The 132,992-nt window shown below is 46.9% G+C and overlaps 10 protein-coding genes across 32 annotated transcripts in view; 3 read left to right on the top strand and 7 right to left on the bottom strand.

Moving 5' to 3' along the window:
- Window positions 1–3,482: 3,482 nt before the first annotated feature.
- On the bottom strand, window positions 3,483–15,133 carry LOC118081267 (uncharacterized). Of its 3 annotated transcripts, none has more exons than XM_088664057.1 (4): window positions 14,995–15,133; window positions 10,676–11,589; window positions 8,481–8,559; window positions 3,483–6,683 (listed from the first exon to the last, which is right to left on the bottom strand). In XM_088664057.1, the coding sequence occupies exons 2-4, from the start codon at window positions 11,396–11,398 to the stop codon at window positions 5,950–5,952; spliced, it is 1,536 nt and encodes a 511-aa protein (XP_088520183.1). In that variant the 5' UTR covers window positions 11,399–11,589; window positions 14,995–15,133; the 3' UTR covers window positions 3,483–5,949. The 3 variants fall into 3 exon arrangements, with proteins under 3 accessions (XP_088520183.1, XP_088520182.1, XP_088520184.1); XM_088664056.1 differs by lacking the exon at window positions 14,995–15,133 and adding an exon at window positions 12,988–14,923; XM_088664058.1 differs by lacking the exon at window positions 14,995–15,133 and adding an exon at window positions 12,988–13,173 and having other exon boundaries at window positions 3,483–6,680.
- A 9,492-nt stretch (window positions 15,134–24,625) lies between these two features.
- On the top strand, window positions 24,626–31,043 carry LOC118080223 (zinc finger protein with KRAB and SCAN domains 3-like). Its single transcript, XM_035105160.2, has 3 exons — window positions 24,626–25,375; window positions 26,399–26,525; window positions 28,271–31,043. Exons 1-3 carry the CDS (start codon window positions 24,626–24,628, stop codon window positions 28,843–28,845), a joined length of 1,452 nt encoding a protein of 483 aa, XP_034961051.2. The 3' UTR covers window positions 28,846–31,043.
- A 1,791-nt stretch (window positions 31,044–32,834) lies between these two features.
- LOC148687113 (uncharacterized) lies at window positions 32,835–39,951 on the bottom strand. 2 transcript variants are annotated; one of them, XM_088663862.1, is made up of 4 exons: window positions 39,594–39,951; window positions 37,560–38,603; window positions 35,652–35,766; window positions 32,835–34,745 (listed from the first exon to the last, which is right to left on the bottom strand). In XM_088663862.1, exons 2-4 carry the CDS (start codon window positions 38,379–38,381, stop codon window positions 33,655–33,657), a joined length of 2,028 nt encoding a protein of 675 aa, XP_088519988.1. In that variant the 5' UTR covers window positions 38,382–38,603; window positions 39,594–39,951; the 3' UTR covers window positions 32,835–33,654. The 2 variants fall into 2 exon arrangements, with proteins under 2 accessions (XP_088519988.1, XP_088519989.1); XM_088663863.1 differs by having other exon boundaries at window positions 39,803–39,938.
- A 3,810-nt stretch (window positions 39,952–43,761) lies between these two features.
- LOC118081238 (uncharacterized) lies at window positions 43,762–62,931 on the bottom strand. Of its 3 annotated transcripts, none has more exons than XM_088663960.1 (11): window positions 62,799–62,931; window positions 56,496–56,840; window positions 54,435–54,566; window positions 53,871–53,997; window positions 53,467–53,547; window positions 52,906–52,988; window positions 50,730–50,856; window positions 49,962–50,042; window positions 48,333–48,413; window positions 47,140–47,217; window positions 43,762–46,683 (listed from the first exon to the last, which is right to left on the bottom strand). In XM_088663960.1, the coding sequence occupies exons 3-11, from the start codon at window positions 54,468–54,470 to the stop codon at window positions 45,656–45,658; spliced, it is 1,722 nt and encodes a 573-aa protein (XP_088520086.1). In that variant the 5' UTR covers window positions 54,471–54,566; window positions 56,496–56,840; window positions 62,799–62,931; the 3' UTR covers window positions 43,762–45,655. The 3 variants fall into 3 exon arrangements, with proteins under 3 accessions (XP_088520086.1, XP_088520087.1, XP_088520088.1); XM_088663961.1 differs by having other exon boundaries at window positions 54,435–54,563; XM_088663962.1 differs by lacking the exon at window positions 62,799–62,931 and having other exon boundaries at window positions 47,140–47,214; window positions 56,496–56,652.
- On the bottom strand, window positions 59,873–65,822 carry LOC148687112 (uncharacterized). Of its 2 annotated transcripts, none has more exons than XM_088664190.1 (3): window positions 65,727–65,822; window positions 64,621–64,735; window positions 59,873–63,068 (listed from the first exon to the last, which is right to left on the bottom strand). In XM_088664190.1, the coding sequence occupies exons 2-3, from the start codon at window positions 64,652–64,654 to the stop codon at window positions 62,029–62,031; spliced, it is 1,074 nt and encodes a 357-aa protein (XP_088520316.1). In that variant the 5' UTR covers window positions 64,655–64,735; window positions 65,727–65,822; the 3' UTR covers window positions 59,873–62,028. The 2 variants fall into 2 exon arrangements, with proteins under 2 accessions (XP_088520316.1, XP_088520315.1); XM_088664189.1 differs by having other exon boundaries at window positions 65,731–65,802.
- A 419-nt stretch (window positions 65,823–66,241) lies between these two features.
- On the top strand, window positions 66,242–84,401 carry LOC132591116 (uncharacterized). The gene is made up of 3 exons (XM_088664265.1): window positions 66,242–66,395; window positions 69,716–71,899; window positions 79,507–84,401. The coding sequence occupies exons 2-3, from the start codon at window positions 70,153–70,155 to the stop codon at window positions 81,435–81,437; spliced, it is 3,678 nt and encodes a 1,225-aa protein (XP_088520391.1). The 5' UTR covers window positions 66,242–66,395; window positions 69,716–70,152; the 3' UTR covers window positions 81,438–84,401.
- A 5,973-nt stretch (window positions 84,402–90,374) lies between these two features.
- LOC132591588 (uncharacterized) lies at window positions 90,375–98,753 on the bottom strand. Of its 3 annotated transcripts, none has more exons than XM_060270830.2 (3): window positions 98,597–98,753; window positions 94,436–94,561; window positions 90,375–92,814 (listed from the first exon to the last, which is right to left on the bottom strand). In XM_060270830.2, the coding sequence occupies exons 2-3, from the start codon at window positions 94,467–94,469 to the stop codon at window positions 91,241–91,243; spliced, it is 1,608 nt and encodes a 535-aa protein (XP_060126813.2). In that variant the 5' UTR covers window positions 94,470–94,561; window positions 98,597–98,753; the 3' UTR covers window positions 90,375–91,240. The 3 variants fall into 3 exon arrangements, with proteins under 3 accessions (XP_060126813.2, XP_088520153.1, XP_088520152.1); XM_088664027.1 differs by lacking the exon at window positions 98,597–98,753 and adding an exon at window positions 97,517–98,466; XM_088664026.1 differs by lacking the exon at window positions 98,597–98,753 and adding an exon at window positions 97,209–97,388.
- Window positions 98,754–102,763: 4,010 nt separating this feature from the next.
- LOC118081417 (uncharacterized) lies at window positions 102,764–114,282 on the bottom strand. 8 transcript variants are annotated; one of them, XM_035107920.3, is made up of 5 exons: window positions 114,125–114,282; window positions 113,318–113,570; window positions 111,033–111,308; window positions 107,890–108,016; window positions 102,764–105,637 (listed from the first exon to the last, which is right to left on the bottom strand). In XM_035107920.3, exons 3-5 carry the CDS (start codon window positions 111,306–111,308, stop codon window positions 104,655–104,657), a joined length of 1,386 nt encoding a protein of 461 aa, XP_034963811.2. In that variant the 5' UTR covers window positions 113,318–113,570; window positions 114,125–114,282; the 3' UTR covers window positions 102,764–104,654. The 8 variants fall into 8 exon arrangements, with proteins under 8 accessions (XP_034963811.2, XP_060126742.1, XP_088520130.1 ...); XM_060270759.2 differs by having other exon boundaries at window positions 113,333–113,570; XM_088664004.1 differs by having other exon boundaries at window positions 102,764–105,697; window positions 113,235–113,642; window positions 114,125–114,274.
- A 2,636-nt stretch (window positions 114,283–116,918) lies between these two features.
- On the top strand, window positions 116,919–125,440 carry LOC118081207 (uncharacterized). 7 transcript variants are annotated; one of them, XM_088663865.1, is made up of 5 exons: window positions 116,929–117,030; window positions 119,924–120,744; window positions 121,023–121,131; window positions 122,796–122,885; window positions 123,525–125,440. In XM_088663865.1, the coding sequence occupies exons 2-5, from the start codon at window positions 119,941–119,943 to the stop codon at window positions 124,538–124,540; spliced, it is 2,019 nt and encodes a 672-aa protein (XP_088519991.1). In that variant the 5' UTR covers window positions 116,929–117,030; window positions 119,924–119,940; the 3' UTR covers window positions 124,541–125,440. The 7 variants fall into 7 exon arrangements, with proteins under 7 accessions (XP_034963415.1, XP_088519991.1, XP_088519994.1 ...); XM_088663866.1 differs by lacking the exon at window positions 116,929–117,030 and adding an exon at window positions 117,182–117,470; XM_035107524.3 differs by lacking the exon at window positions 122,796–122,885 and having other exon boundaries at window positions 116,919–117,030.
- Window positions 125,441–129,186: 3,746 nt separating this feature from the next.
- Window positions 129,187–132,992, bottom strand: part of LOC118081315 (uncharacterized) — a 7,909-nt gene continuing 4,103 nt past the window's right edge. The window contains exon 3 of one of the 2 annotated variants that reach the window (XM_035107783.3): window positions 129,187–132,004. In XM_035107783.3, the coding sequence (XP_034963674.1) occupies window positions 130,827–132,004 (1,178 nt within the window). In that variant the 3' untranslated portion in view covers window positions 129,187–130,826. Of the gene's footprint in view, window positions 132,008–132,992 lie in introns of both variants that reach the window. The other variant, XM_035107782.3, reaches the window with a different exon arrangement.

The raw sequence follows: 132,992 nt of genomic DNA, 5'->3' as shown, positions 1-132,992 counted from the left end.
AAATAAAAATAAAATAAAAGGGGACTCCTATTTCAGTGTATCTGAAGAAGTGTGCATGCACACGAAAGCTCATACCAAAATAAAAACTAGGTTGGTCTTTAAGGTGCTACTGGAGGAATTTTTATATTTTACTCTGCTTGCTGTGATCAAAAGCTTTGTTAACTGAACCCCTGCATTTTGTAGGGCCGCCTCAAACTTGAGTAGCCGATACATCCAACAAGGGTTCATAGTTAACACCCAGAAATCCCAACAGGACCTCAAATTTCGGGGTTCGCAGTTAATGAAGCTGTGAAATAAGTGGCCTGGCTCCTTTCTCTCTTTTACATGTCTAGAACCCAGCGCCACCCCTGCAGGTGACGCAACTTATGTGATATACGAGGTGGACAATTATCCCAAATAAACTTCCGAAATAATGCAGTAATATGGCTTCTCCCCGCCTTCATTTCTCGCCAACTCTTATTCAAAGGCACATACTGCCCCTGACTGGAGAGTTTTATCCTCTCATTAATTTGTCTAAGCCTCTTAAACCAGTGGCCAGAGTCCCAAAGTTTAACACTGCTGTGTGAAGATGGTATCTGAAGAAGTGTGCATGCACACAAAAGCTCATACCCAATGACAAACTTAGTTGGTCTCTAAGGTGCTGCTGGAAGGAATTTTTTTAGAATCAGAGTTGGAAGAGACCACAAGGGCCATCCAGTCCAACCCCCTGCCAAGCAGGAAACAAAGCATTCTTGACATATGCCTGTCAAGCCTCTGCTTAAAGACCTCCAAAGAAGGAGACTCCACCACACTTCTTGGCAGCAAATTCCACTGCTGAACAGCTCTTACTGTCAGGAAGTTCTACCTAATGTTTAGGTGGAATCTTCTTTCTTGAAGTTTGAATCCATTGCTCCGTGTCCGCTTCTCTGGAGCAGCAGAAAACAACCTTTCACCCTCCTCTATATGGCATCCTTTAATATATTTGAACATGGCTATCATATCACCCCTTAACCTTCTCTTCTCCAGGCTAAACATACCCAGCTCCCTAAGCCCTTCCTCATAAGGCATTGTTTCCAGGCCTTTGACCATTTTGGTTGCCCTCCTCTGGACACGTTCCACTTGTCAGTATCCTTCTTTATTTTGTTTCGACTACGTCAGACCTACACAGCTACCTACCTGTACCTGTCACTACTGCTGTGTGAAGTACAGTCATACCTTGGTTTAAGTACGCTTCTGTTTGAGTACTTTCAGTTTAAGTACTCCGCGGACCTGTCTGGAACGGATTAATCCACTTTCCATTACTTTCAATGGGAAAGTTCGCTTCAGGTTAAGTACGCTTCAGGATAAGTACAGACTTCCGGAACCAATTGTGTACTTAAACCGAGGTACCACTGTACTTCCTTTTGTCCAAAATCCCAAATCTAACCTTTCCACACATGGGAATTGTTGCATCCCACTCGATCACTTTGGTTGTCGTTTTCTGAGCCTTTTACAGCTCCACGATACCGTATATTTTTTTAAGGCAAGAAGACCAGAACTCTACACAATGTTCCGAGTCCGGTTACCTTCCTGGATCTCATCTAGACTAGCAACCAATCCATCCAATTCCTCTAGCAAACACAGCAAGTTGATGTTTGCCCCTTAAAGGTATAGTACCTCTGAACAGGGAGGTTCTCTCTGAGCTGCCATGTGTCCAGACCAGGGGTCAGCAACCTTTTTCAGCCATGGGCCAGTCCACCATCCCGCAGACCATGTGGTGGGCTGGAATATATTTTGGAGGGGGGGGGGGAAGAGAACAAATTCCTATGCCCCACAAATAACCCAGAAATGCATTTTAAATAAAAGCACACATTCTACTCATGTAAAAACACGCCGATTCCCAGACCGTCCGCGGGCCGGATTGAGAAGGCGATTGGGCCGAATCCGGCCCCTGGGCCTTAGGTTGCCTACCCCTGGTCCAGACATTCTGCAGTGCATCCCAAGTAACAGCCAGCCCTACGTTTAAGTGGAGCTAGCTGCCTTTGTGTAAGGAGAAATCCACTCCCGGTCCCTAATGAGAATTCTAAATAGAAATGCCAGTTTTGTGGAATGACGGGCTCGCTGCAAGAAAACATTGCTGTGTGCTGTGCTGCTTCATATGCCAGCCATGCCGTCCAAGATACTCCATTCCACTTCTCCCTCTCAGGGATACTCCATTCCATTCCTACTGCCCGTTATGCATGCAGCCACCCTCAATCTCTGGGGTAGGCCTTAACTTCAACCTGGCCTCACTAGATTTTTGGTCTTTGGTCCACCTTCTTTGCCATGGCATGGGCCAGTCTGTCAAAGCAAAGGAGAGTCCTTGAACATAGGCAGAGTGTCCCTCAGCCTAATGGATGTCCATTATTTCTAGTGTGACGAGAGAGAAAAAATCCATCTGCTTCCTCCATGCATAGATTTTAAAAACTTCTATCATGTCTCCTTAACTCACCTTTTCTCTAATTGAAAATAGCACCTTGGTTGCCACTGCCTCCTGCAGAAGTGAGTTCCATAGTTTAACTATGTGCTGTGGGTGGGTGGGGAGTCCTTTCTTTTACCTCTTAGGGAATCTTCCACACTGAAAATGTGCTCTAAATTAACGGTGTATGTGCAGATACCATGAAGCATTGCCTCGAAGGGGCTCAAGCACAGATTTGAGCCTGTCTCCATAAAGGTAAAGGGACCCCTGACCATTAGGTCCAGTCGTGACCAACTCTGGGGTTGCGCGCTCATCTCGCATTATTGGCCGAGGGAGCCAGCGTATAGCTTCCAGGTCATGTGGCCAGCATGACTAAGCCGCTTCTGGCGAACCAGAGCAGCGCACGGGAATGCCGTTTACCTTCCCGCCGGAGCGGTACCTATTTATCTACTTGCACTTTGACGTGCTTTCGAACTGCTAGGTTGGCAGGAGCTGGGACCAAGCAACGGGAGCTCACCCCGTCACAGGGATTTGAACCCACAGCGCCACCTGGGGCCCTCCAGCTGCAGTTGGACTCTGACTCAGCCCTTGCCAGCATGTCCAATGGTCAGGCATGATGGGAGTTTATTGTTTATTTGCATTTATAGCCCACTTTCCTCTCTCTCCAAGCAACTCAAGGTGGTATACCTGGTTCCTCTTTTTATTCCAGCCGCCACTGTGAGAGGCAGTGACAGGCCCCAGGTCACCCTAGTTAGCTTCTTGGTGGGGAGATTTGAACCCTCGTCTCCCGGATCCTAGAACAACACTAACCACTACAACCCACCATAATCTGGAGGGCCAGGGGTTTCCCCCACACACCTCTATCAACACGTCATGGATCTCCTGAAGAGGGTTTATAAATAAAACCACACCCCAGTTCCCTTGTTGTTAACACCCCAGGAGCAGAAGCAGACTAAAAAAAAAAGAATGTTTAATTTCGACTTGTTATTAGTTGTCTTTTAAAAAAAAAATCAAACAAAGAAAGGTAGGAGAGACACTCACCCATCATTTCTCAAGTATATAGATATATAGATATATATATGTTGCCATGAAGAGGAAAGAATTTATTACAAGACAAACCTAAGGGAAGTTAACATTGCCTGGGAATCAAAGGTTGAAAACCTGAGGGAAATTCTCAGGTAAGGAGAAAGGGGGAGGGGGCAGAAGAAGAAAGAGCAAGTGTTTGAAAATACAAGGCATAAATATCGACTACATTGGTTTTGGATATAAGTAGGACTATCTCGGGATGCAACGGAAGAGGCCTAGCCCACGCCTCAGAGGTACGAGGTCCTTTCAAGGTCCAGAGAGATTCTCTCACGTGCTCAGTTCTGGGGATGAGATGCAATTCCGACGCACTCGTGCTGCTTCGCTTTTTAGACCCATTTCACAGGTGGAGGGGGGGAAGGGGACGCTGTGGTGTCCATGTTTTCCATCACTTTTCCTGACCCCCCCCCCCCACCTCAGAAGGTCATTTTCACTTATCAAAATTTTAGGCTGGATCAGGCCAAAGGCCTTAAGTCCAGCATCCGTTTCCCAGAGTAGCCAGTCAAGACGTCTCCAAGAACCCCAGAGGTGGGGCAAAAAAGGCAACAGCCCAACTCACCTTGTCTTTCCTCCATTCCCACCCCCCCCCAAATATCTGGTGTTCAGCTTCTGTTCCTAACCACCATGATCATTAGCTACAACCAGTTGCCAAAAACCTGCCTGAGTTTTGCAAACCGTGGTGTGCATTTGATTGCACTGTAGTAATAAATCTGGGGGCTGAAATTGGATTTTTAATTGGCACATTGTTTGGGGCAGAATAGCTTCCTCCTGCGTAAGCCCCGTTGTTTCAGCCAAATCAGGGCAGCGTTGTGTTTTTTAAAAGCAAGAAGTTAACGTTAAGCCTCAGTAGCCAAAAAGTGGAAGTTCCTTTGCATATATTTGCGTACATGGCAGAAATTTATCCCACTTCTTAGCCACATGACAGAAAGCCGTTAGAAACCCTATGGATTCCCTTTCTGGCTAGTGAGGCTTCCCCAGACTTTGCTCACAAACTTTTAAGCCCCAGCCATGAGGACTAGAACCTTAACACACTTTGCTTTTTGTTACTCGGTTTAATTTTCTCTTAAAAGGAAAGCTGAATTTGATGCCTCCCCCCAAACAGCGGGCGGGCGAGCGAGCGAGGGATATCTGCCAAGGTCTAGCAAAGGAATTTTAGCTGGACTCCTTTGCACACAGAAGGTCCAGCATTCAACCTGGCGCCCTCAAAGTCTCACTGGACTACGGCTCCCACCATCCCTGGCCACTGGGCAGTACTACCTGGGGCTGATGGGAGTTGTAGTTCTGCCGCACCTGGAGAGCCAAAGGTTCCCGGCTCCAGGAGTCAATGATTCAGAAGATGTTCTGTCTGGAGAGCTGCTGCTGGTCAGAGCTGGCATTGATGAGTGATGCCATCCCGATGCCAATTGTAGAGTTGGAAGGGACCTCAAGGGTCATCTAGTACAACCGCCCCGCAATGCAGGCATCGAAACTAAAGCATCCATGCACATGCATGCCTAACTCTGTCTCTCTGAAACATCTGGGGCTGGGAAGGAAAGGCTGGGAAGGCCCAAGACTGGGGCCTGGATGCAGTGGGTGGGGGGTTAATAAAGTGAGAGGTTCTCTGGTCTAGGAAGCTGGGTAAGTTGCCTGCCCTGAAGTATCAAGTGTGTGGTTTGGAGTTTTTTAATTCATGTTCTTGTCTGTGTCTTTTTAAACCACCTCTCTGCTGCTGTCGTTGAATTTTGTACATTGCATGCGTGGAAGGCAATACAATTTGGAACGGCAATAATGCAGTGGTACCTCAGTTTTCGAACGTGATCCATTCCGGAAGACCGTTCGGCTTCCGAAACCTTCAAAAACAGAGGATCAATGGGCTGGTTGCAAATGGGAAGAAATGAAAAACACGCCTTGGAAGTGCGTACAACCTCCGAGGCACGTTCGAAAACGGAAGCAATTACTTCTGGGTTTTCGGCGTTCGGGTTCCAAATTGTTCGACTTCTGAGATGCTCAAAAACTGAGGTTCTGCTGTAATAATATCTCTGGTCACCCCGCTGCCTGGGGCTGATCTGGGAGTCCTGCCTCATCTGTTTCCCTGCTCTGCAGTGGAAAATACAGAACTAGAACAACTTATAGCATGACCTGGTATGAGGCAGCTGCCTATAGCAGGAGAAAGTTGCCAACCATCCAAAACCAGGCCCGGCCATTTGCAGTTTGATGATGCAGCCACCTGGTTTTCTCTTCACATGAAGAAAATGCAGGAAGAGCCCACTGGATCTGGCCAAGAAGGTCTAAAGTCTGGCATCCGGGTTCCCAGCCAATCGGATGCTTCCAGGAAGCTCCCGAGCAGGGTGTTGAAGAAAAAGCCCTCCGCTGCCTTGCTAGATGGGTGCAGCTCGAAGCCGGCCCCCTACCCCATCCAAAATGCGGGTCATGCCGAGACACCCCACCCACCCCCGGAGAACCAACGCCCCTCACTCGCCCATGTGTGTTTTCTTGTGTGCAATGAGGTAGAGGCCCCGTGTGAAGCTCTTCCCGCAGTCCAAGCACTTGTAGGGCTTCTCCCCCCGGTGGGTCCTCTCGTGAGCGGTGAGGTTGGAGCTGCGCCGGAAAGCCTTGCCGCAGTCGGCGCAGCTGTAGGGCTTCTCCCCCGTGTGCGTCCTCTCGTGGACGATGAAGTCCGAGCTCCAGCGGAAGCTCTTGCCGCAGTCGGCGCACTTGTACGGCTTCTCTCCCGTGTGGGTCCTCATGTGGGTGGTGAGGTTGGAGTTGCGGTTGAAGCTCTTGCCGCAGTCGGCGCACTGGAAGGGCTTCTCGCCCGTGTGGATCTTCTTGTGGCGGATGAAGTGCGAGCGGTGGTCGAAGCTCTTCCGGCAGTCCTGGCACTTGTACAGCCGCTCCTCGGTGTGGATCCTCCGGCGCAGCACCACGCACCGCTTCTGCCGCTGGTTCTCCTGCATCCTCTCCGGGAAGAAGATCTCGCCGAGGTCCTCATAGCCCACCTGGCACGGGATGGCCTCCGGCAGGCACTTGGCCGAGTGCCTCTCCAGCCGCAGCTGGCTCTCAGAGGCCTTCCCTGGCTCGTGGGGCTGAGAGAGGCTCCCGCGTGGCTTTGGCACCGACGTCCTGCAGGGGTTCTCCCGTTCGAGGTACTCCCGCTGTTGCAGAAGGACCTGCCTCTCCTGTTCGCTGAGCAGCCTGCTCCCTGCTGGAACCAAATAAAAGAGTGGAGGGAAACCGCAAAATTATAAATCGGCAAGCCAGCAATTAGAATCATAGAATCATAGAGTTGGAAGAGACCACAAGGGCCATCCAGTCCAACCCCCTGCCAAGCAGGAAACACCATCAAAGCATTCTTGACATATGCCTGTCAAGCCTCTGCTTAAAGACCTCCAAAGAAGGAGACTCCACCACACTCCTTGGTAGCAAATTCCACTGCTGAACAGCTCTTACTGTCAGGAAGTTCTTCCTAATGTTTAGGTGGAATCTTCTTTCTTGTAGTTTGACTCCATTGCTCCGTGTCCACTTCTCTGGAGCAATTAAGAGTGCCAGACTAAGATCTGGGAGAGCAGGGTTCAAATCCCCGCTCAGGCACGAAGCTCATAGTCCCTGTCTCTCGGCCTAACCCGACCTTGCATGGTTGTGGTGGGGATTAAAGGAATGCAAATGAATTAAAAAATTAAATCACAAGAGTTTGAAGAGGGTCCTCAGATGCCATCTAGTAGTTCAACCCCCTGGCTCGACTTCAGGATCTGCTGCACAGGATGATGTGGTTTAGGGGTGGAGAATTTGGGGAGAATATGGAGACTACAGCTGACACAAATTGAGCATATACAGAAGGTAACATATTGGCTCTCTTTGGAGTTATATTTTGTTGCTTAAATTTTTTTGCCAATTTAATTTATTTTATTAAAAAATAATTTTATTATTTTGGCAAAGTAATAATAATAAATAAGAACTGAAATAAAAATGTGCACCCCAACCACTGAGACCATTCCATCGTAACTATCCAATCTCCCAAAATGTCAACTCCTCTTGCGGATGGTTTGACCCGTTTCCGTTTTAACAGTACAGATTCTACTAACACCTTCCCTATCTCCTCAGAATTATTTCTCCTGCGTATTCCCCATCTTACCTTAATAGCAGATATTATCATCAATAGCTATATCCCACACCTCTGTATACCTTTCTTCCATTTGATATTCACCTTGCCCCTTCCACTTCCTAGCTATAATAACTTGTGCAGAACCTTACCAATTTAATTAAGAAAGGAAGGGGAATGATCAAACAGACCGGCTCTCCTTGTCTTTCCACTGGCAACAGAAGACTGTTGTAGCCCAACAGGCTTTTGCAGACTGACCAAATTTTTCAAGTGGATGGGCTTTTTAAATAGCACTGTGCTGTTTTTATCTATAAATAAAAAACAAATCTGCTTTTATATTGCTTTAATTCTATTGTAGTTTAATTGCTGTTCAGCAATTCTCTTTTATACGTTTTTAGCCTTCTGCATTTTAATAGTATACCTGAATTATACCTGAAGGAGCGTCTCCACCCCCATCATTCTGCCTGGACACTGAGGTCCAGCACCGAGGGCCTTCTGGCGGTTCCCTCGTTGTGAGAAGCCAAGTTGCAGGGAACCAGGCAGAGGGCCTTCTCAGTGGTGGCGCCCGCCCTGTGGAACGCCCTCCCATCTGATGTCAAAGAGAACAACAACTACCAGACTTTTAGAAGACATCTGAAGGCAGCCATGTTTAGGGAAACTTTTAATGTTTGATAGATTTCTGTATTTTATTTTTCTGTTGGAAGCCACCCACAGTGGCTGGGGAAACCCAGCCAGATGGGCAGGGTATAAATAATAAATTATTATTATTATTATTATTATTATTATTATTATTATTATTATTTAATGCCCTTGCTGCCCGGTCCATCCCCCTTTGCCCTTTTTGCCGCTGACACGGCTACCCCACGTGGAACGAAGAAACAAGCCGGGCGTCCCCGTTCTTACCTTGTTTCCGAGAAGCACCCAGGCAAACTTGCTGCACCCTTGGGAAATTCACCGTCACTTCTTCAAAGGAATCTAGAACCTGCCAACAAGGGTCGCTGGTTAAAACTGAAGCACAAAGAGATTTGGACAAACCCAGCCACCTCCGCCCGAGCAATAGACTTGCTGTAGGGGACCTCAGGCCCTCCAGGTGCTGAACTATAACTCCCAGCAACCCCAGCCATTGGCCATCCTGGCTGAGACTGATGGGAGCTGCAGTTCAGAGACTTCAGAATGAGCGTAGGTTTCCGATACCAGCTGTGTACTATCCCTAGGGTCAGAGAGGACATGCTTCTGAATGCTCCTTGCTTGCACCTTGTCGGCTGTGGTGAGAACAGACAGGGTGGCACTGGGACGGCTTTTCTTATGTTCTCTATCTCGATGTCCCTTTCTGCTACTGCAGGCGTGGAGGCAGTGTTAGAAACTAGGATATATAAGCTGGACGCCAATCGGCTCCTTAAACCAAGGTTACAGTCGCTATTTGGGGGCAAGACGGCTCTAAAGTCTTATTTTTCAAAGGATGGGCTGACTGCGATTTTCTGGCTAGTTTAGCTTTGAGCTAGGTTAAGGACTTTGAGAATTAAAAGAAGAAAATTCACTTGAGCCAGGGACAGCACATATATATTGGCCTCTTCTGACCTCTTTTTTTTTTTTAAAAAAATTATTTACACTTTTCAGGTTTATACGTTTCATTGATTTTAGAATCATTTTGACATTTCAAAAACTGACTTCCTTCCCCCTCTTTCTGCGTGCAGTTCCTTAAATTTATTTCCAATATCTTCTAGATACCCTAATTGACTTAATCCTCTTTTCCTTAATGGCGACTGCTGCTGCTCAGGCTGCACAGAAAAAGCATTTCGGTTCCTGAAACTCATTCTGATTGTGCAGATAACATATAACAGATAGAATTTTATAGGATGTGTTGCTAGTGGGTGAAAACATCCCAGATTCAATTATCCCCAGGCATGCACTTGGTTGCAAATGGTTGCTGGCAGGTGCAAAATGTGCTTGGTGCCTGGCTAATTTCAAACACTGCATTGGGGGGGGGGGCTTTAGAGCACCAGGTGCTCTTGCACTAGAACTCCCATCATCCCTGGGTGTTGCACGGGCTTGCTGGGATTGATCGGAGACATGTGGCCATCCAACCTCTGCTTAATAACCTCCAAGGAAGGAGATTCCACAACCTCCTGAGGTGAGACCGTTCCACTATCAAACAGCTTACTGTCAGAAAGGTCTTCCCGACAGCTTCCTCCCAATATACCTGGGAGCTGTAGTTTGTTAAAGGTGCTGAGAATTGTCAGGACACCCCACTTCACCTCACAGAACTACATTTCCCTGTGAAGAAGGATTGATGATTTAGCAACTCAGGGAATTATAGAGGAACTAGGGCCCTCTAACAGCTCTCGGCACCCTCTCAGCTACATCTCCCAGGATTCTTTGGGAGGGAAGCCATGATTGTTTAAAGTGGTATCACAGGGCTTTAAAGATATGGTTAGATTACTGAAATGTGTTTTACGTAGGGTTGCCTCTGATGACGGTTCGGAAACTTCAGCTAGTGGAGAATTCAGAGGCCAGGTTGCTCACCAGAGCAAGACAGTTTGAGCATATTACACCAAACCTGGTCTGACCACACTGGCTACCAATTACGGTAGTTTCCTGGCCCAATTCAAAGTGCCGGTTTTGACCTATAAAGCCTAAAACAGCTCAGGACCACAATACCTCAAGGACCGACTCTTTCCATATGAACCTACCCAGACCCTGAGGTCATTTACTGAGGACCTTTTTCGTGTGCCCCCGCGAGAGGTCCGGAGGGTGGCAAGGCAAGAACAGGGCCTTTTCTGCAGTGGCTCCCCATCTGTGGAATGCTCTCCCCAGGGAGGTTTGCCTGGCGCCTTCATTACACACCTTTAGGCGCCAGGCAAAAACGTTCCTTTTCAACCAGGCCTTTGGTTGACCTGATTGACATCCTATTTAAAATGCGGTCCTTTTTGGGTGTGTGTGTGTGCTATTGGGTCAAATGTTTTTATTTTGATTTTATATATTGTGATCTTTTCTGTGAACCTCCAGGTATATTCAATAAATAAATAAATATGGCCTGAATGTGACCCGATAAGGGATTTTTTTATTCATTCCCCCCCCCCCACACCCCTTCCTCTCACCAGCTGTTGGGGTCTCTCCGCCTCCTGCTGCCTCAGCAGGAAACCCTCGGCCAGGGCCACCGCCTGGGCGCAGGTCTCCGGCCCACGCTCCCTGACGCAGCCTTGGATCTCCGGCGGCAGGATGGCCAGGAACTGCTCCAGGACCAGCGCCTCCAGGATCTGCTCTTTGGTGTGCCTCTCCGGCTTCAGCCACTGGTGGCACAGCTCCCGGAGCCGGCCGCAGACGTCCCTCGGCCCCTCGGCCTCCCGGTAGCTGAAATGCCGGAATCGGTGGCGCTGGGCTTCTGCGCTCGCCGCATCCTCTTCTAAGACCTCTTCCTTGACCTTCCAGCTGCCGCCCCGCCCGAAGCCCTGTGGGGCCGCCCCGCCCGAGGCCGGGAAGCCCTTGGGATCCTTGAAAGCCACGAGCTCCGGCAGCGGAGGGCTCCCCCACCCGGCGTGAGGGGACTGGACCACCTTCAGGAACTCCTGCCACTGGGCTTCCCAGCGCTGGGCCAAGCCCTCGTCCGGCTCCTGTTTGATCTGCTGTGGCGTCACCCGCTTCAGAAACTCCCGGGCACCGGCGGCTGGAGCTAAACGAGAGCCTTTCCTCACCCCCTCAGCTGGCTTGGCACCACAGGCCAGGCTCTTCTCCTCCATTTTCACCCGGGGCTCTCGAGCGGCCTGAAGGCGCAGGGCTGGCGGCGCACCCCCTTCTTTCAAAACGGCTTTCTTGGAGGCCATTGGGAGGGGCCTTATCCCATCTCAGGCCTTCCTGAGCTCCAGTGGCGGCTGTCTGCCTAGGAGAGAGAAAGGGGAAGGTTCCCCGCCTCCGTTGTCCGTTCCGTGATCCTGTGGCGTGTGGGGCGACGGAGACACGGCCGTTTGGCTAAGCGGTCATTTGCAAGTGGTCCTGATGGGTAGAGGTCACTGCCCTGTGGATAGAAAGCACAAAATTGCAAGTGGGGGGGGGAGAGAAAGGAAAGGATGGAGGAGATAATGAGTTGGGGAAAAATGTTTAAGATAACCTTTGTAAAAACAAACAAACCAGAATTTTGTAGGTACCAATATCCGAAAGGAACAGAAAAAACTTTTAATGTATGCGACAACAGCCGCACGGATGCTACTAGCCCAGAGATGGAAAGAAGACAAAGTACCGACCAGAGAAGAATGGCAAACCAGGCTGATAGGTTATGCCGAAATGGCATTAACATTTGACCGGAATGCTCAGGAACCAAGAATACAAGAACTTTAAAAAAGAATGGGGGGAAAATTATAATTTATTTAGGAGACCACCATAAGCAGATTAAAACATTAGCTGGATTCTAATAATGCTTTAAATGTAGCAAATGTCATGGACAATATGGAGAGATATAAAATGTGAATTATGAAATGATACCGGTATGCAGTTGAGAATAATAGGACCTATGGAAGGGAAGATGGGAAGTCCAGAGATTCGGAGAAATCTCTAAATATGGATATGCAATTTGTATTGTTATACAGTCTCCAGTTACGAATGGGATCTGTTCCAGAGGCCCGGCTGTATCCCGAAGATTTTGTAACTAGAGGCGCCTGTTCTGCATATGTGCGAGCGGCAAGCACACTTCGCAACCCGAAGTTTATGTTACCCGAAGGTAATGTAACCCAAGGGTCCACTGTAATTCTATATTTGTAAAATCAAATAAAAAATATTTCAAAAAGAGAGAGGAAAGAATGGAGGAGGAACATTCTAGATTTGCCTTCAGCTTAACGTTTTAAACAGAATACCCACCCAAATATTTGCCTCCCTCCCATCTCGCAGCTCTCTCTGAGAATGTGCCACAGGGGGTTGGCCTGGATGACCCTCAGAGTTCCCTTCCAGCTCTACAATTCTATGATTTTCTAGGGGTTGTCGTCGGCTGTTTCAGGCCTGTGGGCACATTTTGAAACCGCCAAAGTGGCCATGGGCATCCCCAAACCACAATCGATGCAAGCCAGTGTGGTTAAGTGTTACAACACTGGGAGACCAGAGTTCAAATCCCCACTCATCCATTAAGCGAACTGAGTGACCCTGGGCCAGCGCAACTTGCCTCTCACAGGGTTGTTGTGAGGATAAAGTGGGGAGAGGGAGGCCCATATAAAAAAAGGTTAAGGTAATGACCCCTGGATGGTTAAGTCCAGTGAAAGGCGACTTATGGGGTTGAGGCGCTCATTTCACTTTCAGTCCGAGGGACTAGGGAGCCAGTGTTTGTCCGCAGACAGCTTTTCCGGGTCATGTGGCCAGCATGACTAAACCACTTCTGGCGCAACGGGACACTGTGACGGAAACCAGAGCGCACGGAAACGCTGTTTACCTTCCTGCTGCAGCGGTACCTATTTATCTACTTGCACTTGTGTGCTTTCGAACTGCTAGGTGGGCAGGCGCTGGGACAGAGCAACGGGAGCTCACTCCGCCGCAGGGATTCGAACCGCCGACCTTCTGATTGGCAAGCCCAAGAGGCTCTGTGGTTTAGACCACAGCGCCACCCACATTCCTAGGAGGCCCACTAGATGGCTGCTGTGGGGACCTTGAGGTCTTTGGAGAAAAAGGTGGGATATAAATGAAACAAATAAATACACAACCACACTGCAAACTGCACTTAATAACTTCTCACTTATTCTCCACCTCCCCAGCAATTAGCTACAAAAAAGCATTTTAACATTTCCCAAGACTTTTGGAGTCGGGGAGCCGATTTTCCCGGGCGGTGCAGCAACATGTATTTAAAGTGCTGTGGTACCGCTTTAAATGTTTGTGGCTTCCCCCAAAAAATTCTGGGAGCTGTAGTTTGCCAAGGGTGCTGTGAGGGGAGACCCTCAATTTCCCTCAGAGAACTACAATTCCCAGAGTCCCTTGTGAGAAGGGACTGTTAAACCACCCTGGCAATGTGGGGAAATAGGGGGATCTCCTACCAACTCCCTTAACAAACTACAGTTCCCAGAATTCTCTGGGGGAAGAAGCCATACCTGTCTAAAGTGGCACAGTAGCTCAGTTGGTAGAGAATGAGACTAGTAATTTCAGGGTCATGGGTTCGAGTCCCATATTGAGCAAAAGATCCCTCCATCGCAGGGGGTTGGACTAGATGGCTGCTGTGGGGCCTTCCAAATCTATGAATCTATGAATGGTTAAACTCACTGATAGGGCTTTTAATGGGTGGTGTGAATGTGTCACACTACTTCCATGACTCTTCCCTGTTTTCAAGGCCAGGCCAGGGACATCTGCAATTTTAAATATATAAAAATAAAACACCCATCTTTCTATCTGCTACAATGCACAGCCTTGCTCATACCTATCTGACTGGTAGGAGAGAAAGAAGAGTCTTCTCAGGAGCGCCGTGCAAGGCTTGGCCTGTGTGTCTGTGGGCACCAGGTTGGCGACCCCTCACTGAGATTAGGAAGCTACCTTATACTAAGTCAAACTGTAGGTCCATCTGCCGTGGAGCTGATCAGAATTGGCTCAGTCGGCAGAGCATGAGACTCTTAATCTCAGGGTCGTCGGGTTCGAGGCCCACGTAGGGCAAAAGATTCCAGCATTGCAGAGGGTTGGACTAGATGACCCTTGGGTATGCCTTCCAACTTTATGATTCTACATCTACACTGACTGGCAGCAGCTCTTGCAGCGTTCAGGCAGGAAGTCTCTCCCATCCCTGGAGATGCCATTAGGGACTGAACCCAAGACCTTCTGCATGAACTATGGCAATAAAAAGCCAAAGTACCCGTCCATCTAGCTCAGCACTGTCTGCACTGACTGGCAGCAGCTCTCCAGGTTTTCAGGAAGGGGTAGCCTCCCAATCCCTGCCAGGAGATGTCAGGGATTGAACCCAAGTCCTTCTGCGTGCCAAGCAGGTGCTCTATCTTTTTCCTTAAAGGCAGAGTTAAGATTCCAGTCCTCATGGTACTAATTGAAGAGCTGTTTAAATGGGAAGCTGCCGTAAACAGAGTCATAGAAACAAGGCATTGCAGAATCAGAAGGGATTCAGAATGCAATAATCTTCTGCCCAACAGTGAGGCTCAAACTCATGGCCCTGAGATGGAGAGTCTCGTGCTCTACCGACTGACCCGCCAGGCAGGTGGGCTGCCCAATTCCACATAGTCTACGCTGGCCGGCAGCAGCTCTCGGGCAAGGAGTATTCCCAGCCCTAAATGGGGATGCCTGGGGCCTTCTGCAATCAGAGCAGCTGCCCTGCCCCTGAGCTACAGCAATTGCTCCCCTCCCGACCTCCCTCAGCCCCTTGCTTGGCTCCTTCCCTCTCTCCCTTGCATTGCACAAAGATGGACAAAACAAATAATAATAATAATATATTATTTGCATTTTTTTTACTCACTTCAGCAGCCCCAGCCTCTGAGGTTCTCTGGCGCCTTCAATGCAACCACCCCAGAACTGCCGCTTGGAGGAATTAAAGAGGGAGATGAAGCTACTTTGTGCAAAAGGTTGGGAAGGAATGGAGGGTGAAGGCGGAACAGGAAAGGGACTCCCTGGTCTTTTTTTTGCATTTCTCCCTCCTCCCAGATGTCTGGGGCCTCTCTAGCAGCTGTCACCAGATCTATTGGGTTAACCCTTCTTGGGTAAATTCAAACCTGCAGCTCCAAAAGAAGGGGGTGGGGCTCTTGAAATGCCTGCAACTGCCGCCCTCAGTAGACCAGGTTGCTCTCCGGCAGGTGTTGTGCGAGGCAGGCAGAAATTCAACAGGTGCAGCTTTTTAAAAAAAATTCCCTTTGTGCTTCCCCTAAAAACATCAACAAACAAGAGAGAACATCAACAATTAAAAGCAATTCCATGCTGTGGAATTGCATTCCTTTTTCAGAGTGCTGTGTTTTCCAGAAGAAGAAGAAAAAACGAAGACATTTTTTGTTCCTTTCCCTTTCTGAATTATTTTCATTTTCTTCGCTACAGGCAACAAAAGTAACAAAAAGAAAGAAAACGAAGCACGAAATATTGAAGCCGCAAAGCATCGCGGCCTGGAAGGGGAAAAGTGCAGAGATGCAGCTCGGCTTTAACGGGTTAAGAATAACCTCTAAAGGGAGAGGTTCCCTTTACAAATAATAAATATTTATATAATATTAATAATAATAATTTTAAAAAATTATTTATACCCTGCCCTCCCCAGTCAAAACCGGGCTCAGGGCGGCTAACACCAATAAAATTACAATAAGACATAAAGGAAAAGAAAACAATTAATTAAAATACAGATTAAAATACAATATTAAAATTTAAAATGCAGCCTCATTTTAAGTACTGTAGTCCATAAATAAAATAAATAAATAAAAGTATTCTCCAGTTGTGAGTTCCCTCACAGGTTCCATATAGTTTTAAATGAGCCAGGTATTTGAATGTTGGTAAAAATTTAACCATACACCTCAATATTTGTACAGTATTTTATTGTAGTATGAAAACGATTTAATAAAATGGGGGGGGGCAGGGGCGGAGAGAAATAAAATCATGCCATATATCAAAAAAACAAAAATCCCACCAGGTCATTCAAGCTCTACCCTTTAGACACATTTTTTTGTTTTTTTGTTTCCACAAGCTTCTTCAGCTGGATAAAAGTCTCTTGCCTTCAATGTTCATTATTTGAGTGGTTTTGAAACCTATTTTCAGGTTTGTTTTAAAAAAAACCACCTGCTTTTAAAAGTATTTCTATATGTCTAAATGGCTTTGAGGCATTATGTCAAAGGCATAAATGAAGAAATGTAGAAACAATTCCTGGTGTAAATACAATTCCATATATACAACAATTACTGGAACACTCTTTTTTAAAAAAAAAATCAATTAAGGCTGCAGTCTTTACCTGGGAGTAAGTCCCATTAAATTCACTGGGGCTTACTTCTGGGTTGACACGTACAGAAGTGATGAATCAATGAAATAATTCAATTCTAAATTTAATTTAATTCTTAAAAATTATGTTTTCTGCTGCCGGGCACATTTTTCCAATAAACACATGTACAAAAGGCACATAGGACTTTACAGAATAAGGCTTTGGTGCCAAATAACTTAAGCCGCAATCCTTGGCTGCCTGCATGCACTATATCAGGCTTCCTCAACCTCGGCCCTCCAGATTTTTGGCCTACAACTCCCATCATCCCTAGCTAGCAGGACCAGTGGTCAGGGATGATGGGAATTGTAGTCTCAAAACATCTGGAGGGCCGAGTTTGAGGAAGCCCACACTATATGCTTTATTTCCCTCAAAGAACTCTGGTCTCTGTGGTTTACAGTTTACAGTTCCAGCACCCTTAACAAACTACAGTTCCCAGGATTGTTTGTGGACTTAAAATGCGCTTTAAAGCTGTGTTACGCACTATAGATCTAAAACACATTTGGAGCACATTCTTTCCCTCAAAGAATTCTGGGGCTTGTAGTTTATCTGTCGCGGAGTGACAGTTCCGAGAACCCCTTCGCAAACTACAGCACCCAGAATTCTTTGAGGGAAGGGATGTGCTTTGAATGTGCTTTCAAAGAGAACTCCTTCATCTTCCATAAATTTGTCCAATCCTCTTTTAAGGCCAACCATTGGCAGCCATCACTGCCCCCTGCGGGAATGAGTTCCGCAGTTTAACAGTCCTTCACCGTTCAGCCTCACTGGGTTAATACCAAATTTATGGTATTAGGAAATAGGGAGGAAAATTTCTCTCTGTCTACTCTGGAGCAAATGCTAGTCCTAACTCAGAGTAGACCCATTGAAGTTAAGGGACCTGAAAATCGATGAACAACTCTTATAGATAGATAGATAGAAGAGGATTTACTCTACTCGGCTATTTGGAGGACAAGTTATAACAGGGGCCCCAAACTAAGGCCCAGGGGCCGGATGTGGCCCAATCGCCTTCTAAATCTGGCCCGCGGACGGTCCAAGAATCAGCATGTTTTTACATGAGTAGAATGTGTCCTTTTATTTAAAATGCATCTCTGGCTTATTTGTAGGGCCTGCCTGGTGTTTTTACATGAGTAGAATGTGTGCTTTTATTTAAAATGCATCTCTGGGTTATTTGTGGGGCATAGGAATTAGTTCATATTTTTTTCCAAAATATAGTCCGGCCCCCCACAAGGTCTGAGGGACAGTGGACTGGCCCCCTGCAGAAAAAGTTTGCTGACCCCTGTTATAATGATGTATAAAACCCATAGCAGACATTGGTAACTGAGCAGGTGATGTGTAAGGAGAAGGGATGAATGTATTTTGAAATGATAGTTGGAAAACGTTATTTTATTGGGAGCAGCAAAGGAGGGAGGAAGATAGAGAGGACATCGGGGGGGTCAACTTTAAAATTTGTATTGAAATTGTATGGATTTGGTGACAATTTGTTAAAAATTCTGGAATAACAATAACAATAATTGGCAAAAAGAAAATAAAAGAACTTAAGGGACCTGACTCAGTTTATCTGAACAGAAATGCTCAGGATTGCACTTTGAGTGTGTGAAATTTCATTTATTACTCTCTTCCCATGAGGCCCCCCAAAGCAATCCAAAATATAATAAAAGTGTCTGTGGAATAGAGCCCCTCAGAAGGCGGAGGATTTTAAGCAGAGGATGGCCACCTGTCATGGATGCTTGTGTTGAGATGCCTGCACTGCAGGGTGTTCCTAGAACCACACAATCATAGAATTGTAGAGTTAGAGGGTACCCCGGGGTCATCTAGTCCAACCCCCTGCAATAGGGATCTTTTGCCCAACTCAAACTTTTCCAACTCTAGAATTTCATGATTCTATATGTTAGGAATATAAAAATAGTAAGTAATAGTAAAACAACTGCACACACATACATAAAAGCAATTTAAAAAACAAACAAACTATAAATTGCAACATTAAAAACTGTTCTAAAAACAATTAACCCACCCAACATGCATACACACCACGTGTAAAGGTAAAGGTAAAGGGACCCCTGACCATTAGGTCCAGTTGTGACCGACTCTGGGGTTTCAGCGCTCATCTCGCGTTATTAGCCGAGGGAGCCAGCATATTGCTTCCAGGTCATGTGGCCAGCATGACAAAGCCGCTTCTGGCGAACCAGAGCAGCGCATGGAAACGGTGTTTACCTTTCCGCCGGAGTGGTACCTATTTATCTACTTGCACTTTGACGTGCTTTCGAACTGCTAGGTTGGCAGGAGCAGGGACCAAGCAACGGGAACTCAACCTGTCGCGGGGATTCGAACCGCCGACCTTCTGATTGGCAAGCCCTAGGCTCAGTGGTTTAACTTTAACCCACAGTGCCACCTACACCACGTGTAGAAGCATATTAATATAATATAATATTGCCCCGCATCAGGTGCCTTTTACAGCAGTCTAACATGCAGAAATTCAACAGGGCCAGCTTTCACCGAGAGCCAGGTTCAGATCTTTCCTCTGCCAGGAAACTACTCACTCTAATCCAGGCATCCCCAAACTTCGGCCCTCCAGATGTTTTAGACTACAGTTCCCATCTTCCCCAACAACTGGTCCTGTTAGCTAGGGATCATGGGAGTTGTAGGCCAAAACATCTGGAGGGCCGCAGTTTGGGGATGCCTGCGAATCCTAACCTACCTTGCAGGGCCATTGTGAGGATTAAGGCAGCAGGGTGGGGGCAGAAGAACAATGCGTGATGTCTTGAACTCCTTGGGAGAAAAGCAGGATATAAATCTAGTGATTATTTTTTTAATGTGTTAAAATAAAAAATGATTGGCAGGGGAGTGGGGTGGGTGTGTGGGAAGAGTATTCAACCTGTATGCTGTCCTGTTAAAACCACAGGAGCCCCGCCAGAGGGGGGAAAGTCTGCAGAATATTTCCTAAATCTTTTACAGTAATTGTCTCCTATTATCATGCGAGCGAGCTCCCATTTCCTTTCAGCAGCTTTGCCAGGGGTCACACACCTGGGTCTCTGCTTCCTTAAAAACTCCAGCCAAATCTTTGAATCCTGGAAGGAGAGCAATTTTATCAAAGCTGCTGCTTTTCAAGTTTGATATATAGGAATATTTCACATTGGCTGTATGTAAACCTCAGAGTCTTCCTTTGTTTTATGAACAAGCGGTATACAAATCTTGTTGAATAGATAAGATTCCCTATTTCCTTAAGCCACCCCCCCTTTTATGGGAGGTCCTACAAAGGGTTAAATCTGGGAGATGCCCTTCCTCAAAATTTCCCCAGGTTTAAAAAAAAATTGTGAAAAGAGGACGGGGCTGGTGGGAGGGAGGGACCGACCTGATGGAGGAGCCCCTCCCTGTCTGGTCTCAGGCTATTCTGTTCATTCTAGCAAACTGGGTGTTGGAGAGCGGCTGGAAGCGGTGGTGAGTTTGAACCCATTATGCTGGGCCCTTGGAACGCCCTGCCACTATATCTATCTATCTATCTATCTATCTATCTATCTATCTATCTATCTATCTATCTATCTATCTATCTATCTATCGGCTCCATCCTTGAGATCAACCTTCCCCAACCTGGTTCCTTCCAAATGGGGATTTTTGCTGTTGTTTCTGCAACTACAAGCTTAACTGTACTGGCTGAGCCTAACGCATATTAAAAGTTCGCCAGGCTTGGGGGGGGGGTTGTTCTCCATATGGGGGGTGAGGGTCTTTTGGGGGGGGCTTCAATTCCCATCAGCCCCAGCCGGTGTGGCCCATGGTCACACAAGCCATGGGGGTTGGATGGAGTCCATAAGATGCTGAGTCGGAGCATTTGAGCTCCGTTTTGCCTACACGGGCTGGCAGCGACGCTCCAGCGCTGACCTGTGACTGCCTTTTTAAGTTTCTAGTTCTCAGGGTTCCAAATGAAAAAACAGTTTAAACTGGAACAAAGGAATAATATTATAATAATAACAATAATAATTTATTATTATTTATACCCTGCCCATCTGGCTAGGTTTCCCCAGCCCCTCTTGGAACCCAAGGAAAGATTGTGGGTTCGCTGGAGTCCTGCATTGCAGGGGGTTGGACTAGATGACCCTCGTGATATATGGGGGTGGTGGTTAAGGGGAGGTCTCCCTCCAAGCTATTTATGCTTGCCACAATCCTGTTTGGTAGGTTAGGCCGAGCTGGGGGTATAAACTATTTTGTTTTATTTATTATTATTATACTTGAGTCCCACCTTTTGTCCAATGAACTCAAGGTGGTGTGCAAAACAAAACAAATACTGTATTAAATCAGGGCAAAATGAGTCACAAAAATGTTTTGTTTGTGTATTGATTGATTGAATTTATATACCGCCCTATACCCGGGGGTCTCCGGGCGGTTCACAGAATAAAATCAAGATATAAAATCAGAAAATACCTAATAAAAATAAAAACAGCAACCCAATACCCCCCAACAAAAAAACAAACAAACACATTTTAAAAGGGCATAAGATGTTGTTGTTGTTTTGTTATGTGTTTTGAAAAGCGGCATGCTTATATGATAAATGTGTGTTAAGCAACATGGATCTGATACAATTTTTTTTAGTAAAAAAAATGGCACATTGCTTCATTGTTAAAAAAACCACCCTCAAAACAGTGTGTGTGTATGTATATATATATATGTGTGTGTGTGTGTGTGTGTGTGTGTGTGTGTATATGTGTGTGTGTGTGTATCATTCTTTCTCCAAATTAATTTTTAAAAATCATTTAAATTGTAAGCTGTAAAGGCAGCAAGGATTTTTTTCTTTTTTAAAAACTCCTCACCTGTGCTAGGACAGCCATTTCCATGTCAACACCTGGCCTGAAGAGACCTCTTGTAAAAGCATTCAGACTGGCTTTGTGTCAGTCCTGGCTGGGACAATGGCAGTGTACTTGAGACAAAAGATAGCCCTCCCAAAATCTAAAGCAAGGTGATAAAATGGGATTTGCCAATCTCTGCCCCTGAGGCACCTTCCATTCCTGAAAGGGCTCAGAACAGCTTTTCTCAATCTCTGGCTAGCCAACATCTGTCTTAAAAACAACACAGGAAGTCGGACCATTGGTGGGGGGGAGCACTAGCCTTAATGGTTTTTTAAAAATTGGGGGGGGGGCGTGGAAATGGGATGGGAAGTAAATAAAACAAAAGAAAAAAAATGTCTTGAAATCTTATGTGAATTTGTGGAAATTTAGTTATATATATATATATAATTTATTTAGTTGTGTATATATATATATATATATATATATATATATATATATATATATATATATATAAAAGGGACCCAGGTGGCGCTGTGGGCTAAACCACTGAGCCTAGGGCTTGCTGATCAGAAGGTCGGCGGTTCGAATCCCTGTGACGGGGTGAGCTCCCGTTGCTTGGTCCCAGCTCCTGCCAACCTAGCAGTTCGAAAGCACATCAAAATGCAAGTAGATAAATAGGAACCGCTATAGCGGGAAGGTAAACGGCATTTCCATGTGCTGCTCTGGTTTGCCAGAAGCGGCTTTGTCATGCTGGCCACATGACCTGGAAGCTATACGCCGGCTCCCTCGGCCAATAATGCGAGATGAGCGCGCAACCCCAGAGTCTGTCACGACTGGACCTAATGGTCAGGGGTCCCTTTACATATATATATATATATATATATATATATATATATATATATATATATATATAAAACTGGGTAGGACCCAGGTGGCGCTGTGGGTTAAACCACAGAGTCTAGGGCTTGCTGATCAGAAGGTCAGCAGTTCGAATTCCTGCCCACCTAGCAGTTTGAAAGCACATCAAAGTGCAAGTAGATAAATAGGGACAACTCCGGCGGGAAGGTAAACGGCGTTTCCGTGCGCTGCTCTGGTTCACCAGAAGCAGCTTTGTCATGCTGGCCACATGACCCAGAAGCTGTCTGCGGACAAACGCCGGCTCCCTCGGCCTATAGAGCGAGATGAGCACAGCAACCCCAGAGTCAGACACGACTGGACCTGATGGTCAGGGGCCCCTTTACCTATATATATATATATATTACATCAAATCCCTGGATTAGGTCCTCTGCCCTACACATTTAAAGCAGTACCATACCACTTTAAACACTCATTGTTCCCTCTCCCCCCGTTAGGGCAAAATTCTGGGTGCGATCATAAAATTCCCAAAAAAAAATCATGGGGAACTGTAGTTTGATAAGAGTGCTGAGAGCTGCTAGGAGACACTTGCATACATTCCTCTCGGAGAGCTACAATTCCCACAGTGGTTTAACAATGAATTCCTCTTCCCAGAGAACCCTGGGAATTGAGGGGAACGGGGGTCTCCTGACATCTCTCAGCACCCTTCACATACTACAACTCCCAGAGTTATGTCGGGGAAACCTGGACTGTTTAAAGTGGAATGATGCTGCTTCGAATGTGCAGTGCCTAGGAGCCAACTCCTAGGGGCTTTGGGGGCTCCGGCCTCCCCCCAATATAATATTTGAGGGGGCCAGCCTCCCCCCAAAAGTTGATGGGCATTGCGTGCACCACGTCATGTGATCAATTATGTGAGGCGAGCCTTAACTGGCCTCCCAATATTTCATTCAAATTCCACACACACACCCCCAGTGTAGTGCAAATGGGGCCTAAATGTTTGAGGCTTGATGGTGGATTTGTTTAAATGTGGAAGTTTTAAAACCAGGTTTAGCAGAAGGAATCCTGGGACGGGGATTTGGAAGCAAGGTCTCTAGGGGCAAGGAGTGGAAACCCCTCTGGCCCTCCGCACGTTGTTAGCTGAACTGCAACCTTCGGGGGGGCCACATAGATGGGGCCAGGGGCCACACAGCTGACAAAGTCACTGGTGTGTCAGTTTTCCCTCAGTATAGCAGGCTAATTTCCGCAAAGATGCTTAAAAAGGGTGCCAAGCAGGGGTGTCCCTGTTTTCATCAGAGAAATGTTGGAGGGTATGCAGGCTTGGGGAGAGTTTCCCGAGGGCCGTGTAGAGGGACTTGGAGGGCCACATTTGGTCCCTGGGCTGTGCAATATAGGAAGTTGCCTCATACTGAGGCAGAACCTTTTGTGCACCACATTATTGTCTACACCAGGGTTTCCCAAACTTGGTTCTCCTGCCGTGTGTTTTTATTTGGGCTACAACTCCTATCATCTTTAGCTAGCAAGACCAGTAGTCATGGATGATGGGAACTGTAGTCCAAAAACAGCGGGAGACCCAAGTTTGGGAAACACTGGCCTACACTGACGGGCAGTGGCCCCTCGGGGTGTCAAGCAGGGGAAATTCCCAGACCTGGGTGCCAGGATTGAACCAGGGATCTTCGGCCTGCGGAGCAGATGCTCTATTGCTGAGCTCCGTCTCCAGAAGCTGCCTTATCCCGAATCAGCTTTAGTCAGTCTAGTTCAGTTCTGTCTACCCTGGTTGGCAGTGCAGTCCTTTAGGCAGGGGGCTTTTCCTAGCTCATCCTGGAGTTGAACCTGGGAACTGTAGGACGCAAAGCAGGTGCTCTATACCTTTGAGGTTACAGCCCTTTCCATTACCTAGTCCTAGGTCATAAAACTGTAAAGTTGGAAGGGACCCAAGGGTCATCTAGTCCAACCCCCTGCAATGCAGGAATCTCAGCTAAGGCATCCAGGACAGATGGTCATCCAACCTCAGCTTAAAAGCCCCCAAGGAAGGGCAAAGGAGTAAGACAGCTTCTTGTATTCCCTGCAGAAGTTTTTACTGTACTTTGTAGCAATTTAGCATGAATGCTGTGCATCTCCTGGCCCAGCCCAGTAGCAAAGGACTTTGCAAAGAGAGTAAGAGGAGCTTCTCTCTCTCTTTCTCTTTCTCTCTCTCTCTCCCTCTCCCTCTCCCTCTCTCTCTCTCTCTCTCTCTCTCGCAAGTAGCTGTTGGCATGTAGGTTTCTGTTCCTTCTGACATCCCTGATTGCATTCTCTTTTTAGAAAAGGAGCCTTTGAAAACAAAAAGTTGCTTGCAAGCTCTCCCGGTTCTTCGGCGACAAACTTTCAGGCCGTGAAACCCTTGCACGGCTTTTCAAGTCTTGCCCAGGGAGTCCCGTTGTGTTGGGAGCAGCTGCACAAGGACCGGGCCAGAAGTTGCCATTTTTGCCATTCGTTTGCTGTGAGCTTCAATACTTCCAGCAGGCAGAGCTAAAATGGCCGCCACACGCCGCTGGAGGGCCGAAGCTGAGCGCACCCGGCTCCGGGAGGACCCCAGAGGTCTCGAATTGGGGGCCAGCGAGGCAGGAACCCTCAAAAGCCCTTCGGCAAGCCGTTCCGCAGATGCCGGGGAACCCGTGGTACTCCAAGAAAGCCAGCCGAGAGCGGAGAGCAGCGGTCACTATCAGTGGGAGACCGAGTTCCAAGAGTTTCTGGAAGGTTCCGTCTGGGAGGAGCAGCCCCTGGAGGAGCTGGGCCCGCGGGCCGACACCCGGGCCTTCCTGGCTTCCTTTGAGCAGGTGGCCGTGGCCTGCCACTGGCCCAGGAGGGAGTGGGTGACCCGGCTGCTGCCGGCCCTGGGCGAGGAAGCGGAGAAGGCCTTCATCAGCGTGGACGCCAAGGACCGCGGAGACTTCCAGAAGGTCAAGGCGGCCATCTTGAGGCACGAGGCCCTGGCACGCGAGAAGAAGCACCAGGAATTCCGCCGCTTCTGCTACCAGGAGGCCAACGGGCCCCGGGAAGTCCTTGCACGGCTCCAGGAGCTGTGCCAACAGTGGCTGAACACGGAGAGGAGCAGCAAGGAGCAGATCCTGGAGGCCTTGCTCCTGGAGCAGTTCCTCAACGTCCTGCCGAAGGAAATGCACTACTGGGTCAAGGAGCGCGTGCCGGAGAGCTGCTTGCAGGCCGTGGCTCTGGCGGAAGATTTCCTGAGAAGGTTGCAAGCGGCCGAAAAGGGGGAAGAACCGGTAAGAACCTTGCATTCCCCTCCCCCCCCAGGCTTGCAAGCAGCTCCTAACCAGCAAATGGTCGCAAAAGCCAAACATCCCAGCAATGCAAGCGACCAAAGCCAGTGTTTTTGGCGAAATAGAAGGAAGCACTAGGGCAGGCATCCCCATACTGCGACCTTCCAATGTTTTGGCCTACAACTCCCATGATCCCTAGCTAACAGGATCAGTGGTTGGGGAAGATGGGAATTGTAGTCCAAAAAATCTGGAGGGCCGAAGTTTGGGGGTGCCTGCACTAGGGTGATCTAGCTGAACCTTGTGCAATGCAGGACTTTCGCCCCTAATAATAATAATAACAATAATAATAATAATAATAATAATAATAATAATAATAATAATAATAATTTATTATTTCTACCCAGCCCATCTGCCTGGGTTTCCCCAGCCACTCTGGGCGGCTTCCAACAGAATATTAAAACACAATAATCTATTAAACATTAAAACCTTTCCTAAACAGGGCTGCCTTCAGGTGTCTTCCAAAAGTCTGGTAGTTATTTATCTCTTTGACATCTGGTACGGTAGGAGGGCGTTCCACAGGGCGGGTGCCACTACCGAGAAGGCCCTCTGCCTGGTTCCCTGTAACTTGGCTTGTCGCAGCAAGGGAACCGTCAGAAGGCCCTCGGCACTGCACCTCAACCCCCAATTTCCAGTTAAAGCCGAGCGAGCCTCTGGGGCATGCAGCCTTTCCACCCCACCCCCAGTGGCTTACCTAAAGAGCTGCTTCTAGTTTATTATTATTACATGTTTCTCCTCTTTCCTCTGGCAACAGCCCTGTGAGGTAGCTCAGGCTTGAGAGAATGGTGACTGGGGCCAAGGTCACCCAGTGTTTTTCATGGCTGAGTGGGGATTCAAACCCCGATCTCTCAGGTCATAATCCAGCACTCTAACCCTTGCACCACACTGGTGACTTGAGCACTTTGCCTTCTGTTCCTTTTCCTCCACTCCTCACTGGTCTCCCTCTTTCGGCTCTTTATTTTTTTCCAGGAGCAGGAAGAGGCTGCAGATCTTCGCAAGAAGCAGGAAGTTCCTCTGGAAACGGTGCCGCTGCAAACGTGGGCTACGGGTGAGGTCCGTGGGGAGCCCAGTTCATCTTCACGCAAGACTTACACAGGTAAGCAGGGGTCTTAGTTTTGCCTGGAATTAGTGGTGGGAAGAGGGGGATCCCTAGCTCCAAAGAGATCCAGTGTGGAGCAGTGTTGTTCTTGTTTTAATCAATTTTATTAAAGGTTTTCAATAAAAGCCAATAGAGAGCAAAATAATAAAAAGGAAAAGAAGAAGAAGAGTTTGGATTTGATATCCCACTTTATCACTACCCTAAGGAGTCTCAAAGCAGCTAACATTCTCCTTTCCCTTCCTCCCCCACAACAAACACTCTTGTGAGGTGAGTGGGGCTGAGAGACTTCAGAGAAGTGTGACTAGCCCAAGGTCACCCAGCAGCTGCATGTGGAGGAGCAGAGACGTGAACCCGGTCCCCCAGATTACGAATCTACCGCTCTTAACCACTACACCACACAGGATAGCGGAAACACCCACCCACAAACAAAATTTTATATTCTATCAGCCAGCTGTAAGGCATATGTTGCAGCCAGCTTGTGTTAAGATTTTCTGTTTCAGATAAAGAGGAGTCTATTAATTGGTGTGTGTAGTTAACACATAACATTTTTGACAGGAAATGAGCTTGAGACAACCACTTGATCTTTATAAAAACTACTATTTACTGGTGCTTGTGTTTACGTAGTTTTTTCCTCTTCTCCCCTCATCCCTTTTTTGCTTTTGTGCCCTGTCATTTCAGATTATATGCTTGTGGGCAGGGATGGTCATGTCGCAATTGATTGCATGCAAGGCACTCTGGGAGTAATTTTTGAGTGGGTTAAAAATGCTCTAAGTAAATCTCTTTAGGCTCCGGCCCTAACCACTGCTCATATTTGGCCCTCAAATGATTGCCCAGAAGGCAGTGTGGCCCCTGGGGCTAAAAAGGGCTCCCCATTCCTACCTAAAGGAAGTTCCTAGTTCTCTAGTTCTGAATGAAAAGCTTAATAGGGCTCTCCCAGCTTTTGCCGTTCTTCTCCAACTCTGCACACTTTCAAGAACGGAGATTCCGACTAAACATACAGAAAAACTTTTTGACAGGAAAAGCCGTTTGACAGTAAAATGGTCATCCTCAGGAGATGGTGGCCTCTTTCCTTGGAGGTTTTTAAGTAGAGGTTGGATGGCCATCTGTTATGGATGCTGCAATGCGCTCTACGTGGGGCTGGTGACCCGGAGACTACAATTAATCCAGAATGCGGCAGCTAGATTGGTGACTGGGAGTGGCTGCTGAGACCATATAACACCAGTCCTGAAAGACCTGCATTGGCTCCCAGTATGTTTCCGAGCACAATTCAAAGTGTTGGTGATGACCTTTAAAGCCCTAAACGGCCTCGGCCCAGTATACCTGAAGGAGCGTCTCTACCCCCATCGTTCAGCCCAGACACTGAGGTCCAGCGCCGAGGGCCTTCTGGCGGTTCCCTCCCTGCGAGAAGTGAGGTAACAGGGAACCAGGCAGAGGGCCTTCTCGGTGGTGGCACCCGCCCTGTGGAACGCCCTCCCATCAGATGTCAAGGAAATAAACAACTGACTTTTATAAGACATCTGAAGGCAGCCCTGTTTAGGGAAGTTTTTAATGTTTGATGTTTGATCATGTTTTTAATATTTTGTTGGGAGCCGCCCAGAATGGCTGGGGAAACCCAGCCGGATGGGCAGGGTTTTATTTATTTATTTATTTATTTATTTATTTATTTATTTATTTATTTATTGCTGAGGGTCCTGCATTCCAACTCCACAATTCTATGATTCTACACTTTGCCTTTCTGGTAGGTTGCGGGCAGGCCGGCGTGGCAAGGAAGAAGAAGACCTTCCAGTGGGGCCGCTATGGGGAAGTGAAGCTGCGAGCCCGGTTTCCCGGAAAAGCAAACGCAGTCCTCCCCTCCCGCTGGAAGCAGGCTGGGGGCGCCCAGGAGCATCGCCGCTCGGATAGGCTGAAGAGAGCCCAGTTGCCGAACCTGGCCGAGGCGGCTCCCTCACCACCACCACCTCCTCCTCCATCTCCTCCATCTCCTCCTCCTCGGGATGTCAAGCCGAAGCTCAAGAAGCCCTCCCCCCCTCCAGATGCTGCCAGCAAGAGCCAGATGAAGATGTGCCCCGAATGCGGCCGGAGCTTCAACGGCTTAGCGACCTTCAACCGCCACCACATGCTGCACACCGGGGAGAAGCGCTATGAGTGCTGCTTCTGCAGCAAGGGCTTCTGCTGGCGCTCGGATCTGGTCCGGCATGAGTGCCAGCACACCGGGAAGAAGCCCCACGAGTGCCCCTTCTGCGGGGAGGGCTTCGACCGCAAGTGGCAGCGAGAGAAGCACGAGCAGACCCACACCAAGAGCAAGGGGAAGCTGTGAGCGGCATGCAACTTGGCGGGAGGGAATCAGTGGGGTTTTAGGAATAGGGGTGGGAGTGGATATCGTTCCTGGGTTAAATCTCTCTGGGGGCTGGCTTATTTAAGCCCATGCAGATTTTAAAGGGATCTGCTTGCTCTGGGAAGCAGAACCAGAGAAGGCGGCTTCTCGTTGCCAGCCCTGGCACCCTCCAGATGTTCTGGACCACAATTCCTGGTGGGATTTGTGGTCCAGAACATCCCAGCCTCCAAAGGCTGCCTCAGACAGGACCTGCAGTCTCATTCCAGCTCCTTCCTCTTCTTGCCAACAATGTGTGTCGTTTTTCTGGCCACCTGAGTTCATCTACTGGTTTCGATAGCCTATGTGTAGGATCACGGATGATCTAACCCAGGCATCCCCAAACTTCTGCCCTCTAGATGTTTTGGACTACAATTCCCATCTTCGCCGACCACTGGTCCTGTTAGCTAGGGATCATGGGAGTTGTAGGCCAAAACATCTGGAGGGACGCAGTTTGGGGATGCCTGATCTAACCCGTCGTGTGGGGCCACCCTCCCCCCCCAAAAAAAATCTAGCCAGCATCCAGCCGAAGTGAGTTCTTTTCGAAATTCCTCTTAAAGCATGTGTTTCTTCTACGTACAAACCTCCTGCATCACTTGGCAGGATATCCCGCCCCTCTTGTTATTTCTTCCTCATGGGGAAGCTATCCCAAAATAAAGCGCGCGCGCACACACACCCACACCCAAAAAAGTTGTATGTTGCATTAGCCTGTTCTGAATTAGCGACCAAGCTTAGGCAATATAGCCGGGTCTTTTTACACTGCTTTAAGCCCCTTGAATGTATTAAAGGAGTGGAGTGAGTTGGAAGGGAAGATCGAGTAAGGGAAGCAGTTTTGAATTCGAGGTTGGTAGTGGGGAAAGCATAAGGTGTTATGGGGCATGTTGAGCTTTTTTGCAAGCTAGAGTTAATTATACTGTTCATGTTACATGTGTGTTTTAATTATCTGCATTCTGCTGTTTCTGTGTATCTGCCTTTTTGAAGGAAAAGAAATTTGATGGGTGCTTCTCAATAACATCTGTTGGGGATTCTTTCTTTTAAAAGCCTACTCCACATATTGGGTTGTGGGGAGAGAATTAGAGGGAAGCATCCTGGGGGGGACCCCTGAAAAGTGGACTGTACTATTTTAGGGTGTTGTTAGGGGGTACCATTTTTGAAAGCTCTGCCATGTTAAACAAACCTTAGTGAGTAAAAATTAGAAAAAACACCCCTTGTCATGGGGGAGACATTCGATCTCGGATCAGTTTTTGTACTTGAGCTCTTCCCCCTCTCCAGGCACCATTAAAATTAAATTGGGTTCCCGCCTGGGTTCCAAAATGGTACAACCCATTCCACTACTTCCAGGACTATACCACTTCATTCTACCGCATGGATAAGCCATACCTTAGTCCCCCTAATTTAATAACTATCTTTACATTCTCTTGAACCCCCAGAAGGATGGTTTGGTCCTAGACTTGTTTAACACACTGGCATACCCTCATACAAAAGTGCTGTTTCTTACCTAATGGGCAACACAGAGTTCAGCCACAGTGACGGTAACTTGGGGTCACACACATTTCGAGCTGGGCAAACAATGGTTTGCAGGATCCAGGGGTGGGGAAGCTTCAGCCCTCAAGACTCCTAATTCCCATCTCCCTCAGCCACCATGGCCAGAGGCTGGAGATGGGTTGTCTGACAGCATCGAGAGGGCAGCAAGTTCCCCCTTCTCAGTGTATGCTACCGTCTGCCTGATTTGAACATAACAGTAAACTATGGTTTGGCCGAACCAGGAAGTGCACAGTCACTGTGGTTTGGCTATTGATGTGTGAATCCAAATAATATCTGTCCCAGAAGCTGATCCTAATGTATTGTTCCTGTTCTCTCTCTCATTATTGTGCCCATCTGTTTAAATGTTCAGTAGTAGCCTAGCTTTTCTCCCCAAGCATCCTGCTTATTATGTTGACTAGAAATGAGCCGAACAGCAGATACCCGTTGCAGGTACCAGTTGCAAACCAATGAAAACATTTTATTATTGTTCCCTTGTTGAGTGTCTACAGTTCTGAATGCCCACACTTTTGTACTCCTGTCAAAACATGTTGAGGTTTTATTTATAAAGTTTCTTATCTCAATTTTTTTTGTAATCTTAAATAAAAAAAGTCTTTTGTGACAAGTTTGGAGCTTGTTTTGTTTGGAGCTATTAAAAATTGGGTAATTGCTCAATAGATCCAGTATGTTGTTCTTGACAACAGGGTGCTTGCCAGCCAGCCTTGCCCTATACCAGAATCCTCCATTCCATCTCTTCTCCCCCCACAAGGTTGTATTCTGTCACCACTGAACACAACTGTCCTCTGTGGGCTGTTTCCCTCACCCACTAGTTAAGGGCTCTTCTTGCCAAGAACCTTTCAGGCACTTCTGCAAAACTTGAGAGTTTCTCCAGGCCTGTTCATGTATATTGCCATTTTGGCTAAATAATGACTGGCACTCACCTGTTGAGGTTCAGAACTAGTGGGAATGTCACCATTAAAGTGGAGTGGTTAGAAACCTGAACAGCAGCCAGCATTCCATACTGCCACACTTTGTTGCAGATCCTACTGAACAGGATAGCTTCCTTTTCTAAAAAATGGAATATCCAGGTCCAGAGGCAATATACCTCCCCATCCCCCCCAAAAATAATCTGGTGTTTAGAGTACAGCATAGGAGGGTTGTTTGTGCTTCCCAAATTCCACCAGGGCTTAACTTGCGAGTTGCTGCTGAACATTTCTCTCACGATTTTTTGCCTACTTACTTTTACAAGCCAAATGGTGAGAGAATCATAGGAAGCTGCCTTGTACCTGAACCATCTAGCGCTCCTCAGTGGTGGGGTATGAGGTGGTACTCTGCACATGCTCAGCGGCATGTGGTATGACATGCGCTATAATTTGCAGAACATGGACTGGCAACTTTTAACAGGCAGCGTCAACGGATAGCGCTGCAAACAAATATAGCAAATATGTCTTATGGACATGGGGATTTACTTTTCTTTTTTTAACCAATCAATTTTTAATAGTTTTCCAAATTTTAAACAAATTAACAATTTAATTTGAATTTAACACCAATTTAAAAATTGACTTTCTGCCCCCGCTCCAAGATTCTTCTTTTCCTTTCCCTCCTTTTCTGCTCTGAATTTCTAATACTTTCCCATCCATTCCTATTTCCATAGACTCTACACGTGCAGTTCCTGTTTAGACTATTTCCCCAATTAATCAAATACAATTAATCTTCCTTTTTTGATCCATATAAATCATTAATCATAATTTTAAATCATATTTACTCCAATACGGCAACATTCTAGTTAACAATGCTCAGATTTTACAGACTTTACCACGTATTCTCTTTTCACAAAGCTGTGTTTTGTGACACCTTGGGGATTTACTTCTGAGTAAAATACAGGTAGGACTACATTGCAGCAAATTCGTAATTGCATCACTAAGTGGAGTGCAGAGGGAAATAAGTTCCAAAAGGTGCAGACAGATTGCAAGGAAATGCATAAGTCTCCTGAGACAATTCAGATAAAAGTTGAACCCTATGCAGAATAAGCCCAAGTGTCCCATTCAGAGTTGTCAAATGGTGATAATGCAATCCCCCTGGTCTTTGCTTTCTTGGTTAATTCACCTGCAAGCAACCATTGTCTCTCTTCATTTGCAAATGAATAAAACGAGACTTCCTGATAAGTTTTAGTCCAGCAACTTGAAGCTGGAGCCTCCGTTTGGAATTAATTTGTTACTATTGATTCAGTTTCTATCACAGCTTTCCTCCGAAGAAGCCATCACAAACACAAAACATCTAAAAGTCTCAAACACATCCCCACTGCCCCCTACCCTATAAAGTGTGGTACTTTAAATGGACAGTGCAAAATCACCTTTTAGACCTGTAATTTTGTCTCAAAGGGAATTTGAAAAGACAGGCAAGAAAAGAAAGAATAAAACAGGTAACTTTTTTATTTTCAAAAACAAAATTAAGGATATTTCATTAGTCTAGAACAGGGGTAGGCCGGTGGACTACCACCTCCATCATCCCTTGCCATTGGCAATCTTTGTTAGGGCTGATGGGAGTCCAACAAGGAATTAGCCACCCCATTTGCGGAAACTCCCCGCCCAATTTCATCAGCGTGCGGGGGAATCAATGCTGATTCATCTGGTCATAACTTATTATTAAAATAATGCTAGGAAGTCCAATTCCTTTTCACCCCTTTCCCTTTCACATCCTTTTTTTTTTTTTTGGTCCTCTAAACCTCCAAGCCACTTTAGTCTTTCCACCAAAATCCCTCACCGAAGGCACTTCACAAGCACCCAGTTTTGCTTCCAGTCTTATAACCTTCCTGCAAGGTTTAGTTATTTGCTGCTATTTAACTGTTTACTCTTTGATTTTAATGGATGGTTGAATACTGATTTATTTGATATAAGTTATGTGAAAAGTTATTCTCATTTTTCTTGTATCGGATCAGTTATTGCTAACATTTGACATTTTATTTGATTTTACATGTATTGGAAGCCACTCAGAGTGGGTATAAATAATCAGATGGATGGGGTATAAATAATAAAGTTGTTGTTGTTGTTGTTGTTGTTAAGGTAGATCAATATCATCTGTCCCACATATTGTGGATGAGTGAGGCTGAGTGAGGGAAGTCTTCCTAATGAAATTGTGGAACAGAGGGGAACAGTCAATGTGCAAAGGCCTAAGCTTCATATAAATTTAAAAAAATAAATACAATTTACCCGCCTTATAAAATCTAGGGGGATTTCATGCCGACGTTGCCACTTTTGTGCTGGCGTGGCTCAGTTTGTGTTTCATAAGGTGGGACCTGTCGGTGAAGCTGTCCCCGCAGTCTAAGCATTTGTACGTCTTGAACCCTTTGTGGGTGTTCTGGTGGAAGCTGAGGTGCGAGCTCTGGGTGAACGACTTCCCGCAGGTGAGGCATTTGTAAGGCTTCTCCCCGGTGTGGATCTTCTGGTGCTTGCGAAGGTTGGAGGACTGGCTGAAGGCCTTCCCGCAGGTGGGGCACTTGTGGGCCTTCTCCCCCGTGTGGGTCACCCTGTGCTTCAGGAAGCTCGACCGGTGATCGAAGGCCTTCCCGCAGGTGGGGCACTGGTAGGCTCGCTCCGCCGCGTGGCTCCGCCGGTGCGTGTGGAGGAGCGAGAGCTCGCCAAAGCTCTCCCCGCACCGCGAGCACCGATAGGTCTTCCCGCCGGCGTGCGCCTTGCGGTGCTGGCAAAACTTGGAGCGCTGGCCGAAGCTCTTCCCGCAATCTGGGCACCTGTAGATCGGGGCGCCCACGTGCATTTTCAGGTGCTTATGGAGGTTGGACGACTGGCGGAAGCCCTTGCCGCAGTCCCCGCACTTGTAGGGCTTCTCCCCTGTGTGCAGGCGCCTGTGCTTCGTGAGGTGGGAGTGCGCCCGGAAGGCCTTCTGGCAGTAGGAGCATTCGTAGGGCTTCTCTCCGGTGTGGATGCGGTGGTGCTGGGACAGGGAAGAGCGCCGGCAGAAACTCTTCCCGCACTCGGAGCATTTGTAGGGTCCTGGCCCAGGATGGATGCCCAGTGGCGGCTTCAGTTGGACGCTATTCCCATTTGGGGAGGCGGCCTCGGCCTCGGTCTCCAGGGTCCCTGGCTGGCTCTTGTCCAGCTCCCAGGCAGCTTTTCTCTTTGGACTTGCTTCTGTCCCTCTCGCCAGCCCATTAGAACTTCTGGGCGCCTCTTCCTGCTTGTTGCACGGGGGAACGTCCCGCCCCGTATTTTGCAGCGGCTGCCCCTGGGGTTCTCTCTGCAAGGAACATTCTGAGAGGTGGCAGGTCTTTGCGTCCCCAGAAATGGGATCGCCTAGCATGGGCTCACCTGGAAAGAGGGAGAAAGAACAAAGCACAACTTTTAAAACTGCCAGGTCGACACATTATTTAATTATAAATGCAGGAGTTGATGAGATCCCAAAAGGGCACCAAGTTGCGCTCAGAGCCAATGCAGAAAATAGTTATTGTATTATTTTTATTTATTGCAATTTATTTTACAGTAATTTTTATTTATTGCATTGATTAACCACCAGGTTACAGGGAGGCGGGTGGCGCTGTGGTCTAAACCACAGAGCCTAGGGCTTGGTGATCAGAAGGTCGGCGGTTTGAATCCCTGCGACGGGGTGAGCTCCCGTTGCTCGGTCCCAGCTCCTGCCAACCTAGCAGTTCAAAAGCACGTCAAAGTGCAAGTAGATAAATAGGTACTGCTCCGGCAGGAACGGCTTTTCCGTGTGCTAGAAGCGGCTTAGTCATGCTGGCCACATGACCTGGAAGCTGTACACCAGCTCCCTCGGCCAGTAAAGCGAGATGAGCACCACAACCCCAGAGTCATCCACTACTGGATGACTTTACCTTTACCTTTACCCACCAGGTTAATAATTATCTGAAACTGTATAGTTGGAAGGAGACATCAAAGGCATCTTAGTCCAGCTCCCACCTTTACCTTAACCCTAACCAACCCTAACCCTTTTCCCTCCTTCTCTTCTTCCTCCCATGTGCCCCCTGTGGCTTCCCCAGATCTGATCTGGAGGGTCAGGAGAAGCCCCAGAACAGAATACTGGGAGATGTCCCAGAAGAATGGAAAGGAGCATTATGGGAATTGGAGTCGTGCAAGAACATCTGAATTTCCAATGTGCTGGAGGAGGAAGGCAGAAATGGGCATTATGGGAACTGGAGTCGTCCAATAACACCGGTTTCTCCATCCCTGGTCTAAAGAAGAAGAAGATAGCCTTACATAACAGAAAACCAGCATGGTTAGCATCACTGATCTCCCAGCTGGGCCCCAGCACCTCTCCGGGCTCCAGAACCTCCTCTTCTTTGGGGGGACTCACATCCACCTCTGTAGGCACCTGAATCAGGTACAAAATACAACAAGAAAAATCAAGAGTGTGGTCAGCAAACTTTTCCAGCAGGGGGCTGGTCCACTGTCCCTCAGACCTTGTGGGGGGCCGGACTATATTTTGAAAAAAATATATGAACGAATTCCTATACCCCACAAACCAGAGATGCAGTTTAAATAAAAGGACACATTCTACTCATGTAAAAACATGCTGATTCCCGGACCGTCCGCGGGCCGGATTTAGAAGGTGATTGGGCTGCATCTGGCTCCCGGGCTTTAGTTTGGGGACCCCTGGGACGCTGTAAACTTAAATCAGATTTGGCACCCGCCAATCCCACTGAAAGGTGTCAATATAATATTACTATTTATTGAATTTATATACCGCCCTAAGGGACCCAGGTGGCGCTGTGGTTAAACCACTGAGCCTAGGGCTTGCTGATCAGAAGGTCGGCGGTTCGAATCCCTGTGATGGTGTGAGCTCCCATTGCTTGGTCCCAGCTCCTGCCAACCTAGCCAGTGTGCCAGTGTGAGCCAGTGAGAGCCAGTGTGGTGTAGTGGTTAAGAGCGATAGACTCATAATCTGGGGAACCGGGTTCGTGTCTCCGCTCCTCCACATGCAGCTGCTGGGTGACCTTGGGCTAGTCACACTTCTATGAAGTCTCTCAGCCCCACCTACCTCACAGGGTGTCTGTTGTGGGGGAGGAAGGGAAAGGAGAATGTTTGCCGCTTTGAGACTCCTTCGGGTAGTGATAAAGCGGGATATCAAATCCAAACTACTCCTCCTCCTCCTCTTCTTCTTCTTCTTCTAGCAGTTCGAAAGCACGTCAAAATGCAAGTAGATAAATAGGAACCGCTACAGCGGGAAGGTAAACGGCGTTTCCATGTGCCGCTCTGGTTTGCCAGAAGCGGCTTTGTCATGCTGGCCACATGACCTGGAAGCTATACGCCGGCTCCCTCGGCCAATAATGCAAGATGAGCGCGCAACCCCAGAGTCGGTCACGACTGGACCTAATGGTCAGGGGTCCGTTTACCTTTACCTCTTATATACCGCCCTATACCTGGAGGTGGCAGGGCGATTCACAAAAAGATCAAATATATAAAATCGAAATTAAAACCACAACCAAAAAACACCCCCCCCCCGAAAGAGCCACATTTTAAAAGGGTATACCGTAGGATGTCGGTCAGGTCAACCAAAAGCCTGGTTAAGTTGTATAATGAAGGCACCAGGCGAACTTCCCTGGGGAGAGCATTGCACAGACGGGGAGCCACTGCAGAGAAGGCCTTGTTCTCGTATTGCCACCCTCCGGACCTCTCGAGGAGGAGGCACATGAAGGAGGGCCTCAGAAGGTGATCTTAGGGTTTGACGGGTAGGTTCATATGGAAAGAGGCATTCACCAACCTTTCTGGGTCAGAGGACACGATTGGAATTTTGAGAAAATGGCCGCCTGTCACAAAATGGCTCCTCGGTGGGGGGCGGCATGACACAAAACAGCTACGTTGGGTGTGTGTTGCGTGTCACAAAATGGTTGTCACATCAGCGCCGGAGAGCCTGAGGCCAGAGGAACTGACCAGGAAAGGCAACCGTCCCTAGTGCATTGAGGGGATATTTACGAAGACCTTTTGTGGCCAAGACCAACAATGTCCATTGTTGGGGATTGCAAGTGCAGAGAGGGCAGTTGACTTCAGGAGCCACTGTGGGATTAGGATGCTAGATGAGATGGTCCAGGTTCTTCTGCACGTTCCCCACCCCATTCCTGAGATTTAGCAGAATTATAATGGGGTTCCCCCCCCCCCCCGTCTCACCTGCTGCTCCTGTTCCTCCACCTGCAGCTGCCTCAGCAGGAAATCCTCAGCCAGGGCCACCGCCTGGGAGCAGGTCTCTGGGCCGCACTCCCTGACCCAGCTCTGGACCTCTGCTGGCAGGATGGCCAGGAACTGCTCCAGGACCAGCAGCTCCAGGATCTGCTCCTTGGAGTGCCTCTCCACTTTCAGCCACCGCCGGCAGAGCTCCTGGAGGCAGCTATAGGCCCCTCTGGGCCCCTCAGCCTCCCGGTAGCAGAAGCGCCGGAAGTACTGGCGATCCTTCTCCCTGCTGATGGCGTCCCCGCGCAAGATGGCCGCCTTCACTTTCCCATAATCCTCTCTGTCTCCGGCCTCCAGACTCCAAAAGGCTCGCTCGGCTTCCCCGCTGAGGGCCGGCAGCAGCCTGGCCGCCCACTCTTCCCAGGGCCACCGGCAGGCTTTGGCCACTTGTTCGAAGGAGGCCAGGAAGGCCTTGGCGTCTTCCCAGGGGGTGGGCTCCTCCGGCAGCTGAGCGGCCTCCCACCTCAAGTTGGGGGGCTCCAAGGTCCCCAGGAACTCTTGCCACTGTCTCTCCCATTGCTGACAGAGCCCTTCGCCTGGAACCTGCACCAACTGTCTCCCCGATGCCTTGAAAAGCAATTCCCGAATGCTCCCCGCCTGGAAGACGTAAGGGGCTCTTTCGGACCCTTTCACCCCCATCTCGGGTTCAAATTCTGATAAGCCTGTCTCCTCTATTTTGATCTTGGGCCGTCCTTCCTGCCCAGAAGGGACTTCTTCCTGGGGATCCGGCGATGCCATGACAAACCCCTCTGCCATTTCCATCGCCCACCACCCAAGGAGAAGGGTGGGGAATCTTCCTCCTGAATCTCAGAAGATGACTGACCAGTGACCTGATTCCGTAGAAGGGCAGTTATAGCTGTTGGGGCAGTTATAGGCGCCCAGTTCTCCTGGGGTGGCGTCTATCGTTTTCTTTTTTGCATGAGTAGACAGTCAAGAGAGTCGCCAAAAATGCGGTGAAAACTCCAGAATAAACACCAAATCTGCCTGCAGGAGAAAAGAACACAGGCCAAAATATTTTACTTATTTATTGAGAAGAATAGATATAAAACCCTCAGCTCTTTTTATTTACTTTTATTGTGGCAGTGTCCAGTAAAATCATGGAAATATCACAGTACATCCTATACCCTTTCTTTCTTATTATTTTTTAATTTGTTATTTATTTGCATTTTCAGAAGCATCCTATACCCTTTTAAATGTGTTTCTGGGATGGGGTGGGGGTGGGGAAGGTGGGATTTGTTGGGTTTTGTTGTTGTTGCTCTCTTTATTACATATTTTGTGGTTTTATCTTGTATTTTCATCTTGTGAACTGCACTGAGGTCTATGGATGAAGGGCAGTACGGAAGTTTAATAAAGAATAATAATAATAATAATAATAATAATAATAATAAACATTTTAAAACCTTAACACTATCAAATCATACAATGCAGGATGTATGACTGACATGGAATCAAATAAATTCTCTACAAAGTCTTGGCGGAACTGCAGGCAACAAAATACGAGGATGGAGGGTCTCTTTCCGATTTCCACAGGAACGGTTATTTAAAGCAGTTATCATACCACTTTAAACAGTCATGGCTCCCCACAAATAATCTTGGGAAGTATAGTTTGCTAAGGGTGGTGAGAGATTTATTTATCATTTTCAATTTTACATTTACATAAATTACAGAGTTTAAACCATACAAGTACCGTATATTCAACTTCCCTTCTCTCCCTTCTATGGTTCATTTTATTTTCCCTTTACTGCCGCATATTCTAATTAATCCTTACTTTTCCTTTCCTGGTTTTCTCTTCCATTATAAATGTGACTGCTCAATTTATTCTAGTCCTGCCAACGTTTAAAGTTGTTTACAGTAGTTTTTCCAACATTCTGCAATTCCCCATTATTTTTGTAAAGTTCTTTCTTCCATCTGACAGATCTCAGCATCTCCATGACAACACACAGCTTCCCGAATTCTTTGGGTGAATGTTCCTACCTCAGCAGAGGGCTGCTGTCTCCCAGAGCATCTGCTTTTCACACACATTGTCCCCTCAGCATGTCCAGGTAAGGAACACACCTGATACCCTGGGGAGCTGCTGCCGGCCAGTGTCGACAGCACTGGGGTAGATGCACCAAAGATCAGAATGTGGGGACAGGGCAGCTTTTCTAGGGGGCACCACCCCAACTTTCCTCTTGTCCACTCACCAGCCAGTTTCACCTTGGATCTTTGGCTAGGAGAAAGTCTCAAGACAGCCGGCTTCTGTTTCCAGTAGGTAAAAGAGGAAATAATTAATGAAGGGGGTGGAGGAACCGGAAAAGCAGATGTTCTCTCTCTTTTTAAATGTCATCCCCATGTGATTTCTCACATGCACACCTCTCTAGGAATGGCACATCTGCTACTTTAACCCTTCCCATGTGTGAGGGACACTTGGTGCATGAAAAAATTACCCCCATGGCATAGACCCTCCAGACTAAGGGTTGATGTGCTGCATAGGAGCCAACTTCTAGGCGACAAAGTCCCTTCAGAGGGGGGCAATAAAATATATGAGGGGCCTGTGCCCCCCAAACGTTAATGGGCATTGTCATTCAAATGGTATGTGTGTGCTTTGTCATGTGATCGATTAGGCAGGGCAGGGCTTAACCCCAAATATTTTACAAATATTTTACAAATATTTTTACAAATATTTTACTAATATTTTACAAATATTTTTACAAATATTTTACTAATATTTTACAAATATTTTACCCCCCAATGTTATACAAGTGATATGTTGCCATTGGATGGCCCCCCACTGGGTCTCCTAGGATGAGGAAGACCTCTCTCATCATCTACAACCCAGCAGGGTTATCCAGGATGAATTACAGGTGAGCACAAGTCCTTCCACACGGTGGAAGGTTTGACTGCGAAACTTCCTCCCACAGGAGGCAGTGACGGCCAACAATTCCAGAAGGCTTTAAGAGAGGACTGGGCAAATTCATGAGCAAGGCTACCCGTGGTCACCAGAACAATGTTCTTGCACCTCTGAATTCCCTGCTGCAGGGATGAAGAAACTCGAGCTGGAAGGGACCCTGAGGGTCATCTAGTCCAACCCCCAGCAATGTGGGGGAGGAGGGGGTTTATTGGTTTGTGTGCATTATTATTATCTGCTCTTGTTCTTTTTAGGTATTTTGTTATTTTTATGTTGTGAACCGCTCTGAGAGCAGATGAAGTGTGGTATATTATTATTATTATTATTATTATTATTATTATTATTATTATTATTATTATCTGGAGGTTTTCAGGGTGGTTCACAAAAAAGATCACAATATATTAAATCAAAATAAAAACAATAACTCCAGAAGAGCAACATTTTAAAAGGGCATAGGATGTCAGTCAGGTCAACCAAATATACAAATTTAATTAATTAATTAATTAATTAAAGCATCCATGACAGATGGCCAGATGGATTAAGGAAAAGAAAGAAAGAAAGAAAGAAAGAAAGAAAGAAAGAAAGAAAGAAAGAAAGAAGGCTTTAATTAACAGAGTCGTTTGTTCGTTTCGGTTGTATGCCACAGAAAACAGTGAATTCCGTATAGGGAAAAATTAGCAAAGTATATTATACTGCCGTACAATGAACAATATATTTAAACGTAAGGTTCACAGTCCTGCTGCTGCCGTTATCCTGCTTTTTAAAGAGATGTGATCTGATCATCTGGGTTGGTTGGCGCGTGGTCGCAGGAACAGCTGCCTCGTCCTGCAATGCAGGGGGTTGGACTAGATGACCACCACCACCCGGACCCTTCCAACTCTACAATTCTGTGATTTCTATGACTCCTGAAATACTGTTCCTGGGGGCGGGGGGGAGGTAATTTGCGTCCTTGGCATCTGTTACCCTAAACCAAAATTTCTTTTGCGCCTCCTGATCCAGCCGGGCTCATCTTCTCACCGGCTGCCGGCTTGTTGGGGGTTAAACCGAGAGATGCGCGGCGTCCTAGAGAGGCAGCGAAAGTAGGGAGAGGCGGCCGCTTCCTGCCCTGGCAAAGGGACGCCAGGGGAGGGCAAGGAGGAGCCACAAGACGGAGCGCGAGATGCAAAGCAAGCGGGTTGTGTGTGTCTGCTACTTGCGTGTTTTCAAGTTGTCTGGAAGGAGAAGCCCCGCTTCAGGGACACAGGAAGCTGCCTTATACAGATTAGATATTGGCCCACCTACTATTGCAGGCACTGACTGGCAGCAGCTTTTCAGGCAGGAGCGGTTGACCAGCCCTAGCTGGAGGTGCCAGGGCATAGTACGTGTCACTTCAGGAGGGGAAATTTAGGGGGGGGGGTTGGGGGGTCAGCAATGGGACTAAAAATACGTTGCACCCCCAAAGGGTGCACCTTCATCATCTCCAATGACAGCCACAAAAAATGGGTGTGAGGAATTCAAACCTTTTATTTTGTAGCAGAATAAGATTGTTTTCCATAAACACGATTTTAACAGTGAGTCTGTGACTGACTGTGGAGGCCAATTCTGGATCCACACGTCCTTCCACAGTGGGGACATAGGTTTCCAGGCAGGAGTTGATCACAGTGAAGGTTTGCCAAGTGTGCCTTCCTCTTAGCGCGTTTTTCCCTTTTGTCCCGAGTTCGAGTGACTTCAGAGCCCATGACACCTTTGGTAAAGGCTGTTCTCCAATTGGAGCACTTTCAGGCCAGTGTTTACCAGTTGTGTTTATACTACATTTTTTAAGATTTGCCTTGAGAGAGTCTTTAAACCTCTTTTGTGGACCACCAGCATTACGTTTTGCATTTTTAAGTTCAGAATAGAGGCTACGTTTGATAAAGAAGCACATAAGCTCCTTTTGGAAAACCGAAGACATTGCCTTCTAAAAAACATATAATAGAGGATCTTGAAAAGAGCATCAATGTCTTCCATGCAGGAAAAGTCTAAGGTTGTGGGTGTGTAACCCATCAAAGGACAGTATATAAGCCAGAAGGAAAAGCAGCAACCACCTCTGTTGCTGCAACTGCTCCATAGGGCTCAGACCTCCTATGGACTGCTGTCTAGAGAAGTGTGTGTAACCATAGAAGCTGCTGTAAGTGCTTTTCTTGCTAAATAGTTAACTACCAGATGTGTGCTTCTTCCTTATCTGGGATGGGCTGTGACAAAGCAGAGGTGAGAGAGAGGTGGGAGGCTTATGGAGACAAACAGGTACATCAACAGTCGCCCAAGATGGGAGGAGCTTGCAGACTTCTTACTCTGAGGATTTCTTACTCCTCCTTGCTCCGTTACTTCTCACTCCGTGTATTTGTATGCTTCCTTTCCATGATTAAACCATGCTCAAGGCGGCTTACAGAAACAATCACATAATTCACACCAACAGTTCTAAAAACATAACAAACTTTCAAGTAATCACAAACAATAAATGAAAACATCTCAATGAATATACAATAAAATCGGAACAATCCTGCATGATAAGGTTTAGCAACAAAAATCACAAGAACCTAATACCAAATGACAGCCAACTTAAAGCCTCTCAAATACTAAATCTAGAAATAATTGGGGGAGGGGGAACCTAGCTAATACCATGTTAACTTTGAAACCAGTTCAACACATCCTAAGACCTCGACATGCTCAGTTGGTGAAGCATGAGACTCTTAATCTCAGGGTCATGGGTTTGAGCCCCATATTGGGCAAAAGATTCCTGCACTGCAGGGGGTTGGACAAGATGACCCCCAGGGTCTCTTCCAACTGTATGATTTTATGAAACTCCTGGGAGAATGGAGAGGTTTCAAAGGGGTGCCGGAATAAAAGTTAGAGGCTAATAGGTGGGCTGGCCCTGCCTAGGAGAGACGAGCATAGACTGGATGTTCCCCACTCCTGATGTAGAAGCTTGACAGCCATCTGTCAGGAATGTGTTTCCTGCTTGGCAGGGTGTTGGATTGGATGGCCCTTGTGGTCTCTTCCAACTCTATGATTCTATGTAATGTAAAGTGTTCATACACGGCTCCCACATGCCATACATTCACATGTTTTTCCCATGTTGGAGAGAGATTGAAAAAAAATTCTTTTCTTTTAGCAGAGTTAGTACATTGGTATCAAGCACATTAAAACTTGGTTAGATTTTACATCTGTCCTCATCCACCTTCAAACAATTGGTCCCCATGAAAATACTTAGGCTAGAATAAATCTCAGACACATAGCTTTGGAAAAGTGAAGATTTTATTTACAGAGGTTCAGAAGCTGCAATAAACAAGTCTCCATCCATTGGAAGTAAAAGGAAGGAAGAAAAGGTTCCAAGCAATTTAAAAGGAAAATAAATAAGTTATATTACAAAAAGAAGAGCGAAAGAGAGAGGGAGCGAAAGAGAGAGGGAGCGAAAGAGAGAGGGAGGAAAGGAGCGAAAGAGAGAGGGAGGAAGAAGCAAAGGCTGCTTGGAGTCTCTCCCGTGTTAACAAGCTCATTTCTGGCTCTGGTTAACACTTTCATGCACACAGGTGTAAGTCAGTAACTGTATATTGCCAAAATAAATTTAAAAATTGTCCAGTAGCACCTTAGAGACAAACTAAGTAGTTCTGGGTCTAAGCTTTCGTGTGCATGCACGCTTCTTCAGATATCAAGTATATTGCCAGTTTCTCTTCTCTGACAAGCAGGTGTGTACATGCAAAGAACATACAAACATAGCATGTAGGTCCCTCCCCCTCAAGAGTCCCATCTTGACCCAAAGCTCCTCACATGTAAAGATTTGCTCAGTATGTCAGCTGTCATATGGAGCAATAAACTGGTTCCACAGTTCCATTCTGGACATGTTCACAAATGTAGCGATATCTCACCCCAATGTGTTTTGCACATGCCAGGAATTTCTTGGTCCTTGACAGCTTTGTACTGCTGACCTGCATCACCTGGGTAGGTTCACATTTACTCGGTCCAAGGTCTGCAATCTCAGAGCCACAGGTTTGAGCCACACATTGAGCAAAAGATTCTGGCTTTGCAGGGGGTTGGGCTAGATGACCCTCAGGATCCCTTCCAACTCTACAATTTTATGGTTCTATGAAAGAGCTTACTACTCTAGACAAGTTCCTTAAAGAGGCAGCAGCAGCAGCTGTCTGGAGGACACCCAAGGAGAAGAGAGGAGACTGATGGAACACTCCGCAAGGGAGGGTGTTTGAAAAAGGGTGAGAGTCTGCCAGCTTTGCAGGCAAGGAGTGAACTAACTGGGCTCCTGAGCCCCATAGGGGGGGCCGTAGAAAGGAGGTCAAGGGAGCCGTGGACCCAAAAAGGTTGAAAACCTCCAACCTAGGTGTTGCTTGAGCCCCATAACCTGATGCTGCAGAGAGAGGTTTGAACAAAAATATTTACTTTCTCATACAGAGTTAGCACAATTGCCGATTGGTACCAAGCACATATGGAAGTGAGAGCTGGACCATAAAGAAGGCTGATCGCCGAAGAATTGATGCTTTTGAATTATGGTGCTGGAGGAGACTCTTGAGAGTCCCATGAACTGCAAGAAGATCAAACCTATCCATTCTGAAGGAAATCAGCCCTGAGTGCTCACTGGAAGGACAGATCGTGAAGCTGAGGCTCCAATACTTTGGCCGCCTCATGAGAAGACTCGACTCCCTGGAAAAGACCCTGATGGAGGGTACAAGGAGAAGGGGACGACAGAGGATGAGATGGTTGGACAGTGTTCTCAAAGCTACAAACACGAGTTTGACCAACAGCTGGGCTAGTTTCAGAAGTTACAGCAAAGAAGTCTCCATCCATTGGCGGTAAAGGCAATGAAGAAAAGGTTCCAAACTGTTTAAAAGGAAAAGAAATTAGTTTCGTTACAAAAAGGAACCACACAGTCTTTGTGTTAGCAACGATGGGGACTGTAGAAAACTCTTGTAGAAAGATTCATTCATGTTGTTTGCTTGAGCTGGGAGCCATGCCAGGTAATGGTGTCTTTCAGGAAGTCGGAGAGAAAGAAGGAGAGGAGAAAAGAACGGCTGCTGGGAGTGGTTAACTAGAGCTCATTTCTGGCTCAGGTTAATGCTTTCATGCTTACAAGGGTGAGTCAGTAACTGTATACTAGAAGGCATTTTGACATTCCATAAATTTACATGGTTTCTCCCATGTGGATTATTTGATGTTCGGAAAGGTTCCACCCAGCACACTGCTTCTCCCTTGTGTGGATTCTTTGATGTAAATTAAGGCTACCGCTCCCTCGAAAGACCTTTCCACAGTCTGTGCAGATATATCTTTCCTCCGCTTTGTGGATTCTTTGATGTTTGGCAAGGGTTCCGCCATCCCGGAAGCTCTTTCCGCAGTTCAAGCATTTATATGGTTTCTCCCCTGTATGGATTCGTTTATGTATACAAAGGGTCCAGCTAGCCCGGAAGCTCTTTCCGCACTCCATGCATTTATATGGTTTCTCCCCTGTGTGGATTCTTTGATGTTTGGCAAGGGTTCCTCTCATATCAAAGCTCTTCCCACACTCCAGACATTTATACTGCTTCTCTCCTGTGTGGGTTCTCTGATGTTCAGTAAAGGTTATGCTATCATGGAGGCCCTCTCCACAGTCCATCTGTCCGGAGTTACAGTATTTCTCCCCTTTATGGATTATCTGATGGGAAATAAGATGTCCAAGTTGACTGAAACTCTTTCCACACTCCATGCATTTAAATGGCTTCTCCCCTGTATGGGTTCTTTGATGGGCAATAAGACTTCCTCTTTGGCTGAAGCTCTTTCCGCACTCCATGCACTTATATGGTTTCTCTCCTGTGTGGGTTCTTCCATGTGCAGTAAGGGAACTGCTTGTACTGAAGCTCTTCCCACACTCTGTGCATTTGAACGGTTTCTCTCCTGTGTGACTTCTGCTATGTGTATTTAACTGTGATCTATATTGGAATATTTTACCACACACTGGACATGTAATATTCTTATTATCTTTACAGTCTTCTGGAGGGATCAGGAGTTCATGGACCTCAGCTCCCTGGGAAGCCGATTGCTTCTTCTGCCTAGGCTTTGATTGGTTTGCCTTGTGTCTTTCTCTTTGATTTCCAAATATTTCTTTTCTCGTATCATGTGTGGTTGTTTCTGACGCTATATGTGCCGCCTGATAATTCTTATGGTCCTGTCCATCACCTGCATGAGGGAACAGACAGAAAATGAAGATCCTGTAAAAAACGCAAATCACTCTAAGTTTCTCCCTCACTCCATCTGCTCTAACCATTGAACCACCCCATCCGTTCCCAACCACTTTCACTATCACCAAACCAACTCCATCCATTGCCAAAAACAAATCTCTCCCTCTCAATCATCAAACCACTCCAACAATCAAACCATTCCACTAGTTGCTTCTGCCATCACCAAAACAGCCCATCCATCACCATGACAGCCAATTCCCTCCATCACCAACCCCAATTCCAAAGCAAAGTAACTATATATGATCCATCCATCACCAAACCAGCTCCATCCACTCTACACAGAATGTAGTACAACACGAGGAGAAGCTGAAACTACTCATGGGAGTTCCAATTTAGCAACATCTGAGAGACCACAGGGTTTCCCATCATCCATCTTCTATATCCAAGGACTTACCTGCCCTTTTCTTCTGGACCAACAACTCTTCTTTTTCTTCAAACCAGGTGAGGTCCAATTGGGATACCAGAGGCCCTTCTTAATAGGATAAGAAGAAAGCAAAAACTGTTATTGATGCCACCTGTGACTACAAAAGGTTGAAAAAAATCTGAACCATGTATTCTCTTTTCAGCCCTCCATCCCATGTTAGCTTCGGTGAATCGGATCCCTCCCCCGGTGGCATTGCTCCCAGTAAAGGTTTACCCCCTCTGTCCCCATTAATCTACATCACTTCTACATCCGGTAATCTGAGCTTGTTGTCGTTGCACTTTCTGTTCCATCACTTTCCAAGTCTGTCTAGTCTTAGGGGAAGGGGGTGTCATCGTCAGGAATGATGTCCAAGGACTGAATCTGCCAGCTGTCTCTCTCCTGGTGTTTCCTCCTTTTGCTGTTCCTCACCCCGTATTTCCCAGCGTTCCCCCTTTAGACTATGCCCCTTTGCAAACTAAATCAATACTGTCCTCCTGCCCTTGGGAAGGTTCAGGAAAACCCGGGGGGGGGGCGGCTCCCACCATTCCTCCTCAGTCTAGTCCCTGACACCATCCCAACCACCCAGATATTTGAAAGAAGACAAGCATAGAAGAGAGCAATGCACAGACCTTAAAACAGGCATAGGCAAATTCGGCCCTCCAGATGTTTTGAGACTACAACTCCCATCATCCCTAGCTAACAGGACCAGTGGTCAGGGGTGATGGGAATTGTAGTCTCAAAACATCTGGAGGGCCGAGTTTGGGGATGCCTGCCTTAAAGCATCCGTCTGGGGTCACCAAAGCGATTCGACTGTCATCCATTACTCCACCAGTTACTCCCACCATCACCAAAGCACTCTACCCACCAACAAACTCCCTTAATTGTCAAACTCCACCCATGACCAGCCACTCCATCCACTCTGCTTAGAATGTAATACAAAAATGCCAGGAGATGATGAAACCACTCATGTGAGTTGCATTGCTGCAACAACTAGAAGAACATAGAGCAGGCATCCCCAAACTGCTGCCCTCCAGATGTTTTGGCCTACAACTCCCATGATCCCTAGCTAACAGGACCAGTGGTTGGGGAAGATTGGAATTGTAGTCTAAACATCTGGAGGGCCGAAGTTTGGGGGTGCCTGACATAGAGTTTCCCCCATCCCTGCTCTGTATCCAAGGACTTACCTGCCACTTCCTTCTGGACCAGCAGTTCTTCCTTTTCTTCAGACCAGGAGATGAGGTCTGATTGGAGCATCAGAGGCCCTTCTTGATGGGATTAAAAAAGAAGCAAAAATTGTTATTGAGTGCAGAAGTTTATAGAAAACCCAAACCATGCCGTCTCTTTTCCATACCTCCGTTCCAACCCAAAGAACCAGATATTTGAAACGGGACAGGAATGGGAGAGGGAGTGCACTAGATGGACCTAGAAACATCAGTCTGGTGTCACTGTCAGGAACCAGACTGAAGGCTATTGCTCTGAGGAAGAATGGTGGGAGCCCCCCTCTCCCTCTGCTCAAGGGCCTAATCCTGAAGCTCCTCTGGAGCAGGAGGATAGTATCGACCTAGAGCAGGCATAGGCAACCTTGGCACTCCAGATGTTTTGGAACTACAACTTCCTTGATCCCTGACCACTGGCCCTGTTAGCTAAGGATCATGGGAGTTGTAGTTCCAAAACATCTGGAGAGCCAAGGTTGCCTATGCCTGACCTAGAGCAATGGTTCATGGAAGGGCACAATTCGGAAACTGACAGTTGGGCTGAGCTGGGAGAAGAGCAACCAAGGGGAGAGTAACAGGAAGAGAGAGAGAGCTGGTTGAATCTCCCTCACTAGAAAGTGTGCATGCCATGAGCCCTAGAGCAAGGTGTCTGGATAGGGTTGCCCTCTCAGAAGGCTCAGTGGTGGAGGGATCACGTGGTGAGGAGACAGGAAGACGGAAGTAACTAGAGGGAAGTGGGAGGAACTCAACTGGGAGCACCTGCACAATGAGAATGGACGCCGAATATTTGTGCTGTGTTCAATAAACCTCTCTGTGGCTGCAAAAGACTGCTTTCGCTTCGTGCTGTTATCTACAGAGAAGGGGAAGGTAAGCCTTGCCTTGGCAGCCTGACAGTCACCAAAGCAACTCCGTCTCCATCCATCACTGCACCAGCCACTCCCACAATCACCAAACCACTCCATCTACCACCAAAGCAACCATCTCCATCCGTCACTGACTCCAACCACATCACCAAAGCAACTGTGGTTATTGTGACGAGTATAGGGCTCCGTTGAGTTGTTTATGACTCAATTAGGAGCCACTAATTATCTGCCCGGCGCGCTTTCTCTAGCGCTTCTGCTCCATAGACCCGGGCTGGCAGTAAAACACACACAGCAGAGTTCTTCTTCTTCTCACACAGCGAAAGCTTGTATAGCCGTTGGATAAAAAGCCTCTTAAGAACACACAGAGTCCAAGGTGTTCTAATAACTATCCAACGGCTATACAAGCTTTCGCTGTGTGAAATAGTGCACCTTCGGAACTTTGCCATACAACAGTTATAGCAACATCCACCCATCTCCAAACCAACTCCATTTATCACCAATCGCTCCATCTGCACTGTCATGGGTTCTTCAGTCAAGATTGCTGCATTGCAGTTGGCTGGGCTAAGATGACCCTCTGGGTCCCTTCCAACTTGACAATTCTTTGATTCTACGTGGAATGCACTACAAAAACACCAGGAGGCGACGAAACCACACATGGGGATTCTAATTCAGCAACTTCTGAAAGGTCACAGGTCCGTCCCCCCCAATCCACCTTCTTCTATACCCAAGGACCCACCTGCCTCTTTTTTCTGGACCAACCACTCTTCCTTTTCTTCAAGCCAGGAGATGAGGTCCGACTGGGGCATCAGCGGCCCTTCTTCATGGAATAAAAAGAAAGAAAGCAAAAGGCGTTATTGATGGCACCCAGGACTGCAAAGGTTTACTGAAAGTTTCTAGCTAACAAGTAAGTTTCTATTCCGCCTAGAAACAAGCAGAGGTTCCTGATGTTTGGGTTATTCCTTCAGAGAAGCTGAAACAGCTGGTTTCACTTTCTGTCTCTCTTTCCTTCTGGTGTGGTGATCTGTATATAGTATGCTTAGTGTTAAGGTTTTAGTCTTATTGTAACTTGTTTCAACTTGGAATCGTTTAAATTGTATTGTTTCTGGATGTAATATGATGTATGGTGTTTTAAAATGGGCCAATGGCCGTAATAAATTTACTACTAGTCTTATTGTAAGATAAAGTTAAGTCTGCTGCAACTGGATTTCTTATGGACTATGCCAATCCTGACAGATATGGATTTGTGACCGTTATGCTCATTTGCCTTCAGTAGTAAACTCAGCTGGATGAGGCTAATTGCCTCTGGTCTATTTTTCCGGGGAAGCCTGCAGTGTGTTTATGTTTTTACTCTGCTGACTAGAGTCTGCTCCGAATCAATACGAGCAGAATCAATGACCAAATGTCTGGGCACGGGAAGGCTTGGCTTAGTCAGAACTGACCATGGACTTCCTATATGGAGAGAGCAATAAGGGATTCAAGAAAGCGAGTGCAGGAGGATCTTTACCCAGAGAGGCCAAGTTCCTGTAATTATCCAACATGACATCTTTGTAGAGTTCTTGTTGGCCTGAATTCAGCAAGGCCCACTCGATCCTGGTGAAGTACACAGCCACCTCCTCAAAGGACACCAGACTCTGAAAAAAGGAGGAAATATCTATAATTCTGATGGTGCCTTTCCAAAAAAAGGAAAAAAAGAAAGAGAGAAATATCCAAGGAAGGGAAGTAAAAGAATACCATTACTTTATTGTACAAACATTTCCATATTAGCAGAAATTGAAGCAATATGATACAATATAAACCTGGGGGGGGGGTATATACTAAACAGTATAATGAGAATGACTGGAAGGAATATGTTGAAGAGTATCTTTATTATGTATATAACTCTGTCCTATTTTTTGTCTTCTTTAAAAAAATTCATATTATGTCATTTCTTTATTTTGGTTGATTTGGGGGAAATTCCCCCCCCCCTTTATACAGAACGAGTGTACAAATACGCAATTTTTAATCAATAAAGAATTTTTTTAAAAAAAGAATTAAAAAAGAAGAATACCATTATGAGAACCCACCTCCAGAACCACCACACAGTGAGTCTTTATGTACACCAGAGGTGTCAACAAAAGAGGCTTAAAGACTCTCTCAAGGCAAATCTAAAAAAAAGGAGTATAAACACCGACAAATGGGAAACACTGGCCTGCAAGCGCTCCAATTGAAGAACAGCCTTTATCAAAGGTGTCATGGGCTTTGAAGACGCTCGAACTCAGGACGAAAGGGGGAAACGTGCTAAGAGGGCTTGGCAAACCCTCACCGTGATCAACTCCCACCTGGAAGGACGTGTGGATCCAGAATTGGCCTCCACAGTCACTTACAGATTCACTGTTAAGAATGTCAGGCTCTGCAACCTGCCAGACCTTATATTATTGGAATTCTTCCCAGGACACACACCTCTCACAACGGTCCTGATTTGCACCCCACAGGTTTGTGCCCAGCTAGAATGTGTCCTTGATGTCTGACAATGCTTTTTTCCCTTGGCTGGACAGAGGATAAGAGCAGCGTGTGCAAAAAGCATGAGGGTCTGTGGTGACCAGGAGTGGCCGCCGAGACCATATAACATTGGTCCTGAAAGACCTACAATGGCTCCCAGTACGTTTCCGAGCACAATTCAAAGTATTGGTGCTGACCTTGAAAGCCCTAAAGGGCCTCAAGTATACCTGAAGGAGCGTCTCCACCCCCATCGTTCTGCCCGGACACTGAGGTCCAGCGCTGAGGGCCTTCTGACGGTTCCCTCACTGCGAGAAGCCAAGTTACAGGGAACCAGGCAGAGGGCCTTCTCAGTAGTGGCTCCCGCCCTGTGGGGCACCCTCCCATCAGATGTCAAAGAAATGAACAACTATCTGACTTTTAGAAGACATCTGAAGGCAGCCCTGTTTAGGGAATTCTTAATGTTCGATATTTTATTGTGCTCTTAAAAGAAGAAGAAGAAGAAGAAGAAGAAGAAGAAGAAGAAGAAGAAGAAGAAGAAGAAGAGGAGGAGGAGGAGGAGGAGGAGGAGGAGTTTGGATTTGATATCCTGCTTTATCACTACCCGAAGGAGTCTCAAAGCAGCTAATATTCTCCTTTCCCTTCCTCAACCACAACAAACGCTTTGTGAGGTGAGTGAGGCTGAAAGACTTCAAAGAAGTGTGACTAGCCCAAGGTCACCCAGCAGCTGCATGTGGAGGAGTGGAGACACGAACCCGGTTCCCCGATTACGAGTCTACCGCTCTTAACAACTACACCACACTGGCTCTCTAATATTTTGTTGGGAGCTGCCCAGAGTGGCTGGGGATACCCAGTCAGATGGGTAGGGTATAAATAATATATTATTATTATTATTATTATTATTATTATTATTATTATTATTATTATTAAAACCATGCCTTCAAACAGACAAAGCACCACTCATAGTCGGCGTCAGTCAGCTCCTCAGCTTCACTAGGGGAATCCCAATAAGAGGGGAGGGCTCACTGTCTGTGCCAACCAGCTATTTGGAACCTGTGGGCAGAGGCTCCATGCCCCTGCTTTTTGGAGTTACGTTTCTACTCTATTTCTACCAGGCTGAGAGAATTTTATACGCTGCCTCAGAAAACACCAACTGATTAAACAAACGGAAAAAGCCACAGGAGGAGACCTCCAGACCCAATTACCTGAGCTGAGGGGAGGGCCATTCCTTCCACTTCATCCCAAAGAAGAGGGGACCTGCGGCACGTCGCTGGTGCTTTTCGACTACCTGCAAAAGTGGCATGGAAAAGGTAGCAGGAGAAAACATTTTGTTTTTCCCCTTCCAAATGTGTTTGCTCAACTCCTTTTTCAAGCTGGTTCTTGAACTGATTGGAAGCAGCTTGCCCATTTTTCAAGCTGCCGAGGAAGGAATGTTTTACTCTGAAGCACATCTGAGTTCTTCGTTAAGTCGTTTTGGGTCCTTTTTATGAGTAAAGCAGATAATAAATATAAATAGTTATGACTGAGCAACCACAGAGCAGCTCAGTGCTTGGGACGAACTAGATTGTTGTATGTTGGATATGCGATTGTAAAACTGTAATTTGAAAATAATTACTTAATTAATTAATGGGAAACCAAAAAACCTCACAACAGGGAAGTGTTGCTGTTGTGCTCACAGCTCGTGGACTGCCCACAGGGATCTGCTTAGCCACCTCGAGAACAGGAAGCTGGGCTCGATGCACTTCCTGTGTCCTTTAGGCACCCACCTGCTTCTTTCTCCTGGACAAACTCCTCTTCCTCTTCTTCCAACCAGGAGATGAGGCGAGGTTGAGGAAACAGAGGCCCTTCTTTGAGGGAAAAGCAGAAGATACATCATTGTTAGGGGTATGTTTTCCGTGGCTCTCTATTTAGAACCTGCCAATAAAAACATTCTTGTTTATGTCACTTTTTCCAGGCAAATAAGACAGTTGTCGTGTGTTTCAATCTGGTTTTTAGGGCAGTGTTGGTTTTAATCATTTTTGGAATGGTTTAAATAGTTGTTGTTTTTTTAGCTATTTTCCTGCTTTATTCTTTCTGTAAACTGCTTTGAGGTTCTTTTTCTTTAACATTTCATGTGGTCAATGGATTTTGGGAAAGAAACATACACATCTCTCAACCAAAGGATGCTTACCCAGAGAAGCCAGTTCCTCATAATTCTCCAGCAGGACTTCCCTGTAGAGAGCCCTCTGAGCTGGACCCAGGAGTGCCCACTCTTCCTGGGTGAAATATACTGCCACCTCCTCAAAAGACACCAGAACCTGGAAGAAAATGGAAGGCAGTTCCTATCACACACACAAAATTGTGCGATGTAACATAAGCAGTCAAGTACAACACTGTGTGATTTTTTTAATGCAAGGTAAAGCAGCGACTGCCACTGAAGCTCTTTCCACATTCGAAACATTTGTAAGGTTTCTCCCCTGCATGAATTCAGTAAGGGCACCGTTGCAACGGAAGCTCTTTCCACACTCCCAGCATTTATAAGGTTCGCCCCCTCTATGAGTTTGTTGGTGTCTAGTAAGCAGGCTGCTGCGAGTGAAGCTCTTTGCACATTCAAAGCATTTATAAGGTTTGTCCCCTGTGTGCACTCTTTGATGTGAAGTAAGAGTTGAGCGATAACCAAATCTACTTGCACACACTGTACATTCATACTTTTTCTTCTCTCTGTGAATTTGATTTTCACCACCCAGAGACGTACCTGATTTATGTATCCCCTCTTGCCTGCTGCCTCCATCTTGAACCCTCAGCTTCCTTTGCTCCGCCTTCTCTTTGGATCCTTTTGGTGACACTTCTGATTGTTCCCCTTCTGCCAGCATCCCTTCAACATCTTCTGATGGAATAAAAAGGCAAACTGATAAAATGCTAAAGGAGCATCTTCACCCCATCATTCAGCCTGGACCCTGAAGTCCAGCTCTGAGGGTCTTCTGGCAGTTCTCTCACTGCACAAAGTGAAGTTACAGAAAACCAAGCAGAGGGCCTTCTCGGTAGTGGCACCTGCCCTGTGGAACGCCCTCCCATCAGATGTCAAGGAAATAAATGAGGCCTCAGTCATACTGGACTTTAATGTGGACCTGGATTTGTTTGTTTCTCTATTTTTTTTTAACCACTTTTGCCTAGAATGCTCTTGCAGAAACTGCTGTACTTAACAGAAACATTTTTTTTTTTGCCCTTGCAAGTGTAGCAGTTAGCAAAAGCAAAGTGCAGGAAAGAGAGGAAATCAAACAGCAGCCCTTGATGCAAGCGACTCCAAAATTTTGGTTTGGAGTGACAAACATTCATATACAGAACGTTAAGCTTTTCTTTTGATTTGTTCTAGAGTGCCTTTGATTTTTGTATCATACTGTAGATTGCTTTGAGTTTAGTGACTAAATGTAAATAGTAATAATAATAATACCGTAATAAACACCTGTCACTTTGGGATTAAGCATTGTATAAATCTCCTAAAGGCAGAAAATTGCAAACAGTACAAAGGAGGCCTTTTGTTTTTGGTCCCCCATGCGTAGTTGGAAGTGCATATAAATGCTCCCCACCCCTGTTCCCCCTGTCAGCGATTGCACATCAATTGAATGCACCTAAGATGGTCACTGCTTGTCCCATGTCCCACGGACCATGTTTTACTCTGAACTATATTATAAGGAGGACCCAGGTGGCGCTGTGGGTTAAACCACTGAGCCTAGGGCTTGCTGATCAGAAGGTCAGCGGTTCGAATCCCTGTGACGGGGTGAGGTCCCGTTGCTTGGTCCCAGCTTCTGCCAACCTAGCAGTTCGAAAGCACATCAAAATGCAAGTAGATACAGTAAATAGGAACCGCTACAGCGGGAAGGTAAACGGTGTTTCCATGTGCTGCTCTGGTTTGCCAGAAGCAGCTTAGTCATGCTGGCCACATGACCTGGAAGCTATACGCCGGCTCCCTTGGCCAATAATGCGAGATGAGCGCGCAACCCCAGAGTCGGTCATGACTGGACCTAATGGTCAGGGGTCCCTTTACCTTTATATTATAAGGAAACATACTAAGAACATTAAGAATAATTGAAACAGACTGTGGGAGAAATGTCAAATTGCCAGCATCAACTGCAGACTTCTGCTATTTATACAATAACAACGCAGAAATGAAGCTCAGAGTAAGCTTAAATGACAGTAAGACTAACGCTTTTGGAACATTGTGAGGAGTGAAGCAAGGCTGCATTCTGGCTTCCACTCATTTCCACTTCTATATTAATCATTTGGTTCCATGTTTAGGCAATGCAAACTCCCCATGTGCAGTAATTAGGAACAGAAATAACTCAATCTTGATGTATGCCGGTGATTTAGTATTCCGCTCACTTTTCTGATCGGGCCTCAAAAATAACTTGGAGGTGTCCAGCACATAGTGTAATCAAGAAAGTCTGCTGATAAATTAACATAAGGCCGAGATTATGATTTTCTAGCCAACAAGAGTATAAATGGTGCTTAGATCAGCAAGCTACAGAACACACTTGCTCATTTAGGTACCTTTATTGAAAGCCTCTCTTGGAACTGTCATGTGGAGGCAGTGAAAGTAAAAGCACATAAAACTACTGTGGCACAGAAAACTGAAAAGGAATTTTGGCATGAAGATGTCTTAAATGTGCAGCTCTGGTTCTTTAAATGGCAAGTGTGCAAGTAATGGGGCTGGATATGTCTTAGCCCCAAATAAGAGTGTTAAGACTGTCAAATCTGCAGTCAAGAGCAAAGGACATTCTGTGGCAGCCCTTCAAGTTCCCTAGGAAGGGAAACTTACCATTTAAGGATGATGCATTCAAGTCTCCCGCTTCCCCACCCAGGAGATGAAGACCTTTCCCCGTCGCCTCTTAGTTGGCCCCAGGAGGGACGTGGCTCCATCCCTTTTGTGAGCTCTTCCTCCCGTCGTGCCCCTCCCTCTTGCCCCCCAATTCCGCCCCTGGATTGGCCGACTCCCCCCAGTTACCCGCCTCCAGGGAGGACAGCCGCCGCCACGCCCAGCATCTCCCCGGGAAGTTGAACAGAAAGCGGAAGCTCCTCCTCTCTCGCCAGTCTTTCCTTCCGCTCTAGGAATCTAAGCTCTGTCGCCTCTGTTAACCGCTTCGGAGCCGCGCGGCAGGAGTCTCTGGAGGAGAGGAAGGAGAGGCGCCCGGCTGGTCTCTAGCTCTGAAGCAGGAGGGGGAAGCCCTGCAGGATCACCCCAGGGTAGCATCCTACCCTCCCGCAGGTGCTCCAAGCAGAATCCGAGTTCAAGAGCAGCTTTATCCTCACCTTTAGAATTATATTTATTTATATCCCGCCTTTCCCCAAGACCTAGAGTCAAGGCGGCTTACAAAGGGATAGCCGTCGAATATAAATTCTAAAAGGCAAGCGGCATTAAGAGGGGAGGAACTGCAAACGTTTCAAAGATCCTGGTTGAAATCAGAATTAGAAAAAAATTAAAAGATGCACTTTTTTGTGAAATCAGCTGAGAAGAGAGGTCCAGCGGCTGTAAAAAGATGTGTTCTTTTATTATAATAATAATAATAATAATAATAATAATAATAATAATAATAATAATAATAATATACTTATACCCCGCCCAATACCTGACAGAATCTCAAGTTTGGATCGGCTGTATTCGTACAGCTGTGTTTCGTACGTTCCCATCGATTTGATTGTTGTAATTGGTATTGATGTTAATGTAGTGTTCTAAGTCGCCTTGAATCGCTTTTGTGAGCAAGGTGACTAATTAATATGAATAATGATGGTGGTGATAATTAGAGATGTAAAATTTCCAGAAATTTTGAAGCCATGGGGGGGATCCCCCCCCCCGTTTTTTTCCGGGGGAAATGAAAATTTTGGAAAAATTGGGAGAAAAGGTTCAGTGTGGAGTGCTTTCACAAATTGCATGAAACACAGTGTAAATATTATGCTTTCAATAAAACAGGTAACCACCCCCCTTTCCCTCATAAGCAACCAAAAAAAAGCAAGAAACCATCAACATAAATAATAATCAGATTTGCCCCTTAGCACCAACAGCAAATAAAGTTGATGTTAAGGTTTATTCTATCTCATTTTCTGAACCACTACTATCATTTTCCATTTATTCTTCCTCTTCCTTTTTGTCATTTTTCTAATGGACTTCTAAAAAATGGCTTTGGGGGGAACGGGTGTGTGTGAACCCTGCCCCCCCCATTATTCCAGTTTCCCCCCCAGGCCTTTCCATCTCTACTTGAGGACAGCCAGGGCAAAGCCACATCAATATTTAAGCTCCATAGAAGGTCTACAATTGGGTAGTGCTAAGAAAATCCCCTTCATGGACCACTGCCTTGTCGTGGCGAAGGGGCTTAAATAACTTAGAGAAGTTATGTTTTGACCAAACGTGATCCACCTGGAGAAGGAATTGGCAAGCCACTCCAGTATCCCTGCCAAGAAAACTCTATGGACAAAGACAACAGGCATATAAAAGTTATGACGCTGGAAGATGAGCCCCTCAGGTCGGAAGGCGTCCAACATGCTACTGAGGAAGAGCGGAGGACAAGTACAAGTAGATTCAGAGCTGATGAAGCGGCTGGGCCAAAGCCGAAAGGTCGCTCAGTTGCGGATATGCCTGGAAGCGAAAGGAAAGTCCGATGCTGTAAAGAAAAATATTGCATAGGAACCTGGAATGTAAGAACCATGAACCCTGGTAAGCTGGATGTGGTGAAAAATGAGAAAGTAGGAAAAACCACAAATAGAAATAGAAGGGGAAGAAATGGAGGTAGTGATTTTACTTTCTTGGGCTCGTTGATCACTGCAGATGGTGACAGCAGTCACGAAATTAAAAGACGCCTGCTTCTTGGGAGAAAAGTAATGACAAACCTAGACAGCATCTTAAAAAGCAGAGACATCACCTTGCCTACAAAGGTCCGTATAGTTAAAGCTATGGTTTTCCCAGTAGTGATGTATGGAAGTGAGAGTTGGACCATAAAGAAGGCTGATCGCCGAAGAATTGATGCTTTTGAATTATGGTGCTGGAGGAGACTCTTGAGAGTCCCATGGACTGCAAGAAGATCAAACCTATCCATTCTTCAGGAAATCAGCCCTGAGTGCTCACTGGAAGGACAGATCGTGAAGCTGAGGCTCCAATACTTTGGCCACCTCATGAGAAGAGAAGACTCCCTGGAAAAGACCCTGATGTTGGGAAAGATTGAGGGCACAAGGAGAAGGGGACGACAGAGGATGAGATGGTTGGACAGTGTTCTCGAAGCTACGGACATGAGTTTGACCAAACTGCGGGAGGCAGTGCAAGACAGGAGTGCCTGGCGTGCTATGGTCCATGGGGTCACGAAGAGTCGGACACGACTAAACGACTAAACAACAACAACAAAAGGAAAAACCACTGGGCCAGTAAGATACAATCTAAATCAAATCCCTTATGAATACACAGTGGAAGTGAGGAACAGGTTTAAGGATTTAGATTTGGTGGACAGAATGCCTGAAGAACTATGGATGGAGGCTCGTAACATTATACAGGAGGCAGCAACGAAAACCATCCCAAGGAAAAGGAAATGCAAGAAAGCAAAATGGCTGTCCAACGAGGCCTTACAAATAGCGGAGGAGAGGAGGCAAGCAAAATGCAAGGGAGATAGGGAAAGATACAGGAAACTGAATGCAGATTTCCAAAAAATAGCAAGGAGAGACAAGAGGGTCTTCTTAAATGAGCAATGCAAAGAAATAGAGGAAAACAATAGAATGGGGAAAACCAGAGATCTGTTCAAGAAAATTGGAGATATGAAAGGAACATTTCGTACAAAGATTACCATAATAAAGGACAAAAGTGGTAAGGACCTAACAGAAGCAGAAGACATCAAGAAGAGGTGGCAAGAATACACAGAGGAATTATACCAGAAAGATATGGAGGTCTCGTACACCTCAGGTAGTGTGGTTGCTGACCTTGAGCCAGACATCTTGGAGAGTGAAGTCAAATGGGCCTTAGAAAGCATTGCTAATAACAAGGCCAGTGGAAGTGATGGTATTCCAGCTGAACTATTTAAAATTTTAAAAGATGATGCTGTTAAGGTGCTACACCCAATATGCCAGCAAGCTTGGAAAACTCAGCAATGGCCAGAGGACTTGAGAAGATCAGTCCCATCACCTCCTGGCAAATAGAAGGGGAAGAAATGGAGGCAGTAAGAGAGTAAAATACAGCATCTTTTATTTAAAAAAACCAGTATCAGCCTATATCACACACACGCACACAAAAGTTTTTATTTAGATTTTGGGGCAGCAACAGCAAATCTCATAACTTGGTGTCACAAATTTCTCAAACCAGACAATAAATATGTGACTTTCAGCTGATCATCCGCATCAGGTATATTACATAACAAATCAAGGATAAACTTGGTTCAGAAAAGATGCTGTTCTGAAAGAATTTTTTAGTGTCCCTCTAAATCAGGGGTGTCAAACTCAAATTCATCGGGTGCCGCATCAGCAGTTTGGTCACCCTCAAAGGGCTGGTTGTGTCTGTAGGACTATGTGTCCACTCTTTATTATCATGAATTATTGTCACTGCATTCAATTATTACTTTTTGTAATAATGTAAGCTCATTCCCGCCCCCACGCGGATCACATTCCTGCGTCGTGGCGCGTGTGTGGGAGGGGATGTAAACGAGGGAAATTTGAACAAAAGGTGGGGATCAACGGCTTCCGGGGGGGGGGGGCTCAACTAAACCTTCGGCAGGAAGGAGAAAGCCACTGCTGGGATTAAAAACCTGCAGATGGAAAGAGGGCTTCCCTCTCCCGCCCTGCGCACACCCAAACCCCGCTAGGCAGGATGCCACACGCTGCAACCCACCCCATGCTTTGGAGAGGGGCAGGAACATGCGGTGCAGCACCAACTCCCTGCTTTGCTTTTGCATCCTCCCTCCTCAGCGCCAGAGTCCCTTCCCCTCGCGCTGAGGGAGGGCAGCGGATTTCCTGAGGAGGAAGGCGGCGGCAGCCCCAGCGGACGTGCATCTTCGCCTCAGAGCTGCTCTTCCCCCCACCCGCGCTGTTGTCGTCTTCGCCGCCGCCTCTCCCTACCGGGACTGCAGGCAGAGGAGGCTTGAAAACCTCCCCCCCCCAAAAAAATTCCCCTCCCACCTACTCAAACCGCGAGGCGACTCCATCTGGAGCCCTACATCACGAGGGGCTGAGAGGAGGCGGCGACAGAGCGGGAAGAGCAGGAACCCGTGCCGTCGTTGCCGCCTCCCTCCCGGCCGCCCCCCAGGGAGCAGCTCCACCGGAACTGAGAAGCCAAAGGGCGGCTCGGGGGTGGGGGGCAGAGCAAAAGCCAGGCACCCTCCCGAGTGTCTATGAGGAGAAAACGGGGGAAGAGGGAAGAGAAACCCGGCTCCATCAAGAGAGCGACTGTTGCGCTTCGCCTACTTCCCCCTCAGGCTCACTCCGCGTCCCTTTCGCCCGCTCGCTCGCCCACCTCCCGGATGCAGCCGAGTAGAGAAAGGGAAGCGGCGGGCGGCGGCTCCCCAGTGCCGCCTCACTCGCTCTCGGAGACAACAGCAAAGCCTGCAAAAAAAAAATCCAGCGCTGCTCCGTCCCGGCACCAACTTTGCCGGCAGCGCCTGTAGGGCTTTCCTACCTCCTCGGCGGGCTTCCTCCTCCTCCTCCTGCATCTCACTTCCCCGTCTGGCCGCTGTGCCACCGCCTCCCTCAGCCTCATTCGAAATTGAAATTCCCTGGCCAAGGCAATCAGCGCGGCTCCACCGCCCCGGCCTCCGCCTGCAGCCCCGCCCCCGGTTTTGACCCTCGGCCTATCGCAGGCTCCAGAACTACTGTCAGCGGTTATTGTCGGCGGCGGCTACGCAGGCCACATGACGAGGTCTGGCGGGCCGGATTAGGCCCCTGGGCCTTGTGTTTGACACCCGTGCTCTAAATATTCTGAGCATATAGTCTGAAAACAAGTCATAAATGCTTGACTAAATGAACATATTGGTAAATCAGAGAGAAAATCCTCAAGTTCATGTCTTATTTTAATTAAATACCAATGTGGGGCAGTGTTTGAAATTAGCCAGGCGCCAGACACATTTTGCACCTGGCTACTGGCGACTTATCACTAGACAGCTGTTGCAACTGAAGCTCTTTCCACACTGCAAAAATGTATATGGTTTGTCCCCTGTACAAGTTCTTTCATGCACAGTAAAGAAACCACTGTAATAAGCTCTTTCCACACATCAACTTTCATAGGGTTAGTCCCCTGAATGAGTTATCTGGTGTCGAGAAAGGTGGTTACTGCAGCGGTAGCTCTTTCCACACTCCATGCATTTATATGGTTTCCCCCCTGTGTGAGTTCTTTATAAGGATTCTCCCATGTGAATTCTATGATGCACGTTAAGAGAGTAGCTGCGAGTGAAGCTCTTTCCACACTCCATGCATTTATAAGGTTTCTCTCCTGTATGAGTTATCTGATGTCTAGTAAGGTGGCTTCTGCAGCTGAAGCTATTTCCACACTCCATGCATTTATAAGGTCTGTCCCCTGTGTGAATTCTCTTATGTGCATGAACGGTGCTCTGGGAACTGAAGCTTTTTCCACATTCCAAACATTGATACGGTTTCTCCCCTGTATGAGTTCTTTGATGCACATTACGGGCGGCACTCTGACTGAAGCTCTTTCCACACTCCATGCATTTAAATGGTTTTTCCCCCGTGTGAATTCTTTGATGTTTAGTAAGGCTACTAGGGTCACATAAACTCTTTCCACATTCAGAGCATTTATAAGGAGTCTCCCCTGTGTGAATTATATGATGCAAGTTAAGGGAGTGGCTGAACTTGAAGCTCATTCCACACTCAAAGCACTTATATGGCTTCTTTCCTGTGTGAATTATATGATGCATGTTAAGGGAGTTGCTGCAATTGAAGCTCTTTCCACACTCAAAGCACTTATGTGTCTTCTCCCCTGTGTGAATTCTATGATGCACATTAAGGTAGTAGCTGCTACTGAAACTTTTTCCACACTCCATGCATTTATAAGGTTTCTCCCTTGTATGAGTTATCTGATGTCTAGTAAGGTGGCTTCTACAACTGAAGCTCTTTCCACACTCCATGCATTCATAAGGTTCTTCACCTGAGTGTAGTCTTTGATGTGCAGTAAGAGTTGAGCGTCTACAGAATCTCTTTCCGCACGTAGTACATTCATGTTTTTCCCCCACTCTGTGAATTTGATTTTCATCTACTTGAGAAGCACTGTGTTTATCCCTTGGCTTCACTGTTTCTCTCCCCTCTTGTTTGTTGGCTCCATCTTGAATCTCCAATTTCCTTTCCTTCTCTTGTTCCTCGGCTCTTTCTGGCCAGACTTCTGATGGTTCCTCCTCATCCAGGATCCCCCAAACATCTCCTGATGGAATAAAAATTAAAAAATAAAGGTTGATGCAGCTGTTTCTTTTTCAAAACTTAAGGGCTGGCACTATGTCAAAGGCGTTTTATATAAAAAAATATGGTGTTATACCTTGTTTTAATAAAATACCACCATTTAATCAATGGTTATTCATATCAGAAAAGTTCTGCTGAGCAGTCCTTAAGATTAACCAAGTCCGAGCCATAAATAACACAAATTACACCAGCAGACGATCAACATCAACAGAGCCAGCCTGCCTGCCTGCCTATGGGCCTGTGTGAGGCAGCTGCCTCAGGTGTCACTCCCAAAGGGGTGTCACTGCTCAGCTTTGCTGCTGGTCTCCCCGGCCTCCAGGGGCAAAGCTGGCAGCAAAGCTCTGTGGGTCCCCTCCCCTCCCGCCAGGTCCAGAAAAGAATCTTCCCCAAGAGGGCAGACATTCCACGACTCAGCTTTGTCAGGATAATACAGTATCTTAACTCAGAGCAGCTTGAAATGTCTAGATCTGCAGAGCTTGTTGAAAAACCAAAAGGAATAATAACAATAATAGCATTTATTTTATTTATATCCTGCCCATCTGGCTGGGTTTCCCAAGCCACTCTGGGTGGTTTATAGCATATATAAAAATTCAACCAAGCATCAAACATTAAGAAACAGAATACAATATCCTATACAGTGGTCCCTCGACTTATGAACTACTCGACATCCGTATTTTTCGACTTACGAATGGAAAAAGTGGTCGCACTCTTACGAATTTTTCAAAATCCGAATGAAAACGGTTGGCGGTTTTAGATGCGGTTTCCTCGATTTACTAATTTTTAGATGCGGTTTCCTCGACTTACAAAATTTTCCGATTCCCCCTCCCCCCCGAAAACTGCTTCTCCCATGGCACTTTTCGACTTACGAATTTTTCGACCTACAACTGTGCATTCGGAACGGATTAAATTCGTAAGTCGAGGGACCACTGTACATGCAACAAACAAACCAATACATCAATAGAAACCAATAACAATAACAAGTTACCAATAACAAGATACTCAAGTATTCTACAAATTAGGCTCCCCCACATAAAAGATTTTTAGTATGCTTTTTCTACCATTCTCCACGCTAGATTGCCACAATGCATGAAATATCGGGCTGCTTTAGAAGACCGTTCAGAAACGAGAGTGCTGACCAGTACAAGATGCTCTGAGTATATGAAACCTTTTCTGGGTGACTGTCTTCAACTCAAGGTGCTGATTTTGACCTATGCAGCTCAATGACTGCTTCTCATGAATCCACCTAGAGCCTGCATTCATCATCTGAGGTCCTTCTCACAGTGCCCTCTCCAATTGAGGTGCAAAGAGAGGCAATACAAGACTGGGTCTTTTAGTGCTGTCTCCCCACCTAAACAATAGTCTCCCCCAGGGAGGCAACCCAGAAGCCATCACTGGCCTTTAACTTGGGAGAAATACAGGCATTGCGACGTCCTTTAGCAAGCTGATGGAAGGCACTCCGAGCCACTGAAGTATCCACACCTTCCATAACTATTAATGAAGGTGAAAAGGATCCTTACCCTGAGAGGTCACCATCTCATGAACCTCCACCATGACTTCCTTGTACAGAGCTCTCTGTAGGGCCCAGTTGTCGTCAGTGAAATGCAAGGACACCTCCTCAAAGCTCACTGATCCCTGGAAGGACAAAACAAATGCCTTTCTTAAAGACACTCCAAGGCAAGGTGTGGAAACCATCTCCCCTCAGCTCCCACTCTGATGAGAAAAGGGGCAACTGGAGATTTTACCTTCAGTGTTTGTTTTTTAATAAGACATTAAAATCTGGATAACTAAATCTAAGACTGGAAAAAACGAGTGTTTTGTCCCACCCAACACTCCCTCCTTCCTCCCCTTTCTTAGGTGTGTAAAGACCAAAAATGCTGCCCAGGCTTTATGCATACTGGTTTCTAAATTGGTTTGTGAATTTTAGTTTTGTTCTAGCGACCATTGGATCACTGTGCCACTTAAGAGACCATTTCAATCAGGTGTTTAGAAATATTGAAAATAAAATTACTACAGCTGCAGATGGCCAGTTATATCCCCAGGGGCCCACCTTTTTTAAAGCCCTAAACAGCCTTCTGGCAGCAGTTCCCTCCCTGCGAGAAGTGAGGTTAGAGGGAACCAGGCAAAGCTTTCTCTGTAGTGGCGCCCGCCCTGTGGAATGCCCTCCCACCAGGTGTCAAGGAAATAAACAACTATCTGACTTTTAGAAGACATCTGAAGGCAGAGTATGAATGAATGAATAAAATGTATCATTATTATTATTATTATTATTATTCCTCCTCCTTCTCCCTGGCTGGCAGGAGACTCTCCTGACTCTCTGATAACTCCCTGCCATTCCTCCCCATTTCCTCCCATGCGGCCTTTGCTGGGCGATACTTCTGGTTTCTCTGGACAGAGGAGCGTGAGAAAAGGCAGCAGGATGAGGCCAGAGGCCGGTGAAGGCCAGCGAGCAGCGTCGCTTCGGCCTCCCGCTTCCCCTCTCAGGAGAAGACGACATTTCCCTGTAACCTCTTAGTTCCCCCCAGGAGGGACGTGGCTCCATCCCTTTTGCGCCTCTTTCTACCGGCGTGACCCTCCCTCTCGCCCCCCAATTCCGCCCCTTGATCTGCCGACTACCCCCAGTTACCCGCCTCCAGTGAGGACAGCCGCCGGCAGGCCCAGCATCTCCCCGGGGAAACGGAACAGGAAGCGGAAGCTCCTCCTTTCCCGCCTGTCTTCCGTTCCGCTCTAGGAACGGCAGCCCCGTCGCTGCTGTTAACCGTTTCGGAGCCTCTTGGTTGCTCCGGGCAGAGAGCGAGCAGAGGCTCCCGTTTGTTCTCTTGGACTCCGAAGCAACAAAAGGGCAAAAATATTGTTTAGAAAGAAATTAAACTTCGTATTCAAAAAAAAACAGATCGCCTATTTTTTATGTGTTGAGGGGTGTGTGTGTGTGTGTGTTTGCACATCTGAAGGCAATCCTGTTTAGGAAAGTTTTTTCAATGTTTTATCGTGTTTTTAATTAATATTCTGTTGGGAGCCGCCCAGAGTGGCTGATGGGCGGGGTATAAATAAAAATGATGTTGATGATGATGATGATGATGATGATGCACGGCTCCAGCCAGTAGAGGGCAGGTGGGGAGACCGGCAGATCGCCCGTGGAAAAATGCGCTTTGCACTTTCCTTGGAATCCCACCAAAACTCCTCCTCTTCCTCCCTCCTTCCCTCCCTTTCTCTCTCAATCTCTCTCTCTCTTTTTATGCAAGATCCGTGGCGTAGGTATGAAATCTGCAGCCGTCCTTGCAAATATAAATAAACTGTAAGTAAGGAGCCTCCCTCCCCCTTTTTCAATAGGGTCTCGCCGCGTTTTGACATTTGAATGGATGAGACAGAACTGGGGAACTGGGTGGATGCCGCTTCCAAATTTGAAACTCGGCTGCAAACCATCAACCAGCCAAGGAAAAAACCTCAAGAATCTTGAGTTCAGACCATCGGTTACCCGTTCACCTCGCTCAGCGTTGCCTGCGCGGACTGGCAGCGGCTCTCCTGTATTTTCGTGTGTGTGTGTGTGTGTGTGTGTGTGTGTGTGTGTGTGTGTGTGTGTGTGTGTGTGTGTGTGTCTGCCCATGATCTGATCTGATCCTTTTGCATGCAAAGTTTGTCCCTCTTTGCCCATGATCTATGGTCTCTTCCGTTGCAAACGAAGCGAGATTCCCTCGGGGTTCAAAAGGGCGAGCTGCTTCAGTAGGAGCGGAGGAAACTGACTTCCACCCCTTGGCTCAACTAGTATTGGTTGCACTGGCCGGCAGGGGCTGTCCCAAACCCCCATTCAGCCGAGTGCAGAGTGCCTTTGAATGCAAAGGAGATCCCCCCAACAGGAAGGAAGGAGGAGGAATGGAATGCAGAGCAGGGGAGGGGGCTTTGGGGTGGAAGAAAAATTCCCTATTTAGAGGGATCATTTCTCTTGATACCTTGGCTTTCTCCTTCTCCTCCTTCTTCCCCTTTCATTATTATTATAATTATTCCTGGGCGAAGGTTTGAATTTGGTTTTAGAGGCCCTACCTGATTGGATTTACGGTAAGAAAAGAAGTTTAAAAAACTAAAGCCATTTCCAAGGTCTCTCCCCCTCCCTCACCGCCTTCCGCAGCAGAGACTAAAAGGCTAAAAATAACTTTCTTCTTTGTCGAAAAATATTTAAATAATTGTTCAGTAGCACCTTAGAGACCAACGACCAGCTAAGTTTGTTAGTTGGTCTCTAAGGTGCTACTGGACATTTAAAAAAAATTTTTTTTACTACATCAGACCAACAGAATCTTTCTTCTTTGGTGGAAAGCTGTAATTGCATCTTTGAATTTTTATTTTTCATTTTTGAATTTTTAATTTTGGGGGGGGGGTAAGAAGGGAGAAAATAAAGACATAGGAAAAATTATGTTTGAGGGGGGATTTTTTTAAAAAGGAATGGCAACAGGCACTGGCTTTAAGTGAAAAATTATGCCCTTATTAATACAAACATCTGGAAATCCCAAAGGGACTGCAAGGTTGTAGCTCCCAGATATGGTATTTTATACCCCCTGAACTAACATATATTCATGAGCTAATCGGTCACATAATTACAACACCTTTTCCCACAACAGTCACAACCCACCCATATGATTTCAACCAACTAGGAATTATTATTACTATTAATTAAATTTGTATACCCCCCTATAAGCGCAGGTCTCAGGGCAGAATCCGTTAGCTCTTCTTACAAACGCTCCCTAACTTCTCATTAATTACAGTATTATTATTATTTTAAGCTAATGTGCTGTTACCTATTTATTTTTCAGTGTCCTGTTTGTTATTTACTGTATTCAGTTAGATGCATACCAACATTGCTTTCATTATCTGTGAATAGTATAGCAGTCATACTAGTGTCCTAAGCCGTTTTCGCGCAGTGAGGAAAGGGGAGAAAACTGAATTAAGGGAGGCAGCTAATTATAATAATAATAATAATAATAATTTATTATTTATACCCCGCCCATCTGGCCGGGTTCCCCCAGCCACTCTGGGCGGCTTCCGAAAAAACAGAAATTCTAAAATACAGAAATCCATCAAACATTAAAAGCTTCCCTAAATAGGGCTGCCTTGAGATGCCTTCTAAAGGTCTGGTAATTGTTCTCTTTGACCTCTAGTGGGAGGGCATTCCACAGGGTGGGTGCCACTACCGAGAAGGCCCTCTGCCTGGTTCCCTGTAACTTGGCTTCTCGTAATGAGGGAACCGCCAGAAGACCCTCGGAGCTGGACCTCAGTGTCCAGGCAGAACGATGGGGGTGGAGACGCTCCTTCAGGTATACCGGACCGAGGCCGTTTAGGGCTTTAAAGGTCAACACCAACACTTTGAATTGTGCTCGGAAACGTACTGGGAGCCAATGTAGGTCTTTTAGGACCGGTGTTATGTGATCTCGGCGGCCGCTCCCAGTCACCAGTCTAGCTGCCGCATTCTGGATTAGTTGTAGTTTCCGGGTCACCTTCAAAGGTAGCCCCACGTAGAGCGCATTGCAGTAGTCCAAGCGAGAGATAACTAGAGCATGCACCACTCTGGAGAGACAGTCACTGGGCAGGTAAGGACTCAGCCTGCGTACCAGATGGAGCTGATAAACAGCTGCCCTGGACACGGAGTTGACCTGTGCCTCCATGGACAGCTGTGTGTCTAAAATGACTCCCAGGCTGCGCACCTGGTCTTTCAGGGGCACAGTTACCCCATTCAGGACCAGGGAGTCCTCCACACCCGCCCGCCTCCTGTCCCCCACAAACAGTACTTCTGTCTTGTCAGGATTCAATCTCAATCTGTTAGCCGCCATCCATCCTCCAACCGCCTCCAAGCACTCACACAGGACCTTCACCGCCTTCACTGGTTCTGATTTAAAAGAGAGGTAGAGCTGGGTATCATCAGCATACTGATGGACACCCAGCCCAAACCCCCTGATGATCTCTCCCAGCGGCTGCATATAGATGTTAAAAAGCATGGGGGAGAGGACAGAACCCTGAGGCACCCCACAAGTGAGCGCCCAGGGGTCTGAACACTCATCCCCCACCACCACTTTCTGAACACGGCCCAGGAGGAAGGAGCGGAACCACTGCATGACAGTGCCCCCAGCTCCCAAGCCCTCTAGACGGTCCAGAAGGATGTTATGGTCGATGGTGTCAAAAGCCGCTGAGAGATCCAGCAGAACAAGGAAACAGCTCTTACCTTTGTCCCTAGCCCGCCGGAGATCATCGACCAGTGCGACCAAGGCAGTTTCAGTCCCATGATGAGGCCTGAATCCTGACTGGAAGGGATCCAAATGGTCCGCTTCTTCCAGGCGTGCCTGGAGTTGTTCCGCAACCACTCGCTCAATCACCTTGCCCAAGAATGGAAGATTTGAGACTGGGCGATAGTTGGCCATATTGGCCGGATCTAAAGATGGTTTTTTAAGAAGCGGTTTAATAACCGCCTCTTTCAGCGGGTCTGGGAACGCTCCCTCATGGAGAGAAGCATTTACCAACCCGCGAAGCCCATCGCCCAGGGATAATTAGCCTTTATCCCTAACATGATCCTTGATTTCTGGTTCAAACTCCTGATGTGGTGTTTTGTTTTGTTTTTTTAATCCTTCTATGCAGTGGATGGGCAGGAGAGTGAGAATTATCAGGAGCTGCTGCTTTGGGAAGAAGCAAGTATAACATGAAGAAACAAATATTTAAAAATCAGCAGGAATTAAAAGAGGAGTGGAATAAATTTTGTGCTCCACAGAAAGGAGAACACCATATAAATGAGAAGATCGAAGGAGGAGCTTCAGTTGCAGTCCTGCCCTAAGGATAATAAGAGTTTCCACACTGGAAGAATGCTTATAAATGCATGAATGGTGCAAAGAGTTTCAGTTGTAGTGAAAACCATACTTCACATCAAACTGTAGAGTAAGGGAAGAAAGAGGAATCTTTACTTCCTTTTTGAAATCTTTGAACTCCTAGGATACCCACCTTCTTTTCGTTTTTCCCATAGCAGCTGATTTCTGACATTCTTCTGAAGTGACATTGCGGAAAAACAGGTCGGAAGAGAGATGGCTGGGGAAAAAAGGGGTCGAAAGAGGAACGAGGGAAACCAGGGGAAGAAAACCTCTACTTCTCAGAGCACCGATGTCCGCAAACTCCCTTTTCCACAAGGCCACAAAGGAAGAAGGGAAAAGTGCCCAGACTGTGGGAAGACATTCAGATCTAAATCACATTTAAATAGACACTGCAAAATCCACACAAGGGGGGAGATATATAAATGTGAGGAGTGTGGAAAGAGCTTCAGTGAAAGGGGAGACCTTACTTCACATCGGAGAACTCACAGACGTGAGAAGCGATATGAATGTGTGGAGTGTGAAAAGAGCTTCAGTTGTATCAAAACCCTCACTGTACATCAAAGAACTCACACAGGGGAGAAGCCATATCAATGTTTGGAGTGTGGAAAGAGCTTCAGTCAAACAGGAGCCCTTACCAGCCATCAAAGAACCCACACAGGGGAGAAGCCATATGATTGTATGGAGTGCGGGAAGAGCTTCAGAGATACTGGAAAACTTGCTGTGCACCTAAGAACCCACACAGGGCTGAAGCCATATGAATGTATGGAGTGTGGAAAATGCTTCTGTCAGAAAGGAGGCCTTACTGTCCATCAAAGAACACACACAGGGGAGAAACCATATGAATGCCTGGTGTGTGGAAAGTGCTTCTGTCAGAAAGGAGGCCTTACTGTCCATCAAAGAACACACACAGGGGAGAAACCATATGAATGCATGGAGTGTGGGAAGAGCTTCAGTCAACAGGGACACTTTATTTCACATCAAAGAACACACAAGGGGGAGAAACCATATAAATGTAAGGAATGTGGAAAGAGCTTCTCTCATACTTTAGGACTTAACAGACATCAAATAATCCATACAGCAGCAAATCCCTGTGAATGTGTGGAGTGTGGAAAGAAGTTCAGAAACAGTAGCTATCTAACTAGACATTTAAGAACACACACAGGGCTAAAACCATATAAATGTTTGGAATGTGGAAAGAATTTCGGCCATAGTGGAAGCCTTGTTCTCCATCAAAGAATCCATACAGGGGAGAAACCATATAAATGTATGGAGTGTGGGAAGAACTTCCGTTGTAGTGGAAGCCTTACTTCCCATCAGAGAAGTCATACAGGGGAGAAGCCGTATGTGTGTGTGGTATGCAGAAAGAGGTTCAAGTGTAGTAGCCATCTTTTTCAGCATAAAATAGTTCACGCAGGTTTGAAGCCATATGAATGCGATAAGTGTGGGAAATGCTTCACTCAGAGAGGAAGCCTTAATGTACATCAAAGAAGCCACACAGGGGAGAAACCTTATGAATGCACACAGTGTGGAAAGAGCTTCAGTGAGAGAAAATATCTTACTGTACATCTAAGAATCCACACAGGGGAGAAACCATATAAATGTGTTGAGTGTGGAAGGAGCTTTAGAGTTAGCGGCTCACTTTCTCTGCATCGAAGAACCCACACAGGGGAGAAGCCATTTAAATGTGAGGAGTGTGGAAAGAGCTTCACTATGAAAGGAAACCTAACTACGCATGAAAGAATCCATGCAGGCGTGAAACCATTTCAATGTGTGGAATGTGGAAGGTGCTTCGGTTGTAGCGGAAGCCTTACTAAGCATCAAAGAACTCACACAGGGGAGAAGCCATATCAGTGTATGGAGTGTGGAAAGCGCTTCATTCAATCAGGAGCCCTTACCACCCATCAAAGCATCCACACAGGGGCGAAGCCGTATGAATGCAAGGAGTGTGGAAAGAGCTTTTGTTTTAAATCAAACCTTACTCAACATCAAAGAAACCACGAAGGGAAGAAACTATTTACATGAGAGTGTGATTAAATCCCTTTCTTATTAAGGCCTCTTTTTTTAAAAAAAGTATTTTTATTAAAGCTTTAAAAAAGAGATACAAAGATTAGTATCCAATTATCTTTTTAAAATACAAAAAGGCAAAAGAAATAGGAAAAGGGAGGGATTCTAATTCCTTGCTTGTCAGCTATATCTAAACAATTATTCAAAACTTTCACTCCAAGGTAAACACCTGGTATATTTTCCATAAACGCGTATACTGTACTGTTCAATCTCCAAACCTAGATATCACAAGTTCATCCACCCCCCCACAAAAAGCCCATAAGGGGTTTCCAATAATTATTAATTAACAATGATTTTTCTGTGATTAAGTACGTCAGCTTCGCCATCTCAGCCAAGTCCAGTAATTTCCACAACACTTCCTCCATAGCAAGTAATGTTAAATATTTCCATCTTTCTGTATAATAAAAGTCTTGCCGCCATATTCATGTATTCAAATAATCGTCCACAATCATTTTCTAATTGCATATCCGTTAGTCCTGAAAGGAAAAGATCTTGCTTCAATTGAACATTAGCTTTTTAAATCTTCTGCATCAATTTACTGTATATATTTGTATTTCTTAGCTTTTGTACATTTTGTTAGGGGGGGAACCAAGAGACTAAGTCTTACAGCAACGCTTTGATACTAGGCTGAAAATGGTCAATACAGATGTAATTGTGCTGAAAGAGATTCCCCTGAAGATATTGACTAATTATTTTTACAGGTAAACTGAAGCAGAAAGGAATCTAGCTTAGATGGGACATACCAGAGGGAGTAATTTTTACTTTTGAAGAACAAATATTTACAGACAAATTTACTGTAAATCTGAAATTGAATAAACACAAATACAAAAGAGACAATACAAGATGGGGTCAGAAAATCACAGCAATCACAACAGAAAGTGGAGGTTGAAGATACAAAGTTGGGTGATAAAGAAACACGGGAAAAGGTATAAACTATTTGAATAAAAAAGAACCTAGGTGAGGACTAACAGGACTGAAGAAAAGAGAGTGAGCTGTTTTATATATATATTCTCAACTCTGTTGAAACTTTCTGGTGAACAAGGTAAGTATGTTGGACAAACTTTGGTTGTAGACCTCCATGCCCCAAATGAAGAAAAAACAGCATTTTATTAATGTGTTGCTTTACTTTGGTTTACTTTGGCTACTGGGGTTGATAAGGTTGAAATATTACCTTAGATTTTTTTCAGATCACAATCCAGTTATACTGACTTTTAAAAAGAAAAAATGGTTTCTTTAGATGGTGACTCAATGAAATGTAGCTGCAACAGGAAAAGGTTGTATAGGATTGCAAACAGAAGCTAAAATAATTATTTGAGAATAATTCAGGTATAAGGATACAAATGGTTGGGGATGCAAGCAAACTTTTTGTACAGCACAATTTTTTACTCGAAAGATGAGAAAATTATAAAGATTTAAAATGGAACTTTCAAGCTGCAGACCTTTGCTGATGCTCATTATGCAGTGACAGACTGGCTTCAATTAAAATTAAATGTTTAATTTAGATAGGCAAAATGGTTTTATGAACCAGAGTTCACAATTTGAAAGGGATCTGATAGAAAAGGCGGATAAAAAGACAGTATAGACCAAAGAACGGCAGACAATAAGCATGTTGTTGCAAAACTGTATAAGCATTTGTTGAAATCTGAAACTCAAGAAGAAGTTAAATAAGGCATGCATGATTAAATGGGCAAAAGATTGTTATAATATACAGGTGGAACAGGGGCAACATGTGGACCAAAGGATCAAAATTCACACTGTATTCTGATCTTAAAAGAGAAATTTTATAAAATGAGGTTTTGGAAGTTAGAAAGGAGTTCCAAATGTTTGTTGGAAGTTTGAAAAATATGAAGTGACATTTTACTATGCTTGGTGGACATGCAAAAAAGCTTAATAAGACTACTTTGAGCCAATTTGGTGACCCTGCAGGGCTGTTGTGTTCAAGTCAGCAACAAAGGGGGTTGGAGAGCCAGGCTGTCCTAGGCTCCCCTCCTTCATGACAGAAGCGAACGCAAACAGAGAGTAGCCAGACATTGTTATACTGCAGGGGACCCAGCAGTGGAAATCTTTTCGAGAGAAAATTATTGGGAGGAGAGTGGCTGGGGGCACAAGTTTGCATAGGGGGCTCAAAACCTTGTGGAGTTGCCATGCTTGTAATTAATAAATGTCCACTTGTTATTAATAAAATTTTGATAGATCCTAAAGGGACGTATTCAGTGCTTTTTATCTGGGGGGACCCTTAAACATTTTGTGAATCTAAGTTTGGCCTCATTGAGGGGCAGTATTTCAACATGAGTAGGAAAATGAGAGTACTCCTTAACCTTTTTTGGGGGGGGGAGCAGTGGAAGTATGTGCATGTATAAATGGAACACCATTGACTGAACAACTTGCCTTTTGCAAGTTTACTCCTGGATCTCTGAGCATATCAATTTTTCAAAGAACACTCTGCAAGTGTTACAATCCTTTCCGACCGGTACTATCATCTTAGGAGGTGACTTAAATGTTTGTTGCAATCGGGCCATGGGCAGCAGTGGCTGTTGTTCCTGAATCATCCAGCGAGAGTCAACTGAATGATCTGTCTTTGACCTCATGGACATGTGCTGAGTGCTACACCCCACAAAAGACTTTCCACACACACTCCGCACAAAGGTTCATAATTCTTACTCTTGTATCGAGCATTATCTTTTACAGAAAGCATTATGGGAGAGAGTGCAAGATGAGGAACTAGATCTCATCATTGTATCTGAGCCTGCTCCAATCTCTTTTTTCTCTGTCAATTAAATATTTCACTAGAAGTAGGGATGCCAGTGGCCCTGTGGGGCTTGCCGATCAGAAGGTCAGTGGTTCAATCCCCACAACGGAGTGAGCTCCTGTTCTGTCCCTGCTCCTGCCAACCTAGCAGTTCGAAAGCATACCAGCGCAAGTAGATAAATAGGTGACGGGAAGGTAAATGTCGTTTCCATACGCTCAGGTTTCCACTGTGGTGTTCTGTTGCACCAGAAGCGGTTTAGTCCTGCTGGCCACATGACCCAGAAAGATGTTTGGACAAACGCCGGCTGCCTTGGCCTGAAAGCGAGATGAGTGCCGCAACCTTATAGTCGCCATAGACTGGACTTGACCATTCAGGGGTCCTTTACCTTTACCTTTTTACTTATTTACTAGAAGCATTTGCCTGCCTAGAGAGGGGTTTTTATTATACTATACATAAGTCCAAGGTTCTGGACAAAGCATTTATGCGTTTAACTAAACACTTCTATTCGAGCTCATCAGAAATACTTCGTGTCAATGGCCATAATTTCACATTTAAAAAGAAAAACCAAAAAGCTCCACCTCTTTTGTGCAGAACTGCTCCTGCACCTCCAGCTGTATTGAAAATAAATTTAAAATTGCTATGGCAGGGAGAGGGGAAGAGAGGAAGCAGGAGTGTTTTAATACCGGTAGTTGTTAATAATAATAATAATAATAATAAATTATTTCTTTTTTTTATTCAAGTGACTCAAATCCTTGTCTGGCTTAAAGCTACACGCATATTTTTCAAATTTTTTGACTTCCGTTTTGGGCAAATCTAGAACATCACAAAACGTATTTCAAATAATAATTTTATAAAAAATTGCATGTGTGCAGTGAAACAAATCCCCACAACGGACCTAGGTTTCCTGGCTTACAGCGGCCCTGACACCTTCGTTTTTAAATGTCTGACTGCTCCTCCGTGCAAATCTGATACACAAGTATCTAGAAGAGCAATCCACTAAAATGAATGGTCCGGACTGAAGCAGAGCTCTCCCCCCCCCCCAGGAGGACCCGGGCTGCGCAATCCCAGACTCCCTGCTGGTTTGAGGTTGCGATTGTTTCACTGATGATTTGTTAAATTATTTCATATGATTGATGTTGTATTTGGGATGTTCTATCTTGTTATTCAATGCTTGTAAGCAGCTTTGGGATTCGTTTGAATTGAAAGTGGCACAGAAATATAATTCAATCAAATGAATGAAATCCACCCCAAGGGAGCTTTGAATGGAAGCGGGAGCGCGGCGCCACCTGCAGGCTGTGAGCCGCCACTACAAGCAAGGAAGTAATAATACCGCCCTTCTTTCCCCTCCCCTTCCAGTCAGCGCGGAGCAGCTGGACGTTCCAAGTCCTCCCTTCGCGGTGGCTGCTGGGAGTCGTAGTTTCCTTCCTCCACCGGGACGGTGAGATTCCGTGGCAGCCGCGCTCGGCGGCACTGGCTTTCCCGTCATGCCTTGGGGCGAGAGCGAAAGAGGCGCGCAGGGCGTCGGACGAGAAGGACGACGGCCGAGCGGCGCTTGAGGTAGGCGCAGCCGGGTGGGGGGCGGAGGTTTCTGGAGGCCGCAAAGGGGGCCTTGGGGGCCACTCTGCCTTCATAGGGATGGTGATGGGGGTGAGAAGGGAGGGAGGAAAACTCCGTCGCTGAATCGGACCAGTGGTTCAGCTAGCTCAGTATTGCCTGCGCGGGCTGGCAGCAGCTCCCCCTGATGGCGGGCCCAGGGGGCTCTTCCCAGCCCAACTGGGGATGGAGCCCGGGACCTTCTGCATACCAAGCAGCTGCTCTGCCCGTGAGCTTCCTCCCTCCCCCCGAAGCGCAGGAATCTGCCTCCCACTGAATCTTGCAAAGGAGGCGACTAGAGTCGCACAAGGATTGGGATATGGAGGTTTTCACAAAGCTCCCTGCGCCTCAGTCCATTGTTCAGGGCAACAGTGTTGCCCACACGGACTGGCAGCGGCCCTCCAGGGTCTTCTTCCCCAGCAAAACCAGGAGGTGAACTCAGGACCTTCTGCATGCAAAGCAGGTGCTCTGCCACTGAGCCACTGCCCTCCCCCAAGATGCGCAGATGTCCTGATTTATCTGGTTAAATATATTTTTAAAAAATGGTACACAGCTGCTGTAGGAGTGGACTTTAAAGAAAAGCAGAGCGTTTTCATTGTGGTGGCTCTTTTCTGCCCCTTTTTACCACTCTGCAGTATCCTCCTTGAGATGCAGGAGTCCGTGAGAGGAAGGCTCCTTCTTTTCTTGCTTTCGAGGTCCTGTGATCTTTGTGGAGGTGGCTGTGCACTTTTCCACAGAGGAGGAGTGGGCTCTGCTTTATCCAGGCCAGAGGGCCCTGCACAGGGAAGTTATGGAGGAGAATTGTGGAAATATGGATTCTGTGGGTAAGGCTCCTTCTTTTTCTTGGCTGAGTTACTGAAAGCAGGGAATATTGGTGATTTTAAAAATTATCTGTATGAAGACCCTCCTGCAGCCATGCCACAATCCTTTCTGACTCAGGATTTAGAAAATCCTGAGGGGTAGGAAAAAGAGGGTAATTTATTGTCCATTATGTTCCAGACCACCCTGACCTTTCTGTGTAACAAAGGACTTGTTGTTTAGTCGTTTAGTCGTGTCCGACTCTTCGTGACCCCATGGACCAGAGTACGCCAGGCACTCCTGTCTTCCACTGTCTCCCGCAGTTTGGTCAAACTCATGTTCGTAGCTTCGAGAACACTGTCCAACCATCTCGTCCTCTGTCTTCCCCTTCTCCTAGTGCCCTCCATCTTTCCCAACATCAAGGTCTTTTCCAAGGATTCTTCTCTTCTCATGAGGTGGCCAGAGTATTGGAGCCAACAAAGGACTAGAGTGGTCCAAAATGGATTGAATGATAAATTTTTCCTTTTTGCTGCTCTATGCTTTCTTTAAAACCCTTTCCACAGTTGTTTAGGGTCCCCTGTTTTATTTGCACTACAGTCACTCCCTACCCCCTCTGCCTATCCGAAGGATTGTCAGAAGCCCAGAATTTCTCTTGCTTTCAGAGACCGCCTGTCACCTTTGATCCACTCTTGTTTGTAAGTTTTGCTTCCTCCAGGAAGTGCTGCTTCTTACACTCCCCCTGCCTTCCTTAACATAGGTTCCCTGACTTAAAAAAATCCCTTCATTCAGCCTGTTCTTGAAGGTTTCCTGTCCCCCAGACCTCCCTCCCTTACCACCCCCTTTTAATTCTGTTTTCCTTCCTCTATGGGGTAAAACCAGTATGTTGTAGTGGTTGGAGTGTCTGACTAGAACAGGCACTGGCAACCTTGGCCCACCAGATGTTTTGGAACTACAATTCCCATCATCCCTGACCACTAGTCCTGTTAGCTCAGGATCATGGGAGTTGTAGTCCCAAAACACCTGGCGGGCCGAGGTTGCCTATACCTAGACTAGAACCCGGGAGACCAGGGTTCAAATCACAACTCGGCCAGGAAACTCACTACCATGTTTTCCCCAAAATAAGAAACTGTCTTATATTTATTTTTCCTCAAGAAGACCACTATGACTTATTTTCAGGGGATGTCTTTTTTTTTTATTACGCATCCAGCGTCGCCTCTTCCTTGGTGCCCTCCAGAACTCCGCCTATCACTGTGTCTTATTTTCAGGGTATGCGCAAATGCTTAGAAATCCTGCTACGGCTTATTTTATGGGTATGTCTTATTTTTGGGGAAACAGGGTAGAATGAGTTTCTTGGGACTGTCTCTCATCACAGGGTTGTTGGGGTTAATTGAGGTCGGGAAGAGACGAGTATGGCACCTGGAACTCCTTGAAGAAAAAGCTGGAAGAAAAATACAATAAATAAAGAAAAGCTTCCACCAGACTTTCCCTCTGCCATTCTCTGTCTCACACTGCTCTCTCTTCCCCCTCTTCCTCTTGTCTCCTTCACCCTCTGTATTTTTCTCTTGCTGAATCTCTACTTTTCACCCTCTATGTTTCTAGCTCCCCTCTACTTGTTTTCTCTTAGTTGTGACACCCTTGGAAAGTGGAGCCAGCTGCTATTTTTTTATCCTGCTGTGAGTATTTCTTAGTTATGACCAGGCACCCCCAAACTTCAGCCCTCCAGATGTTTTGGACTACAATTCCCATCACCCCTGACCACTGGTCCTGTTAGCTAGGGATCATGGGAGTTGTAGGCCAAAACATCTGGAGGGCCGCAGTTTGGGGGTGCCTGGTTAGGAGGACTATATTGCCAGGTAATCAATCTTGCTTGCAGATGCAGAGCCAGACCTGAGACCCAATGCTGTTTTAATACAGGCTATCCTTGTTTTGCATGGGGATTACGTTCTACGTCTCCGTACACATTGGCGTAAAGTGTTCTGCCCCGCCCCCTTCTGCTGTTTTAGGGTCACTTCCTGGTTTGGGATGTGCACAATTGTGTGTACTGTAAATCGGTCATTACCTGTATATTGCAGGATCTACCTCCCCACTGTCTTTCCCATTCTGTTGGTCACATAGTATGTGGCTGGTATTGTTTAGGGAATTAGGGAAGCTGTTCCTCCCTGATCAGGTTTCCCTTTGTATTCCTGCAGGTGATCAGAAGGAGAGCAACAAAGAGGACGGGCAGCAGAGAATGAAAACTGAAGCAGAAGAGAATTTGAGGGAGAAAGCTGTTGTTCCAGAAGGCACTGGCTTCGGTGAAATTGTGATGGCAGAAGAATGTCACACAGGAAAGAAACAGGCAAAAATCCCCCGAGGTACAAGAGCCCTAACTAGGATATCAAGCCTTAGGAATCTTAGAAGATTGCATGAAGGGGAGAAACCATTTAAATGTTCAGAATGTGGAAGGAGCTTCAACTACAGGAAGCATCTCATTGTGCATGAAAGAATCCACACAGGTGAGAAACCATATAAATGCACAGAATGTGGAAAGAGCTTCACTCAAAGCAGTACCCTTTTTAATCATCGAAGGATCCATACAGGAGAGAAACCGTTTGAATGCTCAAAGTGTGGAAAGAGCTTCACTAGCAGCAGCAGTCTTTCATATCACCAACGAGTCCACACTGAAGAGAAACCTTATAAATGTTTTCATTGCGAAAAGAACTTCAGCCAGAGGAGTGAGCTTCTTTCTCATCAGAGAATCCACACAGGGGAGAAACCTTATAAATGCTCAGAGTGTGGGAAGAGTTTTACTCACAGCAGTAGCCTTTCTTACCATCAAAGGGCTCATAAAGGAGAAAAACCATATAAATGTTCTGAGTGTGGAAAGAGTTTCTGTCAGAGCAGTGGCCTCATCTCTCATCAAAGAATCCACACAGAAGAAAAACCATACAAATGCTCAGTGTGCGGAAAGAACTTCACTCATAACAATAGCCTTTGTAAACATAAAAGAATCCATACAGGAGAGAAACCGTATTCATGCTCAGAGTGTGGAAAGAGCTTCACTAATAGTAGTAGCCTTTCTTATCATGAAAGAACCCACACAGGAGAGAAGCCGTATAAATGTTTTCACTGTGGAAAGAGCTTCAGCCAGAGCAACCACCTTCTTTCTCATCAAAGAATCCATACAAGAGAAAAACTGTATAAATGCTCAGAGTGTGGAAAGAGCTTTACTCATAGCAGTAGCCTTTCTTACCATCAAAAAACGCACACAGGAGACAAACCGTTTAAATGTTCTGAGTGTGGAAAGAGTTTTTTCCAGAGCTATGGCCTTCTTTATCATCAAAGAATCCACACTGGAGGAAAACCATATAAATGCCTGGTGTGTGGCAAAAACTTCAGTCATAGCAGTAGTCTTTCTAGTCATCAGAGACTTCACACAGGAGAGAAACCGTATAAATGTTCAGAGTGCGGAAAGAGCTTCACTAATACTAGTAGCCTTTCTTACCATCAAAAAATTCATATAGGAGAGAAACCATTTAAATGTTGTGAGTGTGGAAAGAGTTTCTGTCAGAGCTATGACCTGCTTAATCATCAAAGAATCCACACTGGAGTGAAACCATATATATGCTCAGTGTGTGGCAAGAACTTCACTCATAGCAGTAGCCTGTCTAATCATCAGAGACTCCATACAGGCGAGAAACCATTTAAATGTTCAGAATGTGGGAAAAGCTTTAGTCATAACAGTCACCTGACTTACCATCAAAATACCCATTCAAGTGAAAAAATCTTCAAATGCTCAGTGTGTGGAAAGAGCTTCAGTTGCAGCCAAACCTTAGCAATACACCACAGACTACATACAGGAGAGAAAGCATTTACATGTTCAGAGTGTGGAAAGAGTTTCAACCAGAAGACTCACCTCACTAACCATCAACGGACCCATACGGGAGAGAAACCATATAAATGCTTAGACTGTGGGAAGAGCTTCAGCCGAAGCAATACACTCTCTAATCATCAGAGGCTCCACACAGGAGAGAAACCATATAAATGCTCGGAGTGTGGGAAGAGCTTCGCTCAGAGCAGTGGCCTTTCTTCCCATCAAAGAATCCACGCAGGAGAGAAATCACATAAATGCTTAGAGTGTGGGAAGAGCTTCACTAATAGTGTTAGCCTTTCTTATCATCAGAGAATCCACACAGAAGAGAAATCGTATACATCAGGGATCCTTTTGGGCTCTGGGAGCCAGATCATTATCTGGGCCCACCAAGAGGGCCAAACAGGACAGGTCGGTGGAACAAACCACCTGTCAATCACATGATGTTGCATGACTGGCAGGTGGCTTGCTGCACTCGCCAGTCAAAATCCCTTGCAGTGTTCCCTGGTGGCGCCATCAGGCATTTGGGAGCCATGCACAAGGAGCATTGCAAGCACTTTGCTCCAAGCACAGGGCCAGCAAAGTGCCTCTTTCTTTCCTCCCTATCAGCTGTTGGGAAGAGGAGAAACAAGCCTGTGTTTTGCAGGTCCCGACCCGCCATGCATCAGTTGCTAAGCAGAGGGTTACATCCTGTTTTGGCTGCACTCGCCCATTCCATCATGGGGACAGGCCTGTGCAGCCAAGGCAGAATGGAATCCTGCTTTCCTGCCCATCGGCTTATGTCAAGTGCTCTGGTGTGCTTGGCTGAAATGAAGGAGGAAAGACCTTGTTGGAACATGGTGTGCACAGTGGAGCACTCGTGGGGCTCGGATCACGACCCTGGTTCGCCCATAAACGGAATTGGGCACCCAAAAAATGTTCAGCCTACTAGTCTGTTTAGCTTGACTACAGCATTCACAACGGGATTATATGATCCCTGGTAGAGCACCAAGATTAGACTAGGTGACTCTTTGTTGAAAATAGGTCTCTGATGAATATACCCTGTTGATTTGGGGTGGCTGCATTTGTTGCATCACCTGTGTCAGTCAGTGAAGCAGTGCCAGAATATCTGCCACCTTTGCCTGTTTCATGCAAATGATTCTGCACTCCCCTACAGATTATAATTGCTGAAATCACCAGTTTGCTACTGCAAAAGGTCAATGGTGTGTCTGTTCTTACATATATAAGATTTAGTCCACAATCAATCTGTTAGCTTTTGCAGGGCCCCAAGACTCAGTATTTTTCTTGTTCAATCAATCAATCAATAAGGAATCCAAGTGCACACTGAATTTCAAAAGAGGGCAGGAGGCCTGGGTTGTTTTGTTGTGGTGGTGTGTAAAGATGAATAGGTTTTGCTATACATGCACTCGTAGTGATGTGAAAAATGAAAAAGTAAAACAGAAATGTTACTAGTTATTTGACAGAAAGTACTTAAGTGATGTTTTGCTGTCTTTGCCCAGGATTTCCTTCTGTAGAATATTTCACAGGAATGGATTCCCACATATCCTGCTCTTCCTCTTTTTGAGCCTGGAAATAACATCTAAGCCTTGTGTCCAAACATAGCTATTCTCCAGGGTTTCAGGCAGAAGACATTGCCAGCCCTGCTTGGAAAGCCCAGGGGTTGAACCTGATTCTGTCTGCAGAGAAATCAGTTGTTCTCCTATAGCCCCTCTCCAAAGGACTCTGCCTTACACGATATCAGACCGCTGATCTATCTAGCTATGTATTGACTACACTGGCTGGCAGCTCAAGGACTGGTGTGGGCAGGATTCCTGCATTGCTGGGGTTGGAGTTTGTTGCTAGAGTGGTGCATGCTCTAGTTATCTCCTGCTTGGACTACTGCAATGCACTCTACGTGGGGCTATCTTTGAAGGTGACCCAGAAACTGCAACTAATGCAGAATGTGACTGCCAGACTGGTGACTGGGAGCGGCTGCTGAGACCACATAACACCAATCCTGAAAGAGCTACACTGGCTCCCAGTACGTTTCTGAGCACAATTTAAAGTGTTGGTGCTGACCTTTAAAGCCCTAAACGGCCTCACCCCAGTATACCTGAAGGAGCGTCTCCACCCAATCGCTCAGCCCGGACACTGAGGTCCAGCTCCAAGGGCCTTCTGGCGGTTCCCTCCCTGCGAGATGTGAGGATACAGGGAACCAGGCAGAGGGCTGTGGAACGCCCTCCCATCAGATGTCCAGGAAATAAACAACTACCTGACTTTTAGAAGACATCTGAAGGCAGCCCTGTTTAGGGAAGTTTATAATGTTTGATGTTGTGTTGTGTTTTTAATATTCTGTTGGGAGCCGCCCAAAGTGGCTGGGGAGCCCAACCAGATGGGTGGGGTATAAGTAATAAATTGTTGTTGTTGTTGTTGTTGTTGGACTAGATGACTGTCGGGGTCCCTTCCAACTCTACAATTCTGTGATTCTACCACTGATCGAACCATGAGCCTTCTGCATCCAGAAGCATGTGCTCTGCCACTGAGCATCCTCAGAGCTCTCTCAGCCGGAGCCATAACTAAAGAAAACATGAAAGATGGTGTTGCTAACACAGAACAATAGAGTTGGATATCTTCCAGCATGGAGACGTCAAGGTCCAGGGCTGAAGCAATTCATGTTGATATTAAAGGTAAAGGGGCCCCTGACCATCAGGTCCACTCGTGTCCGACTCTGGGGTTGCGGCGCTCATCTCACTCTATAGGCCGAGGGAGCCGGCATTTGTCCACAGACAGCTTCCGGGTCATGTTGCCAGGATGAGAAAGCTGCTTCTGGCGAACCAGAGCAGCGCACGGAAACACCGTTTACCTTCCCGCTGGAGTGGTCCCTATTTATCTACTTGCACTTTGATGTGCTTTCAAACTGCTAGGTTGGCAGGAGCTGGGACCGAGCAACGGGAGCTCACCCTGTTGCAGGGATTCGAACCGCCGACCTTCTGATCAGCAAGCCCTAAACTCTGTGGTTTAACCCACAGCGCCACCTGGGTCCCTCATGTTGTTATTACCTCCTCTGCCCAAAGACAGCAGTTTGTTCTTTTTTTGTTGCAGCATTATTCTTGGAAGTACAACCGGAAATTCTTCTGTGTATGAGTTCAGGGGTTCATTCCCTGACTGGTCTGACTGACAGATCATAGAACCGTTGAGCTGGAAGGGACCCTGGGAATCATCCAGTCCAACCCCATGCAATACAGGAAGGTAGCTGTCCCATATGAGGATTGAACCTGCTACCTTCGTGGAATGGGAAAGGGTTCTGAAGGAGCTTCCCCCTGTGTAGGCGTGACCTAACAAAGACAAACCTCTTCACACGTTACTCCTCAAGCTATATGTACTGTTTTGGTCAAATTTTACCTCAGTAAAGGCTCCTTTCTCTCTGGACTCGTGCCTGCTTTATTCCGGTCACTGCTGGGGCAGCATTATGATAAATTCAACAGTGTAAACAAGTTTTGATGGATGCAATAATGGAATACTGAATGGTTTAGTTTTTGTAAAATAGGCAGGGGGATTTAGGATATGCAAAATGAACCATGGAAAGAGAAGGGAAGCCACTGATATCTTAAGCGGGTGGGGTGTGCTCTGTGCTCGCGCGCACGCAGTAATGTTAACATGCCAGGGGAGCAGGGACACCCTGAAAAAATAATCCAGTGCTTGGAGTCTGAAATACCTCCTTTGGCAGCATGATTTGTTAATAAATGCCACCGCCCCCAAAATCAGTTTAGCAACCTCTGGCTGCCTGCTTTTGTGTTAACCTGCTGCAACAGGGCACGTTTGACCTAAGTGGGTTTCAGGGATGTGATGTGTGGCTAATTCTTGGCTTCTGGTTCTAGGCTGGCTTTGTCTTCCTTACGGTTATATCCCACCCATCTGGCTGGGTTTCCTCAGCCATTCTGGGCGGCTTACAAGAGGAAAATAAATAAAATAATCTATTAAACATTTAAAGCCTCCCTAAACAGGGCTGCCTTCAGGTGTCTTCTAAAAATCTGGTAGCTGTTTTTCTCTCTGACATCTGATGGGAGGGCGTTCCACAGGGCTGGCACCACCACCGAGAAGGCCCTCTGCCTGGTTCCCTGCAACTTGGCTTCTCGCAATGAGGGAACCGCCAGAAGGCCCTCACAGTGTCCGGGCAGAACGATGGGGGTGGAGACGCTCCTTCAGGTATACTGGACCGAAGGGCTTTAAAGGTCAGCACCAACACTTTGAACTGTGCTCGGAAACGTACTGGGAGCCAATGTCTGACTAACATATTGCAAAGCTAGGGAACTTAGTGTGACCTTGGGCTAGTCACACTTCTTTGAAGTCTCTCAGCCCCACCCACCTCGCAGGGTGTCTGTTGTGGGAGAGGAGGGGAAAGGAGATTGTTAGCCGCTTTGAGACTCCTTCGGGTAGTGATAAAGCGGGATATCAAATCCAAACTCTTCTTCTTTCAGGCCAGAGGGGTTGCGTCCCCCAGTGGGAAGCCCCACAGCAGGCAACTCTTCTCTCCTACAGTTTCCAGCACATGGTATTCAGAAGCACAGGGCCTTGAAACATGCAGGTAGAACGTAGTGGTTCCTGCCCACGGGCTTACGATTGTCATGGCACTAAAGGAACCCGGGGGGAAGAGGAAAAAGACAAACAAAGCCCAAAGCTGCTTACAAGCATTAAACAACAACAAGATAGAACATAGCACAACATCCCAAATACAACAGCAATCATACAAAATAATTAAACAAATCATCAGTGAAACAATCGCAATCTCAAGCCAGCAGGAAGGCTGTGGATTGTGCAGCCCGGGTCTTTTCTATGACAATGGAAGAGTGAAGCTTTGAAACTCACAAGGACATATTTTAAAGGTCTAAGAGCCTATATTTCCATGCTATATTTAGCTGCATCTTTTCCCTCACCAATGAAGAATCACAGGCCCCAAAGAGACCTTTATATATCATCAAATCTCAACCCTGCCAATTCTATAATAGTGTATGAATGCCACAAAAGATGTCAAATACCATAAGGTGCACTGCAGTATGGTGCACTGGCTAGAATATTGAACCCGGGTTCAAATCCCCACTCGACCATGAAGCCCACTAGGTGCCCTTGAGCAGGCCACCACTTCTCAGCCTGAAGTGCCTCGCAAGGTTGTTGTGAGGGTGAAATGTAGCAGAGGGTGTACACCACCCTGAGTGGATTGGTAGAAAGGCAGGATATACCGGTAAATGAATAAACAAAGGAGTACATATTGGACCAACAAAAGGGTAGAATGTAATAAACTAAACTGGCATACATAGCTGAATATACGGTATAGAGCATGTTACAGGTAGGTAGCCGTGCTCGTCTGGCGTAGTCGAAACAAAAATTTAAAAAATCCTTCCAGTAGCACCTTAGAGACCAACTACCTACCGTAAAGTTTGTCATTGGTATGAGCTTTCGTGTGCATGCACACGAAAGCTCATACCAATGACAAACTTAGTTGGTCTCTAAGGTGCCGCTGGAAGGAATTATTTTTTTAATTTTTTGTTTAAACTTACGGTAGTTGATCTCTAAGGTGCTACTGGATCTTTTATTTTTATTTTTAGAGCATGGGACTATTGATCTCAGGGTTATGTATTTGAGCCCCACAGGGGGTGGGGAGGACTGCATTGCAGGGGGTTGGACTGGATGACCCTTGTGGTCTCCCAACTCTATAATTCTATGATACAGTACTGTATGATCAGGGAGCAGAATCAGAAGATGAGCCTCTATAGCCAGGGACATTCCAAGCAAACGTCTTATGTATGTATGTATGTATGTATGTATGTATGTATGTATGTATGTTTGAGTGTTTTTAAAGGTATAGCTAACGGACCCCTGGATGGTTCAGTCCAGTCGAATTCGACTTTGGGTATAAGGCCCTTAACAACTTGGGGACCAGTTGAGCTGTGAGATTGTGCCCCACATGTGCCCCATACGACCGCTTCAGAATCTGTGCTGCCCCCCCCCACAGGTGCCACCATCGTCCAGGCCACTTGGGATGAAGAGGTCAGGGTGCATGGGAGATTCGGCCCGGAGCGTAAGGGCAGTGGGAGGGAGGAAGATGAGGGAGGAAACATTAGGCCACATTAGGCACACCGTCCATTGGAAGTGCTATGACAACGCTTTGAACAGGAATGGCTTCCCCTCAGGGTCTCTGGGAACTGTAGGTGGTTAAGGGGAAGGAGAGTTGTTAGGAGGGTTAGGGTTAGCGGTAGGGGTAGGGGTAGGGGTAGGGTTCCCTTCTTGCCAGGGAACTCTGGGAATTGTAGCTTTAGTTTAGGGTTTAGGGTTTAGTTTAGGGTTTAGGGTTAGGGTTAGTTAGGCACTGGAGATTGTAGCTCTGGGAGGGGAACAGGGGGACTCCTAACAACTCTCAGCACCCTATTCAAACTTTAGCTCCCATATTCTTTGGGGGAAGAAGCCATGAGCGTCTAAAGCGGCTTCATAGCACTTTAAATGGTGTGGATGTGGCCCTGTCCTCCCTCACCCCACTGCCTCTTATAATTAAGAAATCAAAAGGATTTCCCCATTCAAATCTCTTGGGAACAGGAAGGAGGACTTTGTATCTCATGCCATTTTGGGTGGTTTTCCAACGCTTGATTGTTGAGATCATACGACCATTTCATTTGGAAAAGTATTTACTCAAGATTATTATTTTTTCTTAAAACCTTTGAATGTGTTTGAAATGTGTTTGCGTGTGCCGAGAATGATTCCACTTGAAAGCAATGCCCTTAGATCACAGAATCATGGAATTGCAGAGTTAAAAGGAGTTCCAGTCCAACCCCCTGCAGGAATCTTTTGCCCCACATGGGGCTCAAAGCGGCCCTGAGATTAAGAGTCTTGTGCTCTATCCAATGAGCTATATGGATTGATCTAAACAACAAACACCATTCTTTTATTAATTAATTAATTAATTAATTAATTACAGTGGTGAAAAATAAAAGGTGTAGGAAATCAAATGATTGTTGCCTTTTCATTGTTTTGTTGTTTAGTCGTGTCCGACTCTTCGTGACCCCATGGACCATAGCACGCCAGGCACTCCTGTCTTGCACTGCCTCCCGCAGTTCGGTCAAACTCATGTTTGTAGCTTCGAGAACACTGTCCAACCATCTCGTCCTCTGTCGTCCCCTTCTCCTAGTGCCCTCAATCTTTCCCAACATCAGGGTCTTTTCCAAGGATTCTTCTCTTCTCATGAGGTGGCCAAAGTACTGGAGCCTCAGCTTCACGATCTGTCCTTCCAGTGAGCTTTCATTGTTTAAGGATGCTTTATTAAGACTTTGGATTAAACACGCTTAACCTAGACACGCAGAGGTTGCATATACAGTGGAACCTCGGTTTATGAACACCTCAGTTTACAAATTTTCGGTTTACGAATGCCGTGGACCCATCTGGAACGGATTTATTCACTTTCCATTACTTTCAATGGGAAAGTTTGCTTCAGTTTATGAACGCTTCAGTTTATGAACAGACTTCCAGAACCAATTACACCCATGCTTCGGGTTAAGTACGCTTCAGGATGAGTACTCCGCAGACCCGTCTGGAATGGATTAATCTACTTTCCATTACTTTCAATGGGAAAGTTCGCTTCAGTTTATGAACGCTTCAGTTTAAGTACTCCGCCGACCATCTGGAACAGATTAATCCACTTTCCATTACTTTCAATGGGAAAGTTCGCTTCAGTTTATGAACAGACCTCCGGAACCAATTGTGTTCATAAACCGAGGTACCACTGTACCTTTGATAGGTGGTTAACATTTGACTTAAGAAATTGGCTTGAGCCTGACTCATGGTTAGAGCATGAAAAGTAGGGCAGATTGCGGTCAGCACATATGCATAAGGGGGCTTGTGACCATATTGTACGGCATTCCAATTTGGATATGTGCATTCAACAGAGAAGTTGAACAAATTCAAGCCACTTTCCTTCGCAAGATCCTTGGTGCCCCTAAATGTGTACCATAAGTTATCTAACCTTATGTGCCGAAACCGGTCGACATCTGATGGAAACCAACGCATGGCTCATTACAAGCAAAGACCTGGCTGAAAGTATATTACAGAACAACATCAAATACCTTTTCAACTTCTATGCTTGAAGGCCACACTTCATCTAAATGGTATAGAGCAGGCATCCCCAAACTGCGGCCCTCCAGATGTTTTGGCCTACAACTCCCATGATCCCTAGCTAACAGGACCAGTGGTCGGGGAAGATGGGAATTGTAGTGCAAAACATCTGGGGGGCCGAAGTTTGGGGGTGCCTGGTATACAGCAATTCAGGACAAAATACGCAGTTCGGGTATTGCTCTGGAGAGCCTCAAAGTATGTGATGAAAGCTACATACTCTAAACAATCAAGCAGCGGCTTTATGAACACAAAAAACAGGCCTCGTCTCCTCACACTCAAGAGACCCTGTTCTCCGGAGGCCCTAGGCATAACTACTTTTTATGGATTTTGTGCCAATTACCTAAAAGACTAAATGCTTTCCCCTCCACAGTGACCACAGGTAGATACTCACAAATTCCTTATCAAGTCCTGTGTGCCTGCACTCTGGGAGTACCAGACTCACCGGACCATCTTCTCCTGGACTGCCCTTTGCATAGCAGACTCTGCAAACAGATGTGAGCAAGATGCCGGACCTGTGATGCATGGCTCCGAGAGAAAGCCAAATGACGTTCCTCCTAGCTGACAGGGACAAGGACGTGGCTTCCTTTTCTCTCTCCATCCTACCCGAAGGGGTTCTTAATGAATCATCCCTCTAGGGCAGGCACCCCCAAACTTCGGCCCTCCAGATGTTTTGGACTACAATTCCCATCTTCCCCGACCACTGGTCCTGTTAGCTAGGGATCATGGGAGTTGTAGGCCAAAACATCTGGAGGGCCGCAGTTTGGGGATGCCAGCTCTAGGGAACAGACAGCGTGAAGCAGAACAATCGAGTGCCTTGTGACCCTCGACAGCCTCATTTTTAAATCTATCCCACCGACTTCAAATATCTTAACTTTAAATGTCAATAAAGGTATTGCATTGCATTGCATTGTATAATGATTAACATGGGAAGTGGAATGATAAAATGTTAATGGGGCGGATGCAATAGAATTCTTATAACACCATAGAAAGTTTCATTAAGGGGAAAAAAATTAAAAGGAAGGGCCAGTACCCATTGTTGAATGTCTTCCATGTTTGGGGACTTTGTGATATCTGGAGTTACACCCAAAAGACAGAGTTTATTGTTCCACTTGGTGACGATTCACAATCCAGCCTGGATTTTTTTACTGGTATCTGAGCCTTGATCCACTGTTGAAGCCCAAAATGGGAAACATATATTGAGACTCTTGGGTGAGATAAATAATGCAGTCACCACACAGAAGCAGCTTAAGATCCAAAGTGTTTACTGTTGCAGAAAACGAGGCTCAGTAAAACGGTTCCAGACATAGATATACACAGCTTGTAGGATTCTGCAGATACAGATATATACAGATACATAAGATTACAAGGTATTTCCAATATTCTAAGTAAACTCACCAATTCAAGACATAACACTGGACAACTAATAGACTCTACTACTGAGCTGACATGCATTAATGACAGATATAGGGGCACTGGGCCATTACCATAGCAACTGGCTTGGCTGACCTTGTACCTTGTTTAGGGGTGATTTATGCTCATAAAGGAAATTAACCCTTTCTCACATCCAGTTACTCAAACACCCCTTCTTTAATTTTGTTCATCATATTGGCTTTCATTTGATGGCAGAAAACCTAGCCGTTTCACCAATTGTTCACGTTTACATGCTGCAAGAGGCTTTATCAGTATATCTGTCAGATTTTTTTCTGCGGGGCAGAATTGTAATTTAATTACAGTATATTCCTGCGTATAAGACTACTTTTTAACCCAGGAAAATTTTCTCAAAAGTCAGGGGTCGTCTTATACACCGGGTCGTATTTCTTGTACAGTGAGTATATCCCAAACTCTATATTTTAACTGGAAAAGTTGGGGGTCGTCTTATACGCCCAGTCGTCTTATACGCCGGAATATACGGAGTAGTTTCTGTTCCACGTGGTCTCTTACATAATGGTATTTGAGATCCACGTGTTCAGACCTCTGTTGGACTTTCTTGGACTCAGTCATATGAATGCAGGTCTGGTTGTCCTCAAATATTGTGATTGGCTCCAACACAGGTAGACCCATATCATTTAAGAGTTGTTTAAACTGTCTTCTCCCGTGTGTAAAGCAAGGTTTTAGTTACAATTAAAGCTTTTCTCACATCCGCCTGTATGGAGCCTCTGATGATAACGAAGGCCATTGCTCTGAGCAAAGCTCTTTCCACACACTAAGCATTTATACGGCTTCTCCCCTGTGTGGATTCTTTGGTGATTAAAAAGCGTACTGCTTTGAGTGAAGCTTTTCCCACACTCTAGGCATTTATACGGTTTCTCACCTGTGTGGATTCTTTGATGACTAAGGAGGATACTGTTATGGATGAAACACTTTCCACAAATGGAACATTTATGTGGCTTCTCTCCTGTGTGGATTCTCTGATGACGAGAAAGGCCAGCGCGGTCAGTGAAGTTATTTCCACACTCGGAGCACTTATAAGGTCTTTCACCTGTGTGGGTTCTTTCATGATAAGTAAGGTTGCTGCCATGACTGAAGCTTTTCCCACACTCGGCACATTTAAATGGTTTCTCACCTGCATGAAGTCTCTGATGACTACGAAGGCTTTTGCTATGAGTGAAGCTCTTTCCACACTCTGGGCATTTATATGGTTTCTCTCCTGTGTGGATTCTTTGATGACTAAGAAGGTCACTTTGCTGGCTGAAGCACTTTCCACAACTGGAACATGTATGTGGCTTCTTTGTATGGATTCTTTGGTGATTAAAAAGTGTACTGCTCTGAGTGAAGCTCTTTCCACACTCTGGGCATTTATATGGTTTCTCCCCTGTGTGGATTCTTTGATGACTAAGAAGTCGACTGTTCTGGCTGAAGCACTTTCCACAATTGGAACATTTATGTGGCTTCTCTCCTGTGTGGATTCTCTGATGACGAGAAAAGCTACTACGGTCAGTGAAGCTCTTTCCACACACTGAGCACTTATACGGTTTTTCTCCAGTGTGGATTCTTTGATGGGTAAGAAGGTTGGAGCTCAGACGGAAACTCTTTCCACACTCTAAACATTTATACCGTTTCTCTTCTCTGAGTGAAGAGTTCTGAGTGAAGCTCTTTCCACACTCTAAGCATTTATACAGTTTCTCCCCTGTGTGGAATCTTTGATTACTAAGAAGGTCAGTTATCTGGCTGAAGCACTTTCCACAAGTGGGGCATGTATGTGTCTTCTCTCCTGTGTGGATTCTTTGGTGATTAAAAAGCGTACTGCTCTGAGTGAAACTCTTTCCACACACTGAGCACTTATATGGTTTTTCTCCAGTGTGGATTCTTTGGTGAGTTAGAAGGTTGTAGCTCAAACAAAAACTCTTTCCACACTCTGAGCATTTATATGGTTTATCTTCTGTGTGGATTCTTTCATGTACAAGAAGATGTGACTTGTAGTTGAAACTTCTTCCACACTCTGAACATTGAAACCGTTTATCCCCACCATGTTTTCTTCTAATGGTGCTAAGGCTTGATATTCTAGTTGGTTTTTTTGCACAAGGAGAGACATTTTCCTCTTTCTTGCCTGTGTAAGGTTCTTCCAGCACTGGAATTTCATTGAAGCCAGCACCACCTGGAAGAACAGCATCCTTCCTCACATTTTCTTCTGCTTCAGTTTTAATTCTCCGGGGTTCATTCTCTTGACTGCTCTCCTTCTGATCACCTGCAGGAATACAAAGAGGAATTGATCAGGGAGGAACGGATACCGAAATTACGGAACAATTCCAATTAACAGGTATCTGAAACAGAGAAGGGGAAGGATAGCCAGGAGGCAGCCACTGTTGATGGGCAATAACTGGCTAACTGGCTGCTGATGTGGAGTACATATAGAGCTGGGAGGGTTGAAGGCCACATTACCCCTTGACCAATGTTCCTGGGGGCTGCATGACAACGGTAAGCATAGCCAAAGGTGGGCATGGCCAGTCCACACTGTCCCTCTCACACATACACCTTTGCTTGTACACACACAAGACATACAAACAAGCACACAGCCCCCACCTCCCAGCTGAACTGTGCACATCATTATAATCAATCTGAGAACCAGGCAAGAGTTGGATTTCCTCCTCATTAGAGCACTGGGCTGCACCTATCCCTGTGCTGGGTCCGCTCCCATATCTTTCATCCTTTTGTCTCTGCTGGTAAAATCAGTGGGGTCTTGGGAGGTCAGAGAAATTTGCTTCGTGGACAGCGGGGAGGACAGAGCAGACCCTCAAAATAGAAGGCTGTTCACTGTATATTATAATACTAGCTGGCCCTGCCTCAGAGTCCCCCTTCAGACCCCCCTGTAAGCTCCACTGTGGGTCAGTATGTTAACTGGGCCCTCAGAGTCCCCCTTTAGACTCCCCTGTAGGCCCCACTGGGCTGTTTTGTGATGGTGGGGAGATCTCCGCGGAGGGCGGGGATCGTGGATAGGGTGAGATATGAGCGGAGGGCACGGATTGTGGACCAGGTAGGATGGTGAAGGCCGAGACCAATGGGGGGATATCTGGGGAGTGGGGGGATCTGTGGGGTAGGTACCTGCATGGCGGGAGGGGGTCCTTGGGGAGCGGGCTACTGTTGGGGTGGGCTGTGTCCCGGAGTGGTGGGGTGGATGGAGAGTGGCCGTTATTTTGCCAGTGGGCGGGATTTTGGGTGTATGTTTGATTTTGTTTGGTGGGGTGGATGGGGAGTGGGAGGGATTTTGGCACTTTGTTGGATGCTGCTTGTCCACTGGAGGGGGCAATTTTTTGTATACAAATCCAGGTTTCTACCTGTCCTAGGTGTGTGTATGGACAATGTAAGTGGATAGAGACACTCTCAGATGCGCTCCCGATGTTGTGGGCAAATTTGAGGACGATCGGGTAAGTGGTTGTGGAGAAAGGTTCGTTGGAACAAACATGTACCCTCTACATTTTTATATACTGTATATAGATTATAGAGCTTTGGAAGCTCAGAGTGAATTTGACATTCCACAAGACTTGCCATGTAAAACAACCTCCCATTTCCTAGTTCCCCCAGTCTGGGGTTCTCCCAGTCTGCCAGACCTGATCTAGAGGGGCACACAAGCGGAAGAGAGGAAGGAAATAGGCACATTGCACTCGTGGGATTTGTTTTACATTCCAGCATCTCAACTATTTAATTGTATCCAGCCATCATTATGCATCAGGCCACATGTTTCATCCATAGCACCTCCAATCAACAGAGCTCAAAAGCAGCAGGAACAACTCTGAGACCATGTGTCGTGATCTTATGATGCTGTCCTGGGTGTGTGAGTAACTTTGGGCCAAGAGAAGAAGGAGACTTACCCAGAGGGGCCGGATTTCTGTAATTCTCCTCCATGATGTAATTGTGCAAGGCCCTCTGGCTTGGATCCAGGAGGGCCCCTTCTCCTCTGTGACATGCACAGCCACCTCCTCAAAGAAAAGAAAACCCTGAAAGCAGAAAAAAAGGGAAGAGATATATCTCACAGGTAATTTAGCAATCCAAAGAGGTAGTTAAGGCAAGGTGACTTCAAGTTCCCCTGTGAACCATTCTATCTTTTTCGTTTTGTGATGCTTCCCCAAATTCCCACGTTATTAGAGCAACAAAAGAGGAACAAAAGAAACGAATAAACCAATATGTTTGTGGTATGAAAAATTATGAGATTACAGCAGGAAGGTATGAGAGCTGCAGTGATTGGGAATGAAACAGTATGGCTATGACTAGCTGAAGCTTTTGCAGGTGGAATTGTGTTTCACCCCTCTCTGCAGGATAGCACAGATTCCTGGACAAATGGCTGATGATGATGGACTATGCCGAAATGGCCAAATTGAGCAGGAAAATCAGAAACCAGGAAGAGAAGAAATTTAAGAAACAATGGGGGGAATTCACAATGTACTTAAGAGAACACTGTAAACAACTAAAAACTTTGGCAGGATTTGAGTAACATTTGTAATGTACTATAAACTAAGGTAAAATTGGATTATTTAAGAAAAATAGACAAAATAAGGGAAGCAGTGGAAAAAGATTGAAAATTGTAACCATGGAAGAGTGGAGGGGAGTCAAAGGATTCAGGGAATCCTAAATGATGATGATGTTTATTGTTTTAGTTTAAATTTGCAATGTAAAATTCAATTAAAAAGAATAATAAAAAGTGGCATTCCCTACAGGGAATTGGGAAGAGGGAAGTTGTCTGGAAGTGAATGACATCAATAAAATACTGTTTGCATTGTGGGGGGGGGGAGGAGGAAAGCATCATTCAAGCCCTCAGTCTGGCTTGGAGGTCTATAGCTGATATCCACAGTAAGTTCACTGTTGTTTCCTACGGTATTCCTACAAGTTGAACCCATATGCTCTCAATCCACTTTCCATACTCCAAGCGTACACATCCTTTAAATAGAATGCTACTCCTTCTCCCTTCCGTTTTGATAAATTCCTTATGAACAGGTTGTTGATGGCATCTGTCTGTCTCAGGAGACAATGGAAGAGTGTGCCTTCAGGGGTGAAGTCAACCCATTGGAGAGTTACAGCATCCACTGTGGCTTTGGAGACTGAAATGGGCAAGACATGTTCTGTTGCAGCTGGGGCGGATGAAGGAGTCCGGTTGTGCTGCTACAGATGCACCATGGCATTTTTTTACCTGTGCTCTTCACAACAAGTCAATCCTCCTCTGGTCACTGCTGTGAAGTGACAGGTTGGAGTCCTCAATTTCTACATTCCAGTCTTGAGTCCTATCCCACTAGGTTCCAGTAATGCCTGTTAGGTCACATTTGCCACCCTGTATTAAGAGCTCACGTTTTAAAGAAAGCATTTAACAATATTTGTATGCCATTGAATATTTTTAAAAAATCTAAGCTGATTTTACTTTCTTGGGTTCCATGATCACTGCAGATGGTGACAGCAGTCACGAAATTAAAAGACGCCTGCTTCTTGGGAGAAAAGCAATGACAAACCTAGACAGCATCTTAAAAAGCAGAGACATCACCTGGCCGACAAAGGTCCGTATAGTTAAAGCTATGGTTTTCCCAGTAGTGATGTATGGAAGTGAGAGCTGGACCATAAAGAAGGCTGATGGCCGAAGAATTGATGCTTTTGAATTATGGTGCTGGAGGAGACTCTTGAGAGTCCCATGGACTGCAAGAAGATCAAACCTATCCATTCTTAAGGAAATCAGCCCTGAGTGCTCACTGGAAGGACAGATCCTGAAGCTGAGGCTCCAATACTTTGGCCACCTCATGAGAAGAGAAGACTCCCTGGAAAGACCCTGATGTTGGGAAAGATGGAGGGCACAAGGAGAAGGGGACGACAGAGGATGAGATGGTTGGACAGTGTTCTCGAAGCTAAGAACATGAGTTTGACCAAACTGCGGGAGGCAGTGCAAGACAGGAGTGCCTGGCGTGCTCTGGTCCATGGGGTCACGAAGAGTCGGACACGACTAAATGACTAAACAACAACAACAAAGCTGTTTACATAAAACATATTCACAGGGGAAAATTTGATAAAAATCAGCATATTAAAAATTAACCAAGAGCTTAACATGTGGGATGTTAGCATCCAAAATGCTTTTATGAAGGGTTAGCTGCAAGAGCTGTGGAACTCTTGTGACATCATACACTCTGTGGCAGTTATGGCAGTTATTTCAGTTATGGCAGTTAGTACTGAACAGTCTTAACAGAGCAGCAGGTATGTTATGTTGGTTGCACTGCTGTCTGTCTCAGAGTATCAGCTAGCATCTATTTAATCTGCAACTGCAAGCACACTAAGTTATATGCTATTTAAACTTTGAAAGGGAGTTTCTTGCATAGTTTTTACACGAAGGAAAAGAGAACTAATTAAAGGGTCAAACGACCCAGGGCTGCCTTCCGCATACTCCGCAAACGGGAACGAGAATTCCCACATAACAGACTATAGTAGCCTTTCCGTCATGAGACAGTTTTATTAAGTTAAAAACCATCAAATATAGATCGAATCAAGCGGGTGTTGTTGTTGGGTTTTTTAAAAAAATACCAGTGTACATAAAAAAACAACAACACACATCTGGGTAGGCATCTCTAAACAAAAAAGTTTTTAGCAAGTGCCAAAATCAGTACAGTGAAGTACCTGGCTGATATCAACAGGCAGAGAATCTTTTCTTCCAACACGCACCTGAAAACTGACACAACAATGGCTCCATGGATCTCAGTTCAAGGAGTAGGGTTTCCCCCTCTTTCTAAGGGCCTCGCCCCATCTGCACACGCACACACACACACACACACACACAGGGACTTTCCTCTATCCCATTCCCACGATGGCTAATTCCCCAACCCAGATTTCAATCCTACATCTGCATTCCAACACAAACCTACAACTGGCATCCCAATCCAAAAGGGAGAGGCCTCAGGGATCTTAGAAGAGAAATGGAAACCCACCCTAACACACACGCTTTGTGTGAGTGCCATGGTGAAACTCTGCATGGATGGGAACACAGGAATTGGCCCATTCAGCTTGATATTTCCTACACAAACCGGCAGCAGCTCTCTGGGGTTTCAGCCTTTTCCAGCCCTACCTGGAGACACCAGGACTGCAGGTGGTTACAGCCGGGGAAAGGAGTCTGCCACTGAGCTGGAAGGAAGAAATGTAAGAAAAGCCACCGTCCCCCAACAGCCCCACACTTGCCAGATTTGGCTCCAAAGGGAGCTGTGATGAGTGCAAAGGGCCTTTGGGTGCAGGGGTCTCCCAGAAACAGGGAGGCGGGTGGAAGGGAATCCCAAGGCAGGGGAAGGGGTTGGGAAGGGCCTCTAGGGGAGAGAAGAAATCCAGCCAGGGATGGCAGAGAACAAAAGGGAGGGAGGCAGCCAGAGCCTGGGAAGAGAATGAAAATTTGATTCCAACCAGCCCTATTGGTGCCATCAAGACTTTTAGGCCCAGGCAGAGCGATCAGGAGGGCAGCAAACGATGGGCATCTAGGGGAAAGGGCGGTGGCTCCGTGGCAGAGCACCTGCTTTGCATGCAGAAGGTCCTAGATTCACCTCCAGGTAGGGCTGGGGAAGAAGACCCTGTGCCTGCCGTGGGGAAAGGCCGCTGCCAGTCTGTGTGGGCAACACCGTTGCCCTGAACAATGGACTGGGGCGCAGGGGGTTTGTAAAAACCTCCATATTCCAATCCTTGTGCGATTCGAGTCGCCTCCTTTGCAAGATTCAGTGGGAGGCAGATTCCTGCGCTTCGGGGGAAGGGAGGAGGCTCACAAGCAGAGCAGCTGCTTGGCATGCATAAGGTCCCAGGCTCCATCCCCAGTTGGGCTGGGAAGAGCCCCCTGGGCCCGCCATCAGGGGGAGCTGCTGCCAGCCCGCGCAGGCAATACTGAGCTAACTGGACCACTGGTCTGATTCAGCGACGAGGTTTTCCCTCCTCCCTTCCCTCCCCCATCACCATCCCAATGAAGGCAGAGTGGCCCCCAAGGCCCCCTTTGCGGCCTCCAGAAACCTCAGCCCCCCCCCGGCTGCGCCCACCTCAAACGCCGCTCGGCCGCCGTCCTTCTCCGCTGCCGCCCTCCGCGCCTCTCTCGCTCTCGCCCCAAGGGATGACGGGAAAGCCAATGCCGCCGAACGCGGCTGCCACGGAATCTCACCGTCCCGGTGGAGGAAGGAAACTACGACTCCCAGCAGCCACCGCGAAGGGAGGACTTAGAACGCCCAGCTGCTCCGCGCTGACTGGAAGGGGAGGGGAAAGAAGGGCGGTATTATTACTTCCTTGCTTGTAGTGGCGGCTCACAGCCTGCAGGTGGCGCCGCGCTCTCGCTTCCATTCAAAGGGTGGATTTCATTCATTTGATTGAATTATATTTCTATGCCACTTTCCATTCAAACGAATCCCAAAGCTGCTTACAAGCATTGAATAACAAGATAAAACATCCCAAATACAACATCAATCATATAAAATAATTTAACAAATCATCAGTGAAACAATCGCAACCTCAAACCAGCAGGGAGTCTGGGATTGTGCAGCCCGGGTCCTCGGGGGCGGGCGGAGGAAGAGCTCTGGTTCAGTCCGGACCATTCATTTTAGTGGATTGCGTTTAATTCCCACCAGGGACCGCCTGGCGCCATGCATGACTCTCCCCTTCCATCATGCACAACAACCTTGCGGGGAAGGCTGGCCAAAATGTGTGGGGATCTGAACAGATCTTACTGTGCATGCTCAGCAGTGGCCCATCTCCTGAGGAGTTACTTCATGGCTGGCTTCCTTCCCCCTCTTGCACAGCTGAAACACAGTGCCGGGTTACCAAATAGGCAGAGCAGGTCCCAGCCTACCGGTCCCACACCTTTTAGGGGCCCTGTGACAACGGATCCAAAGTAAATTGATTTGGTTTATTAAAATAGTTGATTGGTAAGATAAAAAACGTTGTTAGGAGATAATCCCCCCCCCCATTTTCAGCTGCCTATGTGCCTCCGCATGGTTTAATCCAGCCCTGCCGAAACATTTCCTTGGAGGAAGTCACTGTCAATATGTAATAAGAGATGAGCTATTCTGTCTCTTGCTCCCCAAACTTTATTTATGCTGTTGCCACTTCTGAACCTGTTTGCTATCCGTGCCCCTTTCTTCATGAATACCTGGTTTTAAAAATATATTTCATAGAATCATAGAGCTGGAAGAGACCACAATGGCCATCCAGTCCAACACCCTGCCAAGCAGGAAACACCATCAAAGCATTCCTGACAGATGGCTGTCAAGCCTCTGCTTAAAGACCTCCAAAGAAGGAGACTCCACCACACTCCTTGGTAGCAAATTCCACTGCCGAACAGCTCTTACTGTCAGGAAGTTCTTCCTAATGTTTAGGTGGAATATTCTTTCTTGTAGTTTGAATCCATTGCTCCGTGTCTGCTTCTCTGGAGCAGCAGAAAACAACCTTTCTCCCTCCTCTATATGACATCCTTTAATATTTTTGAACATGGCTATCATGTCACCCCTTAACCTTCTCTTCTCCAGGCTAAACATGCCCAGCTCCCTCAGCCGTTCCTCATAAGACATTGTTTCCAGGCCTTTGACCATTCTGGTTGCCCTCTTCTGGACACGTTCCAGCTTGTCAGTATCCTTCTTGAACTGTGTTGCCCAGAACTGGACACAGTACTCCAGGTGAGGTCTGACCAGAGCAGAATACAGTGGTACTATTACTTCCCTTGATCTAGATGCTATACTCCTAATTGATGCAGCCCAGAATTGCATTGGCTTTTTTAGCTGCTGCATCACACTGCTGACTCATGTCAAGTTTGTGGTCTACCAAGACTCCTAGATCCTTTTCACATGTACTGCTCTCAAGCCAGGTATCACCCATTCTGTATTTGTGCCTTTCATTTTTTTTGCCCAAGTGTAGTACCTTACATTTCTCCCTGTTAAAATTCATCTTGTTTGCTTTGGCCCAGTTGTCTAATCTGTTAAGGTCATTTTGAAGTGTGATCCTGTCCTCTGGGGTATTAGCCACCCCTCCCAATTTGGTGTCATCTGCAAACTTGCTCAGGATGCCCTCAAGCCCATCATCCAAGTCGTTTATAAAGATGTTGAATAAGACTGGGCCCAAGATAGAACCCTGTGGCACCCCACTAGTCACTACTCTCCAGGATGAGGAGGAGCCATTGATGAGCACCCTTTAGGTTCAGTTAGCCAGCCAGTTACAAATCCATTGAATGGTAGCATTATCTAGCCCGCATTTTACCAGCTTCTTTACAAAAATATCATGGAACAGCTTGTCAAAGGCCTTGCTGAAATCAAGATATGCTACATCCACAGTGTTCCCTTCATCTACCAGGCTTGTGACTCTGTCAAAAAATGAGATCAGATTAGTCTGACATGACCTATTTTTCAGAATCCCATGCTGACTTTTAGTGATCACAGAGTTTCTTTCTAGGTGCTCACAGACTGTTTGCTTAATGATCTGCTCTAGAATCTTTCCTGGTATTGATGTCAGGCTGACTGGGCGGTAGGAGCATTTCAGTAGCAGCATGTGGCAGATGTCAATTTCAACTGTATCCCAATTGGCATGTGTTTCTGCCACTGGCTGACAATGGTTCATCACCCTGAAGTTCCCTCTGCTTCTTACTAGTTAGGATTGCCATATTTCAAAAAGGAAAAGATGCTGAGTTTTTCCTAGGAAGACCCAAATATTATTGAACTTTAAAAAAAACAACCCAAAGTTCACCCCCCAAAAACACCATGATTTTTCGGTTTGATTACTGAAGACCTGGAAATTTTCCCCAGACGTCACTTCTGCCTTTAAAATCCTGGAATTCAAATCAGTAATGATTAGGTGGGACCCGAACATTGGTTATTCTATTCCAATGAGTGATTGGGAAAACTTGTGGAAAACAAAGATGAAATTTACTGCTATAGGAAAATCTCATGAAGATGCAGTTCATGTGGTACCTAACGCTGTCAAAGATATCTAAGATGTACAAAAATATCCCGAGTACATGTTGGCTGTGCAGAGACAGAAGGAAATATGTACAGTACATGTGGTGGCTTTGTAAAAAAATTAAAGAATTCTGGAATATCATATATAATGAAAATATACTTTCCAAAGAAACTGAGGTCTTCCTTCTCGGCATTCTAGTTACAGAAATACCAAAAGCCCTAAAAGAAATTTTTCTGTATGCTACAATGGCCGCAAGGATCCTGATTGCAATGAATTGGAAAGGGGACAGAGTTCCTTCTAAAACTGAGTGGTTAAACAAACTTCTAGAATATGTGGAGATGGCACAAATGACAAATAGACTGAGACAATTCAAATCAATGCTTTATTTAGAAATAGGACAGGTTTAAAAAATATTTACAGAATTACCACCATGGTGTGGAAACTATGACAGCGTTTGAATGATCTATGTGTAAATAATATGATGTTAGAAGAAGTCATGTATAAAGATATGAAATATATACAAGAAGTCATGTATAAAGATATGAAATGTAGAATACAGTCATACCTCTTTGTGTTCACTTCATGTTGCGTCTTTTCGGGTAACTTCTGGGTTCGCCCCGCGCGCATGTGCAGAAGCGATCTGTGCACTTCGCGCACGCACAGAAGTGCTCTATCGCGCCACGCACGTGTGCAGAAGCGGTGCTCTAATTGCGGACTTGGAATGGAATGAGTCCACAACTAGAGGTACCACTGTAACAGAACAGAAGATGATCGATACTGTAGCAAACTGGAAAATTACGACTGTTTCCCCTTTTGTGGTCTATTCTGTTCTTTTCAAGTTGCTATGTAAACTTTATGTCATGTTTCTTTTTGAATTTACTAAATAAAGGAAATTTAAAAAGAACTTAATAAATAAATCCTGGACTAGTGTTCAATTGCTCAAAAACACGCTGGTCTTAGTTACCGGTATTTATAGGATGTTGCTTCAGTGTCAATCTTTTGACACGATCATTCCATGCTGCCAACATTCTTAGGATTCACTGGCTTAGCTCTCACATCATGCTAAGCTGTGGTTTATTACTGTCAAGGTGAACCATAGTTAATAAGCCATGGCACTGGGCAGATGGTCACTTAACATAAGAGCAGCCTAACCTTGAAAACCAATTCCATTGTTGGCCTGTCTTCATTCACGGCTCTGTAGTTTTAGCAGTAAATCCCTGCATTCACATATAACACAAAACCCTGGCTAATGTCAAATGAGGATGACAAACTTTTGTTAACAAGTGACCTTTAATGATATTTAACAGACCATAGTTAAACTGCTGGGCTAGTTTCACAGATATCACCAAGCCACGGTTTAATAAAACATCATTTATAGAGAAAAGGCGAGCAAGAGATGACATGACAAACGTTTGCAAAACAATGCATGGCAGGAAGAAAGTAGAGGAAAGTTTTTATCCCTCTCTCACACTAGAACTTGTGGATATCTAATGAAGCTGGAAAATTCAGGACAGCTAAAGGAAAGTACTTATTTTACATAAACTGTGGAACTTGCTCCAGCAGGAAACAGCGACGGCCACCAACTTGGATGGCTTTAAGAGAGGTTTAGAGAAATTAAAGGAGGATAAGTCCATCAATGGAGGAGGATGGAGGCTGTGCTATGAGCAATGTTCTGTCCCCACTTGCAGGAAACCACAGGAGTGGACAGTACCCGTTTTCCTGATCCAGCAAGCTTTTCTTCCGTTAACCATGCTTTGGCGTTATGTGCAAAAGAGACTATGGTCTTTCCTGTGTAAGTTCTTTCCTTGTGACAGATACCACATCTGACTGAGGATTTAAATGACTTATTGCCTTGTGTGGATTTGGTGGTGATATGCAACCACTCTGCTCACCTGAAAACTCTTTCCACGGCAACTACAGTGGTACCTTGGTTGTCGAACCTAATCCGTTCCGGGAGTCCATTTGACTCCCCAAACTGTTCAAAAACCAAGGCACAGCTGCAGGAGCTTCCTGCGCTCAATCGGAAGCTGCGGAAGCCACGTCGGACGTTCGGCTTCCAAAAAACATTCGCAAACCACAACACTTACTTCCAGGTTTGCAGCGTTCAGAAGCCGATTTGTTTGGGACGCAAAAGCCAATTTGTTCGGGACGCAAGATATTCGAGAATCAAGGTACCACTGTATATGGTTCTTTTCTGGTGTGGACTCACTGATGGCAACTAAAGCCACCAACTTGGCTGAAGCTCTTTTCATTCAGTGGACCTTTATATGATTTCGCTCCTGTATGGGGTTTCTGATATACACTAAAGGACCCCTGGATAGTTAAGTCCAGTCGAATTCAACTATGGGGGTGCAGCACTCATCTCCACTTTCAGGCCGAGGGAGCCGGTGTTTGTCTGCAGACAGCTTTTCTGCGCCATGAGGCCAGCATGACTAAACCATTTCTGGCACAACACATCACCGTGACGATTGCCAGAGCGCCCGGAAACAGCATTTACCTTCCCACCGCAGTGGTACCTATTTATTTACTCACACTGGTATGCTTTCAAACTGCTAGGTTAGCAGGAGCTAGGATAGAGCAACGGGAGCTCACCCCCATCAAGAGGATTCGAACTGCCAATCTGCAAGCTCAAGTGGCTCAGTGGTTTAGATCACAGCGCCACCCGAATTCCATACTAAGGCGTACCCTTCAACTGAAGCCCTTTCCACATCCCAAACAATGATATTCTTCCTCTGCAAAATGGATTATTTTATGGTTAAAGAGGCTATCGCTTTGGCTGAGCTCTTTCCACTCTCTGGACGTTTATGCAGCTTCTCACCTGTATGGGCCCTTTGATAGTTAGTAACTTATGGTCAAAGTACTTTCCACACTCTGAACACGAAAATGCTTTCCTCCCTGTGTGTAAAGCAAGGGTTTGGCTACAATTGAAGCTCTTCCCAAACTCTGATAATTAAGGTGGTCACTATTCCGGCTGAACACTTTCCACAATTGGAACATTTATGTGGCTTCTATGTGGCTTTTCCTGATGGCTACTATGATCTCTTAAGCTTTTTCCACACACTGAGCATTTAAAGTGTTTCCCTCCTGAATGGATTCTTTATTTAACAGCACACAGCTCTGAGTGAAGCTCTTTCCACACTCTAAGCATTTACAGTATATGGTTTATCCTGTGTGAATTCTTGCGTGTAAGGAAAGGTGTCTCCTGTACGCAAAGCTGCTTTTACACACTGAGCACTTATATCGTTTTTCTCCAGTGTGGATTTTTTGATGATCAAGAAGTTTGGAGCTCAGACGGAAACACTTTTCGCACTCAGAACATTTAAATGGTCTCTCTCCTGAATGGACTTTTTGGTGAGAAAGAAGCGCAGAGCTCTGAGCAAAGCCCTTTCCACACTCTAAGCATTTATACGGTTTCTCCCCTGTGTGGATTCTTTGATGACTAAGAAGGTGACTGTAGCGGCTGAAGCAATTTCCGCAATTGGAACATTTATGTGGTTTCTCTCCTGTGTGGGTTCTCTGATGACGAGTAAGGCCACTACGGTCTGTGAAGCTCTTTCCACACTCTGAGCATTTATATGGTTTTTCTCCAGTGTGAATTCTTTGATGATTAAAAAGGTTGTAGGTCTGTCGGAAACACTTTCCGCACTCTGAACATTTATATGGTTTCCCTTCCGTGTGGATTCTTTCATGTTTAGACAGTTTCCTGCTATCAGTGAAGTTACTTCCACACACTGAGCACTTATATGTTTTCCCCCCAGTGTGGATTTGTTGGTGAGCAGGAAGCTTGGAGCTTAGACGGACACTCTTTCTGTTCTCTGAACATTTATACAGTTTCCCTTCTGTGTGGGTTCTTTCATGTAGATGAAGAAGTGACTTGTACTTGAAGCTCCTTCCACACTCTGAACATTGAAACAGTTTATCCCCATTATGTTTCCTTCCGAGGGTGCTAGGATTCAATATTCTAGCTGGGTTTCTTACACAAGGAGAGACGTTTTCCTGTTTCTTGCCTCTGTGATGTTTTTTCAGCATCGGAGTTTCATTGAAGTCAGCACCGTCTGGAACAACAGTGTCCTTCCTCAAATTCTCTTCTGCTTCAGTTTTAATTCTCTGGGGCTCATTCTCTTCACTGCTCTCCCTCCCATCACCTGCAGGAATACAAAGAGAGACCTGATCAGGGAGGAACGGACACCAAAGTTCGAGAACGTCTGTGTGAAAAGCAGAAGGGGAAAGATAGTCATGGGACAGCCACTGTTGATGGGCACTAAGACTGAGGGCCGCGTTCACCCTTGATCAATGCTCCTGGGGGCCACAAAGTGAAGGCAAGTGTGGCCAAAGGTGAGCATGGCCACTCCACATTGTCTCTCTCACACATACACCCTTGCATGTACACACACAGCACACACACACACACAAGCACACAGCCCCCACCTCACACCTGAACTATGCATATCAGCTGGGCTGGGAGTTCTCAGATCAGTCTGAAAAGCAGGAAGGAGTACGGTAGAGTTTCATCCTCATCAGAGCATCCATCCATCTCTTTGCATCTGCTGCCAAAATGAGTGGCATCTTGGTAGGTCAGATAAATTTGCTTTGTAGATCAGATGCTCAAAATTGAAGGTTGTGTACAGGGCGGTCTTAAGCATTTCCAGCGCCGTGGCACAAAGGTCCCTCCTGCGCCCTCCTCCCTTTCCCAAAAATTAGCCTGGGGGGCGGAGGGCACCGTTGGGGCTGCCTGACTACACCCACTGACGGCGCTCTCGCTGCTGCCCAGCGGCCCGAGGAGCAGGAGGAGGTTGCCACACCGCTGCCTGTGCCCTGGGAGTGGTGGTGGTGGGGCAGCGGGCAAATGAAATCAGAGCCACCTTCGCTTCCCAAGCGATGCCGCCCTCTTTCAAGCTCTTTTGAAAAGTTCTCGAGTTGCTCTCCTGCCTGACTTTGCCCTCTTGAGCCCAGCTGGAAGAGGTCCCCCAGAGCTTGGGTATTGTGCAGCGCCATGCGTAATAAAGACCTCTCACTCACTCACTCACTCTCTCTCTCATCTCCTCCCTCTCCCTGCCCTTCCATCTGTTGATAGCTGCCAATGCACCTTCCCAGAGTAGCTAACTAAGCAGAGGGAGAGAGGCTGTGTAAAAGAGTTGGGGGTGGGGGGGATGGCAGGGTACTTCTTCCCTAACTGGTTTAGACTCGCTGGCTGGTGGAGGGGGCGATGGGAGGCGTGAGTTCCTACTCCTAAAACAGCTACTAATTCTCAGCTGGAGATTAAACGTTTACTCGGGCAGGAAAGGAGCATGCTTGGAAGTTGATCATTCTTTAGCCTTGACCCACGAATGGGTTTTATTTAGTTTTCTTTTTTTGGGGGGTGGGGAGGCAGGGAGAAGGTGTTATAATTCATAAATGCTTATTTCAGGTGAAACAGGAGCTTTTACGCACCCACGGAAGCGCAAGCGCGCACCCCCATTTCAAGTACCTCGCAGCAGATATGTGAGAGGTTTTGGGCTGGGTTGGCGGGGTGGGGAGGGGTTGTTAGCGCGGATCCAAATGCGGAGTTACTCCTGCTGTGTTGTTGGGCGCCCTGAAAGAGCGGCTGGGCTGCTGGGCTACCTGTAAGTAAAGACCCACCCACCCACCCCTGCTGAAGAATGTATGGAAAAGACCCACGTCCTGCCCCCTCCAACCATTGCAGGTAATACTCACTGAATTTCCATGGGGATTTGTCTCTCCTCTGCCATTCCCTGAAGAAATCAGACCCCCACCCCTTGCAACTTCACTGGCCAAAAGCCAGCTCCAGAGAGTAACCATTTCCCAGGGCCCCAAGACCAACTGCAGAGAGAATACTAAAGGTTCGTCCCTCGGGAGCCGCTCCCACCACCGCCCTCAGGCGACAGCGGCTCGGCAGGCAGGGGAGGCGGCGGAGGAGCCATAGGGCTTAGTGGCTCATTGTGCCCCTGGGGCGCCCCTGAGAGGCCGGCGCCCTGGCGCAACAAGCCACTAGCCCCTATGGGAAGGACGCCTCTGGTTGTGTATTATACAGCTCTGGAAGCCCAGAGCAAATTTGACACCACATTTGCCAAGCAACAAAGTCTCCCCTCTCCTAATCCCCTCATGTTGTGCTTGAGGTTCTCCCAACTTGCCAGAACTGATTTGGAGGGGCACACAAGCAGAAGAGAGGAGAAAAATAGACCCACGGCACTTGTGGGGTTCATTTTACATCCCACTAGCATAACTATTTCGTTGTATCCAGCCCTCACTATGTATCAGGCCACATATTTAATCCTTAGCGCCTCTGTCAGCAGAGCTCAAAAGCAACAGGGACAACAACTGAGACCTTGTGCTATGATCTTATGATGCTGTCCTGGGTGGGTGGGGAACCTCAGGCTAAGAGGAGGTGGAGACTAACCCAGAGAGGCCAGATTCCTGTAATTCTCCTCCATGACTTCTCTGTGCAAGGCCCTCTGGCCCGGGTCCAGAAGGGCCCACTCCTCCTCTGTGAAATGCACGGCCACATCCTCAAAGGTCACCGGGCCCTGAAAGCACAAAAAAGGGAAGAGCTTTATCTCACAGGTAATTTAGCAATCCAAAGAGGTAGTTAAGGCGAGGTGACCCAAAGCATATCAGAAGAGCCCAAAGCCCCAATGGGATTACAGCAAATGTAACTTCGGAATTATGGTTCCTCTGATCGTGGAGGTGGAACACAGCCATTGTGGCTACTAGACAAGGTCAGTTTCTCCCTGGAGAAGCCGTCGTCACCCTTGCTGGAGAACATGTCAAGAGCTTTGCTGGATCAGGCCAATAGCCCATCTACTCCAGCTCCCTGTTTTCACAATGGCTACCTACATACTGTATGGGAAATGTACCCGGAAGACAAAAATGTATCGGGGATCAGGTAGGTAGCCGTGTTGGTCTGAGAGTCAAAATAAATTTTAAAAATTTAACATTGTCCAGCACCTTAGAAACCGACTAAGTTTGTTCTGGGTGTAAGCTTTCGTGTGCATGCACACTTCTTCAGATACCTGAAGAATCTGAAGAAGTGTGCATGCACACAAAAACTTATATCCAGAACAAACTTAGTTGGTCTCTAAGGTGCTAATGGACAATTTTTTAATTTATTTTGAATGTACCGAGGAGTTAGTGATCTGACACGGTTACCCTTCCTGCCTCCGTTCCTTCCCCCTCCCTCGCTCTTGTTAAAGTTTTTTTGATGGCGTGGGAACAGTCTTTAATGTCCTGAAAATGTTGGGAGGAGGTAAAGCCCCCCCCCCCCACAGCTGCCGTAATCAGTTGGGAGGATAATGCTAGGTACCTTCTTTGATGTTGGACATTGTTTTTTAGAAAGTGAGGTATTGGGAGGGGGTGGCTAATGGATGATCTGCACGTAGCCAGTCGCCTAACAGGCTATCTATAAAATCAGATGGTTTGGGCTAGGTTTCTCTGAAGCTTGTGCACGGACTGATCGGCCGCAGATCCGTGCAAACTGAGGCTGCCTAGGGGAGTAGCTTCGCTGCTTTTTGAGGGCTTCCAAGTGGCAGATTGAAGTGTTTGCTTGGTCTGTATACATTGCTTGCTGTTTCAGGATGAAATATTTAATCTTCTCATTCACTTGTGTATTTCACATTGCTTCTGAATCTCATTTTAAAAGAACCACCTTGCATTTGGCAAGACATAAATCTGTACAAAACCCTCAAGCAGCACCTGAGCGGAAGAGCCCTCTCCTCTCCTGTGGTTTTCAACAGAGACAAAGCACAACCGTCAGGGTTCATTGCAGCCAGTGGCCTCATCCTCTCTGAATTTGTTTAATCCTCTTTCAAAGCATCATTGGTAGTTAAGAAAGCTTTTCAAATGCGCTCTGAATACCACTTTTTGGGAAGGCTAGGGAGAGCAGCACTGTTGTGCTAATTTTCTGCATTGGGACATCTGGTTAATAATAATAATAATAATAATAATACCCCGCCCATCTGGCTGGATTTCCCCAGCCACTCTGGGCGGCTCCCAACAGATACAGTGGCGCCTCGACTTACGAATTTAATCCGTTCCGAAGGCACCTTCGTAGGTCGAAAAATTCGTAAGTCGAAAAGCGCCATTGGAAACGTGATTTCCCATAGGAATGCACTGGAAACGGAAAAATTCGTAAGTCGAAGCAACCCCATCTAAAAATTCGTAAGTCGAAAAAACCCTATCTAAAACCGCCACGGTTTCCGTTCGGATGTCGAGCAATTCGTAAGCGTGCGGCTATTTGCCCCACTCGTAAGTCGAAAAATTTGGTTGTCGAGTTGTTCGTAAGTCGATGTACCACTGTACTGAAAATAGAATAAAACATCAACCATTAAAAACTTCCCTAAACAGGGCTGTCTTCGGATGTCTTCTAAAAGTCAGATAATTGTTTATTTGTTTATTTCCTTGACATCTGATGGGAGGACGTTCCACAGGGCAGGCGCCACTACCAAGAAGGCCCTCTGCCTGGTTCCCTGTAACCTCACTTCTCGCAGGGAGGGAACCGCCAGAAGGCCCTCGGAGTTGGACCTCAGTGTCCGGGCTGAATGATGGGGGTGGAGACGCTCCTTCAGGTATACAGGGCCGAGGCTTTAAAGGTCAGCACCAACACTTTGAATTGTGCTCGGAAACTGCCACTGTGAGAACAGGATGCTGGACTAGATGGGCTCTTGGCTTGATCCAGTCGGCTCTTTGTATGTTCTTACTGAAAGGAAATCCTAAAGATGTCAATGGGACTGAATACCAGGCGCTGGGAATCACAAGTGGGGAGAGCAAGGCTGTTGAGCTCATGTCTTGCTTGCAGGCTTCCCATTGTGGCATCTGGTTGGCCATTGGCCTGATCTTGCAGCTTACCTTCCAAGTTCCGGACTGCAGAATCCGGGACCGGCAGCCATTTGACAACGGAAGTTGCGTCGATGTAACTTCCGGCGTCGCTTTGCCTTTCTATGGGCACAAAAAATGGCCGCCGCCGGCTTCGAATGTCGCTAGTACGCATGTCAGGAAGTGCGCCGACGCAACTTCCGGTGTCGCTCCGCCCATCTATGGGCACCAAAAATGGCCGCCGCCAACACCGGAAGTTACGTCTATGCGGACATGCGTAGTTGCGACTTTTGAAGCTGGCGGCGGCCATTTTTGGTGCCCATAGAAGGGCAAATCGGAAAGAAAAAAAATGGCCGCCGGCAGGAGAAAATAATGGAGAAAAACGGGAGACGAAGTGATACGGGGGACCACCGGGAAAAGGTAAGTAAAAAAGGGGTTTTCCTGGGGAAAACGGGAGACTTGGCAGCTATGTCTTACAGCCAGGCTCTTCCAAAGTTCTTCTGCAGCTAAGGGAGAACATATTAGAGTTGCAAAAAGAAAACAGAAACTATGCAGAACAGGCATAGGCAACCTTGGCCCTACAAGTGTTTTGGAACTACAATTCCCATCATCCCTGACCACTGGTCCTGTTAGCTAGGGATCATGGGAGTTGTAGTCCCCAAACATCTGGAGGGCTAAGGTTACCTATGCCTGCTGCACAGCATTCAAAGCCTGCACATTGGGCAACTGTACCAGAAGCCGAGGGGAAGGGGCAGATCCTGCACAGCTCTCTGTTCCTTCTTCCTGGACCCGATTCAGCAGCTCTCCAGAAACAGTTTCTGCTCCACGCAGAGAAGGAGACGGTCTGGAAGAAAATGTCACCATCATTTTTGTAATGTGGCAGGGGATCTTGTCTGGGGGTGGCGGCCACAAGGCCAGGATTGTGATTCCTGTATCGCAGGGCGTCCGACTAGATGCCCCTTCTAATTCTCCAGTTCTATAATTCTGTGGTTCTGTTGTTTTCACCATCTGCAGGGAGACAAAAGAAGGGCATTTTAGACCTTTGCAACAGCGGGGGGCACCCCAAAGTTAAGAGTCACATTCATTGCTCCACCCACTTTTTGCCTCTGCCTCCTCCCACCAGGGGGGGGTCATACACCCCCACCAAGGAGGCAGCAATGGCCACCAACTTTGATGGCTTTAAAAGAGGATTAGACAAATTATTGGAGGAGAGAGCTCTTGAAGGCCTCTAGCCATGATGGCCTACTCTTGGGTTTTATTCTTTTAAGGCTTACAGCAGAGTTTCTTTTTACAGAGAATATTATTTACAAAAAAAATACACTGGTCAAATAAAACAACACAATTCCTTCTCCTCTAGCCATCTGGCCAGAGATTCTATTACTGACTCATTTACACTTCTTGTTCAATTACACACTGACTGACCTTTATTGACCTTAATAAAGGCACCTGTTGCTGGGGAGATTTTTCTGTTGCCTAGCAACCTGTCCATGACCAATCTTCAAGTTCTTTCTAGAATATTCCAACAGGTTTTAGGCGGGCATCTTGTTGGCCGCTGTGGGAACAGGATTGGAGAACTGGGCACAAGCTAACAAAATGAATTTCAATGGGGGCAAATGTAAGGTTCTGCACTTAGGCAGGAAGAACCAGATGCACAAATATAGGATGGGGGACACCTGGCTTACTAGCAGTATACCGTATGTGAAAAAGATCTAGGGCAAAGCTTTAAAATGCTTTAAATCAGGCATCCCCAAACTGCGGCCCTCCAGATGTTTTGGCCTACAACTCCCATGATCCCTAGCTAAGAGGACCAGTGGTCAGGGATGATGGGAATTGTAGTCCCAAATCCAAAACATCTGGAGGGCCGAAGTTTGGGGATGCCTGCTTTAAATATATTATGGGAATGTGGTTAAAGAATCAGGAGAAACAGTAAGCTCTGTGCAACCTGCCACCATGGGGAATTGTTTGGGTCCCCCAGTTACTTTTATTGATTTTCCAACTTATTACAAATCTTGGCAAATTAATTCAATTTAATACAATTCTCCAAAACTGGCTTCCCACTCTCCTTATTAGGTACGTCCACAATAAACCCCTGTTGCTGCTCATAATCTCAATTTATCTCTAGATGCCATCCCCCCAATTTTTTTTATCCATCAGCTGTCCCTCTATATCCCTGTATAAAGCAAAAATCAAGTAAATCTTTATATATATATATTTATATATATGGTTTGTTTTTCCAGAGTCTGGTGTTGTTTCCCAGCTTCATATTCCATGTTCAAATCCAAACTTTTTCAGGTTTAGCTGGAAATTCTCTGCTTGCTTCCAAGACCACTTCAGACATTCCTTCCCAAAGATAACAAAACCACAGCTAGTTCCAGAAGGGCGTGCCCCCTCCCTCCGTGGGGAATTGTTCCAATGCAAAAGTCTGTATCGTCAGATAGTTGTTATTTCCTTGACATCTGATGGGAGGGAGTTCCCCGGGGCGGGTGCCACCACCGAGAAGGCCCTCTGCCTGGTTCCCTACAACCTCACTTCTCGCAGTGAGGGAACCGCCAGAAGGCCCTCGGAGCTGGACGATGGGGTAGAGATGCTCCTTCAGGTATACTGGGCCGAGGCCGTTTAGGGCTTTAAAGGTCAGCATCAACACTCTGAATTGTGCTCGGAAACGTACTGGGAGCCAATGTTGGTCTTTCAGGACCGGTGTTATGTGGTCTTGGCGGCTATTCCCAGTCACCAGTCTAGCTGCCGCGTTCTGGATTAATTGCCGTTTCCGAGTCACCTGAACTAGGTTCCACACATTCACAAAAAAAGAGCCACAAAAACGCAAAATAAATAGCAAAAACAGACAGACCTCAGCGTAACACTCAAAATGTAAGTGGGGCACTCAAAACGGAGCACGTTCAGCTTCCGAAAGAAGCTCACCAACCGAACACTTACTTCTGGGCTTCCAGTGTTTGGGTTCCAAGTTGTCTGAGTACCAAGGCGTTTGAGAACCAACCACTGTATTCCAAACCACTGACCTAAAGTGTAAGCACCTGGATGAAGCCATCTGTCACCTGCTGTTCCTCCTCCTGCTTCATGTCCTCTGCCCAGCTCAGGTGGAAACCTTTGGCCAGGAAACTGGTCTCCTCTCTGCATCCCCTCACCCAGTTCTCCATCTCCGGGGGGAGGACAGCCAGGAACTGCTCCAGGATCGCCAGGTCCAGGATCTGAGTCTTGGTGTGTCGGTGTGTCTTTGGCTTCAGCTACTTGTGGCAAAGGTGATGGAGTCGGCTGCAAACATAGAAGGGCAATCTTGCTCTAAGGAAGTGCTTCACTGAGTGGGTCCAGGAGCTCCTGGCTTAGCTAATGAAAGGAAAGCACAATCACACACACACACACACACACACACACACACACACGGTGGGTGTCAACCTTGCATGGTTGGATAATCTATACAACTCATCTGGGAATAGAGGAAGCTTTATGGAGACCAGTGGTCCGCCTAGCTCAATACTGTCCACACTGACAGACAGCAGCTGTCCAGGATTCTGGGCAGGGAGTGTCTCTCCCAGCCCTAACTGGAGATACCAGATTCCTTGGAGATCAGCTGCCAGTCTGCGCAGGCAACGCTGAGCGAGGTGAACAGATGGTCTGACTCAATATTCTTGGGTTTTTCATTAGTTGGCAGCTGGTTTGCAACGGTGTTAAAAACTTGGAAGCGGCATCCACCCCGTTCCCCAGTTCTGTCTCATCTACGCACCAACTAGCATTGCTGGAAATATCAAATAAAACGCGCCCTATTGGAAAACCGGGGATGGGGGGGGGGGAAGAGTCTCCTGACTTACGGTTTATTTATATTTGCAAGGACGACTTCAGATTGCAAGCCTAAGCGCTGAACCACATGGATCTTACATAAGAAAAGAAAGAGACAGAGAGAGTGTGTTTGTGAGAGAGAGGGAGAAATGGAGGGAAGGAAGAAGGGAGTGAGGAAGAGGAGGAGCCTTGGTAGGATTCCTGGGAAAGTACAAAGTGCATTTCCCCCGGGCGATCTGCCGATTTCCTCGCCTGCCCTCTGCTGGCTGGAGCCGTGCAAGGTTGATTGTCCCCACCAGCTCTTTTTGCAAGCTTTTTTTTTGCAGAGAAGACCCTCCCTGCCCCATTCTGACTTGCAGGTTCTCGAAATCCATCCCTTGGTAGCGCTTCGGTCAAGATATTTTATTTATTGCATTTATACCCCCCCTTTTTTCATTTCAAAGGAGCTCAACGCAGCGTACGCAGTTCTCTCCCTCCCATAGCTGCCAAGTTATCCCTTTTTTACAGGGATTTTCCCTTATGCTGAATAGGCTTCCTCGCAAGAAAAGGGAAAACTTGGCAGCTATGCTCCCTCCTCGTTCCATCCCCGCAACAACCCTGCAAGGTAGGTTAGGCAGGAGAGTGCCGGTGCTCACCCAGTGAGCTTCATCATGGCTGATCTGATGTCCTCTGTGAAGAGGGATGGACACCCAGAAAAACTTTCTGGCAGAGCTGTTCAGCAGTGGAAAGGATTCCCTCGGGAGGTGGTGAACTCTCCTTCCTTGGAGGTTGGGTGGCCATCTGTCATGCATGCTTTAGCTGAGATTCCTGCATTGCAGGGGGTTGGGCTAGATGATCCCTGGGGTGCCTTCCAACTGCCCGTTTCTTTTAGATCAATCTTCCCCCTCCCAAAAAAAACAGAAAAAGGGGGGAGCAATACAGCTGTCAATGTCATACACGTCAAAGCAACAAACTTACACATCACAAGCAGCTGATAAAACTTTTAAAAAAGAAATGAATAGTAGTTTAAAGCAGGTGGTGATTTAAAACCAAAAACCAATAAATCAATATCCTTGCAGTGCATACAATTGTGGGAAGGTTTACTTTAGCAGAGTTAAACAATCCCCTTTACAAAATAAAAAAATTCCTTCCAGCAGCATCTTAAAGACCAACCAAGTTTTTATTTTGGTATGAGCTTTCGTGTGCATGCTACTGAAAGGAATTTTTTTTTTTTTTTGCCTCTACTCATACCAACATGGCTACCTACCTGTAACTAATCCCCTTTACAGTGTAAGTTTATGCAGGGATCAGCCGAGTTCTACTAATAAAGATGACTTCCTGGTTAAAAATCCCTTTGAATGCCTGTTAAAGAACACACACACCAATCTGATTCATGTTAACATAAAACTATTTTACACCTTGCCGACAAAGGTCCGTATAGTTAAAGCTATGGTTTTCCCAGTAGTGATGTATGGAAGTGAGAGCTGGACTATACAGAAGGCTGATCACCGAAGAATTGATGCTTTTCAATTATGGTGCTGGAGGAGACTCTTGAGACTGCAAGAAGATCAAACCTATTCTGAAGGAAATCAGCCCTGAGTGCTCACTGGAAGGACAGATCCTGAAGCTGAGGCTCCAATACTTTGGCCACCTGATGAGAAGACTCCCTGGAAAAGACCCTGATGTTGGGAAAGATGGAGGGCACAAGGAGAAGGGGACGACAGAGGACAAGATGGTTGGACAGTGTTCTCGAAGCTACGAACATGAGTTTGACCAAACTGCGGGAGGCAGTGCAAGACAGGAGTGCCTGGTGTGCTCTGGTCCATGGGGTCACGAAGAGTCGGACACGACTAAACGACTAAACAACAACAACAAATTTTACTCTCAGATTCATTCAGGTTTACAGAACTGTACCTGAATGGAGGCTAAGGTTACATAACAAACAAATAAACTATACCAGAGGGAAGTTGGTCTTGAGGTGACTGCAACTGAGCAGCTACCTTTCAAAACTACCAGCAACTGACAAACTGGTTGTCACAGCAACTGGTTAAAACATGGAGGCCGTTTTCAAAGAATATTTAAGAAACAATGGTATGACAGAAACACTTGTTTCTTTGAGTATAGTTTTTGATAATGATAATTGTTGAATGTTATTGTTTGTGTCTAATAATGGATATTGAAGATATTTGAGTATTGTATAGGAATTTGTTTATTATGTGTTTTGTGTGTTATTGTGTCTTATAATTTTAAACAATAAAGATTTTTTTTAAAAAAAAAGAACATGGAGGCCGTTAGTCATTTCTGTTGGAATGTTGCACTTGACTACACCTTTACATCCCACAAGATGATCTCTGGGGCCCCTTCCAACTGCCCCTTTCTTTTCAGTCAATCTCTCTCTTTTTTAAAAAAATTAAACAGAAAAAGGGTCAAAACAGCTGTCAAAACAATGTCATACACATCAAAGCAACAAACTGACACATCACAAGCAGCTGATAAAACTTTTTAAAACGAAATAAATAGTAGATAAAAGCAGGTGGTGATTTAAAACCAAAAATCAATAAATCAATTATCCCTGCAGTGCATACAATATGCAAAACATATCAGTAGGGCCGGTATGTTTGTTATTCGTCTCTTTCTCAGGATGGATGAAGGATGAGTTCAAAGTCGAATTGCAAAATGTGCATATAAAAATTGAAACCTTTTTTTTTGCATGCATCGGAAAGGAAGGGCTACGTCACTCGCTGCCCTTCCTTTGAGAGACCGGCGAGGCCAAGTGCCTGCGGTGACGTGGTGCTGAAAGAGTTAATGTGGCCAAAGAGCTGCGGGGCCTAGACAAGTCGCGGGGAAACTGGGGAGCAGGAAGTGAAGGCGATCCATAGAGAAGGGTTCATTCTTCCTGGCTTCCTTCCTGCCACGCCTCCTGCCTCCCACGTGGGGGAGGGGGTGCTGCCTTCCGAGGGTGAGCCTTAAACTCGGGCTTCTGCATTGAAGGACAAAAGGCAGACGGGCGGGCGAGGAGGAGGAGCAGAAGCAAAGCCTTGAGACTTGGAAAATGGGAGCGGGGAGATGGGGGGGTCCCTTGGGTGGGTGGGGGGCGGAGGGATCTCCCTGCAGTGGGGTGGGGGTTAAAAATGCATATGTGCATTTGCAGGTTTGGATTTGTGGGCTGTTTCTGTCACTAACCTTGCACCCATCTCTAGCTGCTTATTTTCCTCTCGCAGGTTCCCAAATCAGGTTTCTGTGTGTTTTTCTTCTTCTTCTTTAGCGCAGCAGGCAGATGTTCAGCAGGTGAAGCGTGGAGATGTTACTAGTTGATCCTCACTGAAAGGGCCGTAGCTCAGGGGTAGAGCATCTGTATTGCATGCAGGAGGTGTCAGTTTCAGTTCCCAGCATCTCCAGGTAGGGTTGTCCCTTGCCCTCAAATCCTCCAGAGCTGCTGCCAGTCAGTGTAGACAGTATTTAGCTTGATGGGCCAGTGACTCCGTTAGAAAGTACCTTCTCAAGGAAAGGGAGATTCCTGGGTCTTTTAGCAGTTGTGCAGAAGAGCGGATTTTTGACAAGTTTGTTTAATTTTGTTTCTAGTTCCTTGTGGACAAGTTGCAAAGGAACAAAGGAAGCTGCCTTATTCCAAGTTCCTCCATCTACCTTGGACTTGCCTACACTGACTGGCAGCAGCTCTCCAATGCCATTTCTAGTCTTGCTCAAGGCAGATCCACTAAAGTAAACAGACATGACTAATTAGGTTCATTCATTTGAGTGCATCTATTATGAGTAGAGCTTAGTTTGATGCATTCCAGGGTCTCAGGCAGGGGACACCCTCTCCCAGCCCTACCTGGGACCTTCTGCATGCAGAGCAGCTGTCCTGCCTCTGAGCTGTTTGCTCCCTTCCCCTTTTTAGTTGGATAAGTTTTGTTTTGAGGGTTCGATCGCTGTTGGCTTTTATGTTTTTCTTTTATTATATACAGTGTTTGATGGCTGCGGTTAATGCTGAAGAAGAGAGGAAGCTGCCTTTTTCTGAATCAGGCCATTGGTCCATGCAGCTCCCATTTCAATCACTGTTTTAAGTTGCTTTGGGTTGCCCTGGGCAAGATAAAGCGACTGACAAATTTAATAAATCAATAAAAAGAAATAGCTCGGCATTGATGGCAGTGACTGGCAGGGTTTCAAATGGGACTCTCTTCCTCCAAGCCTTGGCACAAAAGAACTTGTTTCACAAGTGAGCAGGGAAACAGGAAGCATCATAAGATAGCATTTAACGCCAGTGCTGCACATGGAAACCCATAGGTTATATGCCAAGCACTGCCCTTCCGCAAGCTGTGCTGGTTCTGGTCAGCCCCTTCTGCATAACTGCAACAGGGAATCCACAGTCACTTTTACATCTGATTGCCCAGTGATCTGGATGGGGATCTGCCCCAGTTGAACCCACCGTGTGTGAGGCTGTTAATAGCACAGGAGCGTTGCCAGAGAATAGAAATGCTGGTAGCTTCCTTGTGGTTTCCATGTACCACAACTTCAGAGGCCGCCTTATCCCTTCTGTACCCAGCACATTGCTGCAGCCTGGAGGAAAAATTACTGCGAGTTCCAAAGATCTCGGAAGCCCACTGTACATAAGCTCAGAGCAGGGCTTGTAGTGTGGCTGCCCCTGTTCTGTGGAATAGCATCCCTGTCAATCTGCACTTTGGGGGACATTTTCATTCCAACAGGTTTTCCCAGCTGGACAAAGGAGTCTTTGCCACAAGTGTCTTCTTTGCTCGGGATTTTAATCTTGTTATAACTGCTTTTTTAAAACTGCTTTTAACTACCTTATATGTAAATCACCATGAGAGAGGGTGGTTCAGAAGGCGATGAATAAATCAGTGACAATAATAATAGTTAGCAACTCAAAGCTCTTCCTTAAATTAAATCTGTTTTTCAAGGTGGACAGGGTTTTAGATTGCCAGTAGCCATGATAATCTAACAGGAAAGTCTGTGTGACCGAAACTGCATTCATTGCAGGGGGTTGGACTCGATGACTCTGGGTCCTCTCCAACTCTGTAGTTTTATTATTCGTAGATGCTGGAAAAGGAGGAACAGTTAGAGATTCTGCCTTGTATGCAGAAGGTTCCAGGTTAAATCCCTGGCATGTCCAAGTACGGCTGGGAAGGTCTCACCTGAAACGCAGGAGAGCTGCTGCCATAGTGCAATTGTAGCTCAGATAATAATAATAATAATAATAATAATAATAATAATAATATATTATTTATACCCCGCCCATCTGGGTGGGTTTCCCCAGCCACTCTGGACGGCTTCCAACAGAAATATTAAAATACACTTAATTTCTTAAAAGATTGAAAGCTGCCCTAAACAGGGCTGCCTTCAGATGTCCTCTAAAAGTCTGGTAGTTGTTTTTCTTTTTGACATCTGGTGGGAGGGCGTTCCACAGGGCGGGTGCCACTACCGAGAAGGCCCTCTGCCTGGCTCCCTGTAACTTGGCTTCTCGCAGCGAGGGAACCGCCAGAAGGCCCTCGGCACTGGACCTCAGTGTCCGGGCAGAGCGATGGAGGTGGAGACGCTCCTTCAGGTATACTGGAGCAGCTTCCTATGTCCAGCTCCATTAGGCTTTTTTATTGTTCTTTTTTACTACTGCCATAGAATTGTTTAGTTAAAGGGACCCCAAGGGTCATCTAGCCAAACCCCCAGCAACGCAGGAGCCACAGCTAAAGGATCCCCGACAAATGGCCCTCCAAACTCTGCTTTAAAGAGAGTCTGCCACCTTCCGAGGCAGTCAGGCTGCCCACAGTAGGAAACCGAGAACCGGGCTAAGCTAGGCCTGATCTGGAGAGGTGATTTTGTTGCATTCTTAACATTTCTAGGCCGAGAGAGGGAGAAGATGGCTGCTGTGGGAAGTGGCGCCGCAATGTCCTTAGCCCTTCACTACCAGCCGGTGCTTGAGCAAGGGCCTCGGCCCGGAGAGAGAACAGGCGAGGAGGAAGGCGACACCGCAGGCCCCAAACCCGACAAGGACGTCAACAAAAGACCCAGGAAAACCGTTCCAGCCAGCATGGCGGCAGAGCTCCTGCGATGGCCGGCCTCGCAGCAAGTGAAGCAGGAGCCAGGCGACGGGATCCCGCAGGGCTGGGACGGTCCCTGGCAGGAGTTCCTGAAGGCAGTTCAGTCCCCGCACCCTGGCTGGGGCAACCCACAGCTGCCCGCGGCATGGGAGGAGAGCAGCAAGGCCTTTGAGGGAGCCACCGACGCCTGGATGTGGCCCCGAGGGGACTGGGCATCCCGGCCCTTTTCAGCAGAGCCACAGCCAGCCCCCCAGCCCCCTCCGGAAGGCAGAGACAGGGGCGACAGCACCAGTGGGAAGTTAAAGGCCGAGAGCTCGAGGCCGGGCCCGGCCAGCGCCGAGTCCCAGCGCCGGCGCTTCCGGCAGTTTGGCTACCGGGAGGCCGAGGGGCCCCGCGAGGTCTGCGTCCGGCTGCGGGAACTGTGCCGCCAGTGGCTAGAGCCCGAGCGGCACACCAAGGAGCAGATCCTGGAGCTGCTGATCCTGGAGCAGTTCCTCACCATCCTGCCTCCCGAGATCCAGAGCTGGGTGAGGGAATGGGGGCCGGAGACCTGCGCCCAGGCGGTGGCCCTGGCCGAGGGCTTCCTGAGGAGGCCCCGGGAGCCCAAGAGGTGGGAGCAGCAGGTGAGGCAGCTCTCCACCCCTCGGGACTTTGGAGGGTGGCAGAAGCAGGGAACGGGCCCCTAACCACAGCGGGGAGAGAGCATAGCCATTGCGGCGCATGGTAGCCACCGACAGCTGTCTCTCTCAATCTGCCGAATCCTATGTTGAGGCCGGCCAAGTTGGTGGCAGCTCCTCCTTCTTGTGGCAGGGAGTTCCGCAGTTTAACTCTGCTCTCTGTGTGAAGAAACCTTTCCTTTAATCTGCCTTGTGTTTTCTGCAAACCTCCCTTGTGGTTCTAGATCTCAAAGCCTTTTCAGGAAATGCCCAAGGCAGAGCAGGCTCCATCAGACACAGGGCTGTGGCAGCTGTACAGGGAGGCAAAACAGGACAGCGATGGCAGCTCAATGGGTAAGTATTCCTCATGCCTGTGCAGGGGTGTGTGGCCTGGGGAAGGTTCTGAGGGCCAGTTATAGATGTGCAGAGGGCCACATTTCCCACCTCTGCTCTTTTGGTGTGTAATGAAGCCTTCATTAAAAAAAAATGCCCTGCTTTTAATTTGCAATGGTATTTCTCTTTTACTGATCACATTCTAACTGTTTTATTATATTCTCTTGTTTTTATTGTATTTTACTCTTCTTGGGAACCCCTGCAGGGTGTTAGTTTTTCATTGCCTGAGGTTAAAAACCACCACAGCATATCAAACCTATCACCGCCTCTCCTGGTATGCCCCGCGGAGGACCTTATGGTCCACAAATAACAACATTTTGGAGATCCCAAGCCATAAGGTGGTTAGATTGGTCTCAACTAGGGCCAGGGCCTTTTCAGTACTGGCCCCGACTTAGTGGAACACTCTCTCACAGGAGACCAGGGCCCTGCGAGATTTGACATCTTTCCACGGTGCCTGCAAGACGGAGCTGTTCTGCCTGGCCTTTGGGCTGGACTCATTCTGACCCCTGTTTTCCTCCCTTATGGTTTTGATTTGGGCTATTTTAAAATGAGGCTGCATTTTAAAATTTTTAATTTAAACTGTATTTTAAGCCATATTTTAATTAATTGTTTTTCTTTCTTTTACGTCTTATTGTAATTTTACTGGTGTCAGCCGCCCTGAGCCCAGTTTTGCGGGGTATAAATAAAATTTATTATTATTATTATTAGGGACCCAGGTGGCACTGTGGTTAAACCACTGAGCCCAGGGCTTGCTGATCAGAAGGTCGGCGGTTCGAATCCCTGTGACGGGGTGAGCTCCCGTTGCTTGGTCCCAGCTCCTGCCAACCTAGCAGTTCGAAAGCACGTCAAAATGCAAGTAGATAAATAGGAACCGCTACAGCGGGAAGGTAAACGGCGTTTCCATGTGTTGCTCTGGTTTGCCAGAAGCGGCTTTGTCATGCTGGCCACATGACCTGGAAGCTATACGCCGGCTCCCTCGGCCAATAACGCGAGATGAGCGTGCAACCCCAGAGTCGGTCACGACTGGACCTAATGGTCAGGGGTCCCTTTACCTTTTTATTATTATTATTATTTATTAACTAGTGTCATTCAGCCCGTTCAGTAAACGGGCGCTAGCTGGGCGGGAACGGAGGGGAAGCCCTGGGACCGCACAGGCGTCGCCTCCGTCGAGCGCCTGAGGCCCACCGGCCCCTCCTCCGCCTCCTCCCTCTGTCCCGAGTGGCGACGGCCTCCTCCACCTCCCTTCTCCTCACCTGAGGAGAAGGAAGAGGCCTCTGCCGCCGCCTCCCGCAGCGCGCCTCAGGTAAACACGCCGCCCCTCGCTCTCCCGCCTCGCCGCCCCCGCGTCACTCCGCCGCAGCTCCTGCTCTCGCCCCACCCGCCGGCGAGCGCCTGAGGCCCACTGGCCCCTCCTCCGCCTCCTCCCGCTGTCCCGAGTGGCGACGGCCTCCTCCACCTCCCTGCTGTGGCGGAGTGACGTGAGGCGGGAGAGCGAGGGGCGGCGCGCTTACCTGAGGCGCGCTGTGGGAGGCGGCGGCAGAGGCCTCTTCCTTCTCCTCAGGTGAGGAGAAGGAGGGAGGTGGAGGAGACCGTCGCCAAATTTATATACCGCCCTTCATCCGCAGATCACTGGGCGGCTGACTTCCGAAAGCGTAGGGCGGGTGATATGAATGGGGAAGCAACTTGCAACCAGAACCCTCTCCATATTTTGCCAGGTATATCTCCCCAAAAATGGCTATTAGCCACAATAACTACGTTCTGCCATGACTCTTAAAGACAGTATGAATACCAGTTTCTGGGCATCACGAAGGAGAGCAGCCAGTCTAGCTGCCGCATTCTGGATTAGTTGCAGTTTCTGGGTCACCTTCAAAGGTAGCCACACATAGAGCGCATTGCAATAGTCCAAGCGAGAGATAACTAGAGCATGCACCACTCGGGCGAGACAGTCTGCGGGCAAGCAGGGTCTCAGCCTGCATACCAGATGGAGCTGGTAAACAGCTGCCCTGGACACAGAATTGACCTGCGCCTCCATGGACAGCTGTGAGTCCAAAATGACTCCCAGGCTGTGCACCTGGTCCTTCAGGGCACAGTTACCCCATTCGGGACCAGGCTTCTTCTAAAGCCATCTGAGTTGGTGGCCACCACTTCCTCCTGTGAGACCAAGTTCCAAAGATGAACTGTGCACCACATGGATAATTTATTTTATCTGTCCTGCATCTGTGAACATTTATGCTGGATGAGATGGGCCATTGACTTGGTCCAGCAGCCCAGTCTCTCCTAACGTTCTATAAAGAAATCAGTTCTCTTATTTGCAAGGAATGACCAATGTGTCTCTCCCTTCTCTTAATTCCCAGCAGGCGATGGGTGGGTGAGCGAGAATGAAGAGGAGAAACCTCGGCTGAGATGTTCCGAGAAAACTGGGCCTTCCGGGTCGTACGGAGAGAACCCTTTCCTATGTCCTGAGCAGTTGGGCTCCTTTGAAAACCAACACAAATCAGAGAATCCACACGATGTCCCCTTGGGAGGCGGGGAGTGCAAACCGGTGGCCTGTCCGGGAGTCGTCCCGAAACTCGGCGACCTGGCGGATCAAGAGAGGATCCACAAGGACCGGAGGAGGAAAGTGTGCACCGAGTGTGGGAAAGCGTTTGGCCGGAGCTCTGACCTCCTTAAACACCGGAGAACCCACACAGGGGAAAAACCTTTCCAGTGCCTCCACTGCGGGAGAAGCTTCAGCGACCGCTCCAACCTCATCGCACACCGGAGAATCCACGCAGAGAAGAAGCTGTACCAGTGCTTGGACTGCGGCAAGAGCTTCTGCCAGAACTCGTACCTGGTCCGCCACCGGAGGACCCACACGGGCGAGAAGCCCTACAAGTGCTCGTACTGCGGCAAAGGGTTCAGCGACAGCTCGAACCTGGTGGTGCACAAGAGGACTCATACAGCGAGCGACAAGCCCTACCGCTGTCCGGATTGCGGGCGGAAGTTCAGCGAGCCCTCGCTTCTAGGCCGCCACCAGCGGATGCACGCCAAGGACAGGCCGTACAACTGCTCGGACTGCGGGAAGACGTTCCGCCACCGCTCGGATCTGGTCCGCCACCGGAGGACCCACACGGGGGAGAAGCCCTACAAGTGCCTGGACTGCGGCAAGGGCTTCAGCCAGAGGTCCCACTGCAGCACCCACGAGAGGCGGCACACGAGGCAGAAACTGTACCCGCAGCACTTGGAGGGTGGGAAAGGCTTCAGCCCGGCCGAGATCGGACTTCCCGCGAAGGAGGAAGCTGCGGAAGCGGCTCAAAGGATCGCTACCCAGAAGGACGTGAGGGTGGGCCATATGTGTGTCCTTCTCCACACCGAGTGGGGTTACTTATAGCCGGGGCTGGCGCTAGGTAATTTGACACGATGGGACTTTCCGGTTTTTGTTTTGTAAATGGCAAAGTGCATTACTTCAAAATGTGGCAAGCCAGTCCTGCTGTGTTTGAAGGCCTTTTCCTCCACTCCTTCTGTTGTGTAGGCCCTGGACCTCTGCCCTCAAGCTCTGCCCTGACAGCACCCTTGGCTTACAGTTTGCCTTGTTTGTAAAAGCCTGTTTGCTTCGTACCGATTCTTAATGCGCCCCGAGCGACTAGCATGGACGTTTTACGAAAATGGCTTTTCACTGCCGTTTCCCCTTTATACCACGAGTGACTAACTTAGCCTGTCTCCCGAGTATACTTATTACTTTGTGTTTGTGGACTACTAACTTTTGCCCAATGTATCAGCCGAAATTGGGATCCGACAAAGAATTCCGCCTCCTGTTGATGAGTTTGGCTTTTTTAAAAATCAAAGCAAGTTTCTAGTCCTCATTCGTGCTAATATAGGTTTGAAAGTTCATGTGCATACACATGGTATTTGGAGGTGTCTTGGGAGCCAAAAGAGGGGGTCGAGCAAGTGGGGCTTGAGTGGGATTCACAGCAATGACTCTCTTTCCCCCCTTCTCCCCATGTCGAAAACAGACTAAAGAGCCACTGGAACTCTGGGAAAGTGCCCTGGGCATCAATAAGCTTCCGTGTAAGGGGTGACTCCTGCTCATGTCGCTTGTGCTGAACTTCTTATGGTCTGAGCAAGGAATCTTTCATGGGGGTGGAGAGATGTGTCCTTTGGAAATGGGACTTTGCAGAAAGGCAGTGCATTTTTTACAAGGTGGGGTAGGTAGTATGCCTTCCTGTGACCAGCCGCCCATCCTGCCTTGGTGGCGGTGGCTGCAAAATAAATCCTGAACAAAGTAAACATTCATGTGAGGGTCAGCTTTATTCGCCGCAAGGAGAAATAAGACAGTTTCCAGTGAGCATTTGTCCTGATGCTATGGAATGTTCGTCAACAGTTCCCTTGCAGAAGGGGAAGATTAGATTATTATTATTATTATTATTATTATTATTATTATTATTATTATTATTAATATACTGCCCTATACCTGGGGGTCTCAGGGTGGTTCACAGAATAAAGTCAAGATATAAAACGTCAGAATACATAATAAAAATAAAAACAACAACCCAGTAGCCTCCCCACTCACCCACAAAAAAACCCTCATTTTAAAAGGGCATAGGATGTAAATCAGATCAACCAAAGGCCTGGTTAAAAAGGAACGTATTTGCCTGGCACCTAAAGGTGTACAATGAAGGCGCCAGGTGACCTTTCCTGGGGGGGAGCATTCCACAGATGGGGAGCAACTGCAGAGAAGACCCCGTTCTCGTGTTACCACCCTCCGGACCTCTCAAGGAGGCAACACACGGAGGGCCTTAGAAGATGATTTCAGGGTCTGGGTAGGTTCATATGGAAAGAGGCGGTCCTTGAGGTGTTGTGGTCCTGACCATTTAAGGCTTTATAGGTCAAAACTAGCACTTTGAATTGGGCCTGGAAACTAATCGGTAGCCAGTGCAGTCGGACCAGGATTGATGCAATATGCTCAAAGCGTCTCTCTCTGGTGAGCAACTTGGCCGCTGAATTCTGCACTAGCTGAAGTTTCTGAACCATCTTCAGAGGCAGCCCTAAGTATAGCGCATTGCAGTAATCCAACCTTGAAGTTACCAGAGCATAGACAATGGAAGTTAGGCTATCCTTTTCCAGATAGGGGCATAGCTGGGCCACCAGTTGAAGCTGATGGAAGGCACTCAGGGCCTCTGAGGTCAGCAGACCTCAGTGTCTGGCCAAGCCATGCTCACCTGCCCCCCGTACGACATGCATGACATCAATGTGGGGAAGGTTAAGACGCGGCCCTTGCATAAAGCAACAGAGGGCAGAGAGCTGAGGCTTTGGTACATTGTGCTGTGCAAAAATGGGTCACCTGGTGGCAAGGTGCTATGAGATGATTGGCCTGTCCACCTGTCTACATGGCCTCTGGGGAAAGAGGGGAGGATCTGGCCCATTGCAATTCTGGGCTGCATCAATAGGAGTATAGCATCTAGATTAAGGGAAGTAATAGTACCACTGTATTCTGCTCTGGTCAGACCTCACCTGGAGTACTGTGTCCAGTTCTGGGCACCACAGTTCAAGAAGGATACTGACAAGCTGGAACGTGTCCAGAAGAGGGCAACCAGAATGGTCAAAGGCCTGGAAACAATGCCTTATGAGGAACGGCTGAGGGAGCTGGGCATGTTTAGCCTGGAGAAGAGAAGGTTAAGGGGTGACATGATAGCCATGTTCAAAAATATTAAAGGATGCCATATAGAGGAGGGAGAAAGGTTGTTTTCTGCTGCTCCAGAGAAGCAGACACAGAGCAATGGATTCAAACTACAAGAAAGAAGATTCCACCTAAACATTAGTAAGAACTTCCTGACAGTAAGTGCTGTTCAGCAGTGGAATTTGCTGCCAAGGAGTGTGGTGGAGTCTCCTTCTTTGGAGGTCTTTAAGCAGAGGCTTGACAGGTATATGTCAGGAATGCTTTGATGGTGTTTCCTGCTCGGCAGGGGGTTGGACTGGATTGACGGACACAATGGGGATTGCGCACGCACACACGCACACACCCTCATGCTGCCTTCCCAAGGCTGGTTATTTGAAGGGCCAGGGTCCTAGAATCCTCCCACCCCCTTCCCAAAGCTGGGGAAGCACTAACTAGGTTTTGGGAAGGAGGTGGGAGGCCTCTAGGACCTCCCTGAATCATTTCGGCTGCCCTTTTTGCCATTTTTCCCAGCTCTGCAATATCCCTTTTCCCCTGTCAGAATGGGGAAAGTTGCTCAGCCCAGGTCCGTCATCTTTTTTTTTGGGGGGGGGTTCAGGGGAGAGCAGCTGTTGCACTCAGGTCGAGCTGGGGGGGGGGTTTCCTGCTGGGGCATCCATCCAGTGTGACATTTATTCCCCACTCTTCTTCACCAGCAGGTCCCAGGGGAGATTACAATTTTAAATTCCGTATTAAAGATAGTTAAAACACATCACCATTGCAGGAATAGGGTGGTCCCTGGAAATAGGGTGGTCCCTCACACTCAGTTTGGGCTGATACCTGATTTTCAGCATTGCGATATACCAATATATCACAACGTCTGGAACTATGTGATAGGGCTGGGCTATATCCGGCTTTCAACTTCGTGATATATCACCAGCTGAACATCGCGATATACTGATATATCACAATGTCTGAAATATGGATTGAGCTATGGGGAAGCATTGGCTGGCTTCACGGTTTTCCTACATTGTAATTTTTGCAGAGCAAAATATGTTGCCAGGTAAAAAACTATAAAAACCAATATCATGACATGGACTCAAAACCGGTTTTGGAGGTTCTATCGCCCAGCCCTAACACATATCATGATTCACAATATATTGCCAGGTCAGAATCTATGAAACTGATATCATGATATGGACTCCAAACTGGATATTACCACCCAGCCCACACACCCCTCTGGTGTCACAGTCCAGGAAAAAAAAAGTGTGCATTCATTCGCCAAAAGCTGCAGTGAAGGTGCCAGGCGCACTTCTGCTGGGAGGGAATTCCACAACTTGGAGGTTGCCACAAAGAATGCCCTATGCTGGGTCACCACCATCCCTGAACTTCTGATGGAGGCAAGACTATCTCAAGGCCCTCTCTGCTGATCTTAAAACCCGAGAGGGTTTCGGGAAGGAGGCACTCTCAGATTCTGGGGGCCTCGGTCCAGTATACCTGAAGGAGCGTCTCTACCCCCTTCATTCTGCCCAGACACTGAGGTCCAGCGCCGAGGGCCTTCTGGCGGTTCCCTCGTTGCGAGAAGCCAAGTTACAGGGAACCAGGCAGAGGGCCTTCTCAGTAGTGGCACCTGCCCTGTGGAATGCCCTCCCACCAGATGTCAAAGAGAAAAACAATCACCAGACTTTTAGAAGACATATGAAGGCAGCCCTGTTTAGGGAAGCTTTTAATGTTTAATAGATTATTGTATTCTAATATTCTGTTGGCAGCCGCCCACAGTGGCGCCCACAGTGGCTGGGGAAATAAATAAATTATTATTAAATTATTATTATTATTATTATTATTATTATTATTATTATTGGCCTATGGCATTTAGGGCTTTAAAGTGAGCGTCTTGAATTGGGCCCAGGAATGAACAGGCAGTCAATACTTGTGTTCTTCCAGTGGCAGAGGCAAAGGGTCCCTTTGCCAAGAGTCTGCAGTATAGTCCCAGATTCACAGAGCTGCAGTTGGAAGGGACATCTAGTCCAAACCTCTGCAAAGCAGGAAGCAAGAGCCATTCACCTGCTGTGCAAAGAAGCACAATGTGCTAGTGGAGGAGGACCAAGCATGGCATCCTCTTTTGACAGTCTCCTCGCTCACCTGGGTGAAATTCCAAGTTGCTCAAGGTGACCAGGCGAGGACCCATAAAGACAGACAGACAGACAGACAGACAGACAGACACACACACACACATACATACATAGACAGACAGACAGACAGACAGACAGACAGACAGACAGACAGATAATAATAATTATTCTTATTCTCCATCCTTTTCCCTACAACCCAAATCTTACAACGGCTGCCCATTAACCCACAAAGGAATTGGCTGCACTGCAAACTAGATTGCCTTCAATTATTTAATAGCACCGTTGTCAATACCGACAGGCAAATGGAAAGTTACAGAGCGCCAAGCAGAGACTTACTAATATGTAACTTGATTATTCCGTCTTGTTAGCGTGCGATGCAGAGGGGAAAACAAATATTTGCATGTGTATATTTGTGTTTTTAGAGGGGGGGTGGGGAGAAAGAATTTTGTAACAGTAACTTCCCCAAAAAAGAAGAACAAGTAATGTATCCACAAATAATCTTGCTTGATTTCATACTGGCGGGAGATGGGGAGAGAAAACTGGGCTCAGGATATCCCCCCCCCCCCAAGGACACCCATCATCTGACCACACACACTTGAGGCTCATCTCTGACTGCTTCAGGGTGGACTTCAAGCTTGACCCTCAACAAAAACCCCTATGCACTCTTCAATTATTTAAAATATTGCATTGATGAGATACCTTGTCCACCGCAGACCTTACCTGGGGCAGGGGGCACTAACCCAACTGCATTCCTGACAGTAGCAAGTGAGGGACTGCAGGCCTGATATTTCTCCTAACACCCCCCCCCCCAAGTTTGACAGGTAGGTAGGACCACCCACTTGTCAATCATTTGATACAATCATGGTTCCAGGTGATAGGTCATTGGGCAGTTTCTGCCCTCCTGTTGAAGGTGGAGGAGTCCATTAAAACAGCAGGATTTAACCCTCCTTGTTCATTCTTGGGGTTCCCTGCAGGGAACTGGTGAGTGCAGCCTACCCAGCAACATTCAATCCCCTTGATGGGGCAGGGGGTTAAATCCTGCTTTTGGCAGGGTCGATTCCATTTTCCTTTGCCCAAGAAAGAAAATACAACAGATGCTCGAAATGTGAACACTGTCAAAAAGTCTTGCCTTCTCCAAGAGGCTTAAGAATAGAGGTGGTCTTGCTATGAGGAACATACTGAGTCGAGACCATTACAATCACAGAACTGTTGGAAGGGAACCCCAGGGGTCATCTAGTCCAACCCCCTGCAGGAATCTCAACTAAAAAAAAAACAAAGTTGACTATGGGGTTGCAGTGCTCCATCCAACCTCTGCTTAAAAAACCTCCAAGGAAGGAGAGTCCATCTAGCTCAATGTTGTCAGCACAGACTGGCACCGACTCTCCAGGGTTTCGGGGAGAGAGTCTTTCCCACCTTCTGCATTCAAAGCAGATGCTCTGTCACTGAGCTACGGCCCTCCCTTGAGGCAAGGGGACTGATTTTGAGTGCCAGCAGAAGGTAAGTAAGAAGTAAATGCTCAGCAGGGAAGTAAGTGCTCAGACGAGCTATTTGAGAATGGCTCTGCTACCATTTCTGGAAGAGGCCAACCAGTTACAGAATAGTGCTTATGGGTTGGGGGCTGGAGCACAACATCATTTTGCCTCTCCCTTGTGCACAATCAGGGCAGATTCCTGACTGACACTCTTCCCATGCTTCATGTAACTGCCGCATCTTATTGACACCAGCCCAGACCTAAAATGAGGGACGATACCTCAGTGTAAAGCAATCCAAAACACATTAACTTAGAAGTAAGTCCTGCTGGTTTCAAGAAGCCCAGCATCTGAGAAATTGCACCTTGTCTTGTGTCAGCGGTGGGATTTTGTCCCTGCTGCACGCCTGCGTTCCGTTGTTTGTCAGTTGGCTTCCAGGTGGATTTTCTGATGTCTGATAAGGTGCGAGCTGGCGCTGAAGCTCCTCCCGCACTCGGAGCATTTGTACGGCTTCTCCCCGGTGTGGGTGCGCTGGTGCCTCACGAGGTGCGAGCTCATCCGGAAGTTCTTCCCGCAGCTTGGGCAGACGTAAGGCTTCTCCCCCGTGTGGGTCCTCTCGTGTGCCAGGAGGTCCGAGCTCTTGCTGAACATTTTCCCGCACCAGCACCTGTAGGGCTTCTCGCCCGTGTGCGTCCTCTCGTGAGCGATCAGCGTGGATTTCTGGCTGAAGCTCTTCCCGCACTCGCGGCACGGGAACGGCTTCTCCCCGGTGTGCGTCCGCATGTGGGTCACAAGGTTCGAGCTGGCGCAGAACCTCTTCTCGCAGTAGGAGCACTTGAACGGCTTCTCGCCCGTGTGGATTCTCTGATGTCTGATGAGCAGCGTGCTGGAGGTGAAGCCTCTCCCGCACTCGGGGCACTGGAACGGGTTCTCGCCCGTGTGGCTCCTCGTGTGCGTGATGTAGTGCGACTTCTGGATGAAGCCCTTCCCGCACTCGCAGCATTTGTACGGCTTGGCCCCCGTGTGGATCCTCTGGTGCCTGGTGAAGTCTGAGCTCAGGCTGAAGCTTTTCCCGCACTCCCAGCACTTGTACGGCTTCTCCCCTGTGTGGGTTCTCTGGTGCGCCGTCAGGTGGGAATTCTGGTTGAAGCCTTTCCCGCAGGTCAGGCATTTGTACGGCTTCTCCCCCGTGTGGATTCTCTGGTGGCGGATAATGTCAGAGCTCACGCTGAAGCTCTTCCCGCACTCGGAGCATTTGTACGGCTTGTCCCGTTTCTTACAGCCCCTCCTGCTGATCACAAAGTCTGGCCTCCAACTGTGGCCTTCGCTGCCCTCTTGGATCTCTCCTGGGGGGGTTCTCTGTTGTACTGTAGATCCACCAAGCCCTTCGTAGCCGCCCCAGAAGGGAACAGAATTTCTTTCTCCCTCTGAAGGGCAGCTTCTCTGCTGTGTCTCCAGTCCCTGGTGAGGATGAAAAACCACTCCTTCCATAACGCCCTGGGGAGGGCTCTCTTCGCCCCTTACAAATGTGGGGTCCTCCAATCCTGTGGGACGCTCCGTGGGAAACGTCTGTGCCTTCCGCTTGCTGAGAGTGTCACTGCCTGCTGGAAGAAGGAGAGAACTGTGATGGTGCTCAATTTGTTCTTTGTGATACAGTGGTACCTCGGTTTTCGAACGTAATCCGTTCCGGAAGACCGTTCAACTTCCGAAACATTCCAAAACCGAAGCATGTATTTCCAGAAGAATTTACTTAGGGAAAACTCAATACGGAAGCCGTGTGGCACATTCGACCTCCAAAAAGCGTTCAAAAATCAAAGCAGGTGTTGGTCTGACGTAGTCAAAACAAAATAAAAACATTCCTTCCAGCAGCACCTTAAAGACCAACTAAGGTTTTTATTTTGGTATGAGCTTTTGTGTGCATGCACACTTCTTCAGATACACTGAAATAGAAGTCCCCCATTTATCCTTTGGTGAAGGGTGCCCTTCAGCTCTCTATTTTGGACAACCAGGCCAAACCCTACACCAAATGATAAATGGACATAAATCTGACATCAGGAATTACAAGACAGAGAAACCAATAGGAGAACACTTCAATCTCCCAGGACATTCTATACAAGATCTCAAAGTAGCTGTCTTACTACAAAAGAATTTCAGAAATAGACTGGAAAGAGAAGTTGCTGAATTGCAACTTATCACCAAGCTTAAAACCATGGAAAGACCCGGTTTGAACAGACAGCTATCAGTCAATCACCCATTTCCACCACCCTTCTGAGTGATACCCCTCCCCACCCTTTCTCTACATATAAGCGTCTGGGGACTTCTATTTCAGTGTATCTGAAGAAGTGTGCATGCACACGAAAGCTCATACCAAAATAAAAACTTAGTTGGTCTTTAAGGTGCTGCTGGAAGGAATTTTTTTATTTTGTTAAAAATTGAAGCAGTTACTTCTGGTTTTCTTGGCGTTCGAAAGCCGAAACGTTAGACTTCCGAGACCTTTGACAAACGAGGTGCCACAAAGGGGCACTGGAGGCCACCGGTTGCACAAAAAAGGACTAGCTAAGATAGCTCTGTGTTGGAGATATGGCAAGG

The sequence above is a fragment of the Zootoca vivipara genome, chromosome 2 (assembly GCF_965207765.1).
Source record: "Zootoca vivipara chromosome 2, rZooViv2.hap1.1, whole genome shotgun sequence".
Taxonomy (NCBI): domain Eukaryota; kingdom Metazoa; phylum Chordata; class Lepidosauria; order Squamata; family Lacertidae; genus Zootoca; species Zootoca vivipara.
The sequence above is the reverse complement of the archived record's forward strand: the minus strand, read 5'-3'. Positions and strand labels throughout refer to the sequence as shown.

Excerpts from the sequence above, each read along its gene's own strand:
- LOC118080223 (XM_035105160.2), top strand. The coding sequence starts at position 24,626 with ATGGCCGCCACACGCCGCTGGAGGGCCGAAGCTGAGCGCACCCGGCTC. Across the intron at positions 25,376-26,398 it reads CCGAAAAGGGGGAAGAACCG|GAGCAGGAAGAGGCTGCAGA; the intron begins GTAAGAACCTTG and ends ATTTTTTTCCAG. Across the intron at positions 26,526-28,270 it reads TTCACGCAAGACTTACACAG|GTTGCGGGCAGGCCGGCGTG; the intron begins GTAAGCAGGGGT and ends CCTTTCTGGTAG.
- LOC118081417 (XM_088664004.1), bottom strand. The coding sequence starts at position 113,435 with ATGCAGAGAGGAGACCAGTTTCCTGGCCAAAGGTTTCCACCTGAGCTG. Across the intron at positions 111,309-113,234 it reads CAAACACTGGAAGCCCAGAA|ATGGTGAAAACAACAGAACC; the intron begins GTAAGTGTTCGG and ends GTCTCCCTGCAG. Across the intron at positions 105,698-107,889 it reads CAGGAATCTGGCCTCTCTGG|ACGTTCTCGAACTTTGGTGT; the intron begins GTTAGTCTCCAC and ends CTTTTCACACAG.
- LOC148687112 (XM_088664190.1), bottom strand. The coding sequence starts at position 64,654 with ATGGTGGAGGTTCATGAGATGGTGACCTCTCAGG. Across the intron at positions 63,069-64,620 it reads TGAGATGGTGACCTCTCAGG|GAGATGTTTGGGGGATCCTG; the intron begins GTAAGGATCCTT and ends TTATTCCATCAG.
- LOC132591588 (XM_060270830.2), bottom strand. The coding sequence starts at position 94,469 with ATGGAGGAGAATTACAGAAATCCGGCCCCTCTGG. Across the intron at positions 92,815-94,435 it reads CAGAAATCCGGCCCCTCTGG|GTGATCAGAAGGAGAGCAGT; the intron begins GTAAGTCTCCTT and ends GTATTCCTGCAG.
- LOC118081238 (XM_088663960.1), bottom strand. The coding sequence starts at position 54,470 with ATGGAGGCAGCAGGCAAGAGGGGATACATAAATCAG. Across the intron at positions 53,548-53,870 it reads TGAGGAACTGGCTTCTCTGG|AAGGGCCTCTGTTTCCTCAA; the intron begins GTAAGCATCCTT and ends TTTCCCTCAAAG. Across the intron at positions 48,414-49,961 it reads GGTCCAGAAAAAAGAGGCAG|AAGGGCCTCTGATGCTCCAA; the intron begins GTGGGTCCTTGG and ends AATCCCATCAAG.
- LOC118081207 (XM_088663865.1), top strand. The coding sequence starts at position 119,941 with ATGGCTGCTGTGGGAAGTGGCGCCGCAATGTCCTTAGCCCTTCACTAC. Across the intron at positions 120,745-121,022 it reads CCAAGAGGTGGGAGCAGCAG|ATCTCAAAGCCTTTTCAGGA; the intron begins GTGAGGCAGCTC and ends TTGTGGTTCTAG. Across the intron at positions 121,132-122,795 it reads CAGCGATGGCAGCTCAATGG|ATCACTGGGCGGCTGACTTC; the intron begins GTAAGTATTCCT and ends CTTCATCCGCAG.
- LOC118081267 (XM_088664057.1), bottom strand. The coding sequence starts at position 11,398 with ATGGCCTCCAAGAAAGCCGTTTTGAAAGAAGGGGGTGCGCCGCCAGCC. Across the intron at positions 8,560-10,675 it reads CGGAGAGACCCCAACAGCTG|GTTCTAGATTCCTTTGAAGA; the intron begins GTGAGAGGAAGG and ends CCTTGTTGGCAG. Across the intron at positions 6,684-8,480 it reads GGGTGCTTCTCGGAAACAAG|CAGGGAGCAGGCTGCTCAGC; the intron begins GTAAGAACGGGG and ends ATTTGGTTCCAG.
- LOC132591116 (XM_088664265.1), top strand. The coding sequence starts at position 70,153 with ATGGCTGGGGAAAAAAGGGGTCGAAAGAGGAACGAGGGAAACCAGGGG. Across the intron at positions 71,900-79,506 it reads GGAGTGTGGAAAGAGCTTTT|CCCTAACTAGGATATCAAGC; the intron begins GTTTTAAATCAA and ends GAGGTACAAGAG.
- LOC148687113 (XM_088663862.1), bottom strand. The coding sequence starts at position 38,381 with ATGGAAATGGCAGAGGGGTTTGTCATGGCATCGCCGGATCCCCAGGAA. Across the intron at positions 35,767-37,559 it reads TGGAGGAACAGGAGCAGCAG|GTGCCTACAGAGGTGGATGT; the intron begins GTGAGACGGGGG and ends TACCTGATTCAG. Across the intron at positions 34,746-35,651 it reads CCATGCTGGTTTTCTGTTAT|GTGAGCCCATGCTAGGCGAT; the intron begins GTAAGGCTATCT and ends CCCTCTTTCCAG.